This window comes from Rattus norvegicus, chromosome 6 (assembly GCF_036323735.1).
Source record: "Rattus norvegicus strain BN/NHsdMcwi chromosome 6, GRCr8, whole genome shotgun sequence".
Taxonomy (NCBI): domain Eukaryota; kingdom Metazoa; phylum Chordata; class Mammalia; order Rodentia; family Muridae; genus Rattus; species Rattus norvegicus.
This window is the reverse complement of record NC_086024.1, coordinates 18,622,101-18,766,279: the sequence shown is the minus strand read 5'-3', so window position 1 is coordinate 18,766,279 and position 144,179 is coordinate 18,622,101. Positions and strand designations below refer to the sequence as shown.

At 38.0% G+C, this 144,179-nt stretch overlaps 2 long non-coding RNA genes and 1 pseudogene across 2 annotated transcripts; all 3 read right to left on the bottom strand.

Annotated features, from left to right (window-relative positions):
• Positions 1-41,429: 41,429 nt before the first annotated feature.
• LOC134479318 (uncharacterized) lies at positions 41,430-49,660 on the bottom strand. Its single transcript, XR_010052479.1, has 2 exons — positions 47,831-49,660; positions 41,430-42,130 (listed from the first exon to the last, which is right to left on the bottom strand). It is a non-coding gene; the product is annotated as an uncharacterized LOC134479318 (long non-coding RNA).
• A 10,279-nt stretch (positions 49,661-59,939) lies between these two features.
• Positions 59,940-67,879, bottom strand: LOC134479317 (uncharacterized). The gene is made up of 2 exons (XR_010052478.1): positions 67,483-67,879; positions 59,940-65,932 (listed from the first exon to the last, which is right to left on the bottom strand). It is a non-coding gene; the product is annotated as an uncharacterized LOC134479317 (long non-coding RNA).
• A 25,294-nt stretch (positions 67,880-93,173) lies between these two features.
• Positions 93,174-105,043, bottom strand: Set-ps7 (Set nuclear proto-oncogene, pseudogene 7; annotated as a pseudogene).
• Between the last annotated feature and the right edge of the window lie 39,136 nt (positions 105,044-144,179).

Below are 144,179 nucleotides of genomic sequence, written 5' to 3'. Positions count from 1 at the left end.
TCCAATGGTGACCTCGTTCTCAGTTCATTCATTTGCTTCTAGCATTCGCCTCTGTATTTGTTTCTCTAAGATGAGAATTGTGAATATTGGGCAGGACCACGGAGAGTTCATGATTTTCACGTTATGCATTTATGCTAGGCTGCAAGTAGCTGGATTAACTTCTATCAAATTCTATAGTAACCATGTCTCAGAAAGCAAAATAATTAATGAGCCCACTGAAAAGATAGGAAATTCAGGTATCTTTGTCAATAGGTTGGTGTTTGCTCCACAAATCACCCATTTTTTAAAGACTTTTATGTAAAGTAAATTTACGAGGGTGGAGGAAGCAACCAGTGCAAAGAAACCTATTTAAAGACATAGATCTATGTGCACCTTATAGTTAAACAAGACAAGGAAACAACACATAACACTAAATAAAAAGCTTATGTGAGTAAAGATAAAAGTCAAATAAAAGTTTATCGTTTGCTTCATGTTATTTTTAACTGTTATTTTTTAAAATTTGAAATAAATGGTAGCTTCATTTGGAATAGTTTTAAAATGTTCATTAGTGATTTGCATGCATACTAGATCATCTAATTCTCTATGCAGCTACCAATCCCTTATAGTCTCCATAGGTACTAGACTTGTGTTAGAATAGATTTTCTGCCATTAATTACAAAGGCCTTTCTCCATTTTCAGAAAAAAATTTCTCCTAGTCCTCCTTTTATTATTATTTCTTAATTAATAAATTTATTTGCTTACTTTTCAAAGGCTATCTCCTTTTCCATTCTCCACATCACAAACTTCCTATTCCTTCACCTTCCTCTTTGCTTTCAAGAGGGAGCTCCCCAACTTACCGACCCACTCTCTCCTCATTCCTCTAGCATCCACTTTCTCTGTGGCATCAAGCCTTCACATGACCATGTTCTTCCTCTCTCACTGATGCCACATGAGGTAGTCCCCTGTTACATAGGAAGCATGAGCCATGGATCCACCAATGGATACTCTTTGGTTGGCAGTTTAGTTCCTGTGAATGCCAAGGAGTCCAGTTAATTGATGCAGTTGTTCTTCTTATGAGGTTATAATCCCCCTCAGCTCCTTCAGCCCTTCCTCTAAGTCATCTATAGGGGTCCCTGAACTCAGTCCAACGGTTTGCTGTGAGTATCTGCATCCATCTTACGCAGATGCCAGCAGAACCTGTCAGAGGACAGCCATACCAGGCTCCTGTCTGCATGCACATCTTGGCATCAGTAATAGTATTGGGGTTTGGTTTCTATGGATGCAATGGATTGCAAAGTGAGGTAGTCTCTGGTGGTTCTTTCTTTCAGCATTTGCTCTGTTTTTGTCCCTTCATTTTCTTTAAACAGGAAAAATTCTGGGTTTTGTTGCACAGAGGATATGTACATCAGTGACAAAGACAGACACAACCTAAGACTAAAAGATTGGAAAAAATTGGCAAGCAAATGGTCCTAAGAAAAAAGCTGGTATAGCCATTATATTGAATAAAATAGACTTTCAACCAAAAGCAATCAAAAGAGATGCAAAAGGACACTTCATTCTCATTAAAGGAAAAATCCACCAAGATGAACTCTCAAATCTGAACATTTATGATCCAAGTGCAAGGGCAGACACATTTGTAAAAGAAATGTTACTAAAGCTGAAAGCACACATTGAACCTCACACAAAAATAGTGAGAGACTTCACCATGCCACTCTCACCAATGGACAGATCATGGATACAGAAACTAAACTGAGACACAGTGAAACTAACAGAAGTTATAAACAAACCGATTTAATACATATCTGTAGAATATTTCACTCTAAAACAAAGAATATGTCTTCTCAGCACCTCATGGGACCTTATCCAAAATTCGTTGTATAACTAAACACAAAACAAGCCTCAACAGGTACAAGAATATGGGTATAATCCCTTGCATTCTATCAGATCATCACAAACTAAGGCTGGTCTTCAATAACAAAAGCAACAGAAATCCCACATATTCATAGAAACTGAACAACTCTCTACTCAGTGATAACTTGGACAGGTAAGAAAGAAAGAAAGGAAGAAAGAAAGAAAGAAAGAAAGAAAGAAAGAAAGGAAGAAAGGAAGAAAGAAAGAAGAAATTAATGACTGTTTAGAATTTAACAAAAAATGAAGGCAAAACATACCCAAACACATGGGACACAATGGAAGCAGTGCTAAGAGGAAAATTCATAGCACTGAGTACCTTCATAAAGAAATTGGAGAGATCCTACACAGCAACTTAACAGCACATCTGTAAGCTCTATATCAAAATGAAACAAACACACTCAAGAGGAGTAGCGAGCAGGAAATAATTCAACTCAGAGCTAAGATCAACTAATTAGAAACAAAAAGAACTATACAAAGAATCAACAAAACTAAGAGCTGATTCTTTGAGAAAATCAGCAAAATAGATAAACCCTTAGCCAGACTAACTAAAGGGCACAGACACCATAGGTAAATTAACAAAATCAGAAATGAAAAGGGAGACATAACAACAGAAACTTAGGAAAATTAAATAATCATCAGATCCTACTACAGAAACCTGTACTCAACAAGACAGTAAAACGTAGATTAAATGGAAATTTTCTAGTACCAAAGTTAAATAAGGCCCACATAAACTATCTAAATAGTACCATAGCCCCTAATAAAATAGAAGCAGTCATTAAAAGTCTCCCAACCAAAAAAAGCCCAGGGCCAGATGGTTTTAGTACAGAATTCTACCAGACCTTCAGAGAACACCTAATACCAATACTTCTCAACAATTCCACAAAATGGAAACAGAAATAATACTACCTAATTTATTCTAGGAAGGCACAGTTGAACTGATACCAAAGCCTCACAAAAACCTAACAAAGAAAAAGAACTTCAGACCAAATTAGCTTATGAACATTGATGCAAAAATACTCAATAAAATTCTTGCACACCAAATCTATTGATCATCCAAATGATCACTCACTATGTTCAAGTAGACTTCATCCCAGGGATGTAGGGATGGTGCTGTATACTGAAATCCATCAACATAATAACACACTCCTTCATTTATGTTAAAGAGATACATACCACACCAAAGAAGACCAGAACTTGGTAAATGTGAATGATGGCCTCTATTACACATAACTTTATTCCTCAGTTCTCAGTGAGACTTGATCATCTGTTCAGGTCACATTGACTGAAGGGAGGCTGTGCTTTGTTGTGTTTATTTACATCAATGCTTTGACAAAGTTGGTGTTTCAAGTACATACATTTCTCAAGAGTTTAAAGAATGGGTGGGTATATCATCCTGATGCACAGCTACATAAATACAATGACATGATACAGCAAATAGGAAGGTCTTGAGAGAAAAGTCCTAAGGAAAGAAGAAGAATGAGTGTATTGACTGTGTCAGACAAAGGCTCTAAGATAAATATGTATTTTAAATTAGTAAGGACATGATTTCAAGTCTTAGGGTCCACGAGATAGCACTCTGTTTCGTATGTTCTGCACTAGTGTCAGGGAAGCCAGCTTAAGTTGGATCTACAGTTCTTTTATTTGTAAAACAGGTAAATAAAAAGTGCTAAGTCATTAATAATGTGCAGAGAATAAGTTAGAAAACTGAATAGTACAAAAACATTTTTGTAGTGCTAGGAACCTGTAACTACCAGGAAAATCTTGACCTATATCTTCAGGCATTTATCCTATTTTAAAATATCATTTTCCAAGAAATAAGAGCATGCCATACCTTTCTTTAAAATTAAATATGACATAATAATAGTAATGTTATTTTAAAAAGTTTAGTTTTATTTCCAATGTTCTTATTCTTATGGTCCTGTAAAACAAAGAAGATTACTCTTATAGTGCTAATATATAACATTAAAAGTAGTAACATATACCATTGGAAGTATATATGTATAATATATTGCCATATATTAAAATTATATATAATTATAAACCTTATACTTATTATAATACTTGTAATAATTATACTTATTATAAACATTTAATTATGTTAAATCTTGTATATTATATATAATAATTCACATAAATTACATATTATATAGAATATAATTGTTATATATGTTATATATAATATTATGAATTTATATTATGTCTATACATATTATACATAATCATAATGTTATAATAAATTATAATACTTGTTATAATTTGACTTATTTTCATAATAATCACCTAGATCACAAAACAATTTTTTCTTTTAAAATCAACTGTGATTAGAAAATAGTAACTTGTATAATTTTTCTCACTAAGCTTTTCTTAAAGACAGTGGCTTACGCCTGTGCTTTTGTGCCACAAATACGCTGTTTCACTAATATTCTAGATATTTGTGGATTCAATTAATCCTATAATCAAAATTAATTAACCATAACAAATGTGTTTTGAGGTTTTTTTTCTTTACTGTTTTAAAATCTGCCTTGTAGTGTACTTCATGCTCTTCAGTTAGGCTTATTCCAACATTTAATTTTATTGTGTTTCTTTATTTCAAGAGTATCATGAATGTAATTGCCCTCCCAACTTCTTGCTCAACACATTCATTATTGAAAAATCACAGAAAGCTGTTGATGTTTGTATGCTGGTTTTATATACCACTAATTTTCTGAACATATCCAAATCAAGGAACTTTCTGGAAAAAAATCTTTTGCAGATTATTTTATTTTCCAGAATACTTTAAGTAAAGGATCACATCAAATGCAAGTGAGTATCATTTTATCTCCCTTCCCATCTTGTATCTGTTTTATTGTTTTCTCTTGTTTTATTGTTCTGGCTAAGACTTTAAGTACTAGGTGTTATTGAAATGGAGAGTGAATGGCATTGGCTCATTCTTTTAGAGATGGGCTCTTAATTTTTGTCTATTAAGATGATGTTAAACCCAATGGAGATGTTATGAAAAGGACTCAAGGAGCTGAAAGGGATTGCAATCCCATGGGAAGAACAACTATATCAACAAACCAGACCCTGTAGAGCTCCCAGGTACTAAAGACACTAACCAAAGAGTACACAAGGAGGGACCCATGGTTCCAGCTACATATGAAGTAGAGATTGCCTTTATCTGGCATCAATGGGAGGAGAGGCCCTTGGAGGACCAAGGCTAGGTGTAGGGGAATGTCAGGTCAATGAGGTGGAAATGGGTGGGCGTGAGAGGAGCACCCTCACAGAAGAATGGGGAAGGGGGGATGGGATAGGGGATTTATGGAGAGGAAATTGGGAAAGTGGATAACATTTGAAATGTAAATAAATAAAATATCCGATAAAATTGATAAAGAAAAAATGAAATAAAGAAATGATGGTAGGTATAGGATTGTGTGTAGCCATGGATATGTTAACATGTGTTTCTTCTAATTTTAGCTTCTTCACAGCTCTGTAAAAAGACATTTGAATATATTGAGATGATCATGGGATTTCAACCCTTGGGCTATTTATATACTTTGTTCCATGTATCAGCTTGTATAGTACACTATTATATTATTGGAATGAAATCAATTTAGCTATATAGGTGATTTTAAATTTCACTTTTAGTTTAAAATTTTAAATAAAATATTATCCTGTAATTTTCCCTCCCTTTCATGTGCTTCTTTTCAAAATCATGGCCACTTTTCATCATCAATGTCATAATTATTATATTTATAAATGTACTTTATATAAATCTGTTGTGTAATAGATATTATTTTTCAGAGATCTATAAATTCAGTGTGCTGAGGAATTCAGTTTTGTTTTTAGTTTTATGTTTTTAGGTCTGATCACTTGGTATTGGATATGTAGGTATGCATCCCCACGGACGAAGACGAATCCTTCCTCTCTTAGAAATTGCTCATTTCCTGTAACTTTTGACCTGAGGTTGGGGACCTGTGCCATTCTCCCACCCATTTTTTTTCATGGCAGTTAGTGTTTTCTTTGTTCAGGTTTTATTTAGGTAGCCTTATTATTGGGATTCATCATGTAGCTTCCCTGCAATTTCTAGCCAACCCAGTCTCACAGAAGACTTTCTAATTCTCTGGTTCACATGATTTCTTTCCTCTCTTCTGTGATATTTTTACACTTAGGGGTTGTGTTCTAGATACCTCAGTTGACACATGTGAGTTTTGAAAAAAGTGCACTATAGAAGATATGCAAGTATTTTAGTGAAAAATTTAGCAGTCATGTTCCTCTGGGAAGTGGCTGGGTTATTTCCTTACTTCGTCTTTCGTTCATTGTTCCATTCACTCCCTCTTTCCTTTCTTCTTAAAATTTGCCACCATCTCTTCTTCCCTCACTTCTTTATTCAGTTTTACCTTTCAGTTTGGTTATCAGGGTGAGGTTGGTTTTGAAAAACGAGCTTAGTAGCAATTCTCTGTTTTTACTTTATGAACCATTTGAAGAACATTGGTATAATTTCTTCTATAAAAGTCCACATGCTCCACTATGTTCATAGCAGCCTTATTTATAATAGCCAGAAGTGGGAAAGAACCAAGATGTCCTTCAACAAAGGAATGGATACAGAAAATATGGTACATTTACACAATGGAATATTACTCAGCTATCAAAAACAATGACTTTATGAAATTCGTAGGCAAATGGTTGGAACTGGAAAATATCATCCTGAGTGAGGTAACCCAATCACAGAAAAACACACATGGTATGCACTCATTGATAAGTGGATATTAGCCCAAATGCTCGAATTACCCTAGATGCACAGAACACATGAAACTCAAGAAGGATGACCAAAATGCGAATGCTTCACTCCTTCTTTAAAAGGGAAACAAGAATACCCTTGGGAAGGAATAGGGAGGCAAAGTTTAGAACAGAGGCTGAGGGAACACCCATTCAGAGCCTGCCCCACGTGTGGCACATACATATACAGCCACCAAAGTAGATAAGATGGATGAAGCAAAGAAGTGCAGGCAGACAGGAATTGGATATAGATCTCTCCTGAGAGACACAGCCAGAATAGGGCAAATACCAGCAGCAAACCACTGAACTGAGAACGGGACCCTCGTTGAAGGATTCAGAGAAAGGACTGAAAGCTTGAAGGGGCTTGAGACCCCATATGAACAACAATGCCAACCAACCAGAGCTTCCAGGGACTAAACCACTACCCAAAGACTATACATGGACTGACCCTGGGTTCCAACTGCATAGGTAGCAATGAACAGCCGAGTAAGAGCACCATTGGAAGGGGAAGCCCTTGGTCCTGCCAAGACTAAACTCCCAGTGAACGTGATTGTAATGTAATGGGGGGAGGATGGGGAGGGGAACATCCATATAGAAGGGAAGGGGGAGGGGTTAGGGGATGTTGGCCTGGAAACTGGAAAAGGGAATAGCAATTGAAATGTAAATAAGAAATACCCAATTTAATAAAGATGGAGGAAAAATAAAAAAGTCCTGTAGAGTTCAGAAGGGAATCTAGTTGTTTTTAAACTTTAATTGTTTTTTACTTTTAGTATTCTTAATTGTGTGTGTATAGTTGTGTGTGTGTGTGTGTGTATGTGAGTACTCGCATGCATGCATGTGTCTCTATATGCATATGTGGTATGTGTGTATGCATGCGTGTGCATGCAGGTTTGTGTGTACTTGTCCAAGGTGTTAGACTTCCCAGATTTGGAGCTGCAGGCAGCATTAAACACCTGGCATGGATACTGGGTACCAAACTCAGGTCCTTGGCAAGACCAGTATATATTAATTTTAATTTTTCTTTTTTACTTTTGAGATTATAAATCAATTTCAACATTTCTCCTTTCCCAGACCTCTCTCCAAACTCTCCCTGTTCTCTTTCAAATGTATGGCCTCCTTTTTTCACTAATGGTCATTGGACATGTGTTTCTTAAATATAACCTGTTGCCTTTGTCTAATGCTATTTGTTTGTTTTCAGGCTGATGTTTGGCACTGGACAACGAATTGGTGTGTTCTTCGTGGGAAAGACCACTTCTTCCACTTTCAGGCTTCCTAAGTAGCCTAGTTCTTTGTGTAGAGTTGAGGCCTTGTGGACTTTTCCCAGTTTCTTTTGCCATGCCCATTGGTATAATTTTTGTTCAGCTCATGTTTGGGCGTCAGTCTGCTGAGATTTTACAGGTGTAGTTTCTGGTATAAACCAAAGAGTGAACTCTCCTGTTCCTGAATTTATCATTTAAATTTGAGACTAAATTATTATTCAATATAATTGCTTAATACAGACCCAAGTTTTAATAGTATTAGTTTAATTGTAATTTGTCATTTGTGACTAGATACATATCCATTTTTTCAACTTTTCAAGTTAATTAGAATTTAGGGTTTCAAAGCATTCTCTAATGATCTTTTTAATTTCATTAACATCGGTTTGCTGCTTAACAATCGTCTCTAATTGTATTAATTTGGGTAATTTTCATTTCTTCTGGTTTGTGTGGCTAATTCTTTGCCAATCTTACTTATCTTTTCAGTGAGCTAATTTTTTTTTATTTCATTGATTTTTCGCACTGTACCCTTAGTCTTCCTTACTTTGGTTTCTGTTCCGATCTTTACTATTTCTTTCTGTCCTCAAAATCTCCTCTTGTGTTTCTAGGACCTTAACATACATCATTAGGTGCTTTGGATAGGATTCCTTAATTTTAAAAATTAGTACTAATAACTATGAACTTTCCTCATAGGTTTGTCTTTAATATATCATGAAGGTTCAGATACGTTGTATTTTACTTTTCATTCAATTTTATGAGTTTGGGAATATATTTACTGATTTCAACAACCCATTCATCACTCAAAGGTGTGTTGTTTAATGTCTAGTTGTTGATATTTTTTCTGTACTTGCCTTTTCTATTGATTTTTCGTTGTATATACATATGGTTGGATAAAATGATCAGCTTACCATTCTTTCAACCAGGTCTTTTCCACTGTTAAAAACATCTGTAATCACAAGTCAAACTAAAATCTTCCCCAATTAGCTTTTGGTGATTGCAATTTATCACAGTAATATAAAAGTAACTAATACAGTGCCACATTCAGCTATCTAGTTTTATTTTAAATATCTCACGAAAAGTAAAATTAAAATTATTTCTTTCATGGAAACCATGGCATAGTACTAAAGGCATGGATCTGTTTCTCTAGGCAATAGCTAACAGGACAGAACTTTGAGATTTTATGTGTCCTTCCTCTGAAATACTCACTTCATGGGAGCAATTGACCTCTTTCTGATTAAATATAAGGCATACTCCATAAGCTGAAACTCATACTTGTCACCATTACTGGGTCCAAAAATCTTTGGATAGACCGATCATAAGCCCTATGGGAGAAACTACTACTATTATGTTGTTAAATGTTCATAGTATCAAACTGACTCCTACTGTCTTATCATGTACACCTATACATTAATGTATCTCTCAACCTCTCATCAGAGAAGCTTCTTTTTGCAGTAGATAATGATGAACACAGGGCATCACAATTAGTCATGGAACAGTGAATGATGGGCTATGAAATCTCATCCTAACTCAAATATCCATATCATATCCCTTCCCTCCAGGGCTCAGGGGTCGTTGCAGAAGAGTTTTTTGAAATATTGTAAGAGCCAGCTATGGTGGATGACTACAAGGACATATTGTTTTTCAGATTCAGCAGGATGAATCACACCCAAGAGCTTACAGCAATTGTGACAAAATGGACAACATCTGTGCAAAGCTCATATTAGATAAAGTCCCACCATGGAGAATAAAGATGACCATAAAATTCCATCCCTAGCCAAGCATCTTTTGCCAACTGATAACTACTGGGAGAGAGAATATCATTCTTAAGAATGTGGCTGCAGAAAGGTTGATCATGCTTTGTAAGAAAGCTACATACCTAAGAGTATATGTGCTCCACAAACTGTACTTGATGTGTTTAAAAAAGTGAACAAAGAGGACACAAAACCGAGTGAATAGAGAGGAGGCGGTTTGATGTGGGAGTTTGGTGACAGGGTAAATGAGATGAAAATACATAATACATAACTCAAAGGAATTATAAATATTGAGGAAAACTAAACACAGTATGAGTCCCACGTTTTTATCCTGTGAAAGGAATACCCTTCAGGTTGTTTCTATCACAATTCTATTTATAATTTAAACATTTTTGACACTAAACATCTTTAAAACCACAGCTTTGTTATTTCTTGCCGTGGGTCCTCTGCTGATGCAATCTTACTTGATGTTTTACATGGCAGTAAAATGAGCACACCATGGCTGCTATTAATCAAATTTAGAAGGCGAGGTGTGCCAAGGAGAACACTTTTTATTTCTTTTTTATTTCTGTCTCACTTGGTATGCTGTTTAAGCCTGGAAACTTCTTGAATGTTTCTATAGTTTACATGACCAAAGAAGGTTAGAAACATTGAGATAAGCCTTGCCCCATTCAATTGAGTTACTGGCCTTGTAAACGTGGTTGATTCCTTGAAATTAAATTCAAGTCTATAAAAAGTTTGCTGTTTTTACTCTACAAAGCTAAGTAAAAACTAAAGAACTCACAGGGAAAAGAAAATACGCATGTACATTTGGAAGATGTCTCCAAAGAATATTACTCTGAAACAGTGTTCCTATTTGACAGGATCATATGTAATTCATATTCGTGGTTTTAGAATAAAAAAGTAATTAATTTGTTTACAAACAGATAGCTATTAACCTAGGAAAGCATTGCCAATCATTACAAAAGGCCATTTGAAAGTAAGATATTGATTTTAAATGATTAAGGTGTTATTGAGATTCCATTTTATCTGACTTACAAGAAAAATGGAAAGGTTAATTTAGGGTTTTAGCAAATAAAACATCATCTTGAATTTTATAGAATGATAAAGTGAAGCTCTTTTGGGAAATAGCTTAAATAAAATGTAAGCATTTTTTATTGCAGTAATTTTAAATGAGTGATGTTAAGGGGTGGAGAGATGATCTTGTGATTAAGGGCACCATGATTTTCCAGCAAGGGACCTGTTTGGTTCCTAGAACTTGTTTCTAGTAGGTCATAAGTGTCTACAACTCCATTTTCAGAGAATTCCTCACCCTCTTCTGGCCATAATAAGTATTGCATTCAAGTGTACATATAAACAAATAGACACACAAACATACACATAATTAACGACTTTAATAAACATCTCAGATGATTGATGTTTAAAAATGATCTGACTAGAATGAGCTTGCATTCTAAGTTCGTCCTTTGCTGTATACTATTTTATATTAATTATATAATATTCCTTTGGAGAGAAAATGTTTGTGCTCTATTCTATAATTTGCATTGCCTTTCCTGTAAATTCAGTATATTAAATAAAACAAAAATGTTGCAGTAAGGGCCACATGGCAGACTTAAGTAAAATAAAAGTCACATTGATTCTGACGCACTTAATTTAAAGGAAGAACAATGGGAAATAAATTTAAGTATTTGATTATTATGAAAGATTTTGGAGGTTAGCAGGTATAATTTACATGCCTATGCTTTTTAAGTATAAATAGAAGTATAGCAAGAGTTAAAAGATAAGATAAATTAGATATATCATCCTTTGTACTAAGGTCACAATGGAGGAAGCAAGTCCCATTAATATTGAACAAAATCCGTTGCTGCTTTGAAAAAATGCATTCAATTTACAAAATCTCTACCTTTATCATAGTTCCTCTCAGTGGAAATCTTTCTATAAAATTCTCCAATTAGAATATTTTAAGATTACAAAATAGAACTTTTTATCATAATTACAGAATTAGAAATAATACATAATGTTAAGCTGAGGGTTACTTTGGTTATTATTACAATCATAAATTACAATGACAAAATGAACCCTTTTTAGCTTGAATTTTTACCACAGTGATTTCACTAAGGGCATTGTCTGTCTTTCTTTCTTTCTTTCTTTCTTTCTTTCTTTCTTTCTTTCTTCCTTTCTTTCTTTCTTTATGTTTAGCTGTTGCAGTTCCCCTAATGTTCATTTTCAACTTATAGTACTGTTATCACTATGTATAATGATATAAAAATAACATTTTCATATTTTTCTAATGATGCATGTAAGAAAAATGGAATATTTCTAAAAAGAAACAGGAGACCAAATTAGTCAGAAGAGTCTAGTTACAGATAGAAAAACAAAGAACACAGAACGTACAAACAGAAACCTTAGCAGAATACGCAAATGACTTGAAGAGAACATTAAAAACTTGCTCTATAGGATAGCTGTGGTCAAGATTTAAACTTCTAAATTCAGAGTTTCCCCTTAATGTGTATGTCCAGTGTTTAGCCAGCAGGGGAGTAAGACATTTATTTCATATAGGCCAGATGAATGGATAAAATGCATTGTATGTCTTAAATCCTAAAATTTGGGGTTGATGTGTTGTAAAGTTAGGACAAATTTCACTGAATTCTAAGAGGGGGAGGTAAGTAGGGAGAGAATAAAAGTGAGGAGAGAGGGAGTAAGGGAGAAGAGAGAGAGGGACAGAGGAAGAGGAAGGGGAAGAGAGAGAGGGACAGAGGAAGAGGAAGGGGAAGAGAGAGAGAGAGAGAGAGAGAGAGAGAGAGAGAGAGAGAATTTTATGTGTTGTGAGAGACTGTTTTAAGTGTTCTGAAGAAAGAAAGACAGCGAATGAAAGCAGGAAAACAGGAAAAGTTTGGTTCTTCAGTCCTAATGCAAGAGTAACGGAAAACAGAAATTACTCTTCCTTCCATATCTCAAATCAGAGTTGAAGATGGGAGAAATCAGTCCTATGGCCCCACATGGCAAATTCAAAAGATGCCTCTGGGGCTTACCTAACTCCTAAAGAGCATCAAATAAAAATGCCCACAGGCCACTTATTCAGTTCCATTTCCCCAAAATGCAGACCTAAGAAATGATTTGTGAAGACTGTAGGCTGTTAGGCCTCTTTAAAAGCCACAGCTCATGTCACACCAGAGTTGCCTTGAGAGATTGTCGTCCCGTGTGTTTTATTCCTTGTTAAACTTTATTGCGTAGATTAATTGGGTTGCCAAAGCTGATGTTGAGTCCTGCAACCAACTGAGAGGGTTCTTCACGTTGTTATTTAAGGCTGGATAGGTCATGGTTCAAGTTTTATTTTACATGCAGGGAACACAGTGACTCTGCAGTTTGTGTTCTATTTTCTTTGGCCTCTGTTCTACTTCAGTATGTGAGACATTTTTGTCTTCATGGTCTGTAATAGTCCCTGGTCTGGATATGAGATACTCTCATTAAATAGTATCCCTGAAGAAGGAAGGGCAAAGAAAACCTGATATTAAAGTGACAGTCTAATTGTGCTCCTTGTATCTGTGTGTTTGGTTTGTTCCACTCAAGTTTGCTTGTTTTAATATTATCTTAGTTCTTGTCTTGTTTAGATGCCTTTTGGTATATATTCAGAGAATTCTATTCTAATTTTTTAATTTATTTTTTACTTATTCACTTTGCATCCTGCTCGCTGTCCACTTCCCAGTCACATTTTCAAAAATCCTTTCCCCATCCCCTTCCCTTTCTCCTCTGAGAAGGTGGGGAGCACCCTGGATATCTACAACCCTTATACTTCAAGTCTCTGCAAGCTGGGTTTTTCCTCTCCCATTGAGGCCAGATAAGGCAGTCCAGCTAGAAGAACATAACTCACATAGACACAACAGATTTTGGGATAGCCTCCCTCCAGTTGTTCAGGACCCGCATGAAGACCAAGCTGCACATCTGTTACATATGTGTGAGGACGCCTAGATCTAATCTGTGTACGTTCTTTGGTTGGTAGTTTAGGCTCTGAGAGCCGCAAGGGTCCATGTTAGTTCATTCTGTTGTTGGTCTTCCTATGAAGTTTCTATCCCCTTAGGGACTTCAATCCTTCCTACTGTTCTTCCATAAGAGTGCCCAAGCTCCATCTACTGTTTAGCTGTAAGTATCTGGATCTGTCCAAATCAGTTGGTGGGTGGACCCTCTCAGAGAACAGCAATGTTAGACTCCTGTATGCAAGCAAAAAAGTGTATCATTAATAGTATTAGAGACCAGTTATTGATTGGTCATTCCCTGACTCTTTTCTCCATTCGCTGTCACTGCATTTGTTGTAGATAAGTTTGGGTTGAAAATTTGTAGGTGTTGGTATCCCTATATCTTCAGCAGGTTTCCTGCCTGGCCACAGGAGGCAGCCTCCCCAAGCTCCATATACCCAATGTCACAACTAAGGACACTCCCACTGATTCTTGTGCATACCCCTAATCCAAGGTTTCCAGCTCTTTCTGGGTATGTCTCCTACTTCCCCAATACAGTCAATTGCAGATTTCCATTCATTCTCATGGCCATTAGGCTATCCCACCTGCCCATTCCACACCTGACCTTGGGTCCCCCACTCCCCTCCCCATCCTCTTTCCCACCCAGTTCATTCCCTCCATTTGCCTTTCACAATCATTCCATTCCCCCTTCCAATAAGACTCAAGCCTCCTTGTTTGTGCCCTCCTTCTTGTCCAGCCACCTTGTACAGCATGGGCATCCTGTATTTTTTGGCTAACATCCAAATACATGCCTTGCATACCCTTTTGGAATTGGGTTACCTCACCGAAGATGATATTCACAAGGTCCATCCATTTGCCTGGAAAATTCATAATGTCTTTGTTTTTCATAGCTGAATAGTATTCCATTGTGTAGATGTACCACAATTTCTTTATCCATCCTTCAGCTGAGGGACTTCTAGGTTATATCCAGTTTCTGGCTATTACAAATAAAGCTTCTAAGAACATAGTTGAGCAAGTGTCTTTGTGTTTGGGGTATATGCCCTGGAGTGATGTAGCTGGGTCTTGAGATAGATACATTCCCAGTTTTCTGAGAAACCACCAAATTTGTTTCCGAAGTGTTGTATAAGTGCCAGCCATGGAGGAGTTCTCCCCTTGCTTCATATGCCTGCCATCATGTGCTATCACTCGAGTTTTTGATTTTAGCTATTTTGACTGCTTTAACATGGAATCTCAGAGTTGTTTTGATTTGTATTTCCCTGATGTCTAAGGACTTTGAACATTTTAAAACTGCTTCTCTGCGTTCAAGATTCCTCTTTTGAGAATTCTCTGTTTATCTCTGTGCCCCATTTTGTAATACCATTGAACATACTGGTACAGGAAACAACTTTCTAAACAAAACACCAATGGCTCAGCCTCTAAGATCAGCAATTGATAAATGGGATGGCATGAAATTTTCAAGACAAAGTAAAGCAAAGGACACTGTCGAGACAAAACAGTAGCCTACATATTTGGAAAGAATCTTCGCCAGCACTGCATCTGGTACTGAGCTAATATCCAAAACTTATGAAGAACTCAAAGTTAAATACCAATAACCCAAATAATCCAGGATAAGTTCGTTTGTTTCCCTTTCTTTTACTCCTGGATCCTCAGTACCTCCCCACCAACCAAATCCAAACCCCTTTCTTACTCTCTTTCAGTAGAAAACAAACAGACATCTAAGAAAAGGAAAGAAAAGAAGAAAAATAGGTTGTGAAGAAATAAAAACAAGTAAATCTGAATGGACAAAACAAATAAATGAACAGAAAAAGTAACCAAAATAAAAATAAAAAAGCATAAGTTTAACATGTATTAATGCAGAGATGCATGCATTTATCTAGAAAGAAATCCCAAAAAACATAAACCCAGGTAAAAAGAGATTAACAAAATATCTCTAGGGATAAGAAAATAAAAAAATAGCACTTAGTTCATTTTGCATTGGCCACCTAATAATGCTAGGCATGGCTTCTGAACTTAAGTTTGGTCTATGTCCCTAGTAAGACTTTTGGAGAAAACTGATTTTTCCTTAGTGAGCAGTTTATTAACAGAAGATGCATTCTAGACTAGGAATGAAGATGTATACTCACTTCCTCTCAGTGCTGGGCACCATCTGGCTTAGAACCGTACAGTTCCTGTGTACTCTGCCACAATCTCTGTAAGCTCATATGTCTGTCAGTCTTGCAGTATTTGAAGGGTCTTGTTTTCTTGGTGAATTCTATGACCTGGTCTTTCATTTCTTTCTTTGCCCACCCCCCCAACAAGTTTCCTTGAGTCCTGGGGTGCAGGGTATTGGTTGAGATATTCCATTTCATACTGGGTATCTCACTCTATGTACATAAACCAGTTGTAGGTCCCTGTAATTGTTCCCTTCTCCCTGTGTGGGATGAGGAAGTTTCTCTAGTGATGGCTAAGTGAAACCTGATCTGTGAGTATAACAGAATGTCATTATATTATAGCAGAGTCATTGTATTGCTATGCTCCCTTGGAAGAACAATATAATTGATTTTCCCTTAGATAACTAGCCTATCTAGTCTGAGGTTCTTGATCACCTAAATAGTATTGGGTATGGGGTCCATCTCATGGAGTGGGCCATAAATCCAATCAGATAGTGGTTGAATAGTTCCACAAGCATGGATCAGTGTGGTACTGGAGTTTCTTGCAGTATCTCACTTTCTCCTATAGCATGCAGAACCAGTAGGAGTTCAGGCTCTTAGTAGGCCCCAGCTTGATTTCTCTGTGTTCAGTGACTTAGTAGGTATTGTCTCCAGCAATAGGGACTTGCCAATTTGTGGAGAGATACCCGTAGCTTTGGAAATAACTTAGGTTGTTTGGTGTTTCTTTGTTGTTTGGTGTTGTTTTGGCTATCCATTTCATGAACCAATTCCTAGCACTGAAAGCTTCATTTGCTGGTGAAAGATATTTACTTGCTGCTTTGCTTCCTGCATTATTTAGTGAATCCACATAGATTTCTTTCATATATGTATATATTTTAAGAAGGTTCTACTGTAGTATGTTGCCATAAACCTCTCAAATGGCCCTAAGGTTAGCTATCCAATCCATATTTCTGCCTTCCTCCTATTAAGTTGATCCTTTTGCTTTAGTGCCCACGCAACTTTTATATCCCCTTCCTCAGGAGATTCATCCTTCCTCTCTAGTCCCTTACTCTATACCTAACCTCTATGGTTTTATGGCTTGCAATCTGCTTCTCAAAGACTTAAAAACTAACATCTATGTATAAGCAAATGTATACCATATTTGTCCTTTTGGGTCTAGGTCACCTCACTCAGGCTGATCTTTAGCTCCTATGAATTTCATGATTTAAGGTTTTGTTTGTTTATTTTCTTTTTGGGTTTTGTTTGTTTGTTTTAGCAGCCAAGTAATACTGCATTTTTGTAAATGTGCACATTTTTAAAAATCCATTAATTCATTAATGAGCATTTAGGCTACTCCCAGCTATTATAAACAGAGCAGAAAAGTACACGGCTGTACAACTGTCATTGTAGTAGGATATGGAATTATGTGGGTGTATGCCCAAGAGCAGTATAGCTGGACCTTGATGTAGATCTATTCCCTTCTTCCTAAGGAACCGCCACACTGATTTCCATACTGTCTGTATAAGTTTGCACTCCTACCAGCAATGGATGAGTGTCCCGCTTCCCCCCACCTCCTTTATTTTGTTCTATTGTTCTTGGGAGAGGCATATTTCAGAAGGAGTACTCTCGGTGAGCCACAAATTCTCAAAATGTCACTTTGCCTCATTTAAAAATGCATTGTTTTACGAAAATAGGAAGTCAACCTAAGTATAGAGATTTACAAGTTCCATTGTAATTATCTGATGATGGAGTGAACCTTGGCTAATCACAGAGGCCCATGATATCTACCTCTCTGGCACCTAGAAATTGCCAAAAAACTTATAAAGTGACTGGAGGTTAGAGTCCGTCCATCTAAAGGAATTACCTCATTCCTTTGCAGTCTGCCCAATTTCAGGTCAGCCCAGTTTCTGGGGGATATTAGTACCCCGCCCCAGGAATTACTGCTATTATAACCATTCTTTCTCCACCCTCTTGATGATTGTAGCATCCCAAAACAGTCTTCTCTAGAAGAGACAGAATTTCTGTCCTCTATGAACAGCTATGTGAAAGCGATTAACGTTTGTTGAAAAAAAATCTCTTAACCAGTTTGCATTTGTGACTTTTTAATGCTCATGCAAAAACAAATAAAAGTGAGAACAAGTACAATTTTCTACCCTTGTACTATCCAATCACTCTGGGCTGGGGACACTTCTTTTCAGTTTATTTCAAGGTGACACATTGGCAAATGACTTGGGAACCCTACTAAATTACAGAATCTAATTTAGACAAAAAGCACAAAATATTGTGTTTTTAGAGCATTCTGTGGTGATTCAGCTGCTGTCATCCAGTAACCACTCTTTTTAAGGAAGTGGTTAAGTTTAACTACTCTTTATAACTCCATTGGCAAATCCAAGAATGCTAATGGAAATGGAAATGTTAATGGAAAGAAATGTAAGATGGGGTAAACCCATTTTGAAGTTAGTTCCACAAATATGAGGAAAACATAGAATCTAACTTTTGTACTCTGATCAATTCTAGCCACAGTTGCATTCATTGGATTATATACAGTCAATGTAAGATTATAATCATCTTAACAGTAATCTTCCCTTATATATCAATATTCTTATGAAATGTTCAGGCTATTTGATGTAATGGATGTGATTTGATTATTTATGAAGATCATTTAGATGATGCTTAATTGTCCAATGGAAACGGTTCATTCTTATTTCTATAGAACATTCAGGTCAGTCAAGGAACTCATTATTGAGTTTCTACTCAGCACTGCATATTATGCTAGGCATGTGTCAGAGACACAGAACTCATATAGAGTTAATCTCTTAGTTCCTTGTTGCATAACAAGGCAGGTAACACTCAATGACTTAAAACTATAAACAATTACTTAGCTCATTATTCATTTGCAGTTGTTTAGACCGAGTTTAGTTGAGTAATTTTGGTTCCAGCTATTTCCCTAGATGTGAATAGTTAAGCTTTTTCAGCTGTTTAGATTTAAACGGGGTAGTGGGGATAACCAATCCAGTTATTTCTCCCCATTTTATACAGAATAATCTGGGAACAGACGTATGACAGTACAGCTGGTTTCTGAAGAGAGGGTAAGTGGGAAGGATTCTTGAACCTTGTGTTCCAAAATAACTGACATTCTCTTCATTAAAAATTTCTAAGTTCAGATTTAAGTCATGAAGAAAGAGATCAACTTCTAGATAGAAATATCTATGAAGCAGAAAAATAAATATACATTTTGGATGATTGCAACAACGTCTGCTAAACTATAAAAAATGTTAAATTAGATGAACTATTTCTGGATTTTGCTGTTAATATCCAGCAAGATTATATGAACTGATTTGGAATGTGGATTTTTTTCATTTTTTATTGGATATTTTCTTTATCTACATTTCAAATATTATCCCCCTTCCCGGTTCCCCTCCAGAATACCCCTCTCCCATTCCCCCACTCCCTACCTCCATGAGTGTGCTTTCCTCTCCCTTACTCCCCCCCCAACTCCCTCCTGCCTCCCTGCCCTGGCATTTCTCTACACTGGGGCATTGAGTTTTCACAAGGGCCTCTCCTATTGATGCCAGACAAGGTCATCCTCTGCTACATACGTGGCTGGGGCCATAGGTTGCTCCATGTCTACTCTTTGGTTGCCGGTTTAGTTCCTGGGAGATAGGAAATGGCCTCAAAGATAAATGATGAAACATTATTGCAAATGCAGTAGTGTTGTATAAGTTCAAATCACATTTCTTTCTTCTGGTAACTGAGGACTGCTTGGGAACAATAGCACACACTTGAGTCTTGTGAGGGAATGAAACAGATGTAATAAAAATATATATAAAAATACTAAGGAATGAATCTACTTCCTGGAGATGACTATCACCTTGCTGCAGTTCTCTTTCCCAGAGGGAGGAATAAAACATAGTGGTCTATTGAAGTCCATATATTTCTACTTTGTCTTTTTCTAGACCCTGAAGGGGTCATTACTTGTGAAATTATATTAAAATGATTTCCTAAAGTGGGTTGAAGTAAAGTTTTATATCTGCCCGAGAGGACATCATTAACAGAGTCTACATCTCACCATGGCTACACAGCAGGGTTGTCAGATCTCAGATGAGAACAATTATAGATGTTAGTCTCAGTAAATACTTTACCTACCCTGGAGTTACCCATCAGCAGATGTCCCTCAAGGGTGTTTTCTGTGAACTACAGGCTGATTCTGCTGTATAGATTACATTTACCAGTCATTTTCATTATTTAGCAGTTATCCTAACATGAATATGAAAATATTTTATACTCTAAACCTTACTTAGAAAAGCTCATGATGGGATTCAATGCAATTTAAGGAAAATTCAAGGCATTTCACATTTTGTTTTCTTTTTCTTTTTAATTGTCCTGGAGGCAATGTAAAGCTAAAATCATTGTGTCTCAGTGTATTATGAACTCCACACAGGCTGATAACTAACTGAGTATTTCAAATAATAAATAATTGAGAAAAAAAATGAATCATACATTGACCATACATGATCACATCCTCCTCAGTTTCCAAAAGCTTCAACATCTTTCTTAATCTAATACTTGATACAGCTGTAAGATACTTTTCCATCAACTCTTCCTCATTTTATTTTGGTGGTGGTGGTGGTGGTGTGTATGTGTGTGTGTGTGTGTGTGTGTGTGTGTGTTTGTGTGTGTGTATTTGTGTGTGTGTGTGCATGTAAAAATGTTTCCTTACTATGACTAATTGGATCAACAGAGTTAATTGACAAACCCAAATCACTCAAAACTAAATTATCCCAATTTTGGGGTGTCAAACAATATTGGAGTGCTTCTGTAGGAACTGATGGTAATACTAATGTTCCAGACAGGCTGGGACACTAAGGCTGAAGTACAGTCACCGTACTAAGTTCAAAAGCACTTTTCTCAGTCTTTCACTATCTAGTATGGGTGGTTAAAACCAAGTACTTAATGATACTAGACCCGAGAAGTTTTTACTGAGCATATGACTTTTAAATAACCATCACTTTTATTTGATTATATTTTAAAAATGAAAAAGTAAAATAATTTTGATAAAAATTATAGAAGCTAAAATGTAAAATAGATGTTCTATTTTACATATAAAAGTCACCGAAGAACTGTGACTTTTTGTAAATCCATGTATGTATGCATATATGCACATATGTACACACACTCATGAGTGTGCATGTGGATGTGCATTTATAGAGAAGGTCTGGACTTGACCATGTTATCTTCCTGTATTGTTAATATGTATTACTGTTTATCACTAAGAAGTTGTAATGTTTTGCTATATAGTGACTATATGTCTCAATCAGATATTCATATTGACAAATACTAGCTATAGCTGTTCTTTCAAACAAAACAGAATTTTAAAAGTTAAAGTAAAATATTGTATGAAAAAAACTCTGCAATGTTTTCTTTTCTGTGCTTAATAGTTTTAAAGCAAGTTTGTCTTCAGGCTGATTCAAAATGTATACATTTACTGGGTACCCTGCAGTTATTAAATGCATGTGTACTATGCAGTGTTCAAAAGAGGGTCAACATTTATATCCTCAAGTAGTTTTCATTTTTAATAGATAAACACTTCAGAATCCTCTCTATGGCTCTTTGAAATACTCTACTCTGTCACCCACAGACACCTTGCTGTGCAATAGCACATTAGAGTTTTTGACTCCCACCTGACCTCAGTATAGTATCTACTGTCAGTGAACATCGACAATTAGTGATTTGGGAAAATTTGTAACCAATATAAGGAAACCTTAATTCTTAAACAACAGAATATAGCAGAGAAAATCCCAAGTATTTGGAAATCAACAAGAGAACTGGCCCTTGGCAACTAGTTTCAAGACTTAGTTTCTTTGTTAAAAGTAAAGACAGAAAAATCTACTTCGTGGGACTACTGTGAGGAACTGTGAGGAATGATGTTTTTAAACACCCTGAACAGAAGAAGCCTGGCATAGCTGTGGCAGGAGGTGTCTGAGGGAGGCTTCTCAACAGCCCATTTGTTGAAGGTTTGGTTAGTAGCTTGTGGAACTCCTACCCAACAGTAAAACGTGAAGAAGATGGAGGAAAGTTGCTAGAACTTTGGAGGAAATGTTCTTGAAGGAGACATTGTAACCTCTTTTTTTCTATTTCATTTCTTTTCCACACATTGTGGCATAGCAAACTGTTCAACAACCCCTCTCTACAAACATACACTGTCTTGCAGCAAGCACAAAAATGACTGAGAAACTGATTAATACAAATAGCAGTGACTAATTTTTATCCTTAACTTATATTTGTATCATGTGCACGTATGTCCTGCACCAATACCTTGTTTTATAAATCACATCTAAGTTCCCATAACTTTGTCCATATTAGTCTTCATTTTAATTTTGATGTGGTGTTTGTCTGTATGCATGTATGTGTGCATGTGTGTGTGTGTGTGTGTGTGTGTGTGTGTGTGTGTGGGTGTGTGCGTGTGTGTGCACAGATGTACATATAAGTATAAATGATGGTCAGGGACCAGCATTTGTGTCACACTCACTCACTAGCTTATTTACTTATTTAGATTTATTTTATTTTATTTTATGTGTATGTTTTGCTTGCATGTATATCTATCTGTGTACCATGTGCATGCCTAGTGCTAACAAAGTCCAAAAGAGGGTTTAGATATCATAGGACTGATGTTATGGATAGTTATGAGCCATTGGGGTTCTAGGGACCAATCCCAGATCCCGTACAACAAGTGCTCTTTACCACAGAGCCATCTCTCTAGCCTATTTTTTTAAGGCAGGGTTTCTCACCGAACTGGCCAGCTACACTAGCCATCAGTGAACTCTAGTTATACTTTCTCCAATTCCACAATAGTGGAGTTATAGACTCCACTCACAAAGCAACATCCCATGTTAGAAATCTGAACTCAGATCTTCAGAGTTCTGTGGCGGATACTTTACTGACCGTGTCTTCGATCCCAACTCACATTTTTAATCAAGCATATTTTTCTTTTTATCTTCCAGTATAAACATATACACAGTACATTAGGAATCAAGAATCTACAGATGTATATTATTGTCTGAATAGCATTAGCAGGCTAAGAGCACAGGTTGAGTGAGGCAATATACATGTACAAATATGACTGCCTGGGATAAGGTGATTCAGCAAGAGAATAGATGCCATGGGTATTCCAAGCAGTTAGCATAGAGATATAACTAAGAGTGAAGTGTTAGGTTTCTTGGGTGGATGCAGAAAGGCAACTGAGTTTGACTTTGATGGAAAGTTGAGATTTACACATGAATCAGTGGCAGAAGAATTGTCAGAAGGCACACTAAATAAAAAATGACGTTCAGAGTGCAGAGGCTATTAAGCATGTTTAATTTTTTCCAGTTACGAGAAGACAAGGAAAAAGATGTTGGGGTTAAGTAGTGTAGGAAAAATTCAAATAAACTGACAAAGCTTGTTGACATTTTCCTCAGGGGACTCGATATATTGCCTATTTTGCTGGTATTGACTTCCTTCTATATGCTCACAATGATTCAACTAGCTCAGACTCCTCTCTGGTTCCTTCTCACTGTGCCATCGACCACGCTGATTGCAGCTCAGACTTCCCTTTGAGTGTCCTTTGCTTTATCGCTATGCATCCTCCTGTTTCAGTTCATAAGCTTATTTTAAATGTACAGAACCAGCATTAGAAAGAAATATCAAATAGGTAGCTCCCTTGATCTCTGAATGAGTCAGGCTCAGCTTGTCATCTTCTTTCTGGCCAATACTTAAATATAATGTCACTGTCAGTCATTGACTCAGTGGACAGTAGAGCAGAGATTGTGAAAGGAGACCAGGAGCAGGCTGTTTCCACATAAAATGAAGGGCATGTATAGGAGGTTGTATTTAGATAAAGAAAAGCAGAATGCTTTTGATACAGCTCATTTCACTGGTTTTGGTTTGCTTCTTATAAGTGAATTATATTTTACCAGATTTAAATTTTTCTAGTCAGCTTTTTGCTTTAAGCAGTGTGTATGTGTCTGTTTGTGTGTCTGTGTGTGTGTCTCTGTGTGTGTGTTTGTGTGTGTGCTTAAACAATACTAAAATCACTAGAAATCACTAGCTTTTAATGTGTGCATAAAGAGTCTGATATGTGCCACTTTTGCCCATGAAAATTCAATTTACTGAGGACAGGAAGAGAAGTAAGAGTATACACCAGTCATCTACTACTGTAGAGGCTATAATGGAAATCATCTGGGACCCTTTGACCTGAGGAACTAGGTATTCACAGCCTGACTGTAGTCACCAAATTCAAATTTTCATATAGTTGTCAAATCCAGGTAGATATATTTTCCCCCAGGGTTTATCATTTGTACATCACAGAATATAAAGATTTATTAAGAAGATATTTCTAACATTAAATTATTTTTAAACTCCACATTTTAGAAAGTATATATCTGGGTGTTTTGCTTACATGTATATCTGTATGACACCTTCATTCAGGGACCATAAACATAAGAAAAATGTGTCTGACGCCCTGGAACTGGAGTTACAAACAGTTGTGAGCCATCTTGTGAATGAAGGAAATCAAATCTGTGTCCTCTGGAAGAGAAATCACTGCTCTTAAATACTAAGCTATTTCTCACCCTGCCACACACATTAAGTTCTTAATTGAAACAGTCAAACCAAACTTTCCTGTCTGCCATGTTCTGATGTAGGTAAAGAGACTATAACAAGGAAAGAAATCCTTGCAGTACGTGAACTGACACCTGATTGTGTAAGGAGAATAGAGCCTACACTAAATGTGAACGAGAGCATGAGAAACGAATTCAAGAGTAGCCCAATGTATGTAGGGGTTGGGTGATGTTGGATCCTTTTTATTCAGGCATTGTGATAGATTCTCAATGCAGGCTAAATTCTCAGGACATAGAGGTTCAAAACAGCTTCCTAGGCATAGAGAGCTCAGTCTGGGTCAAGTCTTTTGTGAAAAAAAAAAAACTGAACTGAGTTTGATCCCATTAATCTATGTAAAAAGCTTGGTCTCAGGCTCTTATAATCCCAGCAATGGGGATGCAGAGGAAAAAGGAGGCATGGTGCTTATTGGCCAACAAAGCTAACCTACATAAAGACTACCAGGCTGATGAAAGACTCAACAAGAAAGTGGTTGACACCCAAGGACCTGTACATATGTGAACTGACATGAACATACATGAGCATGTTCACAAATGTGTATACTTGAACAAAGTCATTTTCTAATGTCAAATATTAAGATAAAAATAATGAATAAAATTTGCCAGAATCTCCAAGAATTACAAACTAAAGATACCAGTTTGTTTGACCAATTAATTTTTGAGAGCAAGCATCATGTTCAGTGGATTACATATTACTTCACCAATGCCGAGAAAAATCAGAAAAGAAATTAGAGAATTAATTCAGATAATAAATGTGATTGTATACCTCAAAGGTAGATTAATTTGTTGCCTACAGAAGAGTGTCTTTCAAATGACATGATGTGTACTATATTATACTCGGAAATTATGTAAAGTTGAACTTTTCTACCCCATAGCCAGTGTTTCAGATAAAGGGTTTACAGGGATAATGGTCTTCACCACTTGGGCTGCGCCACTTGGAGAAATGCAGTGTGGAAGGAAGGGTGTGGAATTACTAAGGCTGTATGAGAAAAACATGGTTGGACTCTCATATGAAGATTAACACTAGAAGATGTATGGATGATATATTGAGGGCATAGTGATGGATTTGGTAGAATTGTGGTCCTGTTGTAAGAGGGAGATAATGAAGGCTTTTCCTAGGACAGCAGGGGGAATGAATAGGAAGGAGGAAATGAGTATTTGAAAGATTTAGGGGCTGGAGGTGTCAGTGTCAGATTGCAGAGTTTGGGATCGTAATTTATATCCTTAGGTAGGAACCTTGGTGCTTCTATTTGTTTGCTGTGATCTTATTCAGAAAACTGGATAAAAGGTAATGTCATCAAGTGAATGAGTTAAGATTTATTAACTCATTACTACTTTAAATGGGGTCTTATGCAGCTTATGCTGGGTAACCTTGAACTTCTGATCCTCTTGTCTGCAATACTTCAATGATGGTGCTGTGCCACCATTGCCCTGTTTTATGTGATGCTGGAGGATAAGCCTCAGCTTTGTGCACATGCTAAGCAAGTGCTCTACCAGCTGTGGTACATTCTTGGCCTATTTATACCTGATGCTTTTCTTTGCCTTAGCATCAAGGGATGCCCAAATATATCATTTTGGAGATTAGCAATACATTTATTCTACCTGTATTTATAAAGGTCAAAAAAATTAAATGGGTGATACATGATAAAAAAACATTCAAAGAGGAGAGAATTTCAAGAGAAAGATGCAAAATTCTGATAAGCAGTCAAAATGCTGGAACTAGATACTTTGAAATTAGCAAGGACAGATCATAATCTACATTTTGAGAGTTGACACTGAAGGTGAAAATTAGCAACAAAGACAATGTGTTTGTGGTTAGGGGCAGGGGCTCTTCATACACATGCTCTTCTGATATTTCTGATTGGGTCAGAGCCCCATTTCATGAGAAGGGATGCATGACTGATATTATAAACTGTGAGGTCAATTGGAAAATTAATGTGGTATCAAATTTCCATTGTCCTAAGCATATGCAGTGTCTCTAGGAGTGGAGAGGGGTGAAAATAATCCTGTATAAATATGTCGAAGAACAAATTAAATGAAAATTGAAAATTTGTTCTTGTGTTATATATATTTAAACTGAAATACTCAACTAAAATGACGAATGTCAACAATGTGAAGACAATAAAACTAGTAAAACAGAGAACACAGTTAACAGAATAGTTATTATTTTTCTAATAAATTAATAAAACAAAAATAGTTTAATTCTAAAAGAAAGAATAAATCTGTTTACTGACCAGATTATGTGACTTTATGACCCCAATGAAGTCCTATAACTACACAGTTTTCACAATTATGAGTTAAAATGATTTCTTCTATTATGTTTGCTTAGAACAATTCCCATCTGAATAGGTTAGACTACAATAAAACATTAATGTTAAAAGCTTTCTTTTTTAGTGTCTAAGCATCACAGTTTGTCAATTATTTGGGAGAAAGGGGTAAATAACCTTCTATGCTTACAAAAGACCAACATCCTTTCTAGAAATGGAAACAAACTCAATGTTCAATACTTGATTTCCATATGAGGGCTTAATATGGCACCAGTCAGCCTTTTCTTCCAAAATGGGATAGTAACAGTATAGGCACACATATTTGGAAAGTGTAACAAAGAAAAATCTGAGATGTGGAGAAGATAGACCGGTGACTGGAATTATAACAGACCTTGAACTAGGTTTCAGAGCATGAATGTTATATAATTTGACAGAAGGAAGAAGAATTTATACCTAGGAAACAAAACTAATAAAACTATGGCAGTAAAGATGCATATGGCATGAAAGAACTAGGAAACAGCAGGTGTTCAGATGGAGACAATGGAGAAATGGTTCAAATAGAAAACAACAAAGACTTAGGCTCAGAGCCTAACTTTGGTTGAAAACTCACTCCTGCCCATGAAAGTCTCTTTAGAAAATTATAATGTGGAAATATCCACACGCTGTTGCCTTGAATAAACTCATGCTGGAAAAATCTCTTGCCAAAGGCAATATACTTAGATATAAATAAAGATTGTCCAAGTTTTCTGGAATACAGCAGGAGATGACCATATTTGTCCCATCTCGTTTGGTTTTGTATCATTATACAAATATAATGTGAGCACATTAGAGCAATCTGCCATAGCATCAGTCTGTCATAGAACAAATTATTATTGTTTTTAAGACATGAAAAAATTAATTGCTTTAAAATGTATTTATTTTAATTTTTGTACAATGCATTTTGATCATATTGCTTTCCCTACTCTAACTCCTTACCTGTCTTCCCTATCTCCCTGCCCACCCACCTTAATATTCTATCTCCTCCCCCAAAAACTCCATAAAAACAGTAACAAAAGACCTCAAATCAAATCAAACAAACTTTAAATAATTGCACATATAAACACACTCACATACACACACACTATATCACCACCACCACCACCACAACAACAACAGTAACAACACCTAAAAAAATATGGAGTCCACTTTGTATTGACCAACTGACCCTTCACATGGGCCCCACCCTGGTTTGTGGTTTATATATCCAGTGGTATTCTATTGGAGAAGACTTATTTTCTCTCTCCTAGAAAGTATCAATTATAAATTGTTTCTTGGTTAGGATTCAGAATTTGTGTACATGTGCCCTTCTCAGTGCTGACATTTTATCTTGTCTGAAATGAACCTGTTTGTTCAGTCTCTGTGAATTTGTGTGTGTATCACTGCTGCTTCTTTAGAGTAACTGGTCACCCTGTGTCTTACATTCTTTCTGCCTCCTCTTCTGCATTGTTCTCTGAGTCTTAAGGAAAATGGTTTCATATGAGAATCCCATTTTGGGATGAGTACTTCAGTTTCTCACTGTCTGCACATTACCCAGTCATGGGTTTATGTATTAGTTAGTATGTATTATTACTACAAGAAGAATCTTCTCTATTGAAGGTTGGATGATGCTTTGCTCTCTATATATAACAATATATCATTAGGAGTTATTTTATTGTTATAATCCTTTAGCAGAATAATTGTAGCAGGTTTCCTCAAGCAGCTATGATCTCAGGTTCTTGATCACCTTAGCAAGCTTATATATCAGATCAATTTCATGGAGTTAGCATTAAATCTTATCAAAAACTGATTGGCTGTTCCAATAATTTTTGGGTCTCTATTGCACCATTATATCCTACAGGTAGGTAGGTCACTGTTGTGTGTTGTTAGTTTTGGAGTTGGATGAAATTAATGACTGTGTTTTTCCTCTGGAAGCACGCCAAGTATCTTCCACAATCCTGAACACTGGAGAGAAGGGGTGATGTCTCTTGTTAGGCAGCAGAAGGATTTTTTCCATGTTCAATTATGTAAGTTGATGTCTATATGCAGGTAAGGGCTGGCATAAATTAGCTCAAGGCCAGGATTAGACAGTAAAAAAAGAAATTAAGGTGGGGACAAAGCTTCTATAAGACTGGAGAGAAGAGGAAAGAGGAGGAGAATCAAGATGGAGATGGAGAAGGATGAACCAGATCTCAGTGATCTGGAATTACCAAGGTAATTATGTACGTTTTTTAAGGGATGGATTTCTATATCCTTATCAATTGGTTGTAAGTTTATTGTGTCGATGTATTGTGGATTGAGAATTTAACAGACAAATCTGATTGTTGGGTTGCAGTTTATTGAGTCTTGATTTTACCGGGTAGCTGGAACCAGAGAGTTTGTGGCTAATAGAGAGCCATTGGGAAAGATACTAACCAGTGATTAACTATGATTAGTTCCATATGGCCCCACCGATGCTGGAAATAACTCTAGGGACCAGTGCGACAAGGCGCCACACTCAAATGGCCTGCAGACTGTCTGGGTCAGAGAGTACTTAGAGGCAGTGTGGAGCCTCTGAGTTAAAGATACCCTGCAATGCCATGTGGCCCTATGGGTGCTGGTCTTAACGTGGGATAAAAGGTTCAGGTATTTTTTTAATATTTATGCACACAATTACATGAGTAAGTTTTCTTCTAGGTTTGGGTTATCTCACTTAGGATTGTTTCTAGCTCCGCCCATCCAGCTGCTGATTTTATTTTTCTTAGCAACTGAATAATATGCCTTTGAATGTGATGTGTTTCAGTGTCTATTCATCAGTTGGTGGCCATTTCGATGATTCCCTGTTTATATCTATTACACTTAGAAATAAACGAAGATGAAGAATTACCTCAGGGGTAAGATAAGCATCCTTTGATATATGCCCAGCAATAATATGCTGGACTTGTGCTAGTATATTTTCAGTTTATTGAGGAACATCCACAGTAAAATATATTTATTTTTCAAAAGTTTTAAAGTAATATAGACTAGAAGATGGAAAGACCTCTCATTCACCTAGATCATTAAGATGAACTTTGTAAAAAAAAAAAAAAGGCAATTCAATGAAAAACAATCTATGGATACAATGTGATAACCATTAAAATTATAATACAATACTTTACAGAAATTGAAAGAATAACTAATAAACCCTATATGGAAACAAAAAAATCTAAAAAGCTAAAACAACCCTAAAGAGATGACTTCTGAAGATATTACAATATCAAATTTAAGTTGTACTACAGAGCTACAATAATAGAAACAACTTAGTATTGGCATGAAAATGGGTTGACTAGTAGGATAGAATTATAGACCAAGGTAAATGGTACTGGTCAAACTAGATAGTTTTATGTAGAAGAAATAGTTCAATATGTACTACCCCATGCAAAACATAACTCAAAAATCCATTAAGGGACTAGCCATAAGGCCAGACAACCTGGATCTGACAGCAAGGGAAGTAGAGAATGTGTTTGAACTTATTGTTACAGGGAAAGAATTTCTGATCAAAACGGAAAGCAACAGAATTGAAGACCCAGAAATGGACCCACACACCTATGGGCACTTGATTTTTGACAAAGGAGCCAAAACCATCAAATGGAAAAAAGACAGCATTTTCAGCAAATGGTGCTGGTTCAACTGGAGGTCAACATGTAGAAGAATGCAGATCGATCCATGCTTATCACCCTGTACAAAGCTTAAGTCCAAGTGGATCAAGGACCTCCACATCAAACCAGATACACTCAAACTAATTGAAGAAAAACTAGGGAAGCATCTGGAACACATGGGCACTGGAAAAAATTTCCTGAACAAAACACCAATGGCTTATGCTCTAAGATCAAGAATCGACAAACGGGATCTCATAAAACTGCAAAGCTTCTGTAAGGCAAAGGACACTGTGGTTAGGACAAAACGGCAACCAACAGATTGGGAAAAGATCTTTACCAATCCTACAACAGATAGAGGCCTTATATCCAAAATATACAAAGAACTCAAGAAGTTAGACTGCAGGGAGACAAATAACCCTATTAAAAAATGGGGTTCAGAGCTAAACAAAGAATTCACAGCTGAGGAATGCCGAATGGCTGGGAAGCACCTAAAGAAATGTTCAACATCTTTAGTCACGAGGGAAATGCAAATCAAAACAACCCTGAAATTTCACCTCACACCAGTGAGAATGGCTAAGATCAAAAACTCAGGTGACAGCAAATGCTGGTGAGGATGCGGAGAAAGAGGAACACTCCTCCATTGTTGGTGGGGTTGCAGACTGGTACAACCATTCTGGAAATCAGTCTGGAGGTTCCTCAGAAAATTGGACATTGAACTGCCTGAGGATCCAGCTATACCTCTCTTGGGCACATACCCACAAGATGCCCCAACATATAAAAAAGACATGTGCTCCACTATGTTCATTGCAGCCTTATTTATAATAGCCAGAAGCTGGAAAGAACCCAGATGCCCTTCAACAGAGGAATGGATACAGAAAATGTGGTACATCTACACAATGGGATACTACTCAGCTATGAAAAACAATGACTTTATGAAATTCGTAGGCAAATGGTTGGAACTGGAAAATATCATCCTGAGTGAGGTAACCCAATCACAGAAAACACACATGGTATGCACTCATTGATAAGTGGCTATTAGCCCAAATGCTTGAGTTACCCTAGATGCCTAGAACAAATGAAACTCAAGACGGATGATCAAAATGTGAATGCTTCACTCCTTCTTTAAAAGGGGAACAAGAATACCCTTGGCAGGGAATAGAGAGGCAAAGATTAAAACAGAGACTGAAGGAACACCCATTCAGAGCCTGCCCCACATGTGGCCCACACATATACAGCCATCCAATTAGACAAGATAGATGAAGCAAAGAAGTGCAGACCGACAGGAGCCGGATGTAGATCGCTCCTGAGAGACACAGCCAGAATACAGCAAATACAGAGGCGAATGCCAGCAGCAAACCACTGAACTGAGAATAGGACCCCCGTTGAAGGAATCAGAGAAAGAACTGGAAGAGCTTGAAGGGGCTCGAGACCCCATATGTACAACAATGACAAGCAACCAGAGCTTCCAGGGACTAAGCCACTACCTAAAGACTATACATGGACTGACCCTGGACTCTGACCTCATAGGAAGCAATGAATATCCTAGTAAGAGAACCAGTGGAAGGGGAAGCCCTGGGTCCTGCTAAGACTGAACCCCCAGTGAACTAGAGTGTTGGGGGGAGGGCGGCAATGGGGGGAGGATTGGGAGGGGAACACCCATAAAAAAGGGGAGGGGGAGGGATTAGGGGGATGTTTGCCCGGAAACCGGGAAAGGGAATAACACTTGAAATGTATATAAGAAATACTCAAGTTAAAAAAATGATTGACAAATGGATTCTCAGGAAGCTAAAACGCGTCTGCACAGCAAATAATACCACTATTCCAGCAAAAAAGGCAGCCTACAGATCAGAAAAATTCTTTTCCAGTTATATATCTGACAGAGGGTTAATGCATAGAATAAACAAAGAACTAAAAACAAAACAAAACCAAGAAAAAAATAGAACATTAGAAAACAAATAATCCAATTATAAAATAGGGTAATAGAACTAAACTCAGAGTTCTCAAAGATGAAGCATAGCACTGAGAAAAATATGTTAGAAATGTCCAACAATCTTAGGTAACACAGAAATACAAATTAGAACTACTTTGAGAGTCCATATTACCCTGTCAAAGTAGCCAAGGTCAAAAAAAAAAAAGATTATACATCCTGATGAGAATGTTGGGAAATGGAAAAGTTATTCGTTGCAGATAGGAGGGCAAACGAGTACACCTACCATTGAAATAAGTATAGAGGCCCCTCAAAACCTGAAACTGATCTACCGTAAGTTCCAGCTATACCACTCTCAGGCATATACTCAAAGAACTCTACATCTTACTACTATGACACTTGGTCATCTGTTGACTGGTATTCTTTTCAAAAGGGCCAGAAATTGAAAACAGCCCAGATGTTCATCAACCAATAACAGTGAAAATGTAGTAGATTTATACAATGGAGCATTACTCAGCTGTTAAGAAAGGTGAATTAGGGTCTCACAGCCTCTGTACTCAAATTCCATCAGGGGTGGGGAGGAGCTGGACTCTCAGAAGTGCAGACAATCCTGAGAGCTCATGGGAAGGCCATCACTTCTCCTCACATTCCTAGCCCAAGAGGAACCTACCTAGTGCCTTCTGGGCACAGGAATCTAGGAGCAGTCAGGGGCAGGACCCTTCTGGTTTCTGCCTGCGCATGGAGCTGAACCAGTCCCATAGCTCTGTACCCAAATTCCATGGGATTAGAAAAATAGTCATAGGGGGAGATACGGAGAAAAAGTTTGGAGCAGATTGAAGGAATGACCCTTCAGAGCCTGCCCCAGTGGAGATCCAGCTTATGTACACACACACACACACACACACACACACACACACACACACACAACCACCAAACCTAGACAATATTGATGAAACCAAGAAGTGAATGCTGACAGGAACCTGATATAGCTGTCTCCTGAAAGGATCAGCCAGAGCATGACAAATACAGAGGTGAATACTAGCAGACAACCATTGAACTGAGAATGGGGTCCCCATTCGAGAAGTTAGAGAAAGGATTGAAGGATCTTAAGGGGCTTGCAACCCCATAAGAACAATGATACCAACCAACAAGAGCTCCCAGGGACTAAACCACTACCCAAGAGTACACACGGACATACCCATGGCTCCAGCTGCATATGTAACAGAAGATGGCCTTGTTGGACACCAATGGAAGGAGAAGTCCTTGGTCCTGCCAAGGCTGGACCCTGCAGTCTGAGGAATGTCAGGGTGGGGAGGCAGGAAGGGGAGTTGTTGGGGAAGAGGATCACCCTCATAGAAGGAGGAGGGAATGGGATAGGGTCTTATGGATGGGAAACTGGGAAAAGGAATAACATTTGAAATGTAAAAGAAAAATGCAATAAAAAAAGGAAAGTTGAAATAAGTAAGTAAATGGAGGGAGACAAACACAATCATCCTGAGTGTGGTAGCCCAGATACAGAAGAAAAAATAATGCATTTTCTTCTGATATGTGGATATTAGCCTTTTGGCTTTAGACATGTGTATTTCATTAAGAATACTCATACTGGATAAGTAGCTAGTAGGAGGGGAACTTCTAAGGAAGCAAAAGTAGCATAGTGTTTATGATTTGTTTTTGTGCATGTATGTGTGTGTGTGTGTGTGTGTGTGTGTGTGTGTGTGTGTGTGTGTGAATGTGTATGTGTGTGACACATGTACAGGACTCACAGAGTCCTGAAGAAGTCTTTGGATTTCTTATAGCTGATGTTGCAAAAGGCTATAATTCCCCTATTATGGGTACTAGGAACTGAGCATGGGTCTTCTGAAAGAGTAGGAAGTTCTTTTGGCTGCTCAGCCAACTAGAAAGTTCTAGAAAACTTTTTTGGGAAGTTATCAAATGTGACTGTCCACTAGTATGTCTGAACAGGCATGCATGTGTGTGTGGGAGCTGGACAGGGTATGCATATTCAGGTCAGAGGACAGTTTTCTGGAGTCAGTTGTCTCCTTCCACCCTTTTGCTGTCTTTAATATCTGAAGTACATATTTTTGTTAAAATATAAGGATGTAAAATGCATACATAGCCCATAACTCTGAAGTTTTAATATCTTGTGAGAAATATGGTTATTCATCTCTTGGATGATGCCCACTATACATGAGGAATCATTAATCCTGTCTTTAGAGTGCCTAACAAAGAAGACTGAATAGTGATAGCTACAAAATCAGCTGCTCAGAACTGATTCCATTTTCTCCAGCCACAGACATAGTCACCACTGAACAAACTAAGATACTTTTACTAGGCCTGCATTACTTTTAGCATTTTCATGGTTACATTATTTATAAACTCTTTCTTTCAACAGAATCAGAAAAGTATTATCAAATAAAGTACCATATGATGTTTCGTTCTATGAATACATTTTGTAATGCACAGACTCACGTTAAATGTTTTCTCAGACATCTAAACTTCCTCTTTGGTAATAATTTTCAAAATAATTCTAGTTTGTTTGCAATAAATAGTACCTTATTGTTATTTGTAATGGTTTAATTATTATATTAATCACCCTAGGAAACATGGGCTGGCCTATTCTTCTCATCAAACTATAATCTACAACCATAAAACAAACTTTCCTCATCTCCTCCTTGTTTCTACTCAGCATTGGTAATCATTGTTCTATAAAATCAATTCTTAGGGGGTTTATGGACAGGAAACCTGGAATGAGGATAACATCTGAAGTATAAATAAATTAAAAATCCAATTAAAACTCACATTTGTGTGACACATGTGGAACTTTCTTCCATGGCTGACCTCTGCATCATTTGACTCTACTTGTATCAGTGCACATAACAGTGTGTAATCCTTTCTATGACCCAACAGTGTTCTATTGTGTGCACACTCCCTATGACCGTATTGACCTGGTAGACACCTATTTTTATAAGTTTGTTTGCTGCAGTTTGGCTAGTGTGCATGGTGCTGCCGTACATGTCATGAAGATGTGTCTTCAGTACTCTTCTTGTATTTCCTTTGTATGTGTAGTCAAAGAGATTGGCAATTTCTGTGGCAATTAGATTTTTAAACGTTCAAGGATCCTCCAGATTGTTTCCATAATGGCTCATAACTTTACACTCTCACGGATCCTGTGCAAAGATTTCCTCTGCTCTTCCTTTTGTTTGCCCCAACTTGCTATACTTTGTCTTTTCCATCACTGCCCTTCTTACTACAGTCAAGCAGTGGCCTGTTGGGATTTTAAATTCTGTTTCCTTGATGAATAGTGCATTTGAGTACCTTGACATAAACTCTTTGCACACTTGTATGTACTCTTTTGAAAAACCTTGTCTAAGTAGGTAAGTTAGCAATTTTGAAGCCTGGCTTGTTTGTTTGTTTGTTCAAGTTTCTTCAAAGTTCTGTACACTAATCACTTATCAAATGTACACCTGGCAAGTATCTGCCTTCTTAGACTGTAAGGCATTTCTTTTTACTTTGATGTGTGTTTCTTTTGCTTTGCAGGAACATTTTAGTTTAGTAAAATCATCTCTGTCCTCTCTGGATTTTGAGATTTGTGCTTCTGTGGACTTTATCCCCAAACCTCTCTTCTATTTCTGTGCATTTTTTCTCCCATATCTTCTTTACCAAAATCAAGTATCAGATTTACATTTTCAATCTACTTTTTGCTAGATTTTACAAACTGGAAATAGGCACCAAACTTCATTCTTCTGTGTGAGCATTCATACTTTTCAACAGGCTCTCCTTGGAAGGGTGGATTTTTGACAATGTGTTTCCATCACCTTTGTGAAGTGGAATGGTTTTCACTTTTGTTCAGTGGAATATTTGCCATTTGATTTGTATATAAATTCATGTCTACACTGAGTGCTGCCACAAACACAGAACTCAGGAAACCAGGAGCTTTTGGCTATTTGGATAAACTACTCTATGATAGTATTTATGATATCTTTGGTACTAATATTTGCCAAATTGTGTGGAAGTGTCTACACTTCCTGATTGATCATTAATCTATGCATCTGCTTCCTTGCATCTGCTTCCTCAAATGTCTCTAGCTATTGAATATGCTAAATTAACTTTCAGATAAGAATTTCTCATCATTGTTACATCTGGAAATGAATTTACTCAAGGAAACTCATTACAACACACATGGTAAAACAACCATAGAATAATTAAAATGCTTATTATTTTCTCTTACACTGTCTTGACATTAAAAATTAAAGTTACTGAAATAGTACTTATTGTCCCTACATAAACAAAACATCTCGCATATAACTTATCTTCATTAAATTGTACAGGTTCTCTTGGATTTCTCTTCCTGTCAATCACTCTTCCTGTCAATCACTCTTCCTGTCAATCACTCTTCCTGCCAATCACTCTTCCTGCCAATCACACTTCTAGGCTGATCATTCATCTTCTGCTTCATATCTTTCAGTCACTTCTTCTCCTGAGCTTGCTTAGCTCAGGGACCCATGTCTAGTGTTTCACATTTCAGGTTAGTTTCATGAAATTTATAGACAGTACAAATGTAAGAAAGTCACTTCAGCCATACATTTTTTTTTTTTGCCATGCAAACCTGGAGACCTGAGCTCAATCTCTGGAACCCACCTAAAGGTGGAAAGAGAAAAGGGGACATACAAAATTGCCTTCCCATGTTTTCTGTAGCACACACATTAACAATTAATAAATCTTATTAGTGACTACAAAAACAAAATGAAAAGTTTGTGAGTCTTTTTTTTTGGTTCTTTTTTTCAGAGCTGGGGACCGAACCCAGGGCCTTGTGCTTCCTAGGCAAGCGCTCTACCACTGAGCTAAATCCCCAACCCCAGTTTGTGAGTCTTAAAGCATGTTTTATGCTATAATATTAATTTTAGATAGTAAGAAATATAGAGTGACCTTTCCTTCCAGTAGTTTGCAATCTAGGTTTGAATCACAAGACTAAATAGTGTGCTCTGAACTCTAGAAGGTTAGCCCACTAGAAAGTAACACTCATCAGAACTGGATTTTTAAATGTTATGAAGTCTTTAGATTTTAATCATTGAGAACTATGTATTGTATCAAGCCAATACATTTTTGCTTTTCCTATGGTCTGCATTCATATAAGTCAGCAAAGAATAGTAGATAAGAAACATTGGTTACATGATAACAGGATGTGAAAAACTACAATCGACAGAGGCATCTTCCCAGCTAAATTAATGTGTCTTTCTTTAGTTGTTGTGAATGATAATCATCTTAGTACCTTTATAAGCTAAAAGGGGGCAAAAAAAGTCAAAGAAGCATGTATGACTCACTTCACAATGGATAATTGTTGGCATACAGCACATGCTTTCACTAGCATGGAATTTTTATATCTGTCAGCAAATGTGTATATAAAGTATTTGCAGTTTTCACACTGATAGATATTAACTACTTCTCTCATGAATTCAACATATCACATGACTAATGCTTTGCCTCTATGTTCCAAGTAAGTCTACAGTATAAACTGTACCACTCACATGAAATATTGCATTGAACTATTCTAATATAAGCCCACCTGGAACCCCTACACAGATCCAGAAATTAAATGTGCATAAATCCCCAAAATGTAATATTACTTGCATCTTGACTAGATACATGAGAATGATAATTTTACCAGTTACCAATGCTTTCTTAAATAATATGTCCAGGTTTTCATTTGTATTTTTGACTATATTGATGTGAAGTGGCTTTACTTACCTTGTGTGTCATGTTATTTTTAATCCATTTTATAAATGTAAGATTTGACTATGCCATTGTCTATCAACACATTTGTTTCACATGACTTTTAATACTGCTTTGTAAGAATATACCACAAGTTATTTGTCTTGCAATAAAACACAATTAAATTATTGCACATGTATACTTGAGATCTCTGTGTGTGTATTATGTATGTAAGTATGTATGTATGTATGTATGTATGTATGTATGTATCTATCTATCTATCTATCTATCTATCTATCTATCTATCATCTATCCATTCATATTCATTAATCCATCTCTCATCTAGATAAATAGATGTCCAAGAGTGTATCTTCTATAGTGTATGAACATATACCTTATATTTTATCAGTTATGTCAAAATATAACAAAGTAACTATTACTACCTTTGACACCTTCAGCAGCTTATAAAAGTTCCTTTACTTTATAGTACCTCCAACTTTATAATAAAATCTCTACATTTTCCTCTAAATCATAACTGTTATTTTATAGTTCCTGGTGAATCTTGAAACCTATTATATCTTGCATGACTTGGGATGTTGGACTTCATGTTTTGTAATATAGAATATGGTTCCATGTTCTTTTTAAAAATGAGGAGAACTTTACCTTTTCTTAACAGTAAATTCTCTCATGTATATTAAAAGTTACAGAGTTTTTGGGGGTCATGCATTCCATATATACTTTATAATTGTCCTCTTCTTTGGTAAGATATAGCAGTGGGAATGAAGTTTAGCAGGCTTTGTGTGATTTGTGCAATAGGATAAATAATAGTTCTGTTTCCTTTACAGTGAAGGGCCCTCTCCCTTATTAAGTTTGGACTGGCATTAGCATTTTAACTGCTTTCCTAGAACATTTTAATACATCCCACAGAATGAAAAGCTGCTATACTATTGAACTTGGTGATGTTCATACAAAAAGCTTTGAAAAGGTTCATTTATTCAACTCACTGGAATCAGTTAATGACTGTTATAGCTGTGAATTACATAAAAGTGTTCTTTTCTTTTATTCAGGGAGGTGTATTTAAGGTGTTGGCACTTTTTTGTTCTTTGGTCGTGTAGAGGAGACACACATTGGAAAACGTTTTCCAGAATGCGAAATTTCATTAGGTTTTATAGGAAAATAATGGAGTCCCAATATAGAATGTTTCGCAAGATGATTTCTGATGCATTAAAAGCCAAGTTTTATGTAGAAATGCTCATTCTTTGTAAATGACATAATTTTTATCCTCTATGAATGTGAAATAGTAACTGAAGTGGAAATTTCTGATTTCTTTGGAGACTCAGTTATGTCCTGTGATTTCATTTTTGGAAACTGTCTTTGAGAGGATATTTTTGCTGGAGCAGACACATGCGAGGATGCTTTGTTGAGAATATACATGTAGTAATTTTATGGAAGAAGTCTGGGGGAAAGGCATGTAATGTTTACTAGAGCTGATGTTTGAAAGAACATTTGGTGTTTCGAAAGGGTGTAAGTATAACCCAACACAGAGTAGATGGCATTTTTGTAGTATTGAGTCACCTTTTCACTCTTTGCTCATCATTGTTGGGCTTTGATGATGCTGGTGTTTTGGTGAGGATGATTTTTGGTATTGGTTCACCTTGCCACTCTTTGCTGGTCATCATTTGTCATGACTTTATAGAGAGAAATACACTAAAGAACTTCTGGTGGTGTTCCAGAGGCTTCCTGCTGCTTTGGAGGACCCAAGTCTATTGGCAGAGCCTTATAGTTTCTTCTAGATAGAACTATTGTTGATGATTCTTGAATGGTGTTTCTGCATGGATCAAACTACCAATTCTGATTCATGTGGCTTGAACTGCTGATATTCTGATAATGCAGGTTGGATTTACTACAAAGCACTATTTCTAAACATGTCCACATCCTACTTTGTCCCATTAACCTTTCCTTTCCACTACCTCTGGTGGGTGGTGGGCTAGAAGGGAGGTTAAAACACTTAAGTACACTTACTAAAGTAAGATTTTGAAAATTCCAAGTCTACAAATAACATGGATCAAGCATGCTTCATTGATGTAAATAAAAGCAACTTAGTTTTCAGTTCTCATTCTCACTTAACTTTATTCTACAGAATTAACCTCTGACTTATCCTAAACCAACACAATTCAGTAATTTGGTAGAATTAATTTTTTTGTTATGGTAAAGATGTAACAGTAATTTATGAAATTAATCTCTCAATAATATAGTAATTGAGCTTTAATATTTTCTCTTAAATAGCATTTTATCAATTCTTCAATACCTTAATATATGTATTTTAAATGCATTCATCCCTTTTTTCAAAACTGTTTCCGTAACTATCCTCTCAATGCTCCTATCACTTTCTAACTAACTTTGAAATTTCTTCTTCTTTAAAAATTGTTTTGTTTGGGGCTGGAGAGATGGCTCAGCTGTTAAGAGCACTGACTGCTCTTCCAGAGGTCCTGAGTTCAATTCCCAGTGACCACGTGGTGCTTCACAACCATCTGTAATGAGATCTGATGCCCTCTACTGGTGCATCTGAAAACAGCTACGGTGTACTCACATAAATAAAAATAAATAAATCTTAAAAAAAATTGTTTTGTTGAGTCTAGCTTGTGCTGCCCAGTTAGTATTGAGAGTGTAGCATATGCTGGCATGTGGTCCACAAATCAATAGGTATATTATTAAACAAAACTGACTCTCCCCTTCCTATCAGTTATCAAATACCACTAATTCCTCAGCTGGTTGTGGAATACTGTCTATCTGGAGTTTAGGCAGATCTTGTATATACTTTCATAATTGCTGTGAATTCACATATGTAACCAGCCCATTATGTCTGGAAAGTATTTTCCATGATGTGATTCATCACACCTGGTTCTTATATTCTTTTTGCTCCCTGTTCAGAACCCGTGGTTAGAGACACCACATATTGAGTCATAAAACCTTGAAAAATTAAGCTAGTACTCAACTGGAAATGTCTGCTGACTAGCTTCATGGTGGTGGTAGTTACTATGCATAAGGAATAAAATATTTAATCTCAATCACCCAAGAACTCTGGAAGCTACAAGAATGAACAGCCTATGTATGTGGCCAAAAGTACAATAATGGCGCTAATGTTATGGCAATAACTGAACACTTTCTAATTGGATTTAAATCTTATTCCAAGAGGTCAAACATAAACTTGTCACTGATAGAGGGACCACAAACCTGTAGTATATGGAATATAGGCCTTAGGGGAGAACCAAATACTATTATTCTGCCAAATGCATATGGTATAAAAATGACTTAGTGCTAAACTTGATGCAGTTTCTTATAACTCCCAATCTGCTCTTACCACCATTGAGAGGTGACATAGTAGATTATTTCTTATTTCTTCTTCTTCCTCCTCCTCCTCCTCCTCCTCCTCCTCCTCCTCCTCCTCCTCCTCCTCCTCCTCCTCCTCTTCTTCTTCTTCTTCTTCTTCTTCTTCTTCTTCTTCTTCTTCTTCTTCTTCTTCTTCTTCTTCTTCTTCTTCTTCTTCTGACCTAGGTTTTATACATATTTTCTCTGTGTCTTTTCCCAGTGATAGTTCTACCATTTGGGGATGGGGGGAGACAGGGCCAGTCAATTCTTGTAAAAGAAGTTCATATATTGCAACTTCCCAGCAGTGAGAGTACATCTGGTTTTCTTTGAGATAAGTAAAAAGACTAATGTAGTTCTTAGGTAAGGAGGACACAGTAGTAGGCGATATCCCAGCAAAGTAATCAACTGGAAGAGGTATCTAGATTGTATAGGGCCTTGGAGGACACTGAGGGGACACTGGATTATACTTCAGTATGGCATGAAACCATTGGAAAGTTTTGAGGTTCATCAGCTGTAATTGAGCACATTTACACTGCTTCCACATGATAGTGGACTGTGTGCAGGGAGGAGAGCATGGCAGATGACAGACAGCATAGAAGAGACCACTGCCATCATTGACACACAGGAGAATGGATTCTTCAGTAATTGTGCTGGCTAAATTTTATGTCAACTTGATACAAGCTAGAGTCATTTGAAGGGAGGGAACCTCAATTGAGACAATGTTCCGTAAGATCCAGCTGTATTTTTAAACTTGTTATTGATTAGAGGGGACAGCCAATTGTGTGTGGTGCCACCCCTGGGTTGGTGGTCCTGGGTCCTATAAGAAAGCAGGCAAAGCAAGCCATTATGACAAGCCAGTAAGAAGCACCCTTCCATAGCCATTACATCAGCTCCTGCCTCTAGGTTTTAGACCTACTTGAGTTCCTGCCCTGACTTCCTTTAGTGTTGTTTTGTGATGTGGGAATAATAAGCAAATAAACCCTTTCTTCTCCAGCATTGATAATGCCTACGCCATCATGACACTGAGAACCAGGCATAGGCCTGTGAGATATAAGAAGAAACACATACTCTGGAAGCTACAAGAATGAACAGCCTATGTATGTGGCCAAAAGTACAATAATGGCACTAATGTTATGGCAATAACTGAACACTTTAAATGACCCAGATCATTTGTGTAAGAGAATGTGGTCCGGGCTTTACTGAGATCTCCTTATATACAAGAGGCAAAAGCAGTAGAAAAGTACTAGAGACATGTCAAAGGTCATTCGTTAGCAGGTGGAAAGCCCAGACATAAACTTACATACAGGGACAGCTTGGTGCACCAAGGACAGACAAAAGACATAGAGGAAAAGAACTAGATGTGGTCTCATCGAAGGGACCCAGATATCCTATCTAAAGGACCCAGAACCAGAAATTAGTGGTTTTCCAATAGGAGCCAGCAAGGAGGCAGGATGACTCCTGCCTTCCTTCTGTCCCTAGGGGAGCTCCAAAAAAGCTTAAGCTATTTTCCTTCTTTCACCAAAGAATCTGTGGAGAGTCCGGGAGGACTGTTTTTCTCAAACCCATCCTCTCTCATGTCTAGGGTGTAAACTGTCTCTAGTCAGGGTCCAAAGACTAAAAGCATCTATGAGAATTGACTTTGCTTCTCTAGATTTTAGCATAACTCATACACAAAAAGAACACATACACAAAAAATTTTACTATTATTACCTTGTCCATTTTTACAAGATTTACTCACCACTAGCCCAAATCTTTATTTTTCTTTGCCTGTGCTTCCAATTCCCACAGTCCTTCTGTATCCTGCTTACTGAGGCCTTTCTAGCTCTCAAAATTATAAGCAAGCTCACTAAATGAAAATCTTTCACAATCACCAGGGTGTAAAGAAACAGCATCAAAACCATCTTTAAAATTTATAATAATTCTCTATGTATTTCTTGAAATAGTAGTTGTGGTAAGCAAACAGGCTGTAATACTCTTATAAGTTCCATACCCTCATCAGCTTTTCGTAAATCCTGTAACAATCTCCACCTGTTTGATTTTTTTCTTAATTACAGATATGTGTGAGTTAGAATCCTGAGCCTATCTGTGATCAAACTGTGAACTGTAGCCAATGTAACACTGGCAATCTTTAACCACAATCTTTAAGTTTCCCTTGTAACACCAGAGCACAACCATAACTTTGGAAAGCAAAACTCAACCTCCAACAAACAATCTATTCCCCAAAATCCAGTCTCTCCAAAACACCAAGTCCATTCCTCATGCTATAAAGTTTGACTGCCATTTCTTGCATATGAATGCATGATGGTGCAGGATCTAATACCTCAACAAACAGACATTCCCCCAAATTCTTTTCTAAGTCTGGTTTCTATGATAAGAGTTATATTAAAATATTAGCCCTGGGTTGACTCATCCCACAAGTTGTCTAGAAAGACTCCAGTTTTAAGACAACTTTCTGTTACCAATTTAACAAATTTTTAGCCATACCCAAAAACTTAAAAGCCAGTAACCTATAACCAAGACATGTAGAGAATATTTATACATTTAAAACTAATCAGAAATAAAAAATGAAGTGGTCACACATATCTTTAATATTTAGATCAAACACCACTTTTACTTTTTCTAACTGTAATTTTAAGAGAAGCACCTTGTCACCTGTTGAATTCAATAATCACAGTCAGAGATTTTTCTAAGAGAATCAGCTCCCTTACCATAGAAGTTTTGAAGCTGCTGGCACCTTTAGATAGGCTAGTGTAAACATTTAGCCAGACCCCTGGGGAGCTTCTCCAGCAGACCTAGGCTCCTAGCTACAGATGCAGGGCTCCAAAAGACAACTGAAACTGATTTTTATTTATTTGTTCCTTTCGTGAAAGGAGTTAAAACTAAATCAAGAGGTGAATCAACCAGCATTTAAAGTCTTAACCATTCCATTTTTTTTCTTTTAAACATGAAACACAAAACACTCAAGCAACGAGAAGCAAAGCCCAGACATAAACTGACATTCATGGACAGCTTGGTGCACCTAGGACAGACAATAGACATAGAGGGAAAGAACTAGATGGTGTCCCACCGAAGGGACCCAGATATCCTACCTAAAGGGCCCAGAACCAGAAATAAGCAGTTCTCCAATAGGAGCCAGCAAGGAGGCAGGACAGTATGCTTTTGGCCATGGTATTCCATTACAGTAATAGAAGCCCTTACTAGGACAGCAATGATAGTGAATGTAGTGAGAGATAGTCAGATTGTAGACATCATTCAAAGAATATATAATAGGTATCACTGGTGAATTCAGTAAAGGTTTGAAAAGTAGAAAGAAGGCAACAGGAGACAGAAAATTGTCAAAACATACAGTAACATTTAAATAACTGTGCTTATTGCACAAATGGTAGAGCAAAACTGCATATTTACATGTAGCAAAATGGGACCTCGGAATACAAAGTTTAAATAGAATCATATATCAACTGGCACAGAAATGTCTACAGGTCCTACTAATTTAAGAAAGCTACCAGCAAGTTTTGTGTTTAAGGAGAAAGTGCTGTGGTATGCAATCTCAAACCCACAGCACTTCTTACAAAGCTGTTCTAGAATATACTTTGCACAATGAGGAAAAACACCAGAGAGGAAGAGCTCGTTGGCCTTATAAAGCTGGTTCTGGGACTTGAGACCAGATCTAAAAAAAAAAAATGAATTAGGTCAAAGTCACTTAATTAGGTCAAAGTAATTTATTAGAGTTCAGGCAAGAGGAATAAGGACAAAACTTAGAGAGGAACATTAATAATTGTTTACATAGTTAGTCATAATGTATGGGGTACAACAACAACAACAGACGGTTAGAAAGACGACTCAGCAGTTAATAGCACTGGCCGCACTTTTAGAGGTCCTGAGTTCAAGTCCCAGCATCCACATGGTGACTCACAATCATCTCTAATGTGATCTGATGCCCTCTTTTGCCATGGATCTGTACGAGCAGATAGAACACCAATATTCATAAAATAGAGAAGTAAATCTTAAAAATTGAAAAAGAAAAGAAATCAGGGTGGAAAATGGCTCATCTGTTATAGGCACTGGCTAGTCTTCCAGAGGACCAGGGTTCAATTACCATCTACATGGTAGCTGAAAAACCTCTGTATCTCCAGTTTTAGGCAAACCATTGTCTTTTATGACTTCTGTGGGCACTCGGGTCATACAGATACTGAGGCATATGTGCAGTCAAAATATCATATCTATTAAATAAATCTAAACATTTTCTAAAAGAGAAAACTTTTTATTAATGGGATGTAGTCAAGTTAATAATATTCATAATTGAGATACCATGACATAAAGAAAACATAGCTGACTCATTTGCATTCTATTCCTAAATATAAACCAATGCCCACATATATACATTTATTCATAAACATTTTATTTTTTTGATAGAGCACCTAGGCAATAATAAGTACATCATGAACAGTAAGTGTTTCAGGGATTGTAATACAGTTTAGTTTCCTGTCTCGAATACAAATAATGGATGCTAAACAATTGTTTATTTTATTGCAGAAACCTGGAGCACAGCTGGATGCAAAGTTTGCACATTAGTGATTTATATTGAGATTTATATAACAGCCTTTGCTGTAGTGGATAATCTCCAATGTGAATTAATAACAGATAAAGAATTGCACTCACAGTGCCAACTCACATAGGTCCACCCAAGTACTTTTCTACCTCTACCAAGACATTTTCCATCGTAGTTTGACCTCTGATAAAAAGACAAAACCCATTTATTAATATTCAGAAATGAGAATGTGCTCTTGCCTTGGGCTACTATTGACATTCAAAGCTGACTACCACGTATATGAATTGAATTTTTGCCTTTCCTTCAGGAGCACAGCTCTTTGCAAAGATCTATGGGGCTTCTCTAAGTTAGATTACTATGCAACAGATATCTGGTTTGCCGAATATTAACAAACCATGACAAAACACTGCAAATTAAACTTCATTCAGATTTTCTTTGAGTATTAGTCATAATTTCATCTAATGAGATATACAGAGATATAAATAGAAGGAGACACATGGAAATCATAGAGGCAAGTACTAGGGACTTCCATATAAACTACTTAATGGTGTGATTTAGTTCTGTCTTAAAGGTGGAGTCTAAACTGAACAATTTTTAAGGCATGATGGTTAGGAGTGGGTGTATGGAGATAGAAAATGCAAATTTAACTAAATTAGTAAAGGTTATATTTATTTTTCCTCCCTTCATCTCTTCCTTTCTCCGTTTCTCCTTTCCTCTGTTTCTCCCTTCCTTTATCCCCCTTTCCTCTCTCTCCTTTTCTCTCTCTGTCCTTCTTTCTCTCCCTCTCTCCCTCCTTCCTTTCCTTGCTTGTTTCCTTCCTTCCTCCTATCTCCTATTTTAGACAAAATATTCATATTTATCCTAGGCTACTCACCACATAGTTCAGGCTGTCATAAAATTCTCTCTTCTCCTGTCTCTGACTGTTACTTTAGTAATTCAGTTTGATGGCGTTTTGGAAAAACAGAACCATGGTTTGTTTATACAATAAGGGTCATTTTGAAGTTTTCTGGAACTATTTTGCATTTTAGGATGAACGCAATTGCTTTTTCTCTGATACTTCTTAGTCATTATCAATGGAAATATTAATTAGGTGGTGCTTATGTTTCAATCTAGTTGCTCTCATTATTTTAATCACTTTCATTATGTCTTTTTCACAATTATCTTGTCATCAGATAGACACCTGTCAATCACATTTTCTAACAAATTCCCCTGAATTTCCATATAGTAATATAATACAGGGTTATCTTGAACAAAATTTCAGTTTTTACTTGCTTCTGAAGAAAGTCACATAGTAACTTACATAAACTTGAAAATCATATTTACTTATTCAAATGTTTAATGACAAGCAGAGAAACAAAATTAGCCCACATATTAACTTAAAATAAAAATGGAATATTAATGATACAGAGTATATTTTGTCCTTTGGTGTTTTGCAATTTCGAAAGAAATAAGTTTTACATGATGAGAAAATTTTGGCAATACTGGACATTTAACCTGGGATTTACACTTATATTTTGTCTCTAAACCATCACCCAAGCCCTTAAAAATGAGTGATGTTTCAAAAATGGTGAGTAAAAGTCAGAATGAAAGCCCAAGTTGCATCTTTTAAAGAAAGCATTACAACTTATTGCAAACTTTTCAAATAAATTCTAAGGTAGGAGTTAAATGCAGAAAGAACTGATAGTATGATTATTAGCTTTTATTGCGGGTTGACTTCATCACAAAATTGTCTAACAGAGTATCATTTATATAAAGCAAGACAAAAAAAATGACTCATAGCCAAATGCTGGTTCTTATATTATTTCCATAATGTGATTTGTGTGAGGGTGTGTGTGTGTGTGTGTGTGTGTGTGTGTGTGTGTGTGTGTGTTTGCGCGCGCGCGCACCTGTGTGCATGTACGAGGTGGTAGACAGAAATGTTTCAACTGAGAGGAAGAGATAGAACAGTTATCTAGTCTCTTGTATTACCTGGAGAAGCTTGTGACATAAGAGCAGAGAGTGCTGTCTGAGGCAGTCATGTTCCTTGCCATTCAGTGAATCAAAGCTGCACAAAATCCAGGGATCAGACTCCTAATAACGGTGTCAATTGAGGATCTCTTAAAACCTCCCTAAACAGTTATCTGGAAGAGTAAATAAACCACCAACAGAGAATATGTGTGGTGTAGATTTTGGAAACCCTGGGCTTTTTTAAAAGCAGAAGTAGAAAGCAGAAGTAGATTGTGTATAAATAGCAGTGCTGTTGGAGGAGCCTGCAGAGGAGTTTCTTAAAGAACAGTGCAGTAAAACTCTGCTGACCCCCTCCACATATAAAAAGAAAAGCAGACACACACACACACACACACACACACACACACACACACACACACACACACACAAAAGAAAAGCATAGTTTAATTTTCCAGTGTCATTGATTATTCTGTTATTGTTCCTTCTCGTCGTTCTTCTCTTTAGTTTTCTATCTTTTTCATTTTTTTTCCAGTCTTAAATTCTTGACTGACAGCCACGGAGTGGAAGGGGTGACTGAATCGAGGAAATGGGTGAGGACCACTCATCACTCATCACCTGTCTCCCCTCAAGAACTCAGCTCACAGCTCACAGCTGAGCACAGTTATTGAGACGGAAGACTGAATATAGCAAATCCCTTTTATAAGAATGTTATGCCACTGCCTGTTCATTTACTGAACTTAGACACTTAGTTATTCTAGTTACGCATGGAATTTCTTATTATCCTCAGCAACCAAGATTTTGATGAGACTCCCAGGACTTGAGAAAAGCTTCATTTGTGTTCTTTGTCTTTATTGAAACTCATGCTAACGGGATAATTGGGGTTAATGCTAAGGTGAAATTGATAACATGCTACCACTAACGCAGACACTCCCACCCCCACCACACACACATCCCACATGGGAGGTGGAGGAGGTGTTAGCTCAGTCTTTAATCTTAGCTAGGGTATAGGAACATGTTCGCACTTCCATCCTCCTAAGAAGATTGGTCATTTTCACCAGCAGGTCAGTAGCCTACATTTTACATGGGGCATTTTACATGGAAATTTCAGTGCTTAAATGTTTATAATATCTACATCTAAAAAAAACCATGTATTTAGAGAGCTGTGGGCTGTGGATTTAATTTGTGGATATAGCATTTGCCTAGAGAGTGGTGTGCCTGCGGTTTGACCATAGCACAACATCACACTATGATATGATGGAGTAAACCTGTGAATGTAGTATGGGAGAGATAGAGACAGGAGAGTCTGAAATTCAAGGTCATCACTTGTTATATAACAAGTTCAAGGCCATCCTGAGCTGTATGATATAAATCTTTTGTTCCTAGATAATGAAAATATTTTCAATTCCAGTGTGTGTATTCCAAGAGTTTCTATTACTAATATCCCAGAAGAAGATTCTGTGAATCACTCAATTAAATCTCTGAGTGGCCAACTAGAAAGCATGCTTTTAAGCATGCAATGGTTCTAATGAATATGGCTTCATAGGCTAATATATTTGAATGCTTGGTCTCCAGCCATTGAAACTACTTCAGAAGGATTAGAAGGTGTGGCCCTGTTTGAGGAGGTGTGTCACAGCGCGTAGACTTTATGATTTCCAAAGTCTACACCAGTCCAATTTCACTCTGTCTCTCTTTTCTGTTATCTCTGTCTGCCTCTTGGTCTCTGACTCTCTTCCTCTCCCCCTCTTTCCCTCTCTCTGCCTGCTATCTGTGGTTAAGATTTGAGTTTTCAGGTATTTATCCAGAGCCATTCCTGCTTACCTGCCACTATGTTCCCTTTTTAATGAACATGGACAAAACATCTGAAACTGTAAACAAGTCCCCAGTTAAATGCTATCTTTATTTTTCATCTTTATTAACTTGGGTATTTCTTATTTACATTTCGATTGTTATTCCCTTTGTCTTGTTGGTCAGGGTCTGTTCATTAGCTTCTTGGCAATGTTCCTGGCCACTAAGATGCTCTAGTAGAATTAGATTGGAAGATCTACCACTCTCACTCTCTAGCATGCATAAATTAAAGCACTGTTTCCAGAAGTTTGTTAGGTAAGTAAAGACAGCCATAGATCTTTTGCTTGTCCTCTGAAATGCTTCAGAGAAGTTACTGATGATTTATATATATTTACTGCTTTTATATTTTGGATTGGTTTTTATCATATATTGTTACTAAGTCAAAGACAGTGCATGAATGTGTTAGGATGATGTCCAAACTGTTTTGCTTTTTTGAAACAATTCCTTATAAAGAATAATTAAAACTGCCTGTTTAGAAACTGTGAACTCTTGCGCTCTCTCTCTCTCTCTCTCTCTCTATCTCTCACACACACACACACACACAGACACACACACACACACAGTGACTGAATGTTCCTAGCTTCCAATATTGGATGAAAATTTGCATTTTGAAAGACAATTAAACTCATGATCAGAATAGTTAGTGCATTATAAACACAACCCTCTCTGTAGCTTCTCTTCCCTATCTTTGTCATTCTTCTCTAATTCCATGAGTGAACATACACCAAGGAAAGATCATCTGAGGACATGATAAATATGATCAGAAGAGAGCAACTGAGAAAAAAAGCACATTACAAAAATGTAACATTTTTAACCAAAATATATTAATTCAGTACCATGTGATACTTCAATTTATGTCTATACTCTGTAATGTTTGAAATATTGCAAACATTTATATTCTTCAATTTTCATTCCTTTGCAGACTGCAGCTTTGATCTGAGACTCTCTAAGTTAAAACTGTCAGAAAGCAATGATTTTTGTTTAATCTCCCATTCTATGCCGTTTTGCTATGGCAAGGTTAACTAATATACATAAACATTGTCTGATTTAATTATTCATACATAATTTTCTGGAAATTTACGTTGCTTAGAATTCATGCTGTATATCCAGTCCTTCATCCCCCACAATTTTTTTTCTTTTTTTTTCGGGGCTGGGGACCGAACCCAGGGCCTTGCGCTCGCACAATTTTTGAATGGGCCACAGACATTAAAAATTAGTTGTATGACCTGGAGCTGAACTGCTCCCACAGTTCTCTGTACCCAAAACCCATGGGGGAGAGAGCTGGACTCTCAGGATTGAGGACACTAATGAGAGCTCAGGGAAGATCACCACTTTTGCTCAAATACATAGACCAAGAGGAACCTGCAGAGTGCCCTCTAGATATGGGAACCTAGGAGCAGTCAGTGGCAGGACCCTTCTGATTTCTGCCTGCACAGAGAGCCAAAAGCAAGTTGCATAGAGCACTGACACACCTGAGAGCAAAGGGAAGACCAAATTTTCTACTCCAAGCAACCCACCTAGAAGCTTCAAGACACACACAGGAGCAGCTCACTGTTCCCAGTTCAAGCTGAAAGAAAACAGCTCTACAGCAGTGCTGAAACACAGACTTACAGGAGGGTCAAACTACTATCAGAGACAGCAAGACAAGCTAACACCAGAGACAACCTGATGATGAGAGACAAGCACAGGAACATAAGCAACAGAAACCAACTACTTGGCATCATCAGAGCCCAGATCTCCCACCAAAGCAAATACTGGATATCCAAACAAACTGGAAAAGCAAGATTTGGATTCAAAATCACATCTCATAATTATGATAGAGAACATTAAGAGGGACATAAATAACTCCCTTAAAGAAATACAAGACACCACAAGTAAAAAAAGTAGAATCCCTTAAAGAGGAAAAAAAATCCCTTGAAGAATTACAGGAAAACACACACACACACACACACACACACACACACACACCAGGTAAAGGAATTGAAGAAAAACATTTAGTTTAAAAAGGGAAATAGAAACAATAAAGAAATCAAAAAAAAAGAACAGCCTGGTTATAGAAAACCTAGGAAAGAGATCAGCAGTCATAAATGCAAGCAACACCAACAGAATACAAGAGATAGAAGAGAGATTCTCAGGACCAGAAGATACCATAGAAAACATTGACAGAACCATCAAAAATGATGTAGAAATGCAGAAAAGCTCCTAGCCCAAAACATACAGAAAATCCAGGACACTGTGAGAAGATCAAACCTAAGGATAATAGGTATAGAAGAGAGTAAGACTCCCTTACTTAAAAGACCAATAAATATCTTTAACAAATTTATAGAAGAAAACTTCCCAAATCTAGGAAAGGGATGCCCACCAACGTACAAGAAGCCTACAGAACTCCAAGTAGATGGGACCAGAAAAGAATCTCCTCCTGTCACATAAAAGTCAAAATGCCAAATGCACAAACACATAAAGAATATTAAAAGCAGTAAGGGGAAAAGGTCAAGTAACACATAAAGGCAATATATCAGAATCATACCAGCCTTCTCACAAGAGACGATGAAAGCCTGAAGATCCTGGGCAGATGTCATACAGACCCTAAAACAACACAAATGCCAGCCCAGGGCTACTATATCCAGGAAAACTCTCAACACAGATGGAGAAACCAAGATATTCAATGACAAAACCAAATTTACCCAATATCTTTTACAAATGCAGCCCTAGAAAGGATAATAGATGGAAAACTCAAACAAGGGAGAGAAACTACAACCTAAAACAAGCAAGAAAGTAATCTCCTTGCAATGAAACCAAATGAGAACCAGACAAACATAATTCCACCTCTACCAACAAAAATAACTGGAAACAATGACTATTCCTTATTATCCCTTAACATCAATGGACTCAATTTCCCAACAAAACGACATAGACTAACAGACTGAATATGTAAAGAGGACACAGCATTTTGCTACATACAGGAAACATGCCTCAGTTATAAAGACAGATACTACCTCAGGGTAAAAGACTGGAAAACAATTTTCCAAGCAAATGGTCTGAAGAAATAAGCTGGAGTAGCCATTCTAATATTGAATAAAATTAAATTTCAAATGAAACTTATTAAAAAAGATAAGGAAGGGCACTTCATATTCATCAAAGGAAAAAAGCATCAAGATGAACTCTCAATCCTGAATATCTATGCTCCAAATGCAAGGGCACCTACATTCATAAAAGAAACCTTACTAAAGCTCAAAGCACACATTGCACCTCACAAAATAATAGTGAGAGATTTCAATACCCCACTCTCACCAATGGACAGATCATGGAAACAGAAACTAAACAGAGACACAGAGAAGTTATGAACCAAATGGATTTAACTGATATTTATAGAACATTTCATCTTAAAACAAAAGAACACACCTTCTTCTCAGTACCTCATGGTACCTTCTCCAAAATTGATCATATAATTAGTGACAAAACATGCCTCAACAGGTATGAGAAGATTGAAAGAGCCCCATGCATCCTATCAGGTCACTATGGACTAAGGCTGTTCTTCAATAACAACAAAAATGACAGAAAGCCTATGTGCATATGAAAGTTGAAAAATGCTCTACTCAATGATAACTTGGTCAAGGAAGAAATAAAGAAATTAAAGACTTTTAAAAATTTAATGACAATGAAGGGCACAATAAAAACAGTGCTAAGGGGAAAACTCATAGCTCTGAGTGCCTCCAAAAAGAAACTGGAGACAGCATACATTAGCAGCTTGACAGCACACCTAAAAGCTCTAGAATAAAAAGAAGCAAATACACCTAAGAGGACAATACAGCAGGAAATAATCAAACTCAGGGATGAAATCAATCAAGTAGAAACAAAAAGATCTATACAAAGAATTAACAAAACCAGAAGCTAAGCTGGTTCTTTGAGAAAATCAACAAGATAGATAAACCCTTAGCCAGTCTTACCAAAGGGCACAGAGAGTATATGCAAGTTAACAAAATCAGAAAGGAAAAGGAAGATATAACAACAGAATTTGAGAAAATTCAAAAAATTATACTACAAAAGCCTATATTCAACAAAACTGAAAAATCTGGATAAAATGGACAAATTTCTAGACAGATACCAGGTATCAAAGTTAAATCAGGATCAGATAAACCATCTAAACAGTCCCATAACTCTGAAAGAAGTTACAAGCAGTTGATAAAGATCTACCAACCAAAAAGGTCCAGGACCAGTTGTGTTTAGTGCAGAATTCTATCAGACCTTCCTAGAAGACCACATACCAATACAGTCCAAACTATTCCCAAAATAGAAACAGACAGAGCACTACCCAATTCCTTTTATGAAGCCACAATTACTCTTATGCCTAAACCACACAAAGACCAAACAGAAAGAGAACTTCATACCAATTTTCCTTATGATTATTGATGAAAAAATTCTCAATAAAATTCTTGCAAACCAAATCCAAGAATACATCATAAGGATCATCCATCATGATCAAGTAGGCATCATCCCAGGGATGCAGGGACGGTTTGATATATGGAAATCCATCAATGTAATCCACTATGTAAACAAACTCAAAGAGAAAACCCACATGACCATCTCATTAGGTCCTGAGAAATCATTTGACAAGATTCATGTTAAAAGTCTTGGAAAGACCAGAATTCAAGGCTCGAACCTAAACATAGTAAAAGCAATATACAGCAAATGAGTAAGCAATATCAAATTAAATTGAGAGGAAATGAAGCAGTCCTACTAAAATCAGGGACTAGACAAGGCTGTCCACACTCTCCCTATTTATTCAATATAGTACTTGAGGTCCTAGCCAGAACAATCAGACAATAAAAGTAGGTAAAGGGATACAAATTGAAAAGGAAGGAGTCAAAATATCACTAGTTGCAGATGATATGATAGTACACTTAAGTGACCCCAAAAGTTGATCAGAGAACTACCAAGCCTGATATTCAAACAAATCATTAGCCTTCCTCTAGTCGAAGAATAAACAGTCTGAGAAACAAATTAAGGAAATGACACCCTTCACAATAGTCACAAATAACATAAAATACCTTGGCATGACTCTAATCAAGCAAGTGAAAAATCTGTATGACAAGAACTTCAAGTCTCTCAAGAAAGAAATTGAAGATTTCATAGATGTAAAGATCTCCTGTGTTCATGTATTGACATGATTAATAGAGTAAAAATGGCCATTTGGCCAAAAACAATGTACAGATTCCATGCTATCCCCATCAAAATTCCAACTCAATTCTTCATAGAGTTAGAAAAAGCAATTCAAAAATTCATTTGGAATAACAACAACAACAACAAAAATCAGGATAGCCAAAACTATACTCAACAATAAAAGAGCTTCTAGGGGAATTACCACCCTGATCTCAATCTGTATTACAGAGCAATTGTGATAAAATGAACCCACACACCTATGGTCACTTGATCTTTTACAAAGGAGCTAAAACCATACAGTGGAAAAAAGCATTTTCAACAAATGGTGCTGGTTCAACTGGAGGTCAGCAAATTGACCCATTCTTATCACCTTGTAAAAGATCAAGTCCAAGTGGATTAAGGACCTCTACATAAAATCTGATACATTTAAACTAATAGAAGAAAACATGGGGAAGAGCCTCAGACACATGGGCACTGGGGAAAATTTCCTGTACTGTATACCAATGGCTTATGCTCTAAGATCAAGGATCTACAAATGGGACCTCATAAAACTGTAAAGCTTCTGTAAGGCAAAGGACACTGTCATTTGGACAAAATGGCAACCAACAGATTTGAAAAAAAAATCTTGCCCTATACTACATCTGATAGATGGCTACTATTCAACATATAAAAGAACTCAAGGAGTTAGACTCTAGAAAGCCAAATAACCTCATTAAAAATGGTTACAGAGGTAAGCAAAGAATTCTCTGCTGAGGAATATTGAATGGTTGGTTAGTACCTAAAGAAATGTTCATCATCCTTAGTCATTAGGGAACTGCAAATCAAAACTACCCTGAGATTCCCCCTCACACCAGTCAGAATGGCTAAGATCAAAAACTCAGGTGACAGCAGATGCTGGCAAGGATGTAGAAAAAGAGGACCACTCCTCCATTGTTGGTGGGATTGCAGACTGATACAACCACTCTGGAAATCAGTCTGGAGTTTCTTCAGAAAATTGGACATTCCACTCCCTGAGGACCCAGCTATACCTCTCCTGGGCATATACCCAAATTATGCTCCAACATACAACAAAGACACATGTTCCACTATGTTCATAGCAGCCTTATTTATATTAACCAGAAGCTGGAAAGAACCCAGATGCCCTTCAACAGAGGAATGGATTCAGAAAATGTGGTACATCTACATGATGGAGTACTATTCAGCTATCAAAAAGAATGACATCTTGAAATTCATAGGCAAATGGATGAAACTAGAAAATATCATCCTGAGTGAGGTAACCCAATCACTAAAAAACACACATGGCATGCACTCACTGACAAGTGGATATTAGCCCAAAAGCTCAGATTACCCATGATAAAATCCATAGACTACATGAAGCTCAAGAAGTAGGATGACCAAAGTGCAGATGCTTCAGTTCTTCTTAATACGGGAAACAAAAAATATTCATAGGAGATTTGGAGACTAAGTTTGGAGCAGAGACTGAAGGAATGACCAATCAGATCCTACCCCATCTGGGGATCTATCCCTATATATACAGCTACCAAATCAGACAATATTGCTGATGCAAGAAGTGCATGCTGACAGGATCCTTAGATAGCTGTCTCCTGTGAGACTCAGTCAAAGCATGACAAATACAGAGGCAAATGGTAGCAGCAAACCATTGAATTGAGAACGGGGTCCCCATTGGAGGAATTAGAGAAAGGATCAAAGGAGCTGAAGCGGCTTGCAACTCCATAAGAACAACAATACCAACAGACCAGAACTCCCAGGTACTAAACCACTAACCAAAGAGTATATATACATGGAGAGACCCATGGCTCCAGCTGCATATGTAGCAGAGGATGACCTTGTTGAGCACCAATGGGAGAGGAAGCCCTTGGTCTTGCCAAGGCTGGATCCCCAGTATAGGGGAATGTCAGGGTGGGGAGACGGAAATGGGAGGTGGTTGGGGAGGGGGGTACACCCTTATAGAAATAGGGGAGGGAGATAAGATAGGGGGCCAGTAGATGGGAAACCAGGAAGGGGAATAACATTTGAAATGTAAATAAAATGTATCCAATTAAAACAAATTAGTTGTATGTTTGAAACCTCCCGTATATTTAGGTTGTATTCCGGCAAATAGTTGATGATTTTATGCAAGTCTAATTTGATTAATTCTTGAACTAAGTTTTCCTCTATTCAACAGATTTGCAAAAAATTGTAACATTGTTTTACAAATATTTAAATCTTCAGCATGATTATTTAGGACACAGTGAACCATGATAACAAAGAATTATGTTACCATAAACAAGTTATAAAATTAACAACAGGCACTAATTACTGGACCCACAATCTGTAAATCTGTGTTGTAAATAAAGGCAGATGTTATAATTTTTCATTCTATTGAATGAAAAAGATGTTGCGATAAGCAAAAGCTGTGTTGTGTTGAGTTAGGGAGGTTGCTCTGGACTTCTTGGACTGAGTACAGGAAGGACAATGGTGGACTTTCCTGAGATCTCTCAAAAAAGCCTTAGAATGTCATTTGTTTTCAGAAAGTAGGAAGTCAGTCTCTGAGTGTAAGAGGTGGCTTTTTGAGATAAAACAAAAGGACCCGCTCCTTTCAGATCTCTGATATTCCAGAAGCTCTTGTTCTCTCAGCATAATATGGGTAACAGAAAAGCTGATATCGTATAACTAGGTGGAATGGGGACCAAGCTTCATGGCATTTTTTTTTGTGATGTTGTCTAAATTACTTCAGGTAAATGAGAAGCAAAACCGTCCTGAGTAAATGAAGGAAACTACCTTATCCATCCAAGTAAATGTTTTAAATTTACATTTATGAGGTAAAATTAGACTTTCTAGATAGAGCACAAAACTGAGATGAAATTTATTTCATTTAATAACAAATACTTTATAGGTTTTCTATCTCATGAGACATTTGCACTGACCAAAAATAGATTTTAAAGCTAAAATTTAATATTAATTTCCTTTTGTGCAAATTGCTTAATAGAGCAGTTTAAGTAAGGCAGCCCTCAAATACTTACTGTTCACTAACTAGTCATCATTCTTGTGGGGAAAAGAGACAATAGGGTACTTTATGACCACAGCAAATCGAGCAACTACTGGACCTGGACCATTGGTAACTTTTTTTTAGTACACATAAAGCTGTTACAATTGGAATGTCTGTCCCTCTCCCATTCATGTGTTGACACTTTTATCCCACATTGAGTAATGTGAACTGATATACGTTGAACAGAGCCCTCATGAATGGGTCTTGAGGACTTGAAAAATAGGCTTTACTTGCTTGGTTAGAATTGGCCAAAGATATTTTATATTATTTGAGGTTGTAGAAAAAGGTGTTGTTTCTCCAATTTCTATCTCTGTCCATTTGACAGCTGTATATGGGGGTGTGTGTGTATGTACTGACTTTCTTATGCATTAGTTTTTGTATCCAAATAGTTTGCAGAGAGTGTTTATCAACCATAGGAGTTTCCTGGCAGAATTTTTGGGGACTTATATATACATAAGATATGATCCTATTATATCATCTACAAATGAAAAATACTTTGACTTCTTCCTTTCCAACTTGTATCTCCTTGATTTCCTTCTCTTGTCATATTGCTGTAGCTAAGGCTTCAAATACTATATAGTAAATAGGTATGGAGAGAATGACTTTTATTGTTTCTGATTTTAGTTGCCTTGAGTTTATATCCATTTAATTTTATGTTGGCCATGTGTTTGCTATAAATTTCCTTTATCATGTTGAGGTGTGTCCCTTGTACCACTAATCTCTTTGGGAGTTTTATTGTGAAGAGGTATTGGATATTTTCAAAGACGTTTACAGCATCTAATGAGATGATACTATGCTTTTTGTCTTTCAGTTTGTTTATACTGCGGATTACATTTATCATTTATGGGGATGGATCTCAATTGGAAAAGAGGTAGAGATAAGCTGTGCAGAGTGGAAGAATGAAAAACCATAAGCAGGAAATATTATGTGAAAAAAAGTCTATTTTCAATTAAAGGAGGTAGTCATTTAAAATTTGAAAAAGAAAAGAAAGAAAGGGTGTCATACTTTATAAGGTTTTACTCACTATACCCTATAACATTAGAGCTATATAGCACAAAGAACTCTCAGACACTTAATCTGTCAGTGCCTTGATGTCTAATGTCAAAGTCTCTGGGGATGAAAAGGCATACATTTGCTTGTTTTATAAAGATGCCTATGTGTGACCCTTTTCAATAATGACCCAAATAAACTAAGAGATAAATTAAGCTACAATTTAATGATACAATTAATAAGAGGACATTTGGTTTAGCATGTGTCATGAAAGTTTATCTCCAGGACATGACAAGCTAATGCTAGGGATGTGGTCAATATCAAGCTTCATTCAGCATATATGACACATCTTGGGAATGACCATGTCACCACTGTGGCTCACATAGATGATATTGTCTTCTCTAACTCAGAGAACATAAGCTCAGTGATCATCTTCCCCCTTCTTCATTCTGGAAATGAGAACAAAATTAAGAATAAAAATAAAAGCTGTTTCTGAAAACTCCCATTCGAGGTTAGTTTGGCATGGTTCCTCTCCCCTCTCTATTAGTGTATGTTGAAAAGAAAGAGTTTCTGTAGAAATGGTGGACAGATATCTACTCAATCTGAAGACTTTGCAGTCCAGATGAAAGAAATTCCTAACCATCACTGCTATTCGCCTGTATTTTGATTTGTGCGTTAGAGCTGTGTGACTTTATTTCCATGGGTATGACAAAGGAAACCAACAAAGACCAGTTAACACTGGATCCCTTGGTGCTGAGGCTGAGTTTTAAACATCAAGAATTCTCTGGGCTCACAAGGAGACTATCAGCCTTAGAAAAGCAGGAGAGGCCCTTTCCACAGTCTAATGACTTTATTCCGCTGCCTTTGTCCTCCTTTTTATAACAGGTTGGTGTCTAAAACGGTCATCGGTTATATGTGGCTATGCGTCTGGCATCCATGAGTCTTTCTAAAATACTTGTCACATATTTCAGGATCGAATCATGTACTTTTGTGTGGTTTAGGGATGATGCCATCTTCCAAAGTACTAGAAGCTTGTTTTATTAACTACTTTCCTCCCAGGCATGACAAATGCTCAACGAAAGCAACTAGAAAGAAAGAGTTTATTTTTTGAAGGGGCTGAAAGTACAGTCCATTGCAGTGGTCGGAACATGAGGTAACAATCAAAGTCTGTCGCAGTGGAAAAGGTGACTGGAGTCTGAGGGGGCTGGTCAGAAAGTGTAGAGTGGAGAAACAATGGCTGCTGGTGCTCACACTCCCCCTGCCCCTTTGATTAAGTTTTTGAGCACAGCCTACAGAATGGAGTTGTCTATAATCAGGATGGGTCTTCCATCGTTTGAAGTGCCTTTTCTTTTGAAGTTGCCTGAGGTGTCTCATAGATAATCTAAATGGAGTACTCACACTCATGTGATTTCTTTTCTAATAATCTAAGGTATAAATGGATGTTCTTACTGTGGGCCAGAAAGAATAACTACTGGTACCTTATCCCCAGGGATTGATTCATCAGTTTCCAACTCAAAACTCAAATCGAAGAGGCTGTGAAGTGATAGAAGCTTACCTTCACCTGACAGAAATGCAGTTGGCAATTCTACAGTCAGAAGCCTCACCTCCTTCAGAAATTTCAGGATTCAAAATATTTTTTTATTTGTTATTCCCAATCACATTTTTCTACCAAAGTTTCTTCATGGTTCAAGATGACATCTATAGCTTTAGCAAATGCATATATATTGCAGGAGGAATGAGCAGGAAAGAAGGATGAGCTAAAGGTCTTTTGGGAGGCTATTCATACCAGTTTTGCCCTTTTGCCATTTGTCAAAATAAGCTGCCTTTTCACCATTCATGTCTGAATGGTGGGGGACAGGTTGAGTAAAATTCAATGGAGCTCCAGCAAATACTTTAAATACTCAGTCTACTCGTATTTTGTGATGATTTGTGCATGGGGAATTGTCTTTTTCTTGGTATGACGCTAATTGGCATTTTTGATATGCAGGTATACCAATACTAAATACAGTTCTAGAGGCAATAAACAGTAGTTGTCAAGCGAGAACATAATTGACATCTATCCAAAGCCACCTGGCAGGTCATTTTTGGATTTCACTAGAGCAGGAGCCTATGCAGAATCTGAGGGTTATTTTGAATTGAGTGGCAGGCAAAATTGATTCGGATATTTAAAATACATGAACTTATAAAAATCATTCAAATATGAAATTCTTGACCAGCCAGAAATCATTTTATCTTTCACTGTCAATGTTTAGATATGAGATTTAGTGGATCTGGAAAGTTAATCTATCTTTAAATTTAGCATCTTACGGGATGAAATTTTGTTTGATCTTTGCCTCCAGCTAATTTAGAAAAGAATTTAATTTAGAATGATCATAGACTTTTCTACTACTCTGTGCCTTGATCAAAGTATTTAAAGCTATGGCCCAGTTATTTTAATTTTTTATGCTGCTCTGGAGTGTTATAATCAGGTATACATACCTGTAGTTCTCAGTGGGGTGTGGTGCCATTCAGTTTGTCAGGGTAGCATACTCAAATTGGAGATTTTTCAGGTCAATTCACAATGTCAGATAACACGAACTGCTCAGGTATTCCAGTACAGTGGTGAGCAGCATTTCTTGTAGTCAAGCTGACTATTTGAGAGGCCAAATCAATTTATCTTCCTTTCACTATGTTGCCTAAAATCAATTTTAGGATCAAAGACTTTATCAGCAGAGCCTGCAGTCCTCCCAAGCCTCCCCCTCCCTGGGGTGATTTTAAATATCTGGTAAGACCAGCTTAGTATTTATAATATTATTGACTCCCACAGAGAAACAAGCTACAAGCCTGGTCCTCATGATTTCTGAATTATCACATCAGAACTGGATGATGTGAAATTTTTCCACAATCCCTAAACTGCCCTCCTAATGTTGGCTTCCAGGACCCAAAGAGCTTAGCTGTGTGTGGAAAGACACACCATGCCTGTAGGCTTAAGCTGTTCCAGTAGGACCATGCTTAACCCTTTTCCTTCCACAGCCTTCTGGGTGGCAACATCTGGAAGGCCTGCCATGTTTAGTCTGAGAATCTTACACCCTGACTTAAGAACAAATGTTGGGGAAAGGACAGTTCTCATTGTGTCTAGCTTTACTCTACTGTCTTTGCTTTACTCCTTTGAGAAGTTTATTTTCAATCCATTGTTCTTTCTTCATAGATAGTTAATATCCCTTTCCTTATTGAACCTACATGCGAATGGTTATGACTCCTGAATATAAAAATTGTTTTCCTTGTAACAGTATTGAAATATATTTTAATTTCAGTTTAATGTTCTCATGTGTTATATATCTCTCATTACTCATTAGTCTCCTGACATGATCATTAAGCATGTGACAGTAGGCAACTTTCACCCATCCTTTACACTGCTTAACCTTACCAAACTTACACATGCCACCCCCAGCCTCTTACCATCCCATTTGTGTCACTGCCATGCACTTTATCCACTTATTCACTTCACTATCTACACTATTGGTAACTTGACATTCTGGTTTGTAAATTTTCTGGGCATTTTTTTTCTGTACTATTTTATGTGGAGAGTTTTTGGGGCTGCCTTGTAAGAATCTGGCAGGAATTTGACATTGGGCTAGGACTCAGGAAGTAGGCTCAGATTAAAAATATTTACATTTGGGTTAATACAACATTCAAGGCAAACTCAGCCTAAGATATGTGGCATTCCTTTTGCCTTGGTCATCCTGATAAGGCCCCTAGAAACAGTGATCACAGGATTTTGGTCATTGCCTTGTTTGTTTCTTGACCTAGAAGTGACCTATTGCTTGCATGTACTTCAAATGGTATACAAGCAGACAGGGAAAAAATAAACCTGTTTCAGCCTCAGCACTTGCTAGAATCATGTTATTATGCTGTCTAATTGTCTTATTTCTTTTCAATCTCTACCCCCTTCCTTGAGAACTGGTTGAATGACTAAGCAGGCTTGGTCAGATGGCGCCTCAACTTGGAGCTCAAGTATAGGAGATACTGTGAAGGACACAGAGGGGAAAGGAGCTTGTGCAAAGGAAAATAAATATGATTTGGGCCAGCAGTGAATAAACCCTATAAAAAAGGACAAGGAAATGGTAGAATACTTTCTGTGTATGTGTTTAGAGTTATGCTGAAATCTAGAGAAGCAAAGATATTTCTCATAGATGTTTTTAGTCTTTGGACCCTGATTAGAGATAGTTTAGACTCTAGACATGAGAGGGAGAATAGGTTTCCAAAAAGCAGTCCTCCTAGCCTATCCGGAGATGATTTGATAAAAGAGGAGGAAAATGAATGTAAGCTTTTCAGAGCTCTTCTAGGGACAGGAGGAGGTCAGGAGACATCCTGCTTCCTTTGATTCCTACTGGAGGAATGTTTAGTTCTGGTTCATGTATCTTGGGTAGGATATCTGGGTCCCTTTGGCACATCTAGTTCTCTTCCCTCTCTGTATATTGTCTGTCCTGAGCAGGCCCATCTGTCCATGTCTGTTAGTTTATGCCTGAGTTTTCATGTCCTTGCTTGATTGTTGCTCTGCATTCCATGTTGAAAAGAAAAGAAAACGATTAAAAATTTATTTGTGGGTTGTTCACCCCTTGATCTAGTTTTAACCTCTTTCAAAAAAAGAAAAAAGCTGTCTCAATTTGTACAACAAAAACTGATAACTTGCCTCGCACCTGTAGCTAGGAGTTTAGCTGAGCAGGAGAAGCCCGTCCAGGGTTGATTATCTGCACAAGCCACTCTTACAGGGGCCAGAATTTTCTCAGCTTCTGTGGTAAGAGAGCTTGTATAGCCCCAGAGTATCTTTACCTGCCAGGAGACAGGTTTATTTTTCCGGTGCACCAGGATTGACCTTCAGCAGTCTCTCAAGCAAGAGACCAGAGGTGATTCTGATTTAACTTGCAAGCACCTTTTATACATTTTTCTAGAGGGCAGATTACAGTAACAGCAATCGTCCCAGGAGGATACCTTTGTTCCCCAGAGGGCCCAGGTTCCATTGGCCAGTACATTTTATGGTTTTTCTGACAAGTATTTTATCTGAACTGTTTCTGGGAAATTGTCCTGAGGCCAGGGACATGAAACTCTCCCTTGGGGCCTAACGCCCTTTCCTGGAGTCATCTTTGGGTTGGGTCAGAGTTGCTCAATCTTATCATTCTGCCTTTTTCTCATGTGAGTTCTGCTCTTCCTTCTCGGTAATAAGACTCGGCTATCTCATATTCTTCCTCTCCTGATCTTAGGGACTCATATTGTTGCCTTAAAACCATCAGCTGCACAGTACTTATTCTATCTTTTACAAAGGTGTTCAGCTTGTTAATAATGCAAGTACCAACAGTTAGTACAAGCAGCAAAATAAAAATAAGACCCAATAAAGTGGAGATTAGGGTTGTCATCCACAGGGAGGAATTAAACCAAGATTCAAACCAAATTCAATTTCTCTCTCTCTCTCTCTCTCTCTCTCTCTCTCTCTCTCTCTCTCTCTCTCTCTCTCTCTCTCTGTCGTCCGTTTAGCTAGCACTTCCTTAACCTTAGACATGGAATCCTTATATACCCCGGAAAGGTCTATATAAAAGCAACATTCTTCACTGAGGGCAGCACACAGTCCTCCCTGTTGGAGGAGCAGTAAACCATCTTCTTTTCTGTAGGACCACTTCTGACAGAGAGGTCAGAGCCTCCTGTAGGTGGGAGATCCACGTTTCCATTCTTTCAATGTCCAGATCTATGGTGGCCCTGAGGTTCTGGTATTGGTGACCCTGTAGCACCGAGGAAGAGGTACTAGGAGCCACTCCAGCCACTCCCAGCAAGGACACTATGAAGGGTTCCTTCTTTGTTCAATGGAGGGTATTGTCTTGTCTATTTGGAAGCTCTCAGTGGGGGGGGGTAAATAAGCCTTGGGATCAGTTGAACAGAAATCAGAGGACTGGTTCAGGGCATCAGAGTGCACAAAAGGAGCCAATCCTGAGACGCAAGCCCACTCTCCATATTGGGGGAGCAGGTAGTAGACAGGAGAGTCAGTAGTGGCTATGATGTGTGAACATTACTGAAGATGGGTTGGTGGGACCTTACCCATACAAAGCCCTGTCCATGTTACAGCCTGTATAGCCAGCTTGGTCTTTTGCTGCCATTAGTACAGTGAGGCATTGGTTGATGAGGTCACTGAGCCATTAAGTCTCTTCCTTAATAATATGGTGGAGCCACAGCATAACAAAGCCAACAGGAATGGTTGGCATTGGGGTTGGTTTCATTGAGGACCTGCAAGGTCTTCTCTATGAGCATGGTCAAGGGGGCTACAGGGTCACTTGGACCCCCTCCCAGTACTGAGGAAGATATCAGGGGCAAAGCAGTAGTTTGAACCTAAACAGGCTGGCGGGGAGCTAGCATTGGGTTAGGTCCCAGTGATACAGAGGTGACTTCTAATTTCATGCAGACGTTGAATAGAAGTCCATCATCATACCCTCCTTTGAATAACCATAGGCCCCAGGTTTTTCCTTTGGTCCAGTCCCAGGCTTCCTTTCCCTTTTGCGTAAACTGGATAACAACAGGGTTACAGGTAAGGGATAGACAGGGACTGCCTCCTCTCCAAGTGCCCTTAGGTTGGTTGCTAAATCCCGAGGGTTGTTGATATCCCTTACATTGGTTCTTCCTGAGCCCAGCCCCATATGGTTCCTTGTGGAGGGCCGTCCTCACATTCTCCATTGTAAGATGGCGCCAATATCCGGCAGGATGCACCTAATAAAAGGGCAATACACAAGCGCCTGGTAAATTCCTCACTCAGGGGGACACGTATGCTGTGGTACGTCATCTGGCACATCTGGCAGCGACCAGCCAGAGAGTGACACGTCCTAGGCGAGGATAGTTTCCTATATAAGGGATGGTCTTTCCCTCACTTGGGGTCTCCATATTGTAAGCTTGTGCTCTCGCTCTCAAGATGCATTAAAGCTATTTCTGCAGAAGGATCCTTTGTGTCCTGCGTCATTCTTGCTGGCGAGACGTAGTGTGGGACATTTGGTGCCAGAAACCCGGGAAAAAGACCTCATCAGCACCTCCGGAGACCCCTTGGTGACAAGGAGGATTCAGAACTGCAGGTAAAAAAAAAAAAATACGTTCAGAGAGGCATGCCTTTCTTGGATTTTGGTCTGGGGTTGTCGCCACCTTGGGAAGGATTTGTTGAGGCTATGGTATTTGTTCTCGGAGCCACCCTACTCTTTCTTATTATTATTTACTGTTTTCACTGTTTCCGCTGCTAAAAGGACAGCAGCTGGAGGCGCGTCTCAGTCTCTCGTAAATAAGTGAGCTTCGCACAGCTCCCCTTTACTGTTGGGGAGCAGGGACGCGATAGCACCGCCCGGGGAAGTGCGCGTAAGACTCCTGTATGTAAGAAAGCGGCGTGTCTGTTTCTACTCACGCCTTGTCAGACGGACGTAGATAAGCCGCTGGGCATTCTTGGTCCCTCATGGGATCCTCACAGTCTGTGATCACGGCTCTGGAAACGGTGCTAAAGCAGAGGGACATTAAAATTGGAGGAAGAACACTTAAAAACTTTGTGAAAGAAGTGGACAGAGTGGCTCCGTGGTTTGCCTGCTCAGGCTCGTTTACAATTGCCTCATGGGACAAACTTGGAAGGGACCTAGACAGAAAATTGGCGGAGAAATCTGCGTCTAGGAACTAAAGCCATATGGAAACTAGTCAAAAATTGCTTAGCAGATGAAGTGTGCAAGGCAGCAGTTGTAGGAGGGCAGACCACACTCGAGGTACTTCGAGACAGTATGTCAGAAACTGAACGTAGTGAGAGATTAGGCGCGTGCAAGAAAAAGGACGTCCTGAGAAAGAAAAAGAGCCCTCCCATTAAGTCCGAGGATAAGGGAGTGTTAAAGCTTTCAGATTCCGGCACTTCCCTCTCTACACAGCAACCGGGAGGGGGAGCCAGCATATACCCTGTGAAAGAGCTAGAAGCGCTGAACCTCAACAGTTCTGATAGCTCTGAGAATGGAATCTTAGATTCAGAGGAGGAGGCCGAGTTAGATGAGGAAGCAGCTAGATATGAGGAAGAGAAATATCACCCCGAGGAACGAAAGAAAGGTAATAAAAAGCTTCTGCCGCGGCAGTCGCCAACCGCACCCCCTCCGTATGAGGTGCGCTCTTGCGCATTCTCTTTAGTCCCCGATACGGTGAGAAGGAAGCTGCGGATGACGTTCCCGGTCTTTGAAATGCAGGAGGGTGAGCGGGTTCATGCCCCAGTCGAATATAATCAGATAAAAGAGCTGGCAGAGTCTGTCAGAAAGTACGGAGTTACAGCCAATTTCACCCTAACCATTCTTGAAAGGCTGGCTCTAAATCATCTGACACCCGCCGATTGGCAGATGATTGCGAAGGCGGCCCTTGTTAACATGGGCCAATATATGGAATAGAAGGCGCTTTGGTATGAGGCAGCTCAAACACAGGCTAGAGCTAACGCCACGGCTCTAACGCCTGAACAGCAGGAATGGACGTTTGAACTCTTGACAGGACAGGGCCGCTTCGCAGCAGACCAAGCTAATTACCATTGGGGCACTTATATTCAAGTCTCCAGCTCGGCCATTAAGGCCTGGAAGGCACTCACTAGGAAAGGCGGGGCCGATAATCAACTTACTCGTATCATCCAGGGACCTCAGGAACCGTTCTCAGACTTCGTAGCCAGAATGACAGAGACTGCAGGACGAATATTTGGTGATGTGGAGCAAGCAGCACCGCTCATAGAACAGCTCGTTTATGAGCAAGCCACCCAGGAATGCCGGGTGGCTATAGCACCCAGAAAAAACAAAGGATTACAGGACTGGCTCAGAGTCTGCAGAGAACTCGGTGGGCCTCTTACTAACGCAGGCTTGGCGGCCGCCATTCTCCAGTCCCGGCAACGCCCCCTTAAAGGGACAGATACAAGATCATGTTTTCAATGTGGAAAAATGGGCCATTTAAAAAGAGACTGTAGGATAACCAAGGGAGACAGGAGGCCTGCAACTATCTGTGCCCGATGTGGCAAGGGCTACCATAGGCCTGACCAGTGCCGCTCAGTGAGGGATATTAAGGGAAAACTTCTCCCTCCTTTGGAAGCTCAGCCTAATGAGATGTCAAAAAATGGATCGTTGGGCCCCCGGTCCCAGGGCCCTCAAAGATATGGGAACCGCTTTCAGAAAGCCATGACCCTGACAGAGGAGACTCCCCAAGAGGTGACACAAAATTGGACCTGTGTGCCGCCTCCGACTTCTTTCTAATGCCCCAGATGGGCATTCAGCCAATTCCTGCTCAGACTGTGGGGCCTTTGCCCCCAGGAACCATAGGCCTTGTCCTTGGGAGAGGATCTCTCACCCTACAAGGACTGATAGTCCATCCAGGCCTTGTTGAAGCTCAGCACTCTCTTGATATTCAGATTCTTTGTTCAAGTCCCGATGGGGTTTTTTCCATAAGTGAAGGAGATAGAATAGCACAGTTATTACTCCTTCCGTGCTCCCAAACCACAATACAGGATACCAAGGGGCCCATGGGTCCACTGGTAATGATTTGGCATATTTGGTGGTTCATCTTAACAACCGCCCAAAATTGAGCTTAGAAATTAATGGAAAGAAATTTGAAGGCATTCTGGATACTGGGGCTGATAAAAGTATAATTTCCTCAAAATGGTGGCCTCAATCATGGCCTACCATAAGATCTTCTCACTCACTACAAGGCTTAGGCTACCAGTCGTGCCCTAAAATCAGCTCTGCCACTCTAACTTGGACGACTGTTGATGGCCGACAGGGACAATTTGTTCCCTATGTACTTCCCCTACCTGTTAATCTTTGGGGGAGAGATGTTATGCAGACCATGGGACTAACCTTATCTAACGAATACTCCCCACAAGTGGCCCACATGATGTCAAGGATGGGCTATAAGGAAGGGAAAGGCCTAGGGCGATTAGAACAGGGCTGTCTCACGCCCATTGAACCAGTCGAAAACCCCCATAAACAAGGCCTGGGTTTTTCCTAGGTGCCATTGAGGGTTCTATGCCCATACCCTGGCTTACAGAGGAGGCTATATGGGTTCCTCAATGGCATCTATCCTCTGAAAAATTAGAAGCTGCCACTAAATTGGTTAATGAACAATTGCAGCTTGGTCATTTAGAACCGTCCATTTCACCATGGAATACTCCTATTTTTGTGATAAAGAAAAAATCAGGAAAATGGAGACTTCTCCATGATTTGAGAGCCATTAATGCACAGATGCGTTTATTTGGCTCGATCCAACGAGGCTTACCCTTACTCTCCACCTTACCTAAGCAATGGAAGATAATAATTATAGACATTAAGGATTGTTTCTTTTCCATCCCCTTGTGTCCACAGGACAGACAGAGGTTTGCATTTACTATACCAGCTACTAATCATCTTGAACCTGATAAGAGATTTCAGTGGAAGGTCCTACCTCAAGGCATGGCCAATAGCCCCACTATTTGTCAGCTATATGTGCAACGAGCCCTTGAACCTATAAGGAAGCAATTTCCATCTTTGCTTCTGGCTCATTACATGGATGACATTTTAAGATGTGATAAAGTTTTAACAACCTTACAGACCTCATATCCCATCTTAATCAAAACATTGGGACAATGGGACTACAAGTCGCTGTAGAAAAGGTTCAAATTGCAGAAATTGGCTCATTTCTGGGATCGGTCATTTATCCTGAAAAAATAGTTCCCCAGAAATTAGAGATTCGCAGAGATCATTTGCATACCTTAAATGATTTCCAAAAGTTATTGGGGGATATAAATTGGTTGAGACCATTTTTAAAGATTTCCTCTGCTGAGTTGAAGCCCTTATTTGATATTTTGGAAGGGGACTCTCATATCTCCTCTCCGAGAGCATTGACCCCAGCCGCAAACCGGGCCTTACAAGTTGTAGAAAAGGCCTTACAGGATGCTCAATTGCAGCGCATTGATGAAACCAAACCGGAAACTTTACGCCGCCGCTTCTCTATAACTAGAAAAGAGGCACGAGATATAGTCACCCAATGCCAACAGTGCTGCCAGTTCCTCCCAGTTCCTCACATCGGGGTCAACCCGAGAGGAATACAGCCATTGCAAATCTGGCAAATGGATGTTACTCATAATTCTACTTTTGGAAAATTACAGTATGTGCATGTATCTATAGATACATGTTCTGGCATTCTACATGCCACTCTACTTACAGGAGAAAAAACAACACATGTCATTCAGCACTGCCTTGAAGCATGGAATGCTTGGGGAAAGCCAAGATGTGTAAAAACTGACAATGGCCCCGCCTATACATCTCAAAAATTCCGTCAGTTTTGTGCTCAGATGCAAGTTACCCATCTGACGGGCCTGCCCTACAACCCTCAAGGACAGGGAATCATAGAGCGCGCTCATCGGATGCTCAAATCATATTTAATAAAACAAAGAGGGGGAATTATGATAGAACTCCCCCCAACACCCCCGAGTGGCCACTGCTTTGGCCCTTTTTACCTTAAATTTTTTAAATCTTGATGAAGCTGGGCAAACAGCGGCTGAGCGACATTGCTCAGAGCCCAAAAGGACAAAAGAATTAGTTAAATGGAAGGATGTATTGACAAACGAATGGAAGGGCCCGGATCCTGTTTTGATAAGATCCAGGGGAGCTGTTTGTGTTTTTCCACAGGATAATGAAAATCCAGTTTGGGTTCCGGGACGACTTACTCGGAATATCAAGACAGAGGACCAAGAAGATGACAACTCTGGTGATCCTCATGCTGATCCAGGGAATGCCAATAAAAGAGCAGAGCAAACTATGGTGGGGAATTATGTCAACCTTCCCCCTCCCGATGCCGGTGATGTATAATGCCCAAGTGTTTCCACGTTTCTTTACTACCAACAAAGAATTGGGACTAGCCTATTTACCACTAGATTCCCAAATAGAGCAAGTAAAAGAAAATAGGACCATTCCCCTTAAGGGGAGCCTTTGTTTTGGCATATTCAACAAAATATCTTCTGATCTTCCTTGCATTATGTTGAGTAATCAATCTTCTGCTTGGTTAAGGGAGGCCACATGGGGAACTGGTGAGGAAGACATTGTGGCTAACGCCACAGTTCTGTATGGTTGGTGGCCTTACATTAACTCCTCCACCTGCCCTCTCCGTCAACCAAAGTTGGCACCCTTTTGTAGAGGGACCCAGGATGAAAAACTTACTTTGCCGTGGACTGGTTGCCAGTCCCGGGACTCTGCCTGGGCAGTCCAGAATTTTTTCTCCTTCTCCCCTGATTTGGGAGACGGAGTGAACTTCACCACCATTGATCCTAGACGGTCCAATAATAATCCCTTTGATCAATGGATGCTTTGTGGCGTTAATGGTAGCTGCACTGATCTTACGCCCATGGCGATGCTACTTGGAGGAAAGGGCGGAAAGGGACGGTTATCATTTTCCTGGACGGGGAATATCCACCCTTCAGCCTCTGTCTGGACAGCTACTCGTATAAAATATAAACCTTACTGGAGCACGGGGTTTAACCCTGCTCCGGTTTGTGTCTGGCCGCCATTTGTGTGGATTATAAGTAATGCCACTAAAGTTTCTAAATTGAATTGTACAGACGGTTCATGTTTTTATGCCCTGTGTTGGGATGCTAGCCAATATCCCATAGCGGTAGTTACCCGTATGCCTTGCTTTATCCCGGTCCCTGTTGAGACTCCGGGGACCCTGACCTTATTTAGAGGAAAGAGAGATTTTGGCATTTCTGTGATCATTGTTGGCATTATTGCTACAACGGCAGTTGCTGCCTCAGTTACTGCTTCGGCATTGGCCTTGTCAAACACAGTACAGACAACCCAAACTATCAATGATTTATCGGCTACTGTCTCTGTGGCTCTGGACAGACAGGCCTCGGCTAATACTCAGATACAAGGAGGCCTCATGCTTGTTAACCAACGTATAGATCTGGTCCAAGAGCAACTAGACATCCTATGGCAACTGGCCCAGCTTGGCTGTGAACAAAAGCTCCCCGGCCTTTGTGTCACGTCTATACAGTATGAACAATTTACCAAAGCTGCCAATTTGTCTAAAACCCTTTCACAGCATTTGTTACAGAATTGGACCTCGGATTTTGAGCAGACACTCAGGGAATTGAGAGCGGCCATCATTCAAGTAAACTCTACCCGACTGGATATGTCTTTGACAGAAGGACTGTCATCCTGGATCACCTCAGCAGTCTCTTATTTTAAGGAATGGGTGGGGGTGGGACTTTTTGGAGCAGTCCTCTGCTGCGGATTAGTGTTACTCCTCTGGTTGCTTTGCAAATTAAGATTTCAAACAAAGAGGGACAAAATTGTGATTGCTCAGGCACTTATAGCCTTTGAACAAGGAGCATCAGCCGATATTTGGTTAACCATGCTTAAGCAATAGGTCGCCGGCTGGACAGCTCTTGCACTCCTAGAACCTCGGTTCATTGCACAGGATTAGAGTGTCCGGCTTGAGCAATCCATGAGGGATGACGAGCTTAGCATCACACTGGGAAGCTCTACCAAACACGCTCCCTGGAAGGCATGTCATATTACATGAGGGTATCTGCCCCAGTTTTCCCTCCCTCGAAAAAATGGCAGTGCGACCGGTCGGGAGTGCCCTGAGTCTCAACAACAGCTTAAGGGTATCTCTCTTGTACAGGTTCGCCAACTTTGTGCGAGGATATGACCTCTGCCTTCACTCTCCTATTTATGGGTGTCCTATTTGCTTAAAAACAGATAAGGGGGAGATGTGGAGGGCCGTCCTCACATTCTCCATTGTAAGATGGCGCCGATATCCGGCAGGATGCACCTAATAAAAGGGCAATACACAAGCGCCTGGTAAATTCCTCACTCAGGGGGACACGTATGCTGTTGTACGTCATCTGGCACATCTGGCAGCGACCAGCCAGAGAGTGACACGTCCTAGGCGAGGATAGTTTCCTATATAAGGGATGGTCTTTCCCTCACTCGGGGTCTCTGTATTGTAAGCTTGTGCTCTCGCTCTCAAGATGCATTAAAGCTATTTCTGCAGAAGGATTCTTTGTGTCCTGCGTCATTCTTGCTGGCGATACGTATCATGGGACAGTTCCTCCTCACCGTGATCAAATCCTATGAAGAGCTAGGTCTCAAGAATATGTTTCCTGAAGTTTCACACCCCTAGGTAGCACTGAAAAAGTGGTTGCCAATCCACACACTGATGGGCCTGCTGCTAGCTTCTCCCATCTCAGGGGCACACATATATGGGAGTTTCTCTCAGGATACTCCTCAACTTCAGGTGTCTGCAAACTAAACCCCACCCTCCAAGACCCCTTCTGGGACACGGTTTAGATTTTAACACCCGTAATTCCCCACAAATGGGTAATCCCTCTCCCTGTATCTCTAGGGTGGAGATATCCCAGCAGTCAAGGCCTGCAGCTAACTTACAGAGATCAAAGAGAAGGTCCGGCCACCAGGTATAAGGTGGGTGTTCCCCTGCCCAACAGAATCTTTCGTTGTTTCTATTCAGACAGTATAATAGACTGGCAATTTCTGCAAACCCAGGTATCCACAATCAACAAAACACTGCAAACAGACCCCAGAAACTCTCGTACCTGGTAAGGAGTCTTTGGTAGGGGATATGTAGTATGGTCTCTTTCCTGGCTGGGGAGAGCCATCCCTGCCCATCCTCCAGGTGCCACCCCAGGCAGCTTGCTTGCTTCTGGCAGATCTGGGTCTTCTTTGCAGAGGCCTGATATCCTAGCTTCCCCAGTTCCTTTAACAATTATTTAGTACCTTCCAGGCATTGTTCTCTAGTCTTAGTGATGATAAAGAGGTTGTCTACATACTGCAAGTTACTTGGGGGGTGTTTTTCTCAGAACTCACATAAGTCCTGGTGAAGAGTCTCAACAATGATGGTGGGTAAATTCTTAAACCCTTGGGGAAGCTGTGTCCAAGTTAGTTGCCCAGACAATCCTCTTTCAGAATCTTTCCACTCAAAGGCAAAGTACTCTTGGCTCTTTGGGGCCAGTGATTGGGAAGTTGGAGGTCTCCTCCCACTCCTCCCTCTGGTAAAGCAGGATACAATGGCTCCGGTCCCATATGGGCCAAAGATCCCAGGGCAGGTGCTGGCGCCGGTTGGGTTATGGGGGCAAGGGTAGGGGGATATGGAGGAGGAGAATTTTAGAGCAACAGGTCCGATGTTGAAGGGTCTTGGAGAATTGACTTCTCAGATCTGGATCCCTCTGTCCGTGTTTCTTTTTTTCCTGACATTCGGGACTTGAGAGTGGGTCTTGGTGAAAGAAAGGCTTTTATCCATGGGGGGAGGAAGATCTCCTCCACTAGATTCTTCCAAGTTATTATATAAGGTAGAGGGTCAGGGTGACCATGCAGTCCCTGTCTAAAAATCCTCCCTTCAACTGCCCTGATAACAGACAAGTCGAAGGTCCCTATGGTGGGCCACCCTACACCAAAGGCAGGCCACTCTGAGGAACATTGGTAACCGATTTGCCCTTTTTTACTACAACTGACAGGTTCTCTCCTCTTTCCTTAACTTCCTTCTAATGTGTCACTGAAGATGTTCAGCGGTGTAGACTCAGTCTGCCTCATGTCCAAAAGTATTGTCAGTCCAAGTCCAACAACACAGAACCAGATAACCAACAAACACAGAAACAACCCTCCAAGACTTCAGGAGGTGAATTAGAGTGTGACTCAGCTGTAATTGGCTGCCTGTTTTACCCACAGATTCAGAAAGGAGGAAAGTCCTCCTGACTACCTCTGGAGAATCTGAAGCATCCCGCAGACCTCTCATGGTCACAACAATGTGGCATGTCTGCCCGCCATTAATTGACTATCCTGTTCAGCAGTCCTCTCAGCTATCTCCCTTGCTTGCCAGCCAAAGTAAAAGAACATGGGTGGTCTCCAGTGCCCACTTGGGGATCTCAAACCCTGGATGAGCCCCCAAATGTAAAGCTTCAGAGGGTCTTTACCTGCCTGGAGACCCTGTGTGACACAATGAGACTTGAATCGATGCAAAAGCAAAGGGTTTATTTTACCAGTGCACCAGGATGGACTTTCAGCACTCTCTCAAGCAATGAAGTAGAAGTGATACTGATTCCAACTTAATAGCACCTTTTATAATTATTTTTTTAGAGGGCAGATTACAGTAATAGCAGTCATTCTGGTAGGGTAACTTCTTTTCTCAGAGAGCCCAGGTAGCCTTTAGCCAGTACATTTTATGGTTTTTCTGAGAAATATTTTATCTGAGTCGTTTCTGGGAAATTGTCCTGGGGCTATAGACATGAAACTCTCCCTTGGGCCTAATACCCTTTCCTGGAGCCTTCTCAGGGTTGGGTTAAGAATTGCTTAACCTTCTCAAGCTGATGGTTGTTTCTCCTAGAAAAATCTCTGTTATCATAGTCATTGAGTTCAGCATGTGACAAGGTGGTCCTCCCTTGAAATTACAGCTTAAAAAAAAGTAAGAATTTTGTCTGGTCTAAATATATAAGATATGTGTAGCCACTTCATTTTGTTTATGACTGGTTTTAAATGTATAAATATGCTCTGGGCTTCTTGGTTATAGATTATTTGCTTATAAGTTATTGGATGTGGTTAAAAAAATTGTAACATCTGTAACAAAAACATGGCTTAAAATTGGTAACTCAGGGTTGGAGTCATTCTGAACAACAAGTGGCATGCTCCAACCTAGGAAAACAGGTCTCTAAAGATACCCCTAAATGAGGGAGAGCATTTTATGTAATTCTTATCCTGGAAACAAGACTCATAAAAGATAGGATTTAAAACAATGTCTCTTTAATAAAGAGGTATTAAAAGCTGCATTATCAGGCATTCATACATAAGAGCTGGAGGCCAATCTTTTTATCATGAATGTCATGCATTTGGTATTGATTTTAGAGATAATGGATTGTTTAGAGTGTTAAAAATTGTGTTTTCCTTTCTAGAATTTTGTTTATACTCTGATATTCCAAAAGAAACTTAAAAATTATAGTTTAGCTGCTAATGTTCCATTAACTGCAGTTTACAATGCAATCACAAGTTCCATATTTTACTTCTCCTTAGAATTCACCTATATTTGTAATTAAGAAAAAAAATCAGGCGAGTGGAAATTATTGCTAAATTTACTAAATGTCAATGAATTATGGAACTTATTGGACCATCACAACCTGGCTTACCTATTCCAGCTGCCATTCCAAAAAAATAAATATAAAATAATATTCCTTTGCATCTTGATTGTAAAAGGGTTATATTTAGTGGGCCTGCTTGTAATTTTAAAGAACCCAGGAAGTGAGGTCATTGGAAAGTTTTGCCTCAAGTAATTGTCAGAGCCTCCTAGGTTTGACCTCTGCTGACCCTGGCTGATGCATGTGGAACCGACACACCTGGGCCACACCTGGGCGGTGGTCAATTCACTCCTGCCTTTTGTTTTCTCTGCCTTTGTCCTTGAGATTTAGGCTGGTCTTCTCGGATTTCTCCCTAATTGAAGTCGGTCTTTCGTTACCAAAGTCAGGAGCCAAGAAGTCATGAGCCAGGGTTTCCCACTGTGCTTCCCAGATATTTTCTACCTGGTGAACTTGGGTATATAAGTGGTGAATAAAGCTACAGGAGTCTCTCTTCCTCTTCTGGCTTGACACGAATAACCTGTGTGTGTGTGTTTCTTTAATCCCGCAGGCTTTTGCCCGATTCTCGGTACCGTGTCAGTGCGGACATGGGGCACCTACCAGTAATGGCTAGTAGCCTTACTTTATGGCAAAAATTTGTTGCCGTTTCAATACATGAAGTTAGGACTTTGACCTTTTCTTTGTGTGTTATTCATTATATGCATATTCTATTAGCTGATCCCTCTGAAGGAGTTTTACTGCAAACTTTTGCTCTTACATAACAAACTTTAAAATTTTGAAGATTAGTTGTTGCTCCCATAAAGATTTAAAGGCAATATCCTTTTCAATATTTGGGATATCAGTTAGATGCTAAACAAATTGTGACACAGAAAATTCAAATAAGGAAAGATAATTTACTTACTTTAAATGATTTTCAAAAGCTGCTAGGAAATGTTAATTGGATAAGGCCTTGCCATAATCTTTCAAAGGAGAACTTAACCCTCTGTTTGATATGCTCAAGGGGAATGCAAATCCTAATTCTCTTCAACATTTAGCTGATAAAGGAGCTGATAACATTTAGCTTTGCAGAAAGTAGAGGAAGGTATTAGTAAACAGCAAATACATTATACAGACTATGACCAATTGTTGGCTGTTTGTGTTCTTACTACTTCCCATGCACCCACAAAGATCCTTTGACAAAAGGGACCATTAATGTGGATTCATCTTTCTTCATCTCCAAGTAAAGTTTTAACAACATACTATGAAGTTGTTGCTGTGTTAAATCATAACTGTAGGATAGAATCATGAAAGTATTTTGGGAAAGAACCTGATGAAATATTTATTCCTTGTTCCAAACTACAATTAAATTGGTTATTGCAGAATACTGATATTTGGTCTATTGCAAACTTCTCAGGCAAAATTGATAATCATTATCCAAAAGAAAAGTTGTTACAATTAGCCTCTAAGCACGATTTTGTATTTCCTGCAAATTTGTGGATACAACCAATACAGAATGTGCTTACTGTATTTACAGACTGCTCATCTAATGGGAAGGCATCATACCTAGTTGGATCACATGTTTATTCTCTTGAGTGTCTTCCTGCTTTAGGACAAATAATCGAATTATGTGGTGTAGCCACCGTTTTTGAGATGCTAAAAAATCAAGCTTTTAATTGGTATATTAATAGCTAATATAAGGTTTAAAATTGTCTGAAATTTTCATTTTTAGATATTGCTAATTCCAAAGTTTTGCAATCATTTATGCAAATACAAATTAATTTAAGAGAATGAAATTTAAGAGCTCAGACTGGGTTGCTCAGATTTGCATGCCAGGCAGATTAAAGGCTTTACACAGGAACGATTAGCCGAAGAATCTCATTCTTTACATCATCAAGGTAGTAATAGCTTGAGATAACAACTTGGTATTTCTAGAGAATGTGTGTATAAAATTGTAAAAACTTGTCCATCGTGTCCTCAATTTTTTTCTTGTACCATATAATGGTGTTAACTCTCGAGGACTTGTAAGTAATCAGTTATAGCAAATGGATATTACTCGTATTTCTGATTTGGAAAATTAGAATATGTACATGTGACTGTTGACACCTTCTCAGGCTTTCTTGATGCAACTGCTTTAACAGGAGAAGGAAGTAAAATTGTAATTAGTCATTGCCTATGCTGTTTCTCTGTGCTGGTGTTCCAAATAAGATTAAAACAGATAAAGGACCTAACTACTGCAGACGAGCATCTGAGACTTCCTGTCAACAGTTTGATATTACCCATATTACTGGGCTCTCTTATAATCCTTCAGGACAATGTATTGTGGAACAGGCCCACGGAACTTTAAAACAATATCTTCATGAAATAAAAAAAAATGGGTAATTATATCCCCATACACCACAAATTTATTTAAATCATGTTCTTTTTGTTTTAAATTTTTTAAAATTTGGGTGCCAAGGAACTCTTTGCTGAGTGTCTATGGCATCCTACAACTAGGCATACTTATGCCTACGTGAAATGCAAGGATCCACTTACTAGCCTATGGCATGTTCCTGATCAGGCAGTAATATGGGGAAGGGGGCATGTTTGTGTTTTTCTGCAGTATGCTGAAGTAGTGTGATGGCTTCCAGAGTGATTGTGAGACATGCTGATGCTTGGACAAAGAATGATGCTGACTTCATCTTGACTTGCTGAGTGTCCTGACAATGGTGACAGGGAAGCTGTATTAGACATATGTTCCTGACCCACATTTGCTTGCCTATATCCCAGACTGGACAAATTGCCTTGCCTCAAACTTTTAGACCTGTGGGACAGAGAAGACAGAGATCGTGGTCACTAGTTTCAAAAAGTTAACCAAAAGGAGAAGTTATACTAAATTTTCTCTTTCCTTTAATATGATCAATTATTCTGATTCAATCATGGACTGGTCTGGAAATCAATCCAATACTGGAAAGAAGGAAAAGACACATCTTCATTTGGATAGCTGCTTCTGGACATTTTCAGAGATGTATTTGAAAATTGACAGTTGCCTTGTATGAAGTTAGATTTGTACTGGATAAAATTGAGACAGGATCTGGATTTCAAACAAATGTTAGTACATGTGTTAAGGCTCCTACTCTTTCATTAACTGGTCATGTTAAAATCACTTGTGTCTCATCTACAATATTTAATATAAGTTGCATTGATTGTGCACTTCATAATTGTGTTGGTGTATTGAAATCTGGCATGCCTGTTAGGTAGTCTATCAACCAGCTTTTGTTTTATTGCCTGTGAGTTTTATAGGACTTTAGTGTTCTAAAAAAAGCTTGCTAATACTAGAAGAAGTGAATCAGACTTTGAGCAGAAGCAAGAGGGTAGTGGGCTTGATTATTGCTGGCTTAGCAGTTTTGATTATATTAATAACGAGCATCCCTGCTTCTGTAATTGCTTTGACACAAGAAGTTAAGACAGCTACTTTTGTTAATCATTTAGCAAAAATATTACTAATGCTCTGAGTATTCAAGAGGATTTAGATAGGTGTTTGGAACAATGGATTCATGCTGTTTATGATATTATTCATATTATTGGAGAGGAAGTTCAGAGTGTAAGAGTAAGAAGCCATCTCAAGTGCCATCCTGCCCACTATGATAAAACTTGCCTTTAACAACACCAATATGTTGACAGCCGAAATACTTAGCTTGAAACTAAAATGGATTCCCAAACAGAGTTTTCAATTTAACAGTCTGGCAGTCAATGATGAGTAAGTTTTTGCACAGAGCCATACCAACCTAAGACAGAAATACATTGCTTGTGGTAATACATAATTCATTAAGGTAAGTAAGGCATTCTTGTCAGAACAACCCAAGACAGACACTGTCTTGTTTATGAAATAAAAAATGGGGAGGAGATGTGGAAAACTTTTGGGGCTACCTTGTAGAAATTTGGCAGGAATTTGGCCTTGGTCTAGGAGTCAGGAAGCAGGCTCTGATTAAGAATATTTACATTTTGCCTAATACAAAACTCAAGGCAAACTCAGCTGGGAATGTGACACATTTCTTTTATCTCTGTCATCCTGATAAATCCTAGAAAGAGTGATCACAGGACTTTGTTTATTGCCTTGATTTTTCCTTGGCCTAGAAGTGTCCTTATCATTTGTATGTACTTAAAATGCTATAAAAACAGACTGGGAAAAACTGAAGCCTCCTCAGCCTCAGCACTGTTTGGAGTCATTATAGTGTTGTCTAATGTCATTTTCTTTTCAATTTCTATTCCCTCCCTTGACATTTAGTTTACTGACTGAGCTGGCTTGGTCAATTATACTATTGCTACTTAAAAAAATAAAAAAGATAAATTATTTTAAATAATTCCACAGGGATTCTATTACAGTGTACAACTGTAGAGAGCCTATTGAATTGGTATATAGATGTCAAAAGATATGCTATTTCCTATCACCCCATCTAAAGTTTAACGCTCACTGCAGGGCAGGATGGGTGGAAGGATTGCAGGAGCTAGACATTGGGAAGAAGAGCTGCAAAATGTCTTTTTCTGGGTAAGGTGGCCTTTACAAAAAGAAATTTGACAGGTCTGTCTGGATGCTGGTATTAGATGTGTATAAGAACAGATCCATATCAGTAGGTATGGATAGAGACGGGGCTCAGACTGTGTCAGCCTTCACTGTTGATCTATTTGCTAAGACAGATTTAGGAATAGGAATCATTGCCTTCAGCTATGGGCCCACATGTGTACCCACTGGACTCCAACGGACAGTTTCAAACATTTGGTAGCACAGAGGACCTTGATTAGATTAAATGGTCACAAAAGCAAACCAAGAGTCATGATTCTGGGACAGTGACAGGGAATGCTAGGAATGGAAGTGTGATAAGAGATAGGGGAAGACTCAGGGAGGGAAAAGTGATCAGAATGTATTACCATGGATGAAAGAGTCAAATAACAAATGCAATCAACAACGAAGAAGTGAAGAAGAAGGTTTTCTATAGCATGGTGGGGTTAATGCAGCCAGAAATAACGATGAAGCACCTTCTGCCACGAGGTTGGCAGGTTATGCAAGGATGTAAGTATAATGTAACATAAATATGAAAAATTGTGAAGAACAAAAATGGAGTCTTTGCAGCTGATGTTAAGCAAGGATCTCAGGATGAGATTAAGCTAACCTGTGTGGCATGTAACTTTAAAAATCTAACACAGAAAGAAGGGCTCAAGGAGATTGAATTACCAAATCAAGGGATACTGGCAAGTTTGAAGGCTTATAAAGGAAAGGCCATGTATAATATCCTTCACAGGCGGGCTGGGGATTTAGCTCAGTGGTAGAGTGCTTACCTAGGAAGCGCAAGGTCCTGGGTTCGGTCCCCAGCTCCGAAAAAAAGAACAAAAAAAATATCCTTCACAGGCTGTGACAAAACACTCGGCAGAGACAATCTTAGGAGGAAAGATTTACTTTGACCAACATAGTCAGAGGATTTCAGTCAGCCATTGCAGATAAGTCGTAGATGGAGTGTCTACCTGCTGCTCCCTCCATCATGATTTTTCTTGTGATTAATAATTGGACAAAATGTAATTGACAGTCACAGTATAAAGCCCTAAGAGTAACATGAGGAACAAATGTGCAGACCAGACTAAGGAATTGTTCCTTAATATTTAATTACCAATCTAAACTATAGTGGCCTACCACGGTCTGCCAAACAACACCTTTTAGAGGTCTCATAGCTTCCCAAAACAGAGTAACCAGCAGGAACAACCAATTAATTGACACTCAACCCCTGCACATCTAACCATTAGAGAAAAGACGTTGCATAAAATGGTCTAGTCTAGTGTTTCTCAACATTTCAAATGCTGCGACCCTTTGATATAGTTTCACATACTGTGGGGACCCCAAACTCTAAAATTATTTTTGTTGCTATTTCATAGCTGCAATTTTGACTATTGTTGACTATTGTGAATCACAACATATATTCCATATGCAGGATATTTGATATACGACCCCTGTTAAAGAATCTTTGACCCCCAAAGGGTCACCCCTAGAGGGAGCACTGTTCTATCTATGTTGCTGACCTCCATGAGATTAAAAGAAACATCTAACTGTTTTAAATCAGTCTGAGCAGTAATCTATTAGAGTAGCATTTTTTGTTTCTGTCACCTCTGAGTTCATAATTTTCTTATGGACTTCATGCCTCTTAGTTATGTGTTGATATTAACAATTTTGTCCAAATGCTTTAAAGATATGTTCGTTTTGAACGAAGATATAATATTCTAACAGGTGACGAGTCAGGATAGATCAAGGCAAAGGATGGGCAAGTCATACAAGAAGCTACTTATTTCTCTAGTTTCATCTTTGCATATCGTTTCCCCCTTTTCCAGTGCTGAGTAATTTGATGAAAATATAACTGACAGTCACAGTGTACAGCACAAATGGAGTTCACTGGCTTCAGATTGGTCATTCTAACTGCATAGACATTCCCTGAGATGCCTTGGGTTTGGGAAAGGACAAGGGTTTGAGTGGCTTCCTTACACAGTGTGGTAGTTTGATTTGTGAGCTAATTAGAATAAAGTTATTTCATTTAAAACAAAACAATTTGCAGTTAACTATCACAGAAGCACAAGAGTATTATTTGTTTATATGAATTTTCTAGAAATTAGGTTGATTTCAGTTTTCTGCTCTATAATTCCTTTTGATAGTCTTTAGACCCAAGCACCAGATTTTATTGAAATGGATTTATGTTTTTTACATAACTTATAGGAACTTTTACATAACTTATAGAAAGACAGGTACACTGACCTTTTGTTTTAAGCATATCATCCAGATTTTTCACAAACGCCTTGGATTCACTTATCTATCAGAGGTTATTTGGCTGGTTCTGCCTCCTTAATGTTTTCTGAAAACCGTGGCTTTCCTTCATTTGAACAAATTTGCATCTGACACCTGGAGACTCTCTTAGATTGGAGAAGGGAAAGCTTTGGTGACACCCAGAACATTCAGCCTCCGGAGTTCCATAGTTCCATAGTGTGACTCTGCTATAAAAGTCCACTTCTGCTTTATCTATCAAAAATCTGTCTACTGTGAGCTCTCTCAGAACAAGACCTTGATTTATCCATTAATATAACAGAGTGCGAATACATGCCATTCTGTTGTTCCGAATCTCTTTCCTGCGACCCACCACTGTAACACATGACACACTTCGTTCCTTCCATAAGGCTTACCAATAAATCACATTTGGTTTTCTTTATCTAATTGCATAAGTATTAGATAATGACACATGACAAATACTAATAAACACTCAATTTAATTTGTTACTTTCTGAATTAGGAAGTTTGAAGATAACAGTTTTTAGATTTATTTTGTTCCTGTTTTGTAAATCACCTCTCACTATTTGACCATTATTGTTAGTGAACAAAAGTCCTAAAAATGGGAAAAGGTAGAAGAATTGTTTTGATATCTTGCTTCAAATTCTGAAACATTGGTTAGAGAGTGAGGAAAAGTGCAATTTATCTATGGGTTAAAATGTATGAAAATAACTTTAGGTTTCAGATTTTAGAGGTAACAGTTGTTTCTTTAGTCAATATTTACATATGCCTTAAAAATCACAGATAATTCTAGTACAGATATGCTAATAAATATCCTCTTATGAAGATAGAAAAAGCACAAGTGAATAAACTAGGACTTGTAAAACAGTGCTGTTTTTGTTATTATTATTATTATTATTATTATTATTATTAATGAAAAATGAAGTGTTGCAGTAACTAAAATTATCTGATCCTTAGTTTTCCAGATAGAGGCCATTCTATTGAAGAAATGACACTAGCCTGCAGCTTTCAAGGTATGCAAATGCTGATGAAATTATACAGCTCAAAATGAGATTTATAAAACTGAACACTTTTAATTTACCTACTGAGAATTCTGTACAATATATTTTGTCACCTCTACCCAACACTCCCAGAAACTCCTAAGTTTTCCTCAGGACTTCATATTCTCTTCTTGCTTTTTCTACATAATCCATTGAGTCCATGTAGGTGCATGCTGTAGGCCCATCTACAGGGGCACAGGCAACCTACACGTGGCCAGACCCCCGAAGAAAACTGAAATGTCTCCTTCTTCTATTAGGCATTGAGTGCTAATGACTCTCAGCTAGGAGTGGGATCACATGAACATCTACCCCATCCATGTTGGAAAATTAAATGGATTGATCTTGAATCAGTCATACTAGGCAATGACAATGGGTATGATTTCCTAGTTCAATGACCCTATTACATCCAGAAGACATTGTTTTGCAGCAATCTTTCCTAAAGACCTCTGATCTTTGACTTTTACAACTTTACAGGAATGTTTCCTGAGCCTCGGGGCTGACCACTCCACAGTCATGTATCTGCTGTGTTTTGACTAGCTCTAGGTTTCTGTATTCAGCACCACCCCCAACAATAAGAAGCTTCTATGAAAAGGGTTAAGGGACACACAAAGCTATGAATATGAGGACAGCTCTTTAGAAGGCAGTGATGCTATGTACATGTAATAAAGCGATAGCTTGTATTCTCTTGGGCACATGACAATCCAAGCTATGTTTACAGTTCTGTCCTCTGGAGCAAGCCTGAAATGCAACCACAGAACTGTTGGTTGTCCCTGAAATATTCACACCACTATTGCATCATTGGACATATCTAGCCAGGCAAGTTGTTTCTGTAGCTGGCAAAGTCTACAGTTGAGTCAAACTGTTGATAACTATTTTTCTCCCAGCAAACTTCACAGCACCTTCTGGGACTATAAAAGCTAGCCAGCATGAGGAAGCTTCCAGGTCCATACCAGCCTGATTTCTCTCTGCATAAAATACTAAATCACTAAGTATTGAAATAAACACCAGACAACTGTTGGTGAAATAATTGTGCATATGCTTGAGGAACTCATAATGATCAAAATCGCAAAAGCTTCTAATCTCACATGGAAAATGCAATATTGTTCTTCAGATATTGAAATATATTTTACAAGAAATCAAGGGAAAAGATAAAGGTTGTAATTATATAGTCTCAAAATTTTTTTTAAAAAGAAACACCGTTTTAATAGGGTCTCAAAACACATGCTTTCATTCTCCATGGCAACGGAATGAAAACAGCAGCCATCAGCAGAATTGGCCTCCTGTGGTGGTAGAGAGGTAGGAGACACTTTTCTTTCCCTTTAGAGTGGGACTCCCCTAAGAACTAATCCAGGGATTGTCATTTTTCAATACACCTTTGTTACACATACTTTAAAATTGGAGGGGGTGGTCTTGCTTCACTTAGCTCTGCCTTAAACATGTCTTTCCTTCAAAGTAACATCCTCTCCTTACCATCAACATACTACATGTGCCTGATTGGCCCATGGCAAGGATTAAGTTTTACAAGCCTCTTTATTAGTCATTTTTTTAATATTAGAAATGACCGTGCTTCATAAATGGCAATATTCTATCTGAACTGGCAATTTAACATTTGATGTATTAATGTAATGAGGCATTTATAAAAGCAAAATGATATCAGATTTGGGGATAAAACCCTCATCAGTGATACTTGGGACATACTATTTTTAGTAGACTTTATTTTATATAATTAAAATGTACTTAAGCAAGTCAATTTGGACCTTTATGCAGTGTTTTAATACATAGAATATGCTATCTATTAAGTATGCTAAAATACTTTTCCTGAGGCTGCTGGCAATTATAAATATATTTCCAACACCTTGAAAAGACTTAAAAATTATGAAATTTTCATCTCCTTAGGATTTCATGAAAATATAGTCACAAGGACTTTTATAACATGCTTTGGATTAGCTTCTAAAGGGAACAATTTACAATTTTATTAGTTCTTTGGATTTTACAGGACATTTTATATATTCCTTATAGTTTGAAATAATCTCTCAAATCTGAATATGATCAAGTCAAATAAGTTGTATACATTAAGAAATATACATATGCACGAATGGGTAAACTGAAAATATGTGGTCATCATTTCCAAATGACACATAAATAATAATTTATGCAAATGAAAATTATACTTGTACAGACTTTGTAAGACAGAAGGATAGAACTATAGTGTAAGTTAAGAAGGCTTAGGGAAGGGATATGGAGGATATTTTTACTGCTAGTCATCCTTTCTGTAAGTTTGATATAATTTTTTATTAAAGTTAACAGCAACAAAAGAAGTGAAATGCAAGGAGATGTCTGTTTTAACCTTGACCTCTATAAGTGAACCTTGAACTTTATAAGTAATCTGAAGTGCAATTCAAACAAGTGACACACACTGAGGGTTATGGAGGACATCAGTGACAAAGCTAGGAAGGAAGCATGGGTGTTGTGCTTTATGGGCCAGGAGTAAGAGCTAGGGCAGGTACAGAATGGAGGCTGAGATGGATTAAATTGTTCTGAGGTCATTGAGTCAGTAGTAAATCATGTATCTTTGTACAGTGCGATGATTCCAAAGTCATTTTTCCTTCGGCCACTTGAAGGGTGGGTGCATACAACAACATAGGTGTCTCATTGAAATCAATGTAGAGTATTCAGTTAACATTTTTCTGAATTTGTGATTCTCCAAAACCTACAAACACACATGCATGCACACACATGCACACACATGCACACACACAGAACACAGTCTATTATGGTAAACTTCCTCAAGGCGTATTAGCAATAGAATTCAGATCAGATATTATGCCTTGGATTATGTTTGTCTCACTTGGGTGCTAGTGCTACTCTAATATAAATTCACAACTCATTGGCATTGAAAGAAAGTAACACAAATTAGAAGTTGAACCACCTAATTAAAAGCCTAATTTTTAATTTATTTGGGTTAATTCCTCTTCACTATTTAATTTGTTTGGGCTTTTGTGGCTTTCCAGGACAACGCAAGCAGCAAGAACAAAGCATTCTAATATGGGAAGGATTTTCTCATTTCTCTTAATTTAAGGAGAATCATCTCAGGTAAGCCCATTTCATTTTGGAAAGTAATCACCAGGTAATCATGTTCCTAGAATTAAATCCAACCATATCTGAAATACATTTTTCTGTTGTAGCATAATGTCCTGTTTCATAATATTTTCAAGTATTTATTAATACTAATATACATTTTAACCCTATTGAGTTAAACAAAAAAAAATCTTAAGAATGACAAAAATATGTTAGTTTTCTAAATGGAGCAAATTACAGATGCTCAATAAATGTTTATGAAGTTATAATCATTATTGTACACATATGCAGTATGCATTTATGTACACACAATAAATACCTGTATGAACAGGACTTTAGAGAATGCATAGTACAGTAAAAATCCAATTAGTGCATTGTCCACCTCGCCCTTTCTTTTAAAGGAAAGTATATTAGCACTGGAGTCTGGGCTGAAATAGAGGGAATTCTCTGTGGAGTAGGTATGGACTCCACCAATCGAAAAAAGATATCACAAAGACAGCTATGCATCTATGTCTTGTGAACCCCAGCAGTTCTTAATGTAAAGAGTTCATAAGCCTCAGGCATTTTTACAAACTTTGTTATGTCAAAAGCATTCCAGAGGACTGTTATTCTTCTTCTTGTTCTTCTTGTTCTTGTTCTTCTTTTTCTTCTTTTTCTTCTTCTTCTTCTTCTTCTTCTTCTTCTTCTTCTTCTTCTTCTTCTTCTTCTTCTTCTTCTTCTTCTTCTTCTTCTTCTTCTTCTTCTTCTGCTTCTGCTTCTGCTTCTGCTTCTGCTTCTGCTTCTGCTTCTGCTTCTTCTGCTTCTTCTGCTTCTTCTGCTTCTTCTGCTTCTTCTGCTTCTGCTTCTGCTTCTGCTTCTGCTTCTGCTTCTGCTTCTGCTTCTGCTTCTGCTTCTCCTTCTGCTTCTCCTTCTGCTTCTGCTTCTGCTTTCTTCTTCTTCTTCTTCTTCTTCTTCTTCTTCTTCTTCTTCTTCTTCTTCTTCTTCTTCTTCCTATTATTACTATTATTATTATTATTATTATTACTATTAAATCTTTTTTTTACAATCTAGTAATTATCCATATTTTACAATTATGCCCTTCCTGGTCTACCCTCTGACTGTTCCTCATCCCATTCCTCGTCCCCAGACTCCAAGAGAATGTACCCCCTAACCCTCACCCCACCAGACGTCCCCCACTCCCTGGGGCCTTTTCCACAGTGGGTTTCCTTGTTTTTCAACAGACCATTAGAGTCAGTTGCTATAAAATATTAAGGAATCCCAGCATGGCGTCCCTACCTGCCTTAGACCATTTATGTTCCCAGAATTTGCCTGAGGCAACACAATAGCTGGGCAGCTGCCTACCCTGTGTGCTGTTAGAATACATCTTTCTATCCATGACACAAGTTATTACTTACTATGTTTCACCTGGGCTGCTCTTGATTATAATTGGCCAGCCCACATGGCCACATTTTGTGTACTTCTACCCCATGGTGGCTTTTTCTCTCCCTCCTGCACTTTCTTCTTCTTCCATAGTGAATTCTCCTTTCCCTCCTGTGGTCTCTCCTCTGACTCAAGTCCTCAAAGACTCAGCTCCCAACTATCTTTCTACTTCCCAACTATTAGCTGCTGGCATCTTTATTCACTGATCAGAATTAACTTGGGACAGAGTCCCAGAGGCTACTTGCAGACTCCAGGTCTTGGGGGACAGAGCTTAGCATTACAGTAGACAGTAAAGGAAAAAAAACCCAACAAGTTTCTCTTCTCATGCCACCCTTTACCTTGGCTCCCATCTTCCTCCACATTTAATCCTCTTATTCTAGTTTCATAACATTTTTTTCTTCATAACACTGCATTCTATTTCCCAAGACTAGATTCAAATGATTGTATAAGTAAGGAATTGGATCTTTTGTAAATAAAATGGGCATTTTAACATGGTTTAAGTGAAAGGAAACACTTCCCATTTAAAGCAAAGGAATTTAGGTATGGGGAGTCCAGGACACGCAGGAGGACCCTGCAGTATCAAGAAGGATGCAGCTAAGTTCCTTCTGCTCTGCCATGCTGAGCCAGTGCACATTCAAGTCACACATCAGATAGCATGGAGAGCTGCAGACAGCCTATCTATGTGCATCTGCACCAAAAGAAGGAGAAAGAACAGCAGAAGATAAAGAAGCTCTTCAAACTGGCCAATTCCTCCTCTCTTTTATCCAGAATGTACCCAGAGCATTCCCCATAGTGTTCTACAGATGGAACTCTAGTTCCTACTTTTAATATCTATGTTATCCTCCCCCAACCCCCATCTCCCATTCACCCTTTCTGGATGGAGACACCAGAATATTTTGCATACTATTTTTTGATACTATTTTTCCTTCATAAGCTTGTATTTTTATCAGAAACTAGGAAAAGAAATCTGTAAACTGAATTTCTCAGAGTCCATAAAACCTACACATAAATATGCTTGTCAACAAAGTTCATTCCCTCAGGGCTCCATCTCAGACTTCAGTGAGGAAAAGCACCTAGCCAAAATGCTCAAAAATCCTATTAAGCTTACAGGAGTCAGAATAGAATCTGTTCTCTGCAATTTATAACTTCAAGTAATAAACCCAAGATAGAGGAAAATATATGATGTAAGGGAATAAAATGATAAAAATTATGTTTATTACCAAATCTGATGAGTGAAACATCTCTAGTTTTATAATAAACACTTAATAGAAAAATCTTAATTAATATGGTTTAAATATTTGTTATTTCTGAAAATGAAAAATAGATTTTTTATAAAAGCTAATGGATTCATGAAGGAAAGTAATTTTCATGAAAAAAAAATAGAAATCATCTGAGGTAATTGTGTAAATGAAGTAGAAACTTTTCCAACCATTGAATTTATAATATATGTCAATGATGAAATCTTAGAATTAGAAAGCATAGGTTCAACATATAACAGAAAAAAATAATGTTTATTCTTTGGCTTAGATGCATTTAAGGAAGATATTATTATATGAAACAATATATTAAAATATAATATACCATTAGGAACAGTAAAGGGGTAGGAAGGGATTACATCTGTCTCAGATGCTGAAAGCTAAAACATCTCCCTTTCCCTAGATTTAAGGAAAAAAAATCTGGGACAGTTGCTGAACTGTGTTTAAACAAACAATAGTAAATCTCAGCGGCAGGTTCACTTCAGCTTCGGAAGTCTAGGTTCCCGAATGAAAGACACACACATTGCCTTTACCTTTTAGTGTGCCTTAAACAGCACAACAGCTGGACTACTGCCTAATCTCCATGCAGTTAATCCCAAGTTATTTCTTGCTAATGCTGCTATATCTTGACTGATCTTGGACAACACTCTAGGCCACATTCTCTTGGCTCCTTTACATGGTGGCGATGCCCCCCTGTTCTCCACTATTCTCAGGCTTGGCCCCTCTCCTCTCTTCCACACTCTCCAGGTGTGGCAGATCTTGCTTTTCTCTCTCCTCCTGGTCCCAACGCTAGGAACCCTAAAATCCCTCCTTTGTCTGTCCTTCCCAACTCTTGGCTGTTGGCATCTTTATTTACCAATCAGAACCAATTTGGGGAAGGTTCCCATGCATCTGTTTTAGTGCAAGCGTTTTGTTTTGTTTTGTTTTAAACCACAATTAGCATTAGAATACAAGCAGATACAGTACTTGTCACTTTTGCATCCATAGAGAACTGAGCTTGTATAGTTACCAGGTAAGAAGATGCCTCAGGATCTGAAGTGTTTGCTCTAGAAGCTTGAGGACCTCAGTTTTGGTCTGCAGCAACCACATAAAAAGAGCTGCTGAATCTGAAACACCGAGTCTCATACCTGGGCATCCTGAGAGACAGAGACATGGGAAAGAACACACACACACACACACACACACACACACACACACACACACACAGAGAGAGAGAGAGAGAGAGAGAGAGAGAGAGGGGGGGGTATGTGTGTCTGTTTGGTGTGACATGTGTGTCTGTATGTCTATTTGTGTGTTTTTTGTTTCTTGGGTGTGGGTATGGGTGGGTGTGGGTAGGTGTGGGTGTCTTTGTGGAAATGATATTTACATCGAAGTCTGAATCCTTACAATGAAAATGTAGTTTCATGTCAAAGAGTTTCAGACACCCACAACTTCTGATCAGTATGTGCACTAGGCATTCCTGTATCTGGGTATCTGGGGTATTTTTCCCTCCATAGATATTTGCACAAGTCACTCTCTCCTCGTTTCTGACTCTTCTGTGAAATATCACCCTGACAATTAGATGAAAACTGGTGATTCCCAAGCCAATTGGTTCTGCCCATTCAAGATTGTTCCTTAAGTGTTTGGCTCCTCCAAACACATCATGTAACTTAAGTATTGATTCTGGTTTGTTCTACTTATTTTCACTAGGAATGAACTTCTATCAGAATCATGTATATTTATCATTTTTGTTTGTTTACTTTTATGTATCACCAAATCTTGGTAAGCTGTAGGCATTCAGTAAATATATCAGTTAAATATACCAGTGAAGTGTCTTTAAATATTACATATTTAATAATAAGAAAATAAGTTTACACATAAGAAAATAATTTCTCTGTATAACTCTCCAGAATTTGTGTGTGTGTGTGTGTGTGTGTGTGTGTGTGTGTGTGTGTGTATCTTGATCATGTTTCTAGGAGGAAGCAGGGGGCTTTGTGATAAGCTTCTTTTGGAGAGATGTGAGCTTTTAAATGTACTAGTGGAGAACACACCATTTCTTTCTATTACTTTAATAATGAGTGTCTAGTGACTTGGGTTTTAGCAGAACCCCAGTGCAAACAGGCCAAACATAAAAGAAACCAGGCTTCTAGGAGAAAAGAAGTGTGTAATTTGAACTGGTAGGATTGAAGATGCAATTGCCTCTCAGAGGAGAAAAGTATGTTTTGAATGGGATCAATATACAGAATGTTCTTTACAGTTCCAATATGGCTGTTAATGCAGCTCTATGCACAGTACTGAATTATAAGAACTTAGAAGTATGTGTGTGGGGTGGGGGAGGGGATGAGGTGTGGCTGTGTGGGTATGTATACCTGTTCAGATATGCGTGTGAACTTGTAAATATAGTTGACAGTGCCTGTGTATACAGTGTGCCTGTGGATGCCAGAAGTTAACCTCCAGTTTAATTCTCAGGGACCGATCCCTCTAGTTATTTTTGAGGGAAAACATCTCACTGAGGTCTGGAGTAACCAATTAGTATATGCTGGCCAACTAGTGAGCTCCAGGCATTTGTCTTCATTTCTTCAGTGTTGAAGATAAGTGTGTATCATACCTTATCTGACTTCAAAAAAATTAAAAAGTGTTTATGTGTGTGTGTGTGTATGTGTGTATACACATGTGCATGTTTGTGCTTTTGTGAATGCATGGAGGCCAAAGTTGACCTAAGTTTCTTTTTCTACTGCTCTCTCTTTATGTTTTTGGTGAATGATAATATTTCATTGCTACTGGAGCTCACTGATTGTCTAGGCTGGTTGGTCAGTGAGTCTTCGGGACATCCTTGTGTCTGACCTCTTTGGCCTGAGGTAACTGATGTGCTCTGTGTTTCCATGAATGTTGGAACTTGGAATGAGGTGTTCAGAGCTGTTACCGTATTTCTAGCTCCCAGTTATAATAATGTTTTGTTTACACATTGGTTTTATTGTAACAAAGCAACTTGTACTCTTCAACATTTAAAATGAGCATCTATTTCCCTACAGTGAAAAAACAAAATAAATAAATAAATAAATAAATAAATAAATAAATAAATAAATGCATAATAAAAATAAAGTTACAACAGAGAATGCTAACTCCAAATAAAATACTACAGGTTTTGCTGATTCTCCCATTGAGTGACAGGGAAAAGTCATCGTTAGGAGAAAATTTTAGGTTAAAAGTATCACCATAAACTGCAAGGATGTCTGATAAACATCACAATTAAACATGCTAAATGAGAAGCCATGTTGTCAAATGACTACTTACCACCCGCTCCCAGGGACATCAAACCTACCCTTACTGACTGTACCCCCCCTCGCTTCTTTCTTTTTATTAAACAAAAGAAGGTAGACAGACCCATATTGGTAAATGCTGTATGTATTTGGAGACTTGGTGTAATCTCTGAGCCCAATATATAGAGAAAGGAAAAAAGCTAGAACTCCATGCACAATGACACAGAGACCTAGCACCTACAGCCTCTAGCAGAGCCAATGAAACTAGACAGCTTTTCTTTCTTCCCACGGAGCATGGTGATGGTTTTGAATCCACATATTTGGAGACAGGAGGATAGAAATGAATTTAGAACAGAAATGGGAAGATGCTTCTCCTGTTGTATTTTGCTCAAGGTATTGCCCCCCAGTTCCTTGAGAACCATGATGCTGAAAGAGCTTAGGGTGAAATCGTCCAAGAGAGAGGGCGAGGAAATGACTGCAACTTGGTTGCAGGGACTAGAGAAAATTAAAAAAGAAAAAGAAAACAAATAAAAAATTTGGAATCCATCGGTCTTCTGTGTAGTCATCCTCACCTTCATCCTCCTTTCCTTCTGCCCCTTCATCGCCATTTTTACCTTTTTCATCTTCATCCGTATCCACTTCTTCATCAATATCTTTCAACCCTTCCTCTTGTCACTGTCTTCCTCATTGCTGTCTTCCTTGTCACTGTTGTCCTTGTCGTCACTGTAGTCATCATCTTCTGCCTCTAGTACTGCGAGGGATTGGGCCAAATATAGCTGATGACCTCTCTAACTCATCAGCACCCGCATCAGAACGCTCAGTAACTGAGGTACAGACGCTCTCTGCCTCTTCCTGTCGGCCTCATTCTGCTTTTGCCTTGAGCATTCTGTCAAATCCTTTCCAGATTTCCATTTGATTTCGGTGGACTTTGAAGACGGGTCATCACTCTCATTCAGATGTAATTATTTGGAGAAAACTTCATTTCCAAAGTAAGGATTTTCATCAAAAATATTCTGTAAACCTGATTTAATGTCTTCAAAGTCTGTTACTTCAGCTCTGAGACTCCTCCCCCTCCTCCTCCCCAAGCAGTACAGACACTTGTGGATGGCTGACAAGTGTTGTTATCTAAAAAATTTGGGGTTTGGGATCGCTTCTGATCTCTTCTGAAAAAATGGTTGGCGGACTTTGTTATGTTTTTGTTCCACTTTCAAACTTTCCTCACTGGCCTGTTCATTAAGTCTGTTTACTTCGTTTTGTACTCATCAGTATGTTCAGTTGCTTCTTGCTATTCTTTCTCTTCCTTCAGCAGGCCGGGACAGATCGAGTTGTCCTCCAGCTTCGGGGCAGCAGTCAATCTGGGTTCTGGGTCTGAGGCAGGATCACAGATTACTATTTTGGATCAATGGTGCAAGGTGGGTAGCCAGAGGGCAGAGGGCAGAGGCCCATGTTCTCAGCAGGAAAAAACTCACAGGAACTTAAGTTGCTATGTTTTATTGTGTTCTTGCAATTAGCAGTAAAAAGTATGAAATACAGAAAGCAGGCTTTAATCCTGCCTAAGTCTCCCTGCAATACCAGTCACTTAACTTGATTGCACTTATTACTACTTTAAGCCACCTGCAAAGGGGAGATGAAATCATATCAGAGCAAAGAGCTCTCTGTGGCTGTTGCTTGAACATCTTTGGGTAAACAAAATGTACAAGAAGTCTGGCCCGGAGATAATATCTACAAGATTCTTGTTACATTTTCCCCCTTGGAGTATCTAGGAGCAGCTATTTTGAAAGATAGTGAGAAGAAAATTAACAAATGGATTAGGTAATTAAGCTTCTAGACTGATGGGAAATATAAGAGTTACTAAATCTCCTTAAACTTTTATTGCCTTTTCTATCTTGTCCTTTAAGCTCTGGAGAATACAACAATATTTGGAAATGTGTATTTAATAACCAGTTGTATTGGTGCTGGGGTATAATTAATATCAAAGTTCCTCTGGTGCCTAAATGACTTTCTTCCTAACCTTCTACATAATAAAATTCTTTAATATTTTGAGCATATTTCCAAAATTTAACATTAGAAATTCTACTCTTGTAGTTTATATGGACATTTTAGTATAAGTCAATTCAGATGAGGTTTCTGGAAAACACTTCAAACGTTGATCCTTAGTAAACAGCACACAGTTTTTCCTTCTAGATATCTGGTGCACTTTCCTATAAACTACTTAAGTAAAATGCAGAGTCTGTTTAGTGATGCTGAATTAAGATAAAAATCTTGCTAGTATTGTTTTCTGCTGTCCTTAGTGGTCCTCACTGTTGTGATTGTGTGTCTTCACTCCTCAAAGAACCACAACTCAGAATTTGCCACAGACTCCTGAAAATAACTTAGTCGGACTAATAGATTCTGAGTGTTAATATTTTATACAATTTGTTTTCTAATGATTTAAGAAATCGAAAATGTGCACACAAATTGCACATTACTATGGTGTCTGATTAAATACTTCAGTTTTTAAATTCAGTGTCTTACAACTCACAGGAGCTTTCCCATTCTACTCTGTACTATAGACATTATGAGCATGGAACTTTGACTTCTGCATACCGCTATGTAACCAGTGGGTATGATAGCTCTCCAGGCTATTTTGGCATTTGTGGCATATACTAGGCATCCCATTCCTCTCTTACAAATGCTGGCTAATCTATTCAGATATACTTGCTGGGTCTCTGCAGACACATTCTATTTCGTCTTTGAACCCTCACCAGAAAAGAGAAAGTAAATGACATCTACTTTCTTGTCCCACGAGGATTGTGAGAGCTAATGAGTAGAACTTACAGAGGAAGATTTACTGCTTATTGTTCTGCTGGAGAATGAAACACTCACATAAACACAACTTATATTTTATGATATCTATCATCAAAATGATATAAAAACAGTGCTTTCTACTAACACATTTCTTACCTGATTCATAGCCAAGTTACCGGACACAATTAGAACTTAAAATTTTCTGTTACGATGATCCACAGCGAGCTGCAGCTCTCAACACTACAGCATCACTTTGAGTCTATCCAGTTAGTTGCAGGAAGTAGTAAGCCTTCATTATAACATGGGGATGAGTATCCAATATCTTATTTGGGCTCAAATACAAAGCACTTTGTGTTTCACCTTTGATTTTGGAACAATTATTTAAATAGCAAGTTGAATCTAATGGTTTGAGCTGTTCATTAGATGCCTTACCAAAGCAAGAGTGTATCCATTAGTTTGCCATCCCTTTTTCTCTAGATGGTACACCATCCACCATCTTCTTTACCTCTTGCCTATCAAGTTAAAACATGTGAGACAGTTGCCTCAACCTATTGTCCTCTCTTCTTATCCTTACTCTCTAAGTCCAAAGGTGAAATATCCTTGTTTTTGCCATCTTTCTATTAATTAATTTCTGAAAGGTCAACCGTACAGATGGGATAAATCCAGATTTTTTTTTTACTTTTCATTTGTTTTACTCTTCTTACTCTTCTTATGCCTTAGATGCATTTACAGTATTGATTCTGGCTTGCTTTTTGACGAATGCTATCTATCTCCCATTATACTTCAAGTGTTTTTAATTTACTTGTGCCTTTCTACCCTGCTTTGTGTTTGTTTAACATCAGCCTTTTAAGTCATACCTTCAGAGAAGAATCGTGTTTCTATCTTGTAGAAGACACCGTCAGCTCTCTTTACAGCCACAATGTTTCATCTTAAATATACAATGTCCTTGTCACATCTGAACTTCATTAAATCCTCCTGCTTACTAAATCTAGTAAATATAAGTTCAAAGGAAAGCATCCAGTAAATGAGCACAGTGGTATGTTTGCAATTAATTGATTTCACACACATACACACACACACACACACACACACACACACACTTTTAGAGTAGATCAACATTTTTTTCTAGCTCCCCAGTCTTTATTTTTTTCTAGTCCTATGAATTGCTTCTTCCAACATTTCAAACTTTTTGCCACTGTCACAATAAACCAGAGGTGTACATTTTAACCTATCTATATTTGTAGATAGTACTTAAGTACATTTTTTGTGTAACTAGGTGGGATCCTGACTCAGGGTTCAAATAGCTGGCCACAGTGCCTCCTGAATCAGTTGCTGATTGAATAATGGCAAAGATACCTGTGTCTACTGCAAGACACTTTCACCCCTGCCCTTTGCTCTCTGCTGTCCTCCAGTGTTCAGGGTTGTGCTCCCTTACTTGGAGTATATTAAGAGAGTAAAGTCTAGTTGTCATTAGTAGCTGGGCTGCCTGATCAATATCATAGAAGGAGCAAGTGTGGCCCTTCATTAAAAGACAACTTTAGATTGTGAGCTTTGGGCCCTATTACTCTTCCTTTCACATCATTAAAGAAAGCTTCACAGAAGCCACAGCCTCTATGTCACCCTTTGATCTCATAAAAGGAAGGCTTCCCTATGTTTGGTAACTGATTTGTAGTATCGAAATGATACCTGTGAGCAAAGTACCATTTAATATGTTTGTCCATTCATGTTCTCCATAAGGGTAGGAATAGAAATCTTCATGGATCAAAATGACCGAGTAGGGATGCAAATTTCTGAAGTCAGTTCTCTCACAGGAGTGAGCAGAATGGCTTCTAAGTTCATCGAACTGCAGTTGTGCTTTTTAAATGCTTAGCTATTAGGAGAAAGATCTTTACTGTATGATCTGTTTTGGGTTTATTGTATAGAGCTTGTCTGTGAAAAAAGATTCTAGTGGAGTATTGTAGGCTTAGATTTTTCAAAACTCACTTTAATACAGGTTCTCAAATACTTCAACCCTCCTAGCCCACTGACCAAAGGTAGTGGAGAAAAGATTGAAGATAAGACACGGGGATGTGGAGCTGTTTAGACATAGTTCTTCCGGGGAGATTCCAATCTCCACTGTCAACATACCAACACTCCCGTTTAGTAGTGTCAGGATACCAACCATCTAGTTGAAAAGTATCATCAAACACGAATCAGCTGCTTGTGGCCCAACCCAGCAGAAACAGCCATGCCTCTCTTCACAATATGTGAAGATCAGTTAAGACGCAAGACCAATGGAGCATTTGACTAGCAATGCAAGTGCACGTCACTCTGTCAGGACCTACTAATACTCTCTCCAAATATCACGTGTCTTCTCACCGGTCTGCTTCAGCAAAACAACACATGAATCTGATTCAGGAAAGCATCATATGACAACCAGAACTTTCCACTTCAGAATACTTCTACTGTACTCTATTAGAGTGAGTCTTATATTGTCTTAAATTTATTACCTTCATTAATATTATATTATTGTGATTGCTCCAATTTTTTGGTAAACTGATTATAGGGTTCATTGATAACCCTCCTGACTGTTTTTTGGTTCAAGATGATTTGATTCATATAAACAATTTGTCTATTTCTAACCAAATATCAGCTCTGATTTTAGTTTGGCTTGTACCAACTCCATAGATAAATTTAGAACGTGGGTGCCTTTTTAATATTGAGCATTTTTATCCATGGACATGGTATGTGTGCTCATACACTTCTACATTTAGCTTTACTTCATATCAAATTATAGTTTAAAGTGTTTGCCCTTTGCAAATCTTATGTTAAGATTTAATTAGAAACTATTTCAATATCTGACAGTGTATTTCAAGTCAGTCTATGTAATAATTTGTATATTTTGTATATTCCTGAAGTATTTTAAAATCAGCAATTTGAAAATAACTCTTAAATTTTTTTTAAACATACATATTTAGGGGTTCGTTTACAATATTGTATTATTGGAACATAAGGACAATTTTACTTATATTTCATGGTCTACAGCTTTTATTTTACTTTACAAATATAACTTTACAAACTTTGACCTTCATGCTGCGAATATGCAGAAGAAACGAAGGCTGAATGTCCAACTTGTTTTTCTTATGTTGGAGCATTTCCACATTTAGTCTGAAAATAGATGCGTATTTTTGTAGAGGTCTTATCAATATGGTGAAATTTCCTTCTCCTCCAATCTTGATTATTTTATTTAGAGAATAGATGTTGTTTTGGTTTCAGCAGCCTAACCATGTCACAGAGGGGAATTTAATGCATGGAGAAATCTGCTTTGCATTGTCAATAGGAAGATACACAAAAATTGATACCGCCAGGGGTCATCTGATGTGTGGAATAGATTCTGCTCACTTCCACTTATCTCAAATAAACTTAGTTATTTCTTGGAGGAGATATACTCATGAAAATCCATATTAGACATTAGTAATATAATCTTAATTTTTTTAATTTACCAATGTATTTACCACATATCCACTATAATTGGTATTGGAAAGAAAAGATAAAAAATAAATAAATCAAACTTTCTTAAGTACCTAGTCACAAATGGCCGGCCCTAAACACATGTCCCTAGAGCATTGCTAATCACATATACTGAACATATTTTAAAGAAGAAGAGGTCATAAATTCCAGATAAAGACACGGGGCAAAGGAAGAGCTGAAAGGTAGAAAGGAGAATAAGAGGAAATGACATAAAAATGGTACCAACGTATGGAATTCTAAAAACTTAAAAAAAGCTAAATGAAATGTTTTAAAAAACAACAGGAACTTTAAGCTGTATTTTGAAGACAAATGAGGAAGAATGTGGGTGTTTGTGTGCGAGTGTGAATGGTTCAAAATAGACTGTACTAGACAACAAACCCCCATGGGAGATGTTACTTAGAAAATAAGTGTGCCACTCTCACAGAAAATGACTTTAACTCTATTTCACATGAAATATGAAGTTAAGCCACAGATGTGTTTTAAGTCACTAGAAGAAAATAATGAGCTGGAATATTTGGTAATTCTGTTTTAGACCGTGCTAACTTCTTCCTGATTGGTGGGAAGATCCATGGTCTATGGGGCTGCGACTGCTGAGTGTCTAGGGAAGTCTGGAACTTGGAAAGGTGCTGGTGATGTTCGAAGTGGATCTTGGATGTGTTTTGAACAGATGAGCACAGTAATCACAAGCAAACAGTGTAAGGAAGGCAGCATGTGAGACTACAGACAATGGGAAAGATGTGAATTTAAGAACACAATCTGTAGCAAACTATTTTTCCACTAAATAGAAGATGCAAATAAGCCAAAGTCTGAGAAAGAAATGGACTCTTCTAGATTTTGTTTTTGTTTTTGTTTTCTTGCCAGCGTATTCCTGAATGTTAGATAAATGTCTCCATTATATATAACAACTAACTATAACCTAGAGGTACCAGGCGAGGGATCAGTTCCTAAGTGAAAATGCATGAATCCACTTATCACTGTCATGTGAGGAGCCAACCAAATCAATGCTGCTCAAACATCCATGTATTAGCCTTGCTATTCTGCACTCAAACATATCTACTAAGCATACCCCACTCTACGTTTTCTTCTTACAGGTTTTATTTTGCCTTCTGTTTTCCAACAACAAAATCTAAAATGACCTTTTGCTGTTCTCACTTCGGCCGTTCCTGGAGGTTTTCTCTTACACACTCAGACCTGATTATATTTAGAATGGGAAATAAAATTTGTTTTCCTGTTCTTTTAAATTGATGTGATTTTCATAAAATATGAATGAACAATCAATGAGAAGAGGATTTTGTGAGGTTGCTGGTGGATTTCCCAGGTCTGCAGAAGCCTGGCCACATGGTAGATGATATTTAAAAGCAATTAAATTCCCTGATGTCCTCATTCACATAATAAATGATATTATTGTATCAGTGAGCATTCTATAGCAAGGGTATTCTTTGTGTTAACTGACCTTTGAAGGAGTTCCCACACTGTGAGTCATTACTCAGACATAAGATACACACTTCTCCCAGTTTCTTGAATTATTAAACTGATTGCAGCATGAATAAATCTTAAATTTTCTTCTTTCTTGCTATCATGACAAAACAATTTATCTGGATTCAGGATAATAGTAACTGATTATATGTATTATTTTCCCACTGCAGGAGTTAAGAATGTCTGCCATGTGCAGTCTTTAGTTTACAATATATGTATTAATCTATTTACATAATAAAAATATACAAATCTTTCACCTATTCATTAATTCAAGTATAGAATCAACATGCAATTATCTTTGTTTCTGAAAGATTGTGGGGCATGAGAATTTCCAAACAACAAGTTTGAAAACACAAATTCTTACTTTATGTCTGACAATGATAAAACAAAGATGGCATTAATGCTTAAAGCCTGAAACATGAGTTTGCCACCATTAGATGTGAAAAGAAATTTGTCTCTAATGTGTGTGTTATTCACAGAATAAACAAAAAGTGCTTATACAGACATGGGAACCACAGCAAGTGTAGAATGGTTTGGGGTACAAGAAGGGTTAAGTTGTTTTCAGATAGCCAAGTTATTTGGTGCTCTAACTGGAAGTTTTCCCTGGCATTTCCCTCTCTGCTCTTTCTGTTTTATTAGTAGCTGCCCTTTGATGAATTTTGTCGATATTATTAATCATTACCATCAACCTGTACTAATATAGAATAGACCTCTGACTTAAGAAAATGTCAAAATAGAATGTAAATTGGCAGCATTATATAAGAAAATACAGACTTGTTTGGTATGCACGTGTGTGTGTGTGTGTGTGTGTGTGTGTGTGTGTGTGTGAGAGAGAGAGAGAGAGAGAGAGAGAGAGAGAGATCTATGTGCAAAAAATTAGTTACTAAAAGTGGTCAAAGGGAACTGAACATAAACAAATATCACAGAAATACCCATGGAATTGGAGTGATGGCTTGGCAGTTAAGAGCATTCACTACTCTGCCTTCTGAGTTTCCATGCACGTGCGCATACATACACACACACACACACACACACACACACACACACACACACACACACAGAGAGGGGGGGAGGGAGGGAGGGAGGGAGGAAGGGAGGGAGAGAGAGAGAGAGAGAGAGAGAAAGAGAGAGAGAGAGAGAGAGTTAAACCTCTTAGAAAATAAGTAAGACAGAGGACAGACTACTCAAGATTCCATGGGCTAGGAAAAGTTTTCATGACTTTTCTCATATTTATATCTAACACTGAAAATGGTGTTACTTAATCCCTGTCACAAGAGTCTTTATTTTGTCTCACATTGTAAACCATTTTAGCAGAAGTCCTATCAGGAGGAGTTTAACACAGTAGTCACATTTCATCTACGTTCACATGAGGTGTGACCAAGCAGTCAAACCTCAGGCCCTCCCCTTGAGCCTTATTCCATTGAGGACCTACCTCAAGGTTCTTGCAAGCTGGGACCCAAGTATATTAACACATAGGCCTATAGGGAATTTCATCTTCAAACCACAAAGTAGTGAATCTGATCATGTGATAGGGAAATCTGAGAAAAATTGAATTGTATACAACTTTGGGTTTTATAGAAATAAAGTAAAACAAAAAGCATTCAGGAAAATAGATTTTAAATGTTCACATAACATATTAGGACTAGGATGTCACAGAAACAACGTACTACTCCAACGAAACTTGAAAACATCTAAGTAAATGTCTGTGTGATAAATCTTTGAAAATCTGTTTCTGTTTTGATTGAAAGGTATGTTATGCTGAACTGCATTTTTCTCAAACCTCAGAAATATGACAATCTGTCAGAACACTCGCTTTAAAAGCAAATAAAAGGAGCAGTGGTTTGGTGACACATGCCTTTTAACCCTAGCACTTGGGAGGCAAAAGTAGGTGGATCTGCGTGAGCTTGAAGTGAGGGCTATGTCAGCCAGGGCTACCTATGTAACTGGGACAAAGGAAGCAGTGATAAAATCTGAGGACATCCTTGGAACAGTTCCATATAATGTAAGCAATTGTGAAAAATCAGAACACTGATGCCCCATGCATATGGTTTCATTACACACTTAGAGAAGGGAGCTCACCGTTATGTCAGTAAGTATAGACATCTAAAGTAATGCACATTACGTCAATATTGGGAAATAAGTGAAATACCACTGGGAAAATCACTATTAAATTAATAGATAAGTAATATATTGATATGTGCGTAAATAGATTTATATAATTTATAGCTAAGATACTAATTTTAGATACAATCCTGAAAAATAGTTATACTTTTAATTGCTATTTTGTTAAAATTTTGGGCTCTGACTTATCTGAGATTTTTAACATAATATTTTTGGCTTGGTTTTTCTTTATTTCTTTCTCTTTCTGTCATTAAAAATTGAGAGGCATTGACTTTTAATGGACGGGTTAGAATTAGGCTGAGACTTCGGGCTGGAACACAGCTACACGGAGCGTGAGTTCAGAGCCTTGACATGATGGTCCCTAACCAATGGTGTAATAATTATCGTTCAAGAAATCCATGATTCAGAAAGAGCTAGCTGTAGCAAACATAGAACGTTGTCAAAACAAAATTGATAATTAATAGTTTAATAAGCTTACTCAACTATGTACAACTCAGGAAAAGTGTTCCTAAAGCTGGCCTTTGTCAGCACCACAGCAAGCTATCACATATTTTTTTAATTTTTATGATAAAGTTGGCCATTTTCTGAGGAGATGATTTACTTAAACTTTGGGAATGTTCAGGAAGGGACATGCTTTAAATAGCAACCACGCGTCACATGTGTCACTCGTCCCGTTTGCTGTTCAGTACTTGCAACTTATCAGAGTGTGCATCTGGAACTTCACTGCCTTGGCTCCCAACGGCTACGTCAATCAACTTGAAGCTGGGCGTAGTGAGCTTTTAAATAACTGTTTCAAGATTTCCCCAAACCTCTATGAATGGTCTTGAAAGTAAAAATAAAGTCTTCTACATAAGATTTACGAAATATTTGCATTGCTATCTCTTAGAGACTTGCAGCCTTGGGAGCTGAGGTTCAGTTAATTAAGAGGAACTGACTACAAGGTGCCCTGGTGCGCGTTTGAACCATAACCCAGCTTCCTCACGGGCAGAGAGACCACAGTCAGGGAAAAGAGGCGAAGAGCTACCAGGTAGGGACAGGATGGCCACCCCTCTCACAGGTGAACTTCCTCCTGAGTGTATTTGCTACTTTATGGCCATAGATGGCCTACAATTATTCTGAGTCTCCACCACAGAGATTAAAATGTCACAATGTCTAAGAGACACGGCACTACAGACAGATGTCTGAATAACATTTCATTAGGTACAAATACTGGATTCAAACAATGTGAACTGAACTCCTGAGCATATGGAATGAACAAACACTCCTTGCGTGAGTGCGTATGAACATGAGGTGTACATACATGTATGTAATGGTCAGAAGACAACCGTAGGTCAGTTCTGGGAACTCTGTATCTTCTTCTCCCCCTCCTCCCCCTCCTCCCCCTCCTCCCCCTCCTCCCCCTCCTCCCCCTCCTCCTCCTCCCCCTCCTCCCCCTCCTCCCCCTCCTCCCCCTCCTCCTCCTCCCCCTCCTCCCCCTCCTCCCCCTCCTCCCCCTCCTTTCCCCTTTTCTATTATAAGTGCTTGCCTTATGCACATGGTTTTTTGCACGGGTCCCAGAAACTTGATCTCAGGTCCTCACAGCTGTAGAAGCACCTTTACCATTTAGCTAAGTCCATCTCTCCAAACACGCCTATAAAACTTAAATTTTCTCATTTGTCAAATAGAAATCAAGCAGTATCTTTCACAATAATGATGACTGTGGTTAAAACTCAACTTGACTGCTGTGTGCCTTACAGGATCCTAAAATGTGTTCACACACCAACTTCCGTGTCTTCATTCCAACACATTCTCTCTTCCAGTTCCAACCCTCTCTTACCGCACAGGCTGAGCAAGAGGAAAAATTCTCTCTCCTCTACCACAGACTTTACCAACTCCCAACACCTGCTGAGCCCCAGAACTGGAAGATTCGATTTGACTTGCTTATTGATGATAATTTGTGAGTTAAAAAAAAATCCAGCTATACACAACAGACTACTGCTTAGTTCCCAACTGTAATTGCACATAATTTCTCTGGGGAGAAAGCATGCCAAACATCAAAAGATCCAACTGCGTTCATTTTTAAATCGCTGTACTTTCTTCTCAGAAGGCACCAACATTATTTTCCCCAGCATTCTTTTCGGCTGTTCACATTTTTGTTGTTTAAATTCTAAGCCTTTTGGGTCACCTTGAAAATGCTCACCAGCAGAGACTTTTTTTTTTTACCCCTAGAAGAAATTTATCCCACAGAGACAGCAAAATGCTACTCTCCCCAAAGCCAACTTCTTTAAACAGGCTAAAACAAAGCAATCTTCGTAATTTCTTTCTGACTGTGACTGATGGACTCCGTCTCCAGACGCCAAGCTGTGTCTCCTCTTCGGTTTCGTCCTCTTTTTACTACACTGTGCATGTCACCGCATTGACTAGCGTGAAAGAAGGGCAAGTCATGTTTTTTCCTAAGAGAATTTACAAGAAGACGGGGAAACTAGAGATAAAAGAATAGTGCTTGGCTCGTCGTCCTAGACTGGGAACCATTTATTGAATATACGTAGGCAGACCACTCAGCAATTAGAACACCTAGAAAATGGTGGATACAGATGACACAGAAAAAAGAGAAACGTTTTTATGGTCTTGGACTTGCAAACAGATGATGGACACACCCTCCTACTTCTGTTTACAGTTCTTCCTCTCTGCCTTTTCTTCCTCCTTGGCTCTCTTGGCAGAGTAGAGGGAGGGATTTTTCAGTGACTGACAGAATAGGCGGGGCTGCCAGTATACCCAACCCCATCTTCCCTCTCTCTCTTATGTTTTCTACTCTTGTGTGTCCATCTTCAGTTCAACCCGCCACTGAGTCAAATGATGCTTGCAGGGAAAGGTTTAATGACATACGTTTAAATTAAACATTGCATGTAACTTAGGGAGATGGGCAGAGAGTTAGCAAGACACAAATCTCTGAATCAGCAATGCTACCCTGAGATTTGAGGGGCAATACCAAATACTTTAATCTAAAAACAGTTGCCTCCTGTAATGAGATGCTATAAAATGCCAGCAAACTTAAGACAAATGTCTCATTTACAGGCCTTGCCAGACTTGGTAGCAGAATTGCTGGAAGTTTAGACTGTCATTCCGGAAAAACAAAACAAAACTTTTCCTAACCTTTATTATTTATTTTGACCTATTAAATTTGTTTTACTTTATGTATTCATTGAGAATTTCATATAGTGTATTTTTATTATATTATTTTTCATCCCCCACTTCTTTCCAGATCTTCCCTGCTTCCCTGTGTACCTAACTTCATCTTCTTTCTCTCTCTTATGGAAACAAAACAAAACACAACAGAAACAAACAAAAGTGGTCAATAAAGTCTGATTTGTATTGTCCAACTGCTCCTGGCATGTGACCTGTCTTGGGTGTCGTTGTTATAGCCAGTTGTCATTCCACTGAGAAAAATGATCGTCCCTCTTTTAGCAGCTAGTAGTTTCTCACAGCTTCTGACCTAGTGGTGGGATAGTCTAGTGGTGGGGTGGCCTAGTGGTGGGGTGGCCTAATGGTGGGGTGGCCTAGTGGTGGGGTGGCCTAGTGGTGGGGTGGCCTGGTGGTGGGATTGCCTTGTGGTGGGACTTTGTCTACTTCCTCTCCTCCATGATGGGATTTTTGTCTTTGCCCCAATCTTCAATTTTGCTACATCTTGGGCAAGATGCTGAAAGTTTCTACAATTCATTTTTTCATCACTAGCAAATCTGATTAAAATATACCTACTTTATCACAGTTCTGTCAGGGCAAAATGAGATAAACGACAAGGCTTTTCATAAAAAAAAAAGAATGAACTTAATAGAACTTAAATATCACAACTTTCCTTTGCCATCCTTCTTTAAGTCAGACGTCTCCCTGAGAGCTAGGGTTTTGTTTTCATTTTGTTTTTGTTGTTATTTTGTTGCATTTTGGGGGTTTGTTTTGCTTTGTCTCTGTTCGTTTTGTTTTCCTTAACTAAAGAGACTGTCATGGGTTGACCTTTTAAATAATATGGAAATTGGTTTATAGTTCACAGAACCAGTAAGAATGTCTAGGTCTAAACCATCTAATTATTTACTGCTCACTACAGTGTATAACATGATCAAAGCAAACTGAACTGAAAGTACTGAATACTATAGTAATAGAAATAATTTATGTGTTTTTGATAAAAGATGAAACAATATAACCTATTACTTTGTAGAGGATATATTAAATTTTTAAAAAATTGTCCACAATATCTTTTGAACGTCTTTCATTTTAAGTTTCCATCTGGACTGCAAAGAAATGGTTCACACAATTCAAGGTCACTGGTTAAGCAAATGAAATAAACCCAGGATTTAGATTTAAACAGTGTGCTGAATTCAGATTTTTGAATGCACTGGCTGTTAGAGACTGTAAATAATTTCCACAATTCAGAATACATTATAAGTGAACGGCATCTGTTTAGTCGTTAATCAATTGATGAGTGATTGAATATATAAGATTTTGCATACAATCATAGTAATAAACTAAAATATACCATATATGCAATATATACAGCAACATGTACATTTATCTGAATGCTATAATTTCAAAGAAATATTATCCTCCTTATATAAAGCTAAGATTTTATAGTTTTGGCAAGAAATAAGGAGCAGAGCCTAAGACTAGAGATCTATTGCTAAATAATAAAGCTGAACCCAAAACAAAACAAAACAAAATAACCAAAAAAAAAAAATTCCCCATGAAACCTTTAAATAAATGCAGTCACTTGTACCTTGTTAAGATTGTCTTATCTGTGTATTTCAGATACACAGATTCTCAGAACTGTTGCTGATGCCTGATCAATTCTTAAGCTAAGGAAGCCATAAGTCAAGGTCTACGAAGGAAACCCCAGTGCCTATGAATTTTGCATCTCAGTGCTAGGACTTGCTTTCCTTTTCCAACCAGAGTTTCCCTAGAAACAGCTCCATAAATGCAATGTGTTTATGCCCAAACTGTCACCTCATGAAACTGCAGACTGTAAACTGCATTACTTGTTATGTTTGCACAACAGAACTCTTTTCCTCATTAACTCGTCTCATGGACAATGTAAGGAAAGACCACACAAGAAAGACTATTGTAAACAGGATATTTGTGGTTTCTAATGAGGTTGTTAAATTCCTGAGACATTATTCAAATCTGAATAAGTCACTGCGCTGTAGATCATTCGAATATATGTCTATCTTGTCCTTGTCTCTGTTTCTATTCTTACCTTTGTTAACTTTTTCTGACTTAAGCTGCCTCTCTATCAACAAAGTGATACAGGCAATAAAGTATTTACTTCTATAGGATGCTGATTTGCTACTCAAAATGAAATATGTAAAGTTTCAAGTCACTCTCAAAGTGTTATACAATTATGATCTGAAGACGTGACTATCTTCTACTTGAAATATTGAGCCATCAAAACAGAGATAGAAAGATAGACAGACAGTGGAGTTGAAAGGTCTGGCTTCTAATTTCTTGACCTTTAACCATCTTTTGTTCCCTTTTTGTCAAATGATTTAAATGTAAGAAGAGAACCCACTATTTATGTGAGATGTTCTCTTTCCATATGACTTCCATGCTTATACTGTGAGTCACTGACTTTGATATTCTACTCCTCTCACCATGATCTAAGCTGTTTAAAGTTGAGATATAACATTCAGAAGTAAAACTATAGTTGATCATACAGGAATAAAAGCAGATGGAATTTAAAATTGGGGAGATTTTAAATTAAATTAAAGTTCGGTGCCTAAGACACATGAGTAAAATGTAACTTGGGTTCGCCTGTTTTGATATTCATGTAGCAACCCCAGTGAAACACAGAGCAACTCTTTGTTCTTGATTAAATGCACACCAGCTGGGCACCTGTGGGCTTGGGGCAATTGTGTTTGGTGTTCCCCATTGTCTCTTTCCCCAAAGCTGTTATGATTATAGGAATTCTGTTCAAGCTGATAAGAAAATGCCTAATTAATGACTGGCTTTCCATCTTCCTCACTGATTTTATGATAGTCACATTTACTCATAGACTATCTGAGTGGAAAAAAATGAAACAAACAAAATACTTTGAAAGAGAAGGGAAGGGAGCTGAATACAAAGAGCAGAGATTCCCCTGCTAAAGGCTCAGGCGCACAACAACAAATGACAAAATAAATAAATAAATAAATAAATAAATAAATAAATAAATAAATAAATAAATAAATAAATCCTGTCTTACCAAAAGAAATGGAGAGTATATGGATTCATGTATGGATGCCTTCTTTCCCTGCTTAAGAACTGGTCATTCACAGACTAAAGAAATTTAAACAACGAGCTCTTACATGGCCAGATAGGAATGACTATATTGATGTAATGAGCAAATGCTTCCCATACACAATTGAGTAATAAAAAGCACATTGCAAAGCACCTAACAGTTGGTCGAAAAGCAGTTCCTATTCTACATAATTTAAGTCACCTTTGCACAGGGACAAACAGAGCTGGGTCCTTTGTGTGGGTTAATTACATCTATTAACATTATAACTTAAAAGTATTTAATCTATGTATTTATTGAATAACTCAAAGAAAATAAGAGTCATATTATCTTTATATGAATAACATGTTTGACATAGAGATTGTGTTTATTGGAAACAAAAGTATCTGGTAACAATGAAGCCATGTTTTACATTTGGCAAATCTCTGTGTCTTTCTCTTTTTTTTCCATTAATTTCTTTATTTATTCATTTTACATCCTGATCACTGTGTGCCCTCCTGTTCCCCTTCTCACAGAGTCTTTCCCCACATCCCATCTCCTTTTCTCCTCAGAGAGACAGGGAGGAGGTCTCCCTCCGAATGCCCCGTAGCCTGGTTCATCAAGTCTCTGCAGGTGCAGTCACCTCCTCTCCCACTGAGGAAGCACAGTTGGGAGAACTAGTTCCATGGACAGACAACAGTTTTAAGGACAGCCCATGCTCCAGTTCTTGAGGGACCCACATGGAGACTGAACTGCACATCTGCTACATATATGTGGGGGGCTTCAGTCCAGCCTATGTATGCTCTTTGTTTAGTGACTCAGTCTCTGAGGGCCCCCAAAGATTCAGGTTAGTTAACTCTGTTGGCCCTCCTGTGGAGTTCCTATCCCCTTCAGGGCCTTCAATCCTTCCTCCAACTCTTTCTTAAAAGTCCCATGGAACTCTATCCAAAGTTGTGCTGTGGGTCACATATGTTTCAGTCAAACCTCGTGGAGCCTTTCTGAGGAAATTTATGATAGATACATTTCTTCAGGCATAACAGAGTGTTTTAATAGCGTCAGGGATCTGTATTTGTCCACGGGATGGGCCTCAAGTTGGGCTGGTTAGTGGTTGGTTATTCCCTCATCCTCTGCTACATCTTTGTCCCTGCATTTCTTTGAGAAAAGACTAATTTTGGGTTAAAAGTTTGGTGGATGGATTGGTATCCTTATCCTCTCGGGGGACCTGTCTGGCTACAGGAGGTGGCTTCTTTAGGTTCCCTGTCCTCTCTGCTATGCATCTCAGCTAAGGTCACCCGCATTGACACCTGGGAGCCTCCCCCATCCCAGGTCTCCAGCACTTGCTAGAGACTACCTCCAAAGCTGCAGATTTCTATTCATTCTCCTGACCCTTGGGCCCTCTCTCCTGTTTCACACCACACCTGACCCTGATGCCCCCATTTCCCTCCCCAGCCCCTCTCCAACCCAGGTCCCTCCCTTCCTCTGTCTCCAATGATTATTTTGTACCCCTTCTAATATCCTCATTTGAACTTTCCTTGTTTAGCTTCTTTGGATCAGTGGAGTGTATACGTGTATCCTGTCATTTATGGGCTAATATCTCCTTATCAGTGAGTACACACCATGTATGTCCTTTCGCATCTGGGTTACCCCACTCAGGGTATTTTCTAGTTCCCCTCCACTTACCTGCAAAATTCATGATGTCCTTGTTTTTAACAGCTGATTACTGTTCCACTATTTAAACGAACCACATTTTCTGTATCCGGTTTTCAGTTGAGGGACATCTGGGTTGTTTCTAGTTTCTGGCTATTATGAATAAAGCTGCTATGAGCATAGTGGAGCACCTGTCCATATGGTACGTGGATTATCTTTTGGGTATATGCCTGGAAGCGGTATAGCTGGTAGAACTATTTCCAATTTCTCAGGGACTGCCAGATTGATGTCCAGAGCAGTTGTACAAGTTTGCAATCCCACCAGCAATGGAGGAGTGTCTCCTGTTCTCCACATCCTCGCCAGCATGTGTCGTTGCTTGAGTTGTTGATCTTTGTCATTCTGATGGACATAAGATGGATCTTGGTGTTATTTTGAGTTGCGTTTCACTGAGGACTAAGGCCTTGGACATTTCCTCAAGTATTTCTAAGACATTCGAGACTCTTCTAGTGAGCACCCTGCTTAGCTCTGAACCCTATTTTTATTTAGTTATTTGGTTCATTAGAATCTAACTTCTTGAGTTCATTTTATATCTGGAATTAGCCTTCTGCCAGACATAGGGTTAGGGAAGATCTTTTCCTGACCTGTAGGCAGCAGATCTGTCCGATTGACTGTGTCCTTTGCCTTACAGGGGTTTTTCAGTTTCATGAGGTCCCGTTATTTAATCGTTGATCTTAGAGCCTGAATCAGTGTTCCATTCAGGAAATTGTCTTCCGTGCAAGTGCATTGAAGATTATTTTCCAATTTTTCTTTATTACATTTATTGGATCTAATTTTGTGTTGCGGTCCTTGATCTATGTGGACTTGGGTTTTGTGCAGAGTGATATAGATCAATTTGCATTCTTCTGCATGTAGACATCAAGTTAGACCAATAGCAGTTGTTGAAGATGCTTTTTCTTTTCATTGTATGGTTTTAGCTTCCTTGCTAAAAAGTCAAATGTGGGTAGGTATGTGGCTTTATTTCTGGGTCTTTAATTTGGTTTATTTGATCACCCTGTCTGTTTCTATACCAATACCATAATAGCATGCAGGGTTTTTGTTTGTTTGTTTGTTTGTTTGTTTGTTTCTTTCTTTCTTTCTTTTTTGTTTCTATTACTGTTGTTCTGTAACACAGCTTGAGATCAGAAATGGTGACTCCGGAGAAGTTCGTTTTTCAGGATTTATTTTTTGCTCTCCTGTATTTTTAATTTTTCCATATGAAGTTGAGGATTGCTTTTTCAAGGTCTATAAAAATTGTGCCAGAATTTTGATAGGAATTGCATTGAATCTGTTAATTGCTTTTAGAAAGATGGCCAAAATCACTAGGTTAATCCTATGTATCCACAAGCATGGGAGAGCTTTCCATCTTTTGATATCTTGAAGTTCTTTCTTCGGGGAATTAAAGTTATTGTCATAAAGTTCTTTCACTTGGTTGGTTATAGTTACACCAAGATATTTTTATTTTTTTCACTGTTGTGAAGGATGTTGTTTCCCTAATTTCTTTCTCAGCCTCTTTATCATTTGTATGGAGGAGGGCCGCTGATTTCTTTGGGTTAATTTTGTTTCTAGTCACTTACTGAAGCTCTCTGTAAGCTGTAGGGGTTCTCTGGTAGAATTTTTGGGGTCATTTGTGTATACTATCATTTCATGTGCAAATATTGATATTTTGAATTCTTCCTTTCCAATTTGCATCCCCTTGATCTCCTTCTGTTGTTAGATTGCCCTAGCTGAAGTTTCAAATATTATGATTTATAGAAAGGGAGAGAGTGGGCAGCCTTGTCTTGTTCCTGATTTTTGTTTATTGAACCATTTCTGCATTCCTGGAATGAAGCCTACTTGGTTATGGTTAAAACATGTTAAATGAGATTTTTGATGAATTCTTGTATTTAATGTCTGAGAATTCTATTCAGTATTTTTATACCAAAGATCATATGAGAAATTGGTTTGAAATTCTCTTTCTTTGTTGAGTCTTCTTGTGGTTCAAACATCAGGGTGATTCTTTGTAGCGTTACAGAATGAATTTGGCAGTGTTCCTTACTCACAATAGTTGAAGAGTATGTTTAAGGAGTACTGGATTTCCTCAGTGTTTGTTGTTATATCTCCCTTTTAATTCCTTAAATTGTTTGTTCTTTCTTGTTTCGTATTTAGGTATTGTATCCATGCTTTTTGGTTAGTTTGGATAGGGGTTTGTTTATATTTTTGATTTGTTCAAAGAACCAGCTCTTGATTTTGCTGATTATCTGTATTGTTCTCTATTTCTAACTGATTGATTTCAGTCCTGAGTTTGACTATATCCTACTGTCTACTCCTCTTGGTGTGTTTACTTCTTTTTATTCTATAGCTTTTAGATATGCTGATAAATTGCTAGTATGAGATTTCCCCAATTTCTTTATTAAGGCACTTATTGGTCTAAACTTTCTTCTTAGTACTGTTTTCATTGTGTCCCATAAGTTTGGGTATGTTGTACCTTCATTTTCATTGAATTTTTGGAAATCTTTAATTTCTTTCTTTGTTTCTTCCCTGATCTAGAGATCATTGAATAAAAAGTAGTTCAGGTTGTGTGTGTGTGTATGTGTGTGTGTGTGTGTGTGTGTGTTTCTCTTCTTTTAGTTTTCCTGTGAGATTATTAATTTCTTGTGTTTTCTTAGGTGTAGTTATTGTGTTGGAGTTTTCCCTCTAGTATCCTCTGTAGGGCTGGGTTTGTGGAAAGATATTGTATAAATTTTGTCTTTTCACGGACTATCTTGGTTCTCCCATCTATAGTAATTGAGAGTTTTGTTGGGTCTAAAAGTATAGACTGACATCTTTGCTCTCTTGGGATCTGCAAGACATTTGTTCAGGACCTTCCAGATTTTAGCGTCTCTGTTTTGAAGCCAGGTATAATTCTGATAGGTTGATCTTTTGTATTACTTGGACTTTTGCCCTTGAACCTTTTAATATTCCTTTTTGCTGTATACTTAGAGTTTCGGTTAATTATGTGACAGGAGAATTTCTTTTCTGGAATAATCTATTTGGGGTGCTGTAAGGTTCTTGTATGTATATAGCCACCTTGTCTTTAGGTTAGGGAAATGTTCTTCTGTGATTTTGTCGAAGGTGTTTTCTGGGTCTTCGAACTGGGCATGTTCTCCTTCCTCCATTACTATTGATATTTTGTGTTAGAAACTTTTTATATTTGGCATTTTTTTGACCAATATAGCAATTTCTTCTGTTGTATTTTCTATGCCTGAGATTATCTCTTCCATCTCTTGTATTCTACTGTTGATACTTTTTTTTCTTGTCATTCCTGTTCTCTTTCCTAAGTTTTCCATCTCCAGGGTTGCCTCTGTTGTGTTTTCTTTACTGATTCTATTTCCATTTTTAGGTCTTGAATGGTTTCATTCATTCTTTCACCTGTTTGATTGTATTTCCCTGTTTTTTTATTTACTTCCTCTTTAAAGGTCTCTATCATCTTCAGAAGATGATACTTAATGTTATGGTCTTGCTCTCCAGGTGTGTTGGATATCCAGAGCCTGCTGCAGTGGGAGAGCTGAGTTCTGATGGTGACACATCACATTGGCTTTTATTAATCTTTTTCTTGTACTTGTCTTTAGCTTTCTGGTTGTCTCTGTGGTTGGTCTGCCTCATATTCCCTGGGAATAACAGACCTTTGGGACAGGTAGTCCCAGTTAGTAGTGAGTCTCCCCTTCCACAGACAGAGCTGTGGGCTAGACTATGGAGTACAGATCCACAACTGTAGGTAGAGTGTAGCCTGAAAGAAAGATGGAGCTGTGGTAGGACAGGGGAGACCTCAAGGCTGCTGGACTTGCAGTAGTGGGCTTAGGGTATGGGTGTTTTACCTGGTTGTCCTGAGTAGCATCAGGCCTCTCTGTAGGCAAGCAGATTTGTGGACTGGGGAGTGGAATGCTGATCTGATATTGCAGGTAGTGGTCCTCTGTAACTTTCCATAATAGAAAACATTCCAGACTATTAGGCTGCTTCTGTATACTGGTTCAAATACTTCATTTTATACCTGTGAGGGCAGTGGAGAAAAAGAAAAATGTATTTATATATGTATTTATTTGTGTGTGTGTGTGTATGTGTGTGTGTGTGTGTGTGTGTGTGTGACATGTGCATATGTGTGGATGTCAGAGGGCAACTTATAAAAGTTAGTTCTTTCCTGCCACAACATAGACTGTGAATTAAACTTAAGTTGTCAAGCTAGTCACAAGTACCTATAAGCTCTTATCAATTTTTCCCGTCCTCACATTGTAATGATCCAAATATTGTTCATAACTTTTCTATCTATAAAATATATCAAAATTTATCTGTGGATCTATCACTCCACTTTATTTCTTTTTGAAATTCATGACAAATTCTTAACTATAATTTTCATTTAAAATTAAATACTTCTAATAAAGTATATCTCAGAACATTTCCATTCAAAAGGAGGAAAGAGACTCACAAAAAAGCCAAAGAAAGGCTGAAATGCATGAGGAAACCCTGTACCCTGAAGCTCCAACCCTATCGCAGAGGAGGCCCAGTTGCCATTGGCTGCCCATTGGCTTTGCTGCTGACCATACCTTTAGTTCTCTGTATCTCTATCCAGAAGAGAGTCAATGACCGTGATATCTGACCTTTACAATTTCAAATTCCTACCTATATGCTTTGGTCTCATGGGATCTTTTAACTCCTGCCTGAGTCTTGGATATTTCTAGTACATTTGTGGAAGCTTCCAGACTACTTTATGTCATTCATTCTTGCAATAGAGTTACTGTGTAGACAATGCTGCCAGTTAGATGTGATTGATCCCCCCACCTAGACCATAGCTTCAGTGTCCTCTATGCGCCTTTGATGCTGACCATGAAAAATCTTCCCCTGATACTGAATTGTGAGTAGGACATTCCTTTTGTACTGTTCTCTCTCTCTCTCTCTCTTTTTTTTTTCGGAGCTGGGGACCGAACCCGGGGCCTTGTGCTTGCTAGGCAAGCACTCTACCACTGAGCTAAATCCCCAACCCCCTGTACTGTTCTCAAAATGCCTCCTTTTAAATGGGTTTGTGATTCTACAACTTTCACAACAGGCCTTTGATGGATGAGATATTGCCCTATCTTGATGTACTAAGATGAGGCAGAAAAAAGAGAGAACCAGAGCTTCTGCTGTGAGATAGTGTCTTCTAGACATGACAGGAAGGCTGTGACCAGAAAACCTCAACAATATGGTTGCATAAGCAAAAACCAAATAATGATACCACCAGTTGACATAATATAATGTATTGGGGGCAATCTCATATAGGCCCTATATCTAGATAAAGGGCTGTAGGCAAGCAATGGCTTCTGAGAGGTGAAGAATTGGTCTTTCCCAAAGACAAGTCCCCTGATAGGTTATCCAATCCCAACTGATCATCACCTAACACATATGAGAATCACATACAAGAAACACATATTGTCTCTGTCTGTCTGCCTATCTACCTACCTATCTGTCTATCTATCTATCTATCTATCTATCTATCTATCTATCTATCTATCTATCTGCATGATACCACACAAATGTTCACACAGATATCTGAATAAGGAATATAGATATTATATATATATATGTATATATATATTAAAGAAGTCATGGATTTTAGCAGTATAGGTATATAGGAAGAGTTGAAATATGAGACAGGTATTGAAATGAGGTAAACAATATTCACATATAAAATTCTCAAAGTAATGTAAAGATAAGTTCAAATTTTAATATGTAATAAAATGAGATGTGTCTAAATTTCTTAAAATTGTATAATTATAACTACCCAGGCTAAAATATTCTCATGGGTCAAAAAAAATTTCTCATTGGGCAGGAAAGATAATGCAGTCAGTATAGACCTTGCTACTCTCACATAAGGACCTGAGTTTAATAAGCAGTCATCACATAAAAGCCAGGTATGTTGGCATGTATTTGTATCGCCACTACTGAGAAGTTAGAAACAGCAAGATACCAAGGGCTTCTTGGACAGCTAGATTATTATGACCTGTAAACCCTAGGCAATTGAGTTGTGGAAAATAAAACAAAGATGGGTGTCATCTGAGGAGGAATGACATCCAAGGTTGTCCTCTGCCTTCTACATACAGTACATATACATATATGGACACACAAACACAAACACACACAAAGGGCTTATTATTTCTTACACATATTTATGACAGATAATTTCATTGTATATAAATTTGCTCATTATTGATAGTTATCATAATGAAAATTAGAGAAAATTATCTTAATTTTTCAAATCATCGATTGGCTTGTATTTACAACTAGGACATGGGGGTATTTAAGGTAAATTTCTATTTCAATTTGAGATAGATCATATTTCTCTTTCTCTAAGGAGATTCTGAAATTTTACTTCCAAAGAATCAGTATTTGTCAGTTCCTTGCTCTGAGTAGGACCAAACATGAATGAATGGAATTGTTATTTGTTTTGAGACTTGAGAACACTTTAATTCCACTTAAGGAGAAAACTCCATGGCATGTAAGGTACAAGTTCAGAAGCTACCTGGAGGGAGCGAAAGGACAAAAGAAAAAATGCTCTTTGAGTTAAACTGGCCTGGATATCAGACATGTGATAGACAGCAGCCATGAGGCAGAAGGAGGGTTTTATGGAAAGCATTAAAAAAAACTCAAGGTCCAAAGCAAACTTAGGCTTTGCCCAGCACTCAATGAGAGCCATATGTAAAGACTAAGGAAATTATACAATTAAGGATGTAATGTTGAAAAAAAAAAGAACCATCTGAGGTGCTCATAGAAATCCTGTGCTATAAAAACAAAAACACAGAAAAAAGCTACCTTTATTAAATCTATAGGGTGATGTTTCAGAGAAAAGTTCAACTGTCTATGATTCAGTCTAACCATTGGGACAATTTGTACTGCATTTGCCTATTTTCTATTAAAGTTTGCTTAAGAAATAACAGAAAGAGAAGATATCTTCAATATTAGCCTCATTTTAACATGTCTAGCACATTTCTTCCCACCAATTACTCTCACCTCATTATTCAGATAGGGGCATAAAGATAATTCTTTTGTGACTTCCTCTGGCATTTATATCTTATTTTTCTGACAAGCTTCTAGCTGCTGGTAGTGTTGATACCCAGTCTCACTCCAAATAATATACAGTATGCAAGGGATGCAAACAGAGATTGCCAGTCTCAATGATTATCTGATCATAAGAGATCACAAAAGCTATGTATATGTATATGTATACAAGTAACCTTCATGCTTCAAAAGGCATTGTTGATTGCTACAAAGTAACAAGAGTTGCAGGTCCCAGAAAGAGATACATTATTTCAATCTGCAAATTTGTCACTGAAAGTTGACTAAATAACCTCAAAGCTGCTGAGACTAGCAAGTTTTGCTCCCCTCTTGTCTTAATAAAATTCTGTTGTTTGACTGGTATAGAATTATTATGGTAATACTGAAATTCCAATCATTGTTGCAATGTATTATTTTAAGTTTTATGTGCTTGAATCAAATCTTTATAGTTATATGCACACACATAATTATTGATGTATATACCCAGTTTTTAAATCTTCTCTGACAATTTGATAATTATCTATAAATACTTATAATCAGTCATTTTATCGACAATTATATTTTTTAAAATAATGAGTGAAATATCTATCTGTAGAAAATAGCCATTTCAATCTAGGGGTTATATACATTAGGCTTTTGTTTGACACATAAGAAAGATCTACATTAACTTGAAGTCTAGATATGGACTTAGCAGCAGGGACACAAGGACATAGAATATTATTAAGGTGACTTTCTTTTGTTTAGTCTCATTTATGTGTTCACTTGTAACATATTGTCAAACCAAAGATCCAGGAAGCAGAATTGTACCTACTGATCACCCTCACGTTGGTAAAACTTTACATCCTCCTTGACAGAAGGAACATTTTCTCTCATTCAGATTCCAAATATAAATCATTATTAAAGGCATAAAGGAGTCTTGTATCCAGTGCCAGAAAATTGTTGTGGCCAGAGGGAAGTTATTATGGCTGGCTGCCCAGAATATCCACACAGATCAGAGGAGATCATCGTAGCCAGCCACAGCCAAGAGATAGAACAAATCCCTCCTGTTGAAATTATACTTTACTGGGCAACAAGTCCTAGCTTTTTCAAGATCTCTCTAGCAATATCTTAACCCCACATACTTTTGTTTACAGGTTGTTGAGATTCTTATTTATTTCTTTCAGGAATGTTAAAAAGATGAAAATTCTGATTTAAGTGACAAATCGGGATGAGGACAGGAGTTTGAGAATCACTCTCTCAATGGAGCAGTAATCTTTGTGAAGAGGTTCAGCTAATGTAATAGGGGGTTTGATAATTTTATACATCTCTAGGTTAAATTGATTAGTGCCATTTAATCTCCTTTCTCCCCCTTATTAATTAGTCTATACCTTCATTATAAAACAGAATAAAGTTGTATAAAAGGAAAAGGGAAACACTGCTTTTAAGAATTGAATCACAAATTGACTGAGAAGATTATGGAGTCTGAAAAGTCCTGAGACGTCAATGATGAACAGATGCTGGGTGCAGAAACAGAACTGTCATCAGGCCAGCCCGATGATCTGTTGGTTTGAGAGCAAGGTCTGAAGACCAGTGCTCCGATTTTCAGGCGGCCTGGCAGAAGGACTCATTGGGTCCCAGGGCAAGGCATGTATCTAGGTACTTAACTGATTGGTTGAGATTCATCCACATTCTACAAGACAACTTCCATCATTGAGTGGGCAGACTTCATCTTCAAGGAAATAAGTGGGATTTGAATATTACTTAAGAATCCCAGCACAAAGCACATACAATAGTATTTGATCAAGTATTTGGGCATAATCATATTGACACATACATGCCCATATTTTTGAGTTCCTTTCTATGATGAAGGAATTATTTCACACCTTCAGTATTCTGGCTTTCTAAAATAGTTTGTCAGAAAGGTTGGACAAACAGCATTTAAAATTACTAAACATTATATATGAATTTAACAGCCTACAACATGTGAAAGCATTCCTGACCTAAGGACCCTGTCCCCACAAGCACAGAAGCATCATGGTTCCTTACTTGGGAAACAGATTCTGGCCTTCACCTTGTGTTACTTATCACAGCACATAACCCTCTTTCTTGGTCTAGCTCAAAGATTTTACAGCACTTTGCCAGTCAGAACATTTGTATTCCAGGAACTTTGGGTCCTCTGTTCCTCACAACTCTGCAGCCTCTTATTTTGGGTACTGGAGAAATGCAGAAACTGATTCCTATTCTGAGGGAGGAAAGCCATTCTAGGGGCCCGTTTATCCCATTTAAGCTACATGCTACTTCTCAGTTACATCTTGATATACACCTAATGACATCCTTTAATACAGTTGCTCGTGTTGAGGTGAGCCTCAAGCGTAAAATTATTTTAGCTGTGACTTCATGTCTGTAATGTTGCTACTGTTCTGAATTTTAATGTAAATATCTGAGTTTTCAGATGGTCTAGGGAAACCCCAAAAGGGTCATAACCCATAGCTTGAGAACCACTGTTTTCAAAGCAGGTTGCAAGCTAGAAGTACTGCAAAAGAGTTTATGGGGAAGAGAGAGAGAGGAGGGGGGCCGAGGGAGATAGGAGGGAAGGAGGGAAGAAGGAAAGAAGAGAGGGAGAGAAGACAGACCAGGAGGAAAGGAGAAAAAGGAAAGGGAGAGGGGAGAAGAAAGAGGAAGAGAGGGAAGAGGGGAACTGAAGAGTGGGGATAGAGGGAGAAAGAGATCTTATACTCTGGCCTTGATGGAGGAGATGCTTTCAGTGTCACTGCAATATCTGTTAAAATGTGTGTGTGTGTGTGTGTGTGTGTGTGTGTTTGTGTGTGTGTGCACATGTGCACATGTGCAAGCATATGCACATGCACATGCACACAGCACATAAACATGCTTCCCACAGCATGCTTGTGAATGACTGAGAACAGAGGACAACTTGCAGGAATGGTTCTCTTCTATTACCATAAGGATTTGGGGGTGGGTCTCCTGTCGTCATGGGGACAAGCACCTTTACCTATGAGCCATCTTGTGGACCCCCGAGTAAACATTTCATAAGAAGAAATATTTTTTTCTTTTGAATGATTAAAAAGAAATTAGAATAATCGATTCTGATGCTGTTGCAAATTTTATTAACAGAGATGCTTTATTGCAATGTGACATAAATAGTTTTTCACAGATATTTACAAAGTTTAATTCCAAAGACATAATTTAAGTTAGTTCTTGTCAGTTTGCTCTGTTGTAAGATGTAAATTAGAAGATCCACCCCGGCCACATTTTCATTAATAAATATAATGTGGTAAGTTTCACTTGGGGTTATTTTCCATAAGGATCCTAAAAAATCTTCCTAAGAGGAGCAGTCTTTCTTTCTACCTGGTCCTTTAGGTCTAAAAAAGCCTTCATTCATGTGAATTCTCACCAATGAGATTAATCAGAGACAAAGAATTCAAGAGATATAATTTATAAAGGAAAAATTATGGGTGAGTTGAGACACCAGACTGAGCATTAACCTGGCCTCTTTGCAGCTACTCTTTTGAAATGACCACAGTCAAACGCACAGCTTTCTGCTGTGGACAGTCTCTCATGTTTCATCCTCATCTTCAACCTTCTAATCTGGTAAGCGATTTGCCCTCACTTTCTCTTGCATCGCACCAAGTGCACATTATCCTTGCCATTCTACTTCTCAGAACAAATCACTGAAGCAAAGGTCAGCCTGGCTCAAGTTGTGTAAATTGCTAATCCATTTGATACTTTATTGTTTTCATATATTGGAAACTTGATGACTTTTCAGAAACAAATCCACAAGAAAAATATGAGAAGGGAATGTCTATTTGGCATCAGATAAAGACTCAAAATGACTTGGACAAGCTGCACCTTTTAGTTAAAATTGACAGAAATGGTTTGATTGCACAGAAACTCCGTTGTTTCCACACTGTTCCTGCTACTGTGATCTGAGGTTTCGCTGTGTCTTTGAATTGGGAAATTCAGTTGAACCTTAATAAAGTATTTCTTGAAGACATGTGGACACCCAGTCTATTTGGTTTTGCAGGACAACAAAAAGCTAAAGAGGTTTCCTTAACATAACTTTAGAAATCCCATCTGCTGATGATACACTCTGAAGTCTAAGAGTGGCTTCCACATGGGCAATGGGATGACACAGACTCTAGGCCGAACCCATCTACATCTCCTCCCTGGATTTTGATGCCCCTTTTCACATAAAAAGAGGTGGGTTATTAACACACACGTGCTCTAGATCTGTGTTTTCAATTCTATTCAGTCAGGTTTTGCCTTGTCACTAGACACGAATCAGATAAGACAGACCTCTGGATTTTCTAACCTTGCACATGTATAAGTCATTAGATGTTGCAATTTGTATAATAGATTTTTTTCCAAGCAGGGTAAGACTAAACAGATGTTTTTACACATCTTTTCTAGGGAACTCCTCAATTTATAATTTACTGATGATTGTGGGGTTTATCCTGCAGCTGTCCAATGCTTCCAAACAACTGGAATCTGAAGAAGAATAAGGGAAACACATTTTCCAAGATTCTGTCTTCTATGTTTTCAGGATGATCATGGAGGATAGTATGTGTATTTTAATGGAGCGAGATATGTAGCAACACTATTCATGGACTTTTTCTGCTTTTAACTTTGATTGGGTACCTTTCCTGTGCCATTTAATGATAAATAGATGTTGTAAATTGGTAAAGGAATATTTTGTATTTACTATAGATTAGAAAATCAATTCAAACAGATTCAATTTCTTCTGCAATTAAAAGAGCCAATAGTATTGCCTAAACATTTACATTCATCCGGTAATATTTGGAGAATATTTATAATGTGAGACATGCTATGGAGGCTCTTTGATCCTGGCTTTTAAATGAGAAATCTAAAAATTATATATTTAAATATATTCACTTCTGTCTGGTAAATACCGTTAAGCATTTAAAATGGCAACTCTTAATAAGATCTCTGAGCCTTTCTTCAAACTAAGTTTTCACATGTGAATAGAACATGGGGAATTAATTATCTTCTACAGAAAAATGGAATAAGTAGTAAATGTGATTAAGTAATTGGAATGATCAGAACCATCTTTTGGACAATCTGAAGGTATAATAGTATAAGATGAGGCATGAAGGGTAAGAATTCTATAGTTCCTATGATTCTTAATTGAAAAGGATTTTTATTTTACTTTTTTATGAGAATGTAAAATACAGTAAATTAGATAAATATATATGATTAAAATCCAATGATCTAGAGGTTCAGTATATAAGACATATATCTAAATTATAATTACACAAAACAAGAAAACAATCAGTATAGGATCTATGTACTACATTTTCTATTTTTTTTGTTTTTTGTTTTTAGTTTTTGTTTTCTTAATTGGCTCCATAGGCTCATATATTTGAATGAGGTTTTGTACAAAGTATATTATTCAGATGCTGATTACTGTGCCTAGTTGCAGTCAGGACATTGGCATTGTCAAGCAGCTCTTTTTTTTTTATTTGATTTTTTATTAACATTCCAAATATTATTCCCTTTCCTGGTTTCATGAACAAAAGCACCTTATCCCATCCCCTTCTTCTATAAGGGTGTTCCCCTCCCCATCAACCCCCTTCCAGGCTCTTGGACAATTCCCTACGGGGGGGGGTCCAGCCTTGACAAGAGCAAGGGCTTCCCTTCCATTGGTGCCCAACAAGGCCATCTTCTGCTACATATGCTGCTGGAGCCATGGGTCAGTGCATGTATAGTCTTTGGCTAGTAGTTTGGACTCTGGGAGATCTCTTTGGTTGGAATTGTTCTTATGGGGTTGCAAGCCACTCTTAATGTCAATGGTTTGCTGGTAGAATTTGCCTCTGTGTTTGACATGCTCTGGCTGTGCCTTTCAGGAGGCAGCTATATCAGCCTCCTGTCAGTATGCACTTTTAGCTTCACCAATCTTATCTAGTTTTAGTGCTGTATACATATGAGCTACACACCTGAGTGGGGCAGGTTCTGAATGGCCGTTTCTTCAGTCTCTGCTCCAAACTTCACCTCCATTTTCCTCATATGAATATTTTTGTTCCCCCTTTTAAGAAGGACTGAATCATCCACACTTTGGTGATCCTTCTTCCTGAGCATCATGTGGTCTGTGGATTATATCTTGTGCAATTTGAGCTTTTGGGTTAATATATACTTATCAATGAGTACATACCATGTGTGTTTTACGCTGATTGGATTACCTCACTCAGGATGATATTTTCTAGTTCAATCCATTTGCCTATGAATTTCATGACGTCATTGTTTTTGATAGCTGAGTAGTACTCCATTGTATAGATATACCACAATTTCTGTATCCATTCTGGGTTCATTTCAGCTTCTGGCTATTATAAATAAAGGTGCGATGAACATAGTGGAGCATGTGTCTTTGTGGTATGTTGGAGCATCATTTAGGTATATGTCCAGGTGAGGTATAGCTGGGTCCTCAGGTAGTACAATGTCCAATTTTCTAAGGAACTTCCAGACTGATTTCCTGAGTGGTTGTACCAGTTTGCAATCCCACCAACAATGGAAGAGTATACCTCCTTCTCCACCTCCTTGCCCGGATCTGTTGTTACCTGAGCTTTGAACTTAGCCATTCTGACTGGTGTGAGGTGGAATCTCAGGCTTGTTTTGATTTGCATTTCCCTGATGACTAAGGATATTGAGCATTTCCTTAGGTGCTTCTCAGCCATTCAATATTCCCCTGCTGAGAATTCTTTGTTTAGCTCTGTACCCCCATTTGAGGTTATTTGACTCTTTGAAGTCTAACTTTTTGAGTTCTTTGTATATTTCAGATACTAGCCATCTATCAGATGTAGGATTGTCCTAATGACAGTGTTCTTTGCCTTACAAAAGCTTTGCAGTTTTATGAGGTCCCATTTGTCGATTCTTGTTCTTAGAGAATAAGCTGTTGGTGTTTTGTTCAGGAAAATTTCCCAAGTGCCCATGTGATTGAGACTCTTCTCCACATTTTCTTCTATTAGCTTGAGTGTATCTGGTTTGATGTGGAGGTCCTAGATGCACGTGGACCTAAGCTTTGTACAGGGTGATAAGTAAGGATCAATTTACATTCTTCTACATGCTGACCTCCAATTGAACCAGCACCATTTTTTGAAAATTCTCTTTTTTCCATTGGATGGTTTTAGCTCCCTTTTCAAAAATCAAGTGATCATAGGTTTGTGAGCTCATTTCTATGTCTTTAATTCTATTCCACTGATCTACCTGCCTGTCTCTGTACCAACACCATACAGTTTTTATCACTATTGCTCTGTAATTCTGCTTGAGGTCAGGGATGGTGCTTCTTCCAGAAGTACTTTTATTGTTGAGTATAGTTTTCGCTATCCTGAGTATTTTGTTATTCCAAATGAATTTGCGAATTGCTCTAACTCTGTGAAGAACTGAGTTGGAATTTTGATGTGTTGTCCTTTGAGATTTGATCTTACTCATTCTGACTGGTGTGAGTTAGAATCTCAGGGTCATTTGTGTTTGTGTTTCCCTGACAACTAAGGATGTTGAACATTTCTGAGAGGCTAATATTACTCCAATATCTTATTGAAAAGCTTTTTATGGTAGGTATCTCAGATACTCTGTTCAGTCTCCTAATTTATTGAGTATTTCAAAGGATGTCAATTTCCTCTAAATAATAAATCTTTAAGTATTAGTCTGTTAACCTTCCCAAGAAATATTAAATTAAGTTCACTTGATCATCAAGAATTGTGCTGGTCCCAAAGAATTATCATTGACACTTTGGCTCTCTTCACTGACAAACATTTGAAGTCTTTCCTGATGCTCATTGGATATCAAGGGTAGGCCATCACTCATCTTCCTGTAGCAAGCTGTGGAGAGGTATTGGAAGCATTCATATTTCTTTTGATCTCTAATTACTAACACAAGACTGTCAATTACTCCAGTACTTTGGTTTCTCTGTCTGAAATGTTAATCTTTTCTGAAGTCAGCTTCCCAGAGCGTTGTTCATATTAATTTGCCAATGCACAGTTAGCTATTGCTTCAAGGGCTTTCATTAGCAATCTAGCAAATTCTCACTCTTCCACTACAAAACATTTAAATTCATAAACAGTCAATCATAATCTGTTAAGACCTTGGAGATTTGTCTTTGACTAGTTTGATCACAGACTTCATTCAACAATTATTGTTAATATCTTTTTAATAAATTCAGAAGTTTTCTTCCTATAGACACATTGCAATCTCTGATTCCTTGAGAATTCTGCAGCTTTACCCAAAGAGTACAGAAATCTTAATTTTGAAATTCTCTGGGACATTCACATATTATTCTAAATGCATGTATTAAATTTACTGGACTTACTAGTTGTCTTTTTTCTTTATATTTTGTTAGCCTATTTGAAAAGCTATCTTTAATACACAAGCCTGAAATATTTATCTGTCAACATCACTTGTCACCATTTGAGACCTGGGAGAATAGAGTCAATAAATAAGGCACACAAAAGTCTCATGCAATAGCCAACTTTATGTAGATCATCAGACAATTTGTACTCTGAGAATTAATTACATCACATGAGTAAATTGTACAATCATAAAGACAAGTCACATGTGGCATAAATATTTATTTATAGAGTCATATAAAGAAATAACAATAGCCAATTGTAAAGAATAACCCAAAGTAAACTCACTCCAATCTTCTATACCTTGGAGAAACACAGAGTTATTTCAAAAACAGTTCTGTATTTTGCAGAAACTGTGGTCACATGAATCTTGCCTTGTTTACTTAGATTTTTTTTCACAAGCACTTAGAATTTTCCCCACAAGAATCCATTCTGTCTGTGTTCTGCTAATCACCAGAATATGTTATTCAGTAGTTACAAATTAAATATCATGTTGTCTTATTCTTATTTTTGCCAAACTTTTTTTTTAATTTTATTTTTCTTGGATATTTTATGAATTTACATTTCAAATGCTATTCCCTTCTCCCCTTCTCCCATACACCTTCCCTCTCCCCCTGCTTATATGAGGATGTTCCTATTCCCACCTACCCACTCCAAACTCAATGCCTTGGCATTGCCCTACTTTGGGGAAATGAGCCTTCACATGACCAAGGGTTTTTTTTCCCCTATTGATGCTGGACAATGCCATCCTCTGCTACACACGCGGCTGGAGTCATGGGTCCCTCCATGTGTACTCTTTGGTTGGTGGTTTAGAGCCCAGGAGCTCTGGTGGGGTCTGGTTGGTTGGTATTGTTCTTCTTCCTGTGGGGTTGCAAACCCTTTCACTTCCTTCAGTCTTTTCTCTAACTCCTCCAATGCACTCCCCGTGCTCAGTCTGTATCAGTAAGGATGTGGCAGGAGATATCCAAAGCAGGCTCCTCTCGGCAAGCACTTCTTGGCATCACCAATGATGACTGGATTTGGTAGCTGCATATGGAATGGATCCCCACTGTGACAGTCTTGACAGTCCTTGCTCCACTTTTTGTCCCTGTATTTCCTGCCATGACTATTTTGTTTTCCATTCTAAGAAGGAACGAAGCATCCACATATTGGTCTTTCTTGTTCTTGAGATTCATATTGTCTGTGAATTTTTCTTAGATACTCTAAGCTTTTGGGCTAACATCAACTTATCAATGAATTCATTCCATGTGTGCTCTTTTATGACTGGGTTACCTCATTCAGGATGATAATTTCTAATTCCATCCATTTGCCTATGAATTTCATGTATTCATTGTTTTAATACCTGAGTAGTGCTCCATTGTGTAATGGTACCACATTTTCTGTATCCATTCCTCTGTTGAAGGATATCTGTGTTCTTTCCAGCATCTGGCTATTATTAATATGGCTGCCATGAACATAGTGGAGCATGTGTCCTTGTTATATCTTGGAGCATCTTTTGGATGTATGGCCAGGAGTGGTATAGATAGGTTCTCAGGTAGTAGTATGTAGTAGTATGTCCAATTTTGTGAGGAATCTCCAGACTGATTTCCACAGTGGTTGTACAATCTTGCAATCCCACCAACAATGGAAGAGTATTCCTATTTCTCCACATCCTTGCCAGCATCTAATGTCACCTAAATTTTTGATATTAGCCATTCTGACTGGTATGAGATAGTATCTCAGGGTTGTTTTGATTTGAATTTGCCTGATGATTAAGGATGTTGAACATTTCTTTAGTTGTTTCTCAGCCATTTGGTATTCCTCAGTTGAGAATTCTTTGCTTAGCTTTGTACCCCATATTTACTAGAATTATTTGATTGTCTTGAGTCAAATTTCTTGAGTTCTTCAAATGTATTAGAAATCAGCTCTCTTTTGGATGTAGGATTGGTAAAGACTTTTTCCAATCTGTTGGTTGCTGTTTTATCCTAATGACAGTGTCCTTTACCTTTCAGAAGCTTTGCAGTTTTATGAGGTCACATTAGTCGAACTTGATCTTAGAGAATAAGCCATTGGTGTTCTGTTCAGAAAATTTTTCCCTGTGCCCATGTGTTCGAAGAACTTCCTCATTTTCTCTTTTATTAGTTTCAGTGTATCTATGTGGAGGTTTTTAATCTATTTGGACTTGAGTTTTGTACAGAAGATAAGAATGGGTCAATTTGCATTCTCTATGTGCTAACCTCCAGTTGAACCAGAACCATTTGTTGAAAATGCTGGTTTTTTTTCCATTAGATTGTTTTAGCTCTTTTGTCAAGGATCAAGAGATCATAAGTCTGTGGGTTCATTTCTTGGCCTTCATTTCTATTCCATTGATCTACCTACCTGTCTCTGTACCAATACCATGCAGTTTTTATCTAAATTGCTCTGTAATACAGTTTGAGGTCAGAGATAGTGATTCCCCCAAAAGTTCTTTTTTGTTGAGTATAGTTTTTGATATCCTGAGATTTTTTCTTTTACAAATGATTTTACAAATTGCTCTTTCTTTTTTCCCCTCTGGATAGTTTTTAAATTTACATTTTGAATGTTATCCCTTTTCACAGTTTCATGATCATAACCCCCCTAGCCTGCACACCCCCACTTCTTCTATGAGGGTGTCCCCTCCATCCACCCATCCCTTCCTGCCTCCCTTTCCTGATATTCCCCTACACTGGGGCATCCAGCCTTGGCAGGACCAAGGGCTTCTCCTCCCATTGGTGCCCAACGAGGCCATCCTCTGCTATATATGCGAGTAGAGCCATGGTTCTCCCATGTGTACTCTTTGGTTGGTAGTTTAGTCCATGGTAGCTCTGATTGGTTGGTATTGTTGTTCATATGGGTGCAAACCTGTTCAGCTCCTTCAATCCTTCCTCTAACTTCTCCAATGATGACCCAATTCTCAGTTCAATGGTTGACTGTGAGAGTCTGCCTCTGTATTTGTCATGCTCTGGCAGAACCTCTTAGAAGTCAGCTATGTCAAGATCCTGTCAGGATTCATTTCTTAGAATCAGCAAAATTGTCTGGATTTGGTGACTGTATATGTATGGGCTGAATTCCCAGGTGGGGCAGTCTTTCCATGGCCTTTCCTTCTGTCTCTGCTCCAAACTTTGTCCCCATATTACTCTTTCTAATTCTATGAAGAATTGAGTTGGAATTTTGATGGAGGCTGCATTGAATCTGTAGATTGCTTTCAGCAAGATGTCCATTTTTGCTATATTAATCCTGCCAATCCATGATCACGGGACTGTTGGTATTGTTTCATTTATTTATTCTCTACATTGTCATAGATTATTGCTTCCTGAATTTAAATAATAATGCATATGATAAAGATGAGTTTCTATTCTTTTGTTCATCTTCATCTTGACTTCTTATACCGTCTGGGTCTTTCTCCTTCATGTTTTACTCTTCAGCTCCTCCTTTTTAGTTTAGTATAAATTTTTTTCTTCAGAAGTACAGTTTTATTTCTTCTAGCTCTCAAGTTGCTTGATATTTTCAGGTCAAACTGCTTTCTGCATCATTCCCTGATTTGTAGCATAGTTACATTTCAGTTGGTATCCCTTAAGACACTATAAAGACCTTTAAAATGGTGAGGAACACAGGATTAAGGGCTGAAGTGAATCACAAAGGGGAAACAACCAGCCCTTAACACTGGCTACATTCATTTACCTTAACTTTTTAACTGCTGATGGGGCCATGTAAATAACACTTTTGAAATCAGGGGACTCTATACCAGGTCCTTTTCATAAGGATCCATAGGAATAATCTATCACAATGTTATTTCTACAGGAAATTGTGATAGAGAATGCACTATGACATGAATTAGAAAACTCCAAAAGCTTGAAATACCCAAGATACAACTCACAGACCATATGAAGCTCAAGAAGAAGGAAGACCAAAATGTGGTACTTCAATCCTTCTTAGAAAGGGGGAAGGGGCAAAATACTCACTGGCAGAAATACAGGAACAAAGAGTGGAGCAGAGACTGAAGGAAAGGTCATGCAGAGACCGCCCTACCTGGGGATACCTCCCATATGCAGCCACATAACCCAATTATTATCACTGATGTCAAGAATTCCTTGCTGACAGGAACCTGTTATGGATGTCTCCTGAGAGGCCCTGCCAGAGCCTTACTGATACAGATGAAGATGCTTGCAGCTAACCATCAGACTGAGCACGGGGACCCCAATGGAGGAGTTAGAGAAAGGACTGAATGATCTGAAGGGGTTTGCAACTCTATAAGAAGATCAGCAATATCAACCAACCAGATCCCCCAGAGCTCCCAGGGGTGAAAACACCAACCAAAGAGGACACATGTGTGGGATGGGGGATCCATGGCTCCAGCTGCATATAGCAGAGGATGGCATTGTCTGGCATCAACAGGAAGAGAAGCCCTTGGTTGTGTGAAGGCTCATTTCCCCAGTGTATGGGAATGTCAGGGCTTGAGATGGGAGTGGGTGAGTGGTAGGGGGAGCGTCCTCATAGAAGCAGGGGGAAAGGGACTGAAAGGGGGGAACTGGGAAAAGGGATAACATTTGAAATGTACATACAAAAAACATCCAATAAAAATAAATTGAAAATAAACGTTTGAATAAAAGTTTCCAAGAGGTATAGTCTAGCAAATAAGAACATTTTACTAATTTAATCATATAAATATCTCTCTTGTTCAAAAAATTTCTCCATCTAAGTAAATTCTGGTGGGAGCTAACGTGTCAGGAAGTCACACACTCCAAATCCAGACCCCCAGATAATTTTTTTCTGGTGGTGCCAATCAAATCCCCCTTAAAACACTGAAACGAGTATACAATTTTTTAATTTATTATTGTATTTCAAGTCTAGCCACACTGGTGAAGCTAAAAGTTCAGGAGTAGTAGCAGGCCTTCAAGGATGAGGCATGAGTAGGATGTTCTTTTAGCAAACACTTATTTAGTACCTAGCCACTCTTTTTGCTCCTGGTCTTGATTTTTTTTTCAATCAGTGTTGCAGTTTTGTGGCTACTTGGTACTTTTAGAATTTGTAATATTTTTATGCATGCAAAGTTAGGTGACTCACTGCTTGCAACCAAGATTGTGGCTGCATAGCTGATGCTACTGTCATCTACACTGTTTATCAGTCTTGGGCACACTCATTTGGGCATGCAGAACATTGCTAATTATAATTTTATTTTTCTGAGAGAGATAACAAAAACATAAGACTACATATAACATACTGCTAATTGATACCTCCCATTTAAAAAAACTCATTTTGAAGATAAAAACATAAATAAATATCTGACCATATTGGATAGTTAAGAGTCCATATAACATGGACATGTAGTTTCAATGTGGACGGTGTAAAATCCTGTGGTAGAACCATCTGAGGCAGCATTCTGACATTATAATGTTGCATAACAGATTATTCTATTATCCTGTCCTGTGAAATCAGGACATTTACTTCATTACATGTCAGTAAATGACTTAAATATGGTCAGTTCTATAAAGCAGGCAAAAATCTCTCTCAAATTGAAATCATGTTTAAGGAAAGTATGTCCTTGGGATACAATGCTGATTAATGCATTTAACACTGAGATAATTAATTAGTTGGAGAAAATGGAGCATTAAAATATGACTCTATTTTAAACAGAGATAGTGAATAAGTACTTCCCATGTCAGGTTCCCTTGACAGGTTCTCCACATTTAAAAATATTAGAAATTTCTCTTGAAAACATCATTTTTGACAAAATGCTCTAGAATGTTTTTGAGAGATGGTCATAGATCAAATGATAGACTACTTTTTTTTTTTAGCTGTAGCTCCAGTTTTCTGTATTTGGAAATGGAAAATACAAGGACGGGAGTGGGTTCTTGTCTTTAAGATATAAAGCAGGGAGGAAATTCCCCAACACCACAAATCATATGCTCTTTTATCTTTAAAAGTGATTCCTGAAGAATTTCTTAACAATGAATATGTATTTATATTTATCTATGTTTTTCATATATATATAAAAATATTACTTTATACCTCCTGTAAAAGTCTCTTTTTGTTATTTTATTTAAAATGTTTGATTTTCTTAACTTCCATTCATTATATACAGTGATTTTATTCACCTTCTTGTTACCTTCTCTTGATCCCTCTCCATTCCTCCATTTCACCCCTATGCTGTGAAAAAGAATTAAAGAGCTTAAGTTCATTTCTAATAGTCTTACAAATATTAAATGAAAGATTTCAGTTTGTATGGATAACAAATCAGTGCCTCCCTTTATGACAGTGATGAAATGCATAAAGTTGGCATAATAATTTATGGCCTATGTTTGACCGTTGACATTAAAATAAATTCTGATGATGAAACTCATGGCATGTCTGTCTGTCTTTTATACAAAGAAAGGAGAGGATAATCTTAAAGGCATAAGTAAACATGATGGATCGCAGGCTCAGTACTTACTATGAAACAAAAGAAGTCTTTACAGTCACATTTAACACCATTGCTATTGTACAGTGTGTTAATATGGGGTGGGAAACAATGTTTACAATTCATGTAGTTTTAGAATTGGACGATGAGAATCTTTACTTGCCAGTTTTGCCATTAGCTTCCATATTTGTAAGGTGCTATTTTGTTATATGTTTATATCTTTGAGTTCATTGACGTTGATACCATCTCAAAGCTTTCAAATGTGTTAGGTATTTAAAGCTTTTCTTGTAACATTTATAACATAACACTCTAAATTGACATTCTTGACAATATTTAGCTTTTTTAACTTATAAGAGAGAGAGGGGGAAGCCAGGGAGATGGAGAGGTAGAGGGTTGGGGAGGAAAGGAAAGAAGGAAGGAGAGAGGAGAAGGAGAGAGAATGAAAGAGACTCTTTTCTTTCCCCCCTTTACCTGGAAGTTAGTTTAGGGCTATGATAAAAGCATTGAGAAAGTTGAGACAGAGTACAGCAGGATGAGGTATTTAAGGCCAACCTGATCTATAGATTTACACTATAGCCACTATTCTTGTACCTGTATAATCCTATATGAAATAAAGTATTATATTATCACATGAAAGACATGAACTGCTGTAAAATTTTTCCATACCTAGATCCAAGTACAACTGACTATTTTCAAAATTGACCGTAGAGATTTAAAAGGAATCTCTCCTACTTTTAAGGTTCTCTTTCCTTAGTTCCTAATGACCTAAACAGTCATTTTAGAGCAGGAGTCAACTCAGTAGGTGAGTGTCTAATTATTTCTCCTCTGAGCATCACCTCCTGAAGAGCTTGTAATGAAGAGTGCACTGTCTTAGTCAAGCCACAGAAATAAGGGAGTAAGAACAGAACTTTTGGCTAATCTAATAAATGAAAGATTCTGGAGACCTGACCTCACCAATGCACTCAAAGTATCACTTTGGAGAGACACAAAATTAAGTCATTTCTTTTTTTAAAATAATCATTTTATTGGTTTACATTTCATGAACCCCATCCCCCACCCCATACCACTCCACTTTGCCTCTAAGAGGGTGCTTCCTCCCATTCCAGCCTCTCTGCTGTAGCATTCTCCTCTAAGCATCAAGTTTCCACAGGATCAAGCACGTCCCCTCCCATTGATGCCAGATGGCACAGTCCTCCTCTATATATGTAGTGGGAACCATGGACCAGTCCATGCATATACTCCCTGGGAACTCTCAAGTTAATTGATAATTTTGTTCTTCTTATGGGGTTGCAATCCACTTCTTCTCCTTCAGTTCTTCCCCTAATTCTTCCACTGGGGTACCCTGGCTCAGTCTAGTGGTTGTCTGTGAGTGTCTGCATCTGTCTTAGTCAGGTACTGGCAGATCACAGGACAAACATACCAGGTTCTTGTCTGCAAGCACATCTTGGCATCAGCAATGGTGTCTGGGTTTGATATCTGGGGACGGAATGGATCATATCGTAAGGCATTCTGTGGATGGCCTTTCTTTCAGGCTCTGCTCCATTTTTATCCATCCATTTTCTTTAGACAAGGTTAAAAATATTTTAGGTGGGTGGGTAGGCCCATCCCTCAACTGGGGGCCATGTCTATCTCTCCAGGTTCTCTATCCCTGCTGTTTGGTATTTCAGCTAATGTCATCCCCACTGGTTTCTGGAAGCCTCTCCCATCCCTAGCATCTGGGACTTTCTAGTGTTTACCTAAGTTACCCAACTCCCACTGCTAATTATTCTATTCCTTCTCCTGGCCTCTGGACTTCTCTCCTGTCTCTTCCCGTACCTGGTCCTGAACCTGTTTTTTACTCCCCATTCTCTCTCCAAGTGAGTTCCCTCTCTCCCTCTGCTTCCCATGATTATTTTGTTCCCCCTTTAATGTGTGTTTGAGGCATCTACTCTATGACCTTCCTTCTTGTTAAGCTTCATATAGTCATTGAGTTGTATTGTGGTTATTCTCAGCATTTGGGCTAATGTCCACTTATCAGTAAGTACATACCATGTATGCTCTTTTGGGTCTTGGTTACTTCACACAGGATGATATCTTCTACTTCCATCCATTTGCCTGTGAATTTCATGACGTCATTGTTTTTAACAGGTAAGTAATACTCCATATTTTAAATGTACCACATTCTCTGCGTCCATTATGTTGAGGGACATCTGGGTTGATTCAAGCTTATGGTTATTATAAATAAGGCTGCTATGAGTATAGTGGAGCATGTGACATTGGTATGTGTTGGAGAATCTTTTGGCTATATGCCCAGGAATAGTATAGCTGGGCCTTCAGGTAGAGCTATTTCCAATTTTCTGAGGAACTGCCAAATTGATTTCCAAACTGGTTTTACCAGCTTGCAGTACCACCAGCAATGGAGGAGTGTTCCTCTTTCTCCACATTCTCACCAGCATGTGATGTCATTTGAGTTTTTGATCTTAGCCTTTCTGATTGGTATAAGGTGGAATCTCTGGGTTGTTTTGATTTGCATTTTCCCAATGAGTTTGAATGGTGAACATTTCTTTAGGTGCTTCTCAACCATTTGAGATTCTTCAGTTGAGAATTCTTTGTTTAGCTCTGTATCCCCTTTTTAAATAGGGTTATTTGGGTTTCTGGTGTCTAACACTTTGAATTCCTTATATATTTTGAACATTATTCTTTTATACAGTGTATGGTTGATAAAGATATTTCCCAATCATTAGATTGCTGTTTTGGCCTATTGATAGTGTCCTTTTCCTTACAGAAGCTTTTCAGTTTCATTAGGTCCCTTTTGTTAATTGTTGGTCTTAGAGCATGACCCTTGGTGTTCTGTTCAGGAAAATTTACCCTATGCCTAGGTGTTCAAGGTTCTTCCCCATTTTCTCTTATATGAGATTCAAGATATCTGGTTTTATGTGAAGGTCTTTGATCCACTTGGACTTGAGCTGAATACAAGGAGATAAAAATGGATTAATTTGCATTCTTTTACATGCATTTTTATTAAAAATGCTTTCTTTTTTCCTCTGTATGGTTTTGATTTCTTGGTCAAAAATCAAGTGATTATAGGTGTGTGGGTTTATTTCTGGGTCTTCCATTTCATTCCTCTGACCTACCTGCCTGCCTATGTACCAATCCCATTCAGTTTTTATCACTATTGTTCTATAGTACAGCTTGAGGTAAGGGAAGGTGATTCTCTCAGAAGATTTTTAATGTTGATAATGCTTTTCCCTATCCTGTTTTTATTATTCCAGATGAATGTGAGAATTATTCTTCCAACCTCTGGGATGAATTGAATAGGAATTTTAATGGGGATTGCACAGAGTCTGTAGATTGTTTTTGCTAAGATGACCATTTTTACTATGTTAATCCTCCCAATCCATGCATAGGAGGTCTTTCCATATTCTGAAATCTTCTTCAATTTCTTTCTTCAGAGATTTGAAGTTCTTGTTATGCAGATCTTTCACTTGCTTGGTTAGAATTATTCCAAGATACTTTATATTATTTGGGACTATTGTGAAGGATATTGTTTCTTTAAGTTCTTTCTCAGCCCATTTATCCATTGTATAGAGAAAGGGTGTTTATTTTTATTTTTTTAGTTAATTTTATATAAAGCCACTTTGCTGAAGTTGCTTTTCATCTGTAGGAGTTCTCTGGTAGAGTTTTGCGAGTCACATATGTATATTACCACATCATTTACAAATTGTGATATTTTGACATCTTCATTTCCAATTTGTATCCGTTTGACCTCCCTTTGTTGTCTAATTGCTCTGGCTAGGACTTTGAGTACTATATTAAATAAATAGGGAGAGAGTGGGTGGTTTTATCTTGTCCCTGGATTTGGTGAGATTGTTTCTTATTTCACTTCATTTAATTTGATGTTGGCTATTGGTTCACTGTATATTGTTTTTATTGTGTTTAGGAATGTGCCTTGAATTCCTGATCCTTCCAAGACTTTTAGCCTGAGGGAATGTTGTATTTTGTCAAAGTTTTTTTTCCAGCAAATAAGATGATCCTGAAATATTTTTTATTTGATTTTTGTTTATATAGTGGATAATGTTGATAAATTTCCATATATTGAACCATCCTTATATCACTAAGATGAAGCCAACTTGATCATGGTGAATGATTGTTTTGATGTGTTCCTGGACTCAGTCTGTGTTTGTGAGAATTTATTGATTAGTTTTGAATAGCTATTCACAAACAAAATTGTTCTGATGTTCTCTTTCTTTGTTGGGTCTTCGTGTGGTTTAGGTATTAGTATAACTGTGGCTTCATAGAATGAATTAGACATTGTTCCTTCTGTTTCTATTTTGTGTAATAGTTTGAATTCCTCACAGAGGAATTTAATGGCACTAACATTTATAGAGATTTGTGACAGAGGTGACAGTAGACAGTTCAATATAAAAAAAAAATAGACACTGCCCCAAAGTGGTAGTCCCACAAATTCTGATCAGAAAGTATAAAGTATCTATCAAAGTAAAAATATATTTGTCTTTCTCATTACTAATGTAACATTTAAATACACAAGGAGGTGGATATGAATATATTCTAAGAGAGGTGAGAGGTGATAGCTAAGAAAAAGAACTGTAGAAATAGAGTATAGTGCTTGTTTCCAAGATGGGGAAACCTTATTGGTTCTTGGGGTAGGGCATGGTTTTAAGAAGCAGTAATAGATAAACAATAGTCTCTGGTGGTACTATGAGAATATCTCCAGGAGACAAATACAATGCTTTAAAATAAATTGTACTTTAGTCACTGTGGCTCCCCTTTGAAGTTTCACAAGGACTGGGTTTAGTTGTGTCTTGTTTGGTGATGACTTTAGATGGTTCTTTAAAAGGAGGAGAGAATCACCATTAAATGTCCTCACCTCAAAGAGGATTGTAAATATGTATGTGTTGGAGCATAAGGGACTAATGTACAGATGATGCTGGCTGATGGAAGAAGCATTACTTAAGCTTCCTTGTATGCCATGCCCTAGCGAGCAAGTTCATCTTAATCCATGGTTTTCCAAAAGTCACTGTGAAATATGTTTCTTCCGAGATCCATTGTTGTATGACAACCTAATTACAGAGATGGGCACTGTGGTGTCCATTTGATGCTTCCCAGATGGTTCATATGTACATTTGCAGTTTGCTGGCATCACACATGAGTTGTTTCAATTAATACATCCTGAGGCAAGTGCTCTGTGAAGACCCCAGCCCAGGCACTTGAACACTTAGACCTTATATCTTTATCTGTGTAAAATCCTGATTAGGGACCCTAATTAGAAAGACATGTCTTCCTTTGTGTTACATGTTACCATGTCTGAAAATAACAACCTATATATAGTTCCTAGATTCTTTGATTTGAAGATGAAAATATTAACTAACAGATATTCATATCTCTGCCTGATGTCAAATACCAAATTAGCTACCAGTTGGGAGGTTAAGTTTGAACTGTTGCCTGACTAGCGTTTGCTAGTTTTACATTGATGTGGATGAAGATCATCCTGTACATGAAATCAAACTGAGCAGCACACTCAGAAGAATTGCAAGACCTAAGATCATGACAGAGAAATAAAGTTCCAGTAAAATAACATAATGCAAAAAATGCACAATAAATTAAATATTCTACTTGCACTTTTTCCTTCCACATAGTCCATGCTATGGCTTCAGAGAACAGCAGAACATTTATTCTGAGACATCGCTTCTTTCCCAAATCAGTTCATTGTATCTTAACATGACTCCTATGATGGAGATATCATATCACGCACTTTCCCTCCGTAAGTAGAAATCTGTACCACATTTTACCCGAGTTTCTCTTTAAATTGATGCCTTTAGTTATATAGCTTCATTTTGGTTCTAGCATTGACAGGTACATTGTGGCAATGACATCATTTGAATAGACTCTTGCCTTCAAGTCAACAATATACCCACTACATCATTTTTAATATGTCTAAAAGTGGAACTAAAAGAAGTGAATAAGAACTTCCCAGCAAAGTGCTTCCTGTGTTAAAACAAGCTCACATTCATCTCCTATGCACACCCGCACTCCCCCAAATGAGTGGGAGGATTTGCTGTTTCTGTTCTGGTAAGCTGCTGTGACAGCAACTGAAGATGTGTAGCAGGCTGTTTCATGGCTGCTTCTTATGATGACATCACGGTGCACATGAGAAAAGCAGTAATGGTCTCAGCTGAGGCCTATCCGGTTCTGGAGGTTTTTACTTTAATTTGAACCTGGCCTTTGATTTGAAGAGTGAAAGAATCAATTTATAATTTTGCACCTCTGTATGCCGTTCCCTCTGTCTGTCTGATTTAAATTGAAATTAGTGTCATGGGCATTCTGCCACCCGTTTATTCCTTTCATAATTGAAATGTCTGAATTTACTCCAAAATGACAGATTTTGCTACCAGCTTGATGCTTAAAGAGGCTCTAAGATACTTGATGCACTGATCTCCGGCATGATTTCTAACTTCGTTTGTATCTGTTCTAACCCACTTTGGACTATACATTTTCCAAATCTATTATTTAGGTTAGTAATTTAGAAAAATCATTATATTAATCTAACGACATGCTTGATTTGACTTTAGAAAAAACTTAGATTTTGTTTTTTATATAGCTCATGAAACAAAGCAGTACTCAATAAAATTTGTAGTACATGGTGAAAGATATTGCACGTATAAATATATATGTGTGGTAAAAGAAATACTCTAATTCCTTAAAAATGAGACTAGTATTCTTCCTAATAAACTGTCACAATTAAAATTGTAAATAAATATACATGTTTACATATCACGGTATTAGCACTACTGTTTTTATTATTATTTAGTAAAAGAATGTTACAAGGTCATGATTATATTACACTTTCTATTGGAGAAAACATGGCTTTCATTTTATCCCCAGCGTGCAAATCACTCAAATTCCATAGTTACATTAATTCGTATTTTTGAAAAATAGTAAATCTAGCATCCATGAGACATATACATTGTGGCAAAGACAATGTTTTGAGCCTATTACAAGCTTGCTAAGAAGTCTGATACATGTAATGATTAAAAACCTGTAGATTTTATACCAGAAAATTTAAGAAAATTGTATCTGTGTGTACTTATAATTTTGTAACAAACGTTTAACACAATATGAATATAATATATGCTTATTAAAAGTAATTATATTTTTTAATTTTAAAACTTGTCTAATTTCAGAATCAGGGCTCATCTACCACCCTTTCCTGTCTTTCCTATCAGCCAACCTCTATGATAATGTTGGAGAAGTCACAACATCAGGGACCTGGAGAATTGATTCTTGGAAGAGAATATTCTCCTACCTTCCAGAGAGAGAGAGAGAGAGAGAGAGAGAGAGAGAGAGAGAGAGAGAGAGAGAGAGAGAGAGACTCTTTTTAAATGGTCCCTTTTCAACGGGTGATGATTAAAGATGGAGCACAAAACCTAGTTTGTTTCTGCCTGATTTCTCTGTTTACATTTTTTCAGTTGTGTTGTCATTGTTATTTGACGTTTGTCATGTTCTTGAATTGGTTTCGATGGCTAATTACAGAGACTATTCAGTAGTTTAAAGTCCATCTTACAATAGATAACACCAGCTGCATTTCTCTTGTTTCCCGGTTTTGCATTCATCTCTTGATCCATCAGTTACAATGTGATAGAGAATTATGTAATTGTAACACACTAGCTTTTTTTCTGTGATATTTGGAGTAATACAGTCTGCAGATATAACTGGCTCTAACACTTCTTCTTGCCTTGCTTAGGTGAAATTAGTTTTATAGGCTGCCTTTAGCTCCCAGGGAAAGAGAAAAGCCAATTGGACACAATGCTAATTGAGAAATCTCCCTTTGTGTAGGTCCTATGGCCCATTCACATAGCCATATTATTCTGTTATTTCCTCCTGATATCCCGGAGTTTCTGCTTTCTCTTTCATTGGCCTTAATTTTCATTATGTACTGCTATTTCCAAGTGAGGTTCATGTGTATCTATCTTTTCTCCTTCATTGGAAGTGGGTAACACTAAACACTAAATAATCAACTTCTTTGCAAAAAGATTAGGTATGTAATAGCTTTTGAACACTGAATATTTTCAACATACATTGAATATCCAAACAAACATGCATTCTTATAGATGTCTCTCTCTCTCTCTCTCTCTCTATATATATATATATATATATATATATATATCAGATATATATATCTGCTTAATAAAAATTACTTCATAACAATGCTGAAACATTTTTCACAAAGAAGAAAAAGATATGTGTGTCAAATGCACATGAATACATTTTACAATTTAGTTTTTATTGGTCTAATTGAAATTTTTCATTGATATTTTTAGATATTGAATTGTACTAAATCTGGAGAGTATTAAGAAAAACATAACTTATTCATCATTTTACTAGCAATAGTGCTAGTAGTAATTGTCAGCATAAACAATTTCCTTAAAATGAAAACTCTTAAGAGACATCAATGGCTTCCACATAGCATGTGTCTTAGAGTTTCTTTTGATATGAAGAGATACCATGACTAAGCCAACTCTTACAAAGGACATTTAATTGGGGCTGGTTTACAGGTTCAGGAGTTCAATCCATTATCAAGGCAGGAACATGGCAGCATCCAGGCAGGCATGGTGCAGGAGGAGCTGAGAGTTAGGAGAAGACTCTCTGGAATGCAGCTATGTGCATAAAATATTCAAAGAAAAATGTAGGTAAGATGTTTAGACAAAGAATGGTTTCCAGAGCTGAGAATGTAAGCCATTTGTAATGCTTATTGAAATAAGGACACTGCCTTTTAACCTAACAGATATTCTTTCCTCCTCAGAGTGACAAATACCTACAACAATTAGAAACTCAGCAATGAAAATTGAGGACGAGAAAAACATTTTTTTTAAATTGGTTACCATGTTACATAAATTAAAAGGACTGAATTCTAAAAAGGCCTCTGGGGAAGGAAAGATTACAAAAGACTAAGCAATATCACCAGGAGGAATCATCTTGAGTTCTAAATAGTGCTCAATATGCACACCTGGGAAACTAAATTAGACCTAAAGACCTATTAGACCTATTAGACCAAGTCCACTGTTTGGCTTGTTCATATTCTGAGAGGTGAATTAGATTTATTTTTTTTAAAAAAAGGCAAGCTACTTGTGGTTTAGCTTCCTTCATTGTTCAGTGAGGAGATGAAAAGGACATACATGTCTCACAGAACACAATAAATAACAGTAACTATGCAGAAATTTCTGGTGGCAACTACAACTGAGAATAGCCACAGCAGGCAGGAAGGAGGCTAGTGTTAGAGTAGAACGACCATGATAAGTTAGAAAGCATGTAATGGGAGATTGATAACACACTTGGAATGAAAAGCAGCTTAGTCTTTTTTTTTTTTTGGTAAACATATTAGTGGATTTTCTATTAAATAATCCCAAAGCATATTGGTGGACTTTTTATCAAACAATTCCAGGTTTTGAGATTGCTACTCCATATATATGCTAAATTTTTATGAGCCATTTTTAAAATTTCTAGAAGGCAAAGGAACAATGAATTTGGTAACCAGCACAGAGCAATGCTTCACCCAAATAGTAACAATAAACAAAATATTTTTGATATGCTTTCAGAAGATTATATTTTCATGGAAGGGGGATGAGTATCCCTGAGTATGGAGGAGACCTCACTTCATGTGGTATTAACTTGAGAGTTAACAAAGCTTCACTGAGTTTCTGTCTCAGCCTCCAAATTTCAAGAACAGAGTGTGGCTTTATAGAGGATCTTTTATTATAGAAAGGGAGCTTAAAGGGAAGCTTAAATTGATTAAAAGGCAAACTCCACAGAGAAACAAAGGCTTAAGAGAACATCAATGTGAGGTTTGCCACTAAACTTCCTGTTAAGAGTTGTTTTGTGTTGATGTTGTTTTCTCTTTGTTTAATTTTATCAGGAGTTGGATCACCAACAGGATAAAAACTGAGGCACCTTTTATTGGGATGGATTGAATCACAGAACATATCTTGAGCTTAGCCAACTGGAGGACCCTATACACTGCATGTGACCCTTTCACCTAACAAGAGAAATGGCAATGTTCCAATCACAAATTTTCCATCCAATCTGGCATGTTTGACACCCACTCTACTCATTTTTGACTCTTGCTTTGTCACCTGCCCACTTTGACAGTCAGTGTCTGCAAGCCAGTCTTAGAATCCTTTACTTCCTGGAATCTGATCAGCTTCATGTTTTCATACTCAGCTCTAAGCCCTTTTGTTTCTCACTCCCTGTCCCATACTTTACTGTTGACAAGTCATCCAAATAAGTTATACAATGACCCAAAAGGTCCATAACGTCTGAATGAAAATTTTCGATCAGGTGCATTGGAAGACTTTTCCTTCTTGGAAGGAAGGAGTTTTAAAAGGTAATTTTCTGTAATTCTTAAACATAACCTAATTTTAGGCTAACAATAATTCAGTTTATGTTTTTTAGACCTACAGTGTTTTGGTGCTAAATAAGCAACTTTAAGTTGTCCAGAGATTTTCTTTTCCTCTTCCTCTTCCTCTTCTTCCTCCTCCTCCTCCTCCCCTTCTTCCTCTTCCTCCTCCTTCTCCTCCTCCTCTTCTTCCTCCTCCTCCTCATCTTCCTCTTCCTCATCCTTCTCCTTCTCCTCCTCCTCTTCTTCCTCCTCCTCCTTCTTTTCCTTCTTTTGTAGTAGTAGATAAGTACACCATTCTCTATATTTTGTGTATAAGTAAGTGGAGATGCAGAGTGCTATCACTTGTCTCTGGAAGGAGCAGGGGCAGATATCCAGGCACAGCTTCTTCTCATTTAATCATGGATGACACAATAAATGGCTCCATCTACAAATCTGCTCAATCAATACAGTTCATTTCTGAAGCCCATTCACGTGTTATTGTTGGATTGCTTGAACATGCAGTTTTCCCAGGCAACCACAATGGTTTTTGAATTGTTATTTGCTTCAAGACCCTCTCGATATATTTCATGGGTATTAAAATTTGGAAATAAAAACGTTTCATATCCTAGTCCCTCATGGAAAGAGTTTGAAATCTTAATTTTAATCTTCAGTAAGAAAACTGGTAACACTGCAGAAAACAGTGTAAATTGCAAACATTCTTATCCAGAAAGTATCAGAGAAATGGATGCTCATATTCTCTAAAACAGTCAGACAACATTCCAATAATCAGAGAAATAAATCAAGGAGTGTTGCTCTAGCAAAAGCTGGGTAAAAGCCATATTTTCTAATGTTTGTTCTTTTTCTAAAAGAGAAAGTACTGAGAATAAAGCTGTATTTGTGAACTTCAACACTAGGAGGCTTCATAGATATTTGTACAGTTCTCTCAGTCAATGCTGAGAACTGCTCCCCCCAAATCCTTGTAGTCATGATTGTGTGTTCAGTCAATGATTCCTTAAGGTTTTCCCTCTTATTTTCTGACTTCATCTTCAAAGGCATCTTTGTAATATGATACTGACAATTTCATTATTGACAAAATAGTGTTGAAAAGTTATTTGTAACTTCTACCTTGAGAAAAATGAAGTATAACATCCCTTCCTGTTCCTACTATGGAATTTCTAGACAGTGCACGGAGCCATATTGGATTTGGGCCTAGCCGCTTTTTGACTGCATGGTTCAAAGTGACTCTGGGCTGTTTGGCCACAGAGACTCACCCCGAAGATGACTGCCATAAATCTTAAGATTGTTGGATAAAGCCTCTCCCATGAATTTACGGCACAGGAGTATAACATTCAAGGGATGCCTCAGCTCGAGCAGATACCAGTTATCTCCTCAGTCAACACCCAGTGTCTCCACCACCTGACCTCATCGCCTGACTTCTTTGCCTCCAGCTATCACTGC